This window comes from Adiantum capillus-veneris, chromosome 5 (assembly GCF_014529385.1).
Source record: "Adiantum capillus-veneris isolate H3 chromosome 5, ASM1452938v2, whole genome shotgun sequence".
Taxonomy (NCBI): Eukaryota; Viridiplantae; Streptophyta; class Polypodiopsida; order Polypodiales; family Pteridaceae; genus Adiantum; species Adiantum capillus-veneris.
The window spans coordinates 109,767,315-109,911,493 of record NC_140935.1 but is presented as its reverse complement, the minus strand read 5'-3'; the positions used below and the strand labels follow the sequence as shown (position 1 = coordinate 109,911,493).

At 43.1% G+C, this 144,179-nt stretch overlaps 2 protein-coding genes across 2 annotated transcripts; both read left to right on the top strand.

The window, feature by feature from the left end:
* The first annotated feature begins 47,683 nt into the window (after nucleotides 1–47,683).
* On the top strand, nucleotides 47,684–104,979 carry LOC147457904 (uncharacterized). Its single transcript, XM_086512681.1, has 10 exons — nucleotides 47,684–47,841; nucleotides 48,251–48,331; nucleotides 52,425–52,520; nucleotides 52,606–52,792; nucleotides 52,876–52,958; nucleotides 53,053–53,157; nucleotides 53,238–53,357; nucleotides 53,440–53,545; nucleotides 53,620–53,807; nucleotides 104,607–104,979. The coding sequence occupies exons 1-10, from the start codon at nucleotides 47,782–47,784 to the stop codon at nucleotides 104,673–104,675; spliced, it is 1,095 nt and encodes a 364-aa protein (XP_086368807.1). The 5' UTR covers nucleotides 47,684–47,781; the 3' UTR covers nucleotides 104,676–104,979.
* Nucleotides 92,318–104,572, top strand: LOC147457905 (uncharacterized). The gene has a single exon (XM_086512679.1). It carries the CDS (start codon nucleotides 98,430–98,432, stop codon nucleotides 99,693–99,695), a length of 1,266 nt encoding a protein of 421 aa, XP_086368805.1. The 5' UTR covers nucleotides 92,318–98,429; the 3' UTR covers nucleotides 99,696–104,572.
* Nucleotides 104,980–144,179: the final 39,200 nt, after the last annotated feature.

The following is a 144,179-nucleotide window of genomic DNA, read 5'->3' as shown; positions in this document are numbered from 1 at the left end:
GGCCTTACAAACATGCGATTTTGAAACTAAAAGTTACTAGGGGTGAATCAGGCTGCATGCTTAACAATCTCCCTCTTGGAGACTGATCTCCACACTAAAATTTTTGACTACTTTCCATCCTGGCTTCTTATCCTTGAATGTTGATTGAAGATGAGAAAAATCTCAACTTCTCCTTGTTGACCACTTTTTTAAACATGTCTGCAGGATTTTCACTTGTGTGCACCTTTTCTATCTTTAGATGTCCTTGTTCCAAATGACTACATATAAAGTGATATCTCACTTGATGTGCTTTGTCCTTGATGGACTTTATGTGATTTGCCTCCTGGCAAAAAGACCATCGCTACAAAGTGGGTTTACAAGTTGAACTCTTTGTAAGATGAATGGCACTTTGACTATCACTATACAAGACACAATTGTCTTACTTGTATCCAAGATCCTCCAAAAATCTGTGAAGCCACTGAATCTCTTTACTTGCTTCTAAGAGAACTACATATTTTTCTTTTGTGGTAGAAAGTGAGACCACTTTTTTTCAACTTTGAAGGCCAAATTATTGTTGTGTCTCCAACCGTAAAGACATAGCCACTAGTGCTCCTTCGAGTATCTTTGTCACCTTTCATATCTGCAACAAGATACCCTTGCAAGAAAATGTAAATGCCTCCAAAATTTAAAATCATTCATTGTTGTTTGCTTTAGATACCTAAGTATCCACTTCACAACTTGTCAATGCTATTTACTTGGATTGTCCATGAATCTACTCACATCTCCCATTGCATGTGCAATATCTGACCTTGTCTAAACCACAGCATACATTAGAGAATCTATCGTTGCAACATATGGAACTTCAGACGTATATGCCATCTCATTTTGTGTCTTTGGACACATATCCTTGGTTATTTGAAGTGACTAGCCAAAGGTGTAGAAATTGATTTTGCATATTGCATTGCAAACCTTTCTAGTACCTTCTTGATGTCATCCTCTTGAGATAGCTTTAGTGTCTTCTTCATCCTGTCCCTTCATATCTTCATACCAAGTATCCACTTTGCAACACCTAAATCTTTCATTGAAAAACATTTAGACAGCTCCTCTTTTAGGCCTTTGATATCATGCATGTTAGCACTTTCAATCAACATGCCATCAACAAACAACATTAGGATGATGAACTTCAAATCTCCCAAGTTTTTTGCATAGACGTAGTGATTTGAGTTGCATTTTTTGAATCCGTGATCCAGCATCCATTGATCCAACTTCAAGTAGCACTACCTTGTTGCTTGCTTTAGACCATACAAGCTCTTCTTTAATCTACAAACAATTTTCTCCTTACACTTTACTTCATACCCCTTTTGGTTGAAGCAAGTGAATCTCCTCCTCCAAGTCACCATGAGGGAATGTTTTATTTACATCCATTTGGTCAAGACTTAAGTCATGAGCGGCCACAAGTCTTAAGACAAGCCTAATTGAGTTCACTTTTACAACAAGAGACCATATTTCATTTCAATCAATTCCTTTCTTATGAGAAAGCCCTTTCAATCAATTCCTTTCTTATGAGAAAGCGTGTACTTGTACCTTTTCTTCCCACATTTTTCCTTCAGCTTGTACACCCATTTGTGCTACAGTGACCGCTTACCTTTAGGCAACTCAACCAACTCCCATGTTTGGTTTCAATAAAATGAATCCATCTCCACTTACATGCTCTTCATCCATTCTTCTTTGGATTCATGCTGCTAGCTTCTTTGCATGATTACGGCTCTCCACCAAAATTTCAAACTAAGAGACGGTTGAAGGAAGGAGCAAACCTTTTTGGAGGTCTACTTGCTCTTGTAGATCTTGGGGCATAGGTTGAGGCTCCTCATTTGGTTAACATTGTTTCACCACTTTCACTACTTGAGTCTTCACCCTCCTCAAGCACCATGTACTTATCACTTGTTTTTACCGTATACATGTGGTAGTGATGTGTGTGAACACACTAGGACTGTCGGGGCACTTTTTCCCTCTTTAGGAAGTTTTTTCCCCCTGTGCATTATATATACACCCATTCATTCTTGGGCTATCTATCTTTCCATTGCACACTAAGTAACATACTCTCAGTTATGTGCCTTGAGCTTCCTTTGTCTTCTCCAAGCTATGTGTGTTTCTCTGCAACCCTAATTCCAACAATTGGTATAAGAGCAGGTTGCATCCTCCCGGGCTTAGTCACCAGCAGCTCCAGCACTACTCACGTGCTCTAATATCTGTGAGCTTTGGTAAGCGTTCACAAGTCGGCCAAATTTTTGGGGGAGCTCTTAGAGCTTAGTCTGCTCAGATTTTTGATTCGGGCTCATTTCGACCCCTATTTCCACTACAGCCAGGTCTACACAGGCAATTTCATCATTTTGTGCAGAATTTCTATCAGCGTTAATTATTGCATAATAAGTCCGATATAGTTTTTTGTGGGTCGTGCTATATAGCACGTGCTAGTCTCACTCAGTTTCTCCTCATTTCGGGCAGTTTTCACATCAAGTGCATGCATTTTCCATGGCTGATAACAACATAGATGTGTTCAAGATGTTTGCTGCTAAGGAAAGATTGGATGGGGACAATTACCCAATGTTGGCTTACATGATGCAACATGTTCTTGTGTCAAAGGGCTTCTAGAGTATTGTGTAGGGCATTGATGTACGTCCTAGTCTGAGGATGTTGCAGGTCTTGTTGTAAGGGTTGCTGCTATTAGAGTTGTTTTGCCTACGATAGAACAAGCTCGTTGGGATGTAAAGGATGCACAGGCTCATGCGTTGATTGCGTTTTCTATGAAATGCACCATTATTCCTCACATTCGTTCAACGAAATCAGTAAAACAGGCTTGGGATATTCTAGTAGGTCTTTATGCAAGCCGCAATGAGGCTAAAATTGCTTTGCTGCATAAAGAGTTGGAATCGAAGATTATGCATGAGGAAGATGATATGGACACTTTCCTTGTTGGTGTCAAGGATATCAATGAGCAACTTATTTCTATAGGTGAAGTCATTTCAGACAACTCCCTTGTGCAGACTATTCTTGATGCCTTACCGGATTCTTACCAGACTTTTGCTAGTACTTGGAGACTTATGACCCTAGGAATTCTTGAAGTTGTCAAGTTTGATGCAATATGCACATTGCTGTTGCACTAGTCACTTTCTAGAAAAAACAGGACTAGGCAACGTGCAGTTGAACAGGCTTTTATTACTTCTCAAAGAAAGGGTGGTAACAATAATGCAGCCACTTCTTATGGTTCTACTGCACGTGGCAAAACTTCTGATCCTAATGCTTCTACTGGTAGCAATTCGTCTAGAAATTTTGGTGATAAGGAAAAAAAGAAGATGCATTGCCATTATTATAAAGCTAATGATCACTTGATCAGGCAGTGTCCTAAGTTGAAGGCCAAAGAGGCTAAGAAGAAAGGGGGTGGTTCCACTGCAAATGGTGGTTCCACTACAAATGCATCCATTGTTGAGTCTTCTGTGAAAGGAGACTGTGATGCTGATGTTGATGCAAAATGGGCTTTTAGTGCAAAGTGCACTTACAATCCTGCTGTCCATGATGCATGCATGTCAGTTGCTGCAGATTCACATGTGTGGTATTTCGACAGTGGTGCTACAAAGCACATTACCCCACATCGTGAATTGTTCAACTCTCTTGAGTGTGTCCCTCATGGGAATTTAGTCACTTGTGCCAACAATGCCTCTTATCAGGTTCAGGGAGTTGGAAAGATTGTGCTTACTACTGCAAATGGCAGTTCTTTCACACTTGTTGATGCACTTTATGTACCTGGGATCAAGAAGAATCTTTTGTCTGTATCTGAACTTACTAGACCTCGCCTTGTAGTCAAATTTGTGGATGACAGATGTACCGTTCATGATCTTAGTTTTGGTGATGAAATTGTTGCATCTGGCCTTTTGTGCCGTGGGCTGTATAAGCTCACTTAGTATGACAAGTGTGGACAAAATTTTGCAAATGTAGTTGCAGATTCAAGGGTTGTTCATATGTAAAACTGTGGCATGCACGTTTTGGGCATCCGAATCTTGCGAGTTTGCTTCGTTTGTAAAAATCTGATATGGTTGCTTTTTTGCCGCCTCTTGAGGCACCTGTCAAACATGTTTGTGAAGACTGTATTTTGGGTAAAATGCAGTGTTCTAAGTTTCTAAAGGTTGGTTTAGTTAGGGCCACATGCAAGTTGCAGCTTGTACATTGTGATGTTTGTGGGCCCATGTAAACTCCATCCTTGGGAAATTATCTTTACTTCGTGACTTTCATTAATGATTACTCTAGGCATGCATGGGTATTTCTGCTTAAAGTGAAGTCCGAAGTTTTTATGTGCTTCAAATTCTAGCTATGGCTGAAAATGTCTTGAAATGTACTATGGGCACCCTCTGTTCCGATAGAGGGGGCGAGTACATGTCTCATGAATTTAATGCATTTCTGGCTAGTCGTAAGATAAAACACCAATGTAAAGTGATTTATACACCTCAGCAAAATGGTAATGCTGAGAGGAAAAATAGGTCACTTACGGAAATGGCACGATGTATGGTCAAAAGTCAAGCTTTGCCACATTCTTTTTGGCTTGAGGCCATCATGTGTGCAACTTATGTACTTAACACGTGTCCTTACAAAAGCTTTGCAAACTATTACTCCATATGAAGCATGGCATAATAGAAAACCTTCTATTGAGCACATGCGTGTTAGCACATGCGTGTTTTTGGTTGTTTGGCATATGCTTTGGTGCCACAAACACAGCGCAAAAAATCGGATGATAAGGCTATCAAATGTTTTTTTTTTTGTTATAAAGCTGAAAGCAAAGGTTACAGGTTGTACCATCCACAAAAAAAGCGTATTTTGGTTTCACGAGATGTAGTGTTTGTGGAAGATTCTATTCAGCCCTTGCTGTCATGTACTAGAGACAGTAATGTAAGCTCACTGGACATTTATGACACTTTGTTGCCTCTTTTTAGTGGTGAAGTTTCGAATGTAAATTCCAATGAGACAAATGTACAGCCTATGGGGGTTTTTGAAAATGTTACAGAGCAGCCTATTACTGATGCAGATGTACATGATGTACTTGATGAGAAAAGGGCTGAAAATGAGAAGGCTAGAGGTATGCCAAAATGGCTGGTGCATACATTGCGTGATAGTAAATTGGATGCACCTTTGTCTAGTCGTCCTCATTCAAGCTCTTGCCATGCATCTTATGTATCATATTTTTATGCTTTGGCTGTGTCTAGCTTACATGATGTTGAGGAACCTCTGTCTTTTGATGAAGCACAAAATTCAAAAAATTGGATGGCTACCATGCAATCAGAATATGATGCACTTATAGAAAATGACACATGGACTTTATGTGATTTGCCTCCTGGCAAAAAGGCCATTGGTATAAAGTGGCTTTACAAGTTGAAACACAAGCCAGATAGTGAGGTTGATCGCCACAAGGCTCGACTTGTTGCAAAAGGCTATGAGCAACAAAAAGGCATAGATTATGAAGAAACTTTTTCTCCCACTTGTCGTATGAATACTGTTCATTTTCCATGTGCATACGGATGTACATCAATTGACATTGTTACTGCTTTCTTGAATGATGACATATTTGAGGAAGTTTATGTAATGCAGCCTCACGGTTTTGTCAAGAAAGGACAAGAGGACAAAGTGTGCAGATATAAGAAAGCTTTGTATGGGTTGAAGCAATCTCCTCGTGCTTGGTATGAGAAAGCTGACACTCGTTTGATCAAACGAGGCTTTTGTAATAGTCCAACAGAAAGCACATTATATGTCAAGAGTGAGGGCGATGTACTTCTCATTGTTGTTCTTAATGTGTACGACTTGCTAATCACTGGTCGCAATGAGGCACATACTGTTGAATTTAAGGCTAATTTGAATGCTACTTTCAAGATGAAAGATTTGGGACTATTGCATCATTATTTGGGCATACAATTTAAGCAGTGTGATGGTGGTTTTGCCTTGTATCAGAAAAATTACATAGAGATATTGCTATATAAGTTTGGACTTGAGGATTGCAATCATATTGCCACTCCCATGGAAACAGGTTTGAAGTTGAGTCTATATGATTCTGGCAGTCTTGCTGATGTCACTCTTTACCAAACTATTGTTGGCTGCCTCATTTATGTATGCAACACGAGGCCATATATTTAGTTTGCAGTCTCACATGTCAGCAGATTTATGCATAGCCTAGGGTCTAAGCATTGGCAGGTTGTCAAGAGGATTTTCCACTACCTTAGTGACACTTTACATCTTGGCTTGTTTTATCCCAAGGGGGAATCATTGCCGCCAGACTTACATGCTTTTTTGGACTCAGATTGGGTTGGTTGTTTTGACACGCTGTCGAGAAATTTGCGGTCTTGCCAAGAAAGCACAGGGCTTATGGCTGTGAGAGTTTGTGAGAGAACTCAACAAAAACTATATGAAGGAGTTAAACCATAGATGCCATGAAGACTAGGGTTTGAAAAGAAGTGCAATCAAAGAAGACTCACTCTTTCTCTCTTGCACTCACACACACAAAGAAAGAACACAAAAGAGAATGTCAAAACAATACGAAAATGAAAACATCAAGGCTATGGTCATATCGTATCATGGGTAATATGAAAGGGTTAATAGATGAGTTAATGGCATTCAATCTTGACTGACCAAATAGGCTACGAATTGTTCTTTGGAATTGTAGTTTTGTGCTTACCATAGTATATATATTTTGTCTAGTGATTGGGATTAATTGTGTGTACAAATCCTCTTGGTTCATAGCAAGATAACTACGCTTACGTCAAAAGAAAAGTTATGGTCTATGAGAGGTAGTATGATGGGATCCGGTGATAGAAGTATTTCATTAAGCCTTTCTGGGCCAAAGAGAAACACTATACGTTGTTGAAAGTGTATTTTTCGGCTAATCCATACGTTAATTCTAATAGATCGTACAGAGTGAAAGCGATAGAAATGATCATCATGTGGGTTATTCATCTAGGATAGTATGTGAGAAATGTAGATATGAGAGAAGTGAAGAGATGAGAAGTTTCCCTCCCAAGCCCTATTCTTGCCCGTAGGCAATAAGGATACTGCGGGGAGAGATGTACCTGTAGAAAAGAGAACCTATAATTTGTAGAGAGGATGAATTACTAAGAATGAGAGCGATAGGTTTGGTTAAGGAGATGAGATTAGATACATATATATATATATATATATGTCGTATTACAGATGAAAAAGAAAACAACAAGAAATCAAGAAAACATCAATGTAGAACACATCTTACTTGACAAACCCTTCGGCACCATTATTGATGGAGAGAGAAGAAGAGGGGAGCATTCCACTTTGATTGACCTGCCAAGTACAACACCTTCTTTGATTAGAGTTGATCTTCCAAGGATAGCATACAAGAATGGCTAGTCTTCCTCTAGGAGAAAGTGTAGGCTTGGGCTTATGTTAATGGGGCTAAGTACAATTAGGCATTACTACTCACTCCCTCAAGAATTCCTCTCATCAATGGCTTGAATGCTTCAGTTTCTTTTTCACGGAAGAAGAGGTCCCCTTTTATAGGTGAAGGGAACCCCCAAGGGTTTACACAAGAAGAGAGGAGCCAGTGTGAATAGGAATTGGAAAAGTTGGAAATGAGCTGTCCCTGCATGATGTGGGCAGATTGGGGTCCAGTATTTTGATCATATCTCCTCAACCGTGGCTCCAAATAAAAAAGTAAAAATATGGGCAAAAACTTCAGCTCATTAGCTACGATTTTCATTTTAAAATCATTTTCCAATTTGGATTGGAACCTTGTGTAAAAAATTCATCAAAATAGGGTCCATTTCTGGCAGCAAAAGTCTTCCCGTGGTCCCCTTAGCCTATACTTTCATTTAATTCCAAAGGACACCTCATGCCATATGAAAGCATGACATTGCTCCTTGACAAAGTTTTGTAATCATGCTTGCAATAATGCATTAAAATAAGTGTATCTTTGAAATCATGCCACTTAGTGTCCCACTAGGATTTGATTCCCTCCTAGTAGCTATTTAAAAAGAAATATAAGAAAAGTATAAAAAATACATAGAATAAATATATATTGGAGTTTACCCTAGATATAGGATCTAGCTAGGGTGTGAGATGATAATGAGATAGTAGAAATAAAGAATCAATGCTTTTTGCCCCAAGTTAAAGAGGCGGAGCTATTGAGCTTTTCCCATAGTATTTTCTGATGGTAAAGTAAGGATAGGTTACCCTTGAGAAAAATAATAGGATGAGATAGAAGGCTTATTATTATACTTAAATATGCATATGTACATTATAGAAAAGATAATTATGTATCTAAAAAGTTACAAGATAGATCTTGTAGCATGCGTTCCCACTATGTACGTGTCACAGCACGACAACGCGAGTGTCCATGTGGTTTTTGTTTCATGCTTGGTAGTTCATGTATATCATGGTTGAGCAAGAAGCAACCTATTGTGGCCACTTCAAGTTGTGAGGAGGCTGAGTACAGGGCAGTCTTCACAGCTACGGTTGAGTGTGTATGGCTCAGACACCTTATGGCTGATTTGGGTGTTGGACAAGACACTGCCAACACTATCTACAGTGACAGTCAGAGTGCATTGGCAGTTGTGAGGAACCCAATTTTTCATGCTCGCACAAAGCACCTTGAGGTGCATTACAACTATGTCAGGGAGAGTCTCTCAACAAGAGAGATCAGCTTGGCTTATGTGCCAACATAGGACAACCTTGCAGATCTTTTCACAAAGGAATTCTCTCGTGAGAAGTTCGAAGCTTTCCGAAAAGCTTTGCACTTACTCCCCTTTGTGGACTGATCATGTTCTCAAGGCATGGCACTTCCCTTTACTCATGTGCCAGCTCTCGTTCATCGCATCACTCCAGGGGGGATTTGTTACCATATACATGTGGTAGTGATGTGTGTGAACACACTAGGACCGTCAGGGCATTTTGCCCTCTTTAGGAGGTATTTCCCCCCGTGCATTGTATATATGCCCATTCATTCTAGGGCTATCTATCTTTCCACTGCACACTAAGAAACATACTCTTAGTTGTGTGCCTTGAGCTTCCTTTGTCTTCTCCAAGCTGTGTGCATTTCTCTGCAACCCTAATTCCAACACTTGTACCTTTTGTTTGCTTTCTTTCCAAGTAATCTTTGTACATATTTTGTTCGTTGAAAATTACATCCGTACTCCTAAATATTTTACCATCTTTGGGATTACATAGGTGATACCCAAAGTCCATTTCTCCATATCCAATGAAGACATACTTTTTGGAGTTTGCATCTAGCTTTGACCTTAGAGTCCTATCTATGTGCATGAAAGCCTTGCATCCAATTACTTTCAAAAATGCATAATCCACGAGTTTACCTATTCATGCCTATTCTAGAACTCCCCCATCCAATGTCATTGAGCGTGACCAGTGGATCAAGTACATAGGCTTACTTACTACTTCCGCCCAATGCTCAAGCGATAGACCTACATGTAGCAACATGCTTCATGCATGCTCCATGATTGTCATGTTCATCCTTTCCAAAATTCCATTATGTTGAGGTGTCCTTGGGGTTGTCCTTTTCCTCTGAATGCCATTGCTAGCACCAAAGCTTTCAAAATCTTGGATTTGAGGCATTTAAGCTTGGTACCTGCTTCATTCTCCACAAAGGCTTCCCACCTTTGAAATATAGAAAACACATCGAATTTATTCTTCAGTGCATAAACCCATGTTTTCCTAGTTGCATCCTCTATGAATGTTACATAGTATACTGATCCATCAAGTGATGGTATACTTGCAATGATCCCAAACACCATAATAAACCAATTCAATTTTTATTTTTTCTTTTATTTCTTGCTTTTTGAAATTTTACCATCTTTTGTTTACCATAGACAGAATCTTCACAGAACTCAATGTACTTCTTTCAAACTTGGTAGAAACGTCTTCGATTAAGAGATTTGCATTCTTGTGGCACTCATATGTCCAAGCGGTAGTGCCACACCGCACTGTCAACTTTTGTAGCTATTGCACAAGTTGAAGATTGTGCATCGAGAATACACAAGTAAAGTGTGCCAACCTTTTGTCCTTTGGCAACCACCAAAGATCCCTTTGAGATCTTTCAATGTTTGTTTTTGAAGGTAATTTTGTGACCTTCATCATCTAATTGACCTGTAGAGATCAGATTTTTGTGAAAGAAAAAACATGCCTAGCATCTTTTAGCTTCCATCCATTTCCATTTGCAGTTTGTCACAATTTGTACCTTTTACGACAATTTCACAAGATTCATCAAAACCTTTGGTTTAATCTTGGAAATGTTGCTTGTGCGGTGTCGCATGGAATGAAGCCCCAAGTCTACTATCCAAGAATTAGACACATTGTTTAATGAGAGAATTAGAGCGTCTTGCTCTACTTTACCTACCACATGGGTCTCTGATTTTGGCATGTTGTCTTGAGACTTCGACTCCTTCTTCTTCTTTGACAAGCGATCCTTCTTGATGTGGCCCTTCTTTCCATAGTTCTGGCAGTCAAGATCTGACTTTGTGCATAGCACCTGGTTGGCCACCCAACAAGAGAAAGCCTTGGCAAATCCAATGTAACAGCTTCCTCTTGATTGCTAGGAGGAGGGGGACAGTCTACTACTCTCGTGACAAGTCCAAGCCAACCTGGCAACCTAAGTAGCAAATAGGTGTCCATAGAGGGATCCAATGAAAGCCCTCTTTAGGCATCAACTCAGGCATGGGAGCATCACCAATCCAAAAAGCAACTACCTTTTGCCAGTTGATCACTGATCCTGTCACTCAAAAAACCACCTTCAAAGCCTACTCACACTTGTGAAAATTGGCCTCACAGCCCTTGGAAAACATGCCAGTGTTATCATCAAACTCAGATGATGCAAACCAACCTATTGTGAGGTCAACAATTTTATCATTGATTCTACGTAGAACATAAATAGGAAGGGGAAAGAAGGCAGCCTTTTTGTTTTGAGCATGTAAGCATGAAGCATTCCCCTCAACCTCGTACTAATAGCACCTGATTATGAGCACACCTATAGAGAGCGGACACCCCTCTGATCCATGCATATGAAGAAACCATCCTATCCAAAGTGCCCTCTATGGAGTCCCAGGTAACTCTATCATAGGCCTTCTCAAAGTCAAGAAGGAGCACCATAAGATCCTCTCCTTGCAAGCAGGCAAGGGCAATCACCTCCCAAAGGTGAAGATGTTGTCAAGGATACAACACTCCTTCACAAAGCCCTTATGAGTCTCTTGTGACCTCAAATAGTGACTAAATTCTCAAACCTAGATCCTTTGCAAGAACTGTTTAGGTTGAGTTGAGAATGGTGATGGGTTGCCACTACCAGATGTCATCACACGAGATCCCTCTCCTTAGGGATGAGTTAGATCAAACCCTAGCTCGGGCTATCAAACATCTCCCTAGTGTGAAAAATCTATTGGTATGCACTACATAGGTCCTATTCAAGACCTCCTAGTAATCCAAGAAAAAGTGGGAGTCAAATCATCCTCTCCAGAGAAATTACCATGAAGGAGTGCTTTGAGAGCTTCCTAAATCTCATATGGCAAGAGAGGGCTCTCAAGAATCTTCGCATCTCCTTCGGTGATGATGAGGCAAGGCATATGTGCCCACACCTACTCTCTGTAGGAATCCCTGCACTTTAACTATGGCTCAACTGAGAGAAACTCAAGGTAAAATACAATAGCTACTACCCATAGGTCCCCATGCTTTGTGGCTCTCATTCCATCCTATCTCCTCAATTGGAAAACATTGGCCTCTACATGGCAGGGACCCACCATCTCAAAAAACTCTCCAGTAACTCTATCGCCTATCTAGGTCCACTGAGATGCCTGTTGGTGGTAGGCAAACTCATGGCACAACTCCTCAATGGTTATTAGCTCCTATGGAGCCTGTTGCATGTGATCCTCCATCCATGGACAACCTAGGTGCCGCTTCAACACCTAGGTTGTCCATCACCTATCTAGGTCCACTGAGATGCATATGTTGGTGGTAGGAAAACTCATGGCACAACTCCTCAATGTTTATTAGCTCCTACGGAGCATCCTACATTTGATCCTCCATCCATGGACAACCTAGGTGCCACTTTGGCATCCTCTATAAGGAGGCAATGTCCCAATGTAGTCGCTTCTCCTCTTGTTGAGTCACATCCAATCATATTGTTAACTCTTGAAGGAAGAAACAACTAAGCTCCTTTAGGCCCACCAAGTCATATAAGTGATCTGTCATGGATGGATTCACTCCATCTACTTTATGGTCAAACCAGGAAAATGAGAGGCTATCTAATGGTCATGAAAAGCTAGCTTGCTATCATACATCCGAGATCCTCAAACTCATACATAGTTTTTCTAAAGTAGCCAACTCAACCCCATGTATAATAGCATGATTGGCCCCAATCCTATCCAAGGGGTCCTCAAGCATGTTGGAAACACCCCAATGCAGCATTTATGCGGTAGGGACTCCACCAAATGTGACCAAAATATAGACCATGCATGCCCATGGTAGGGGGCATAAATGTTCAAAAAACCCACAAGGAAGCCATGTATCTACATAATGACACACTAGGACCTACCTAACACACTGATGCCTCTACCCACAATGGCTTGCTACCATGAATCTACAATTGTCAGACATACACCTCCCTGAATTCCACTACGTCTAAAAGCAGGAAGGTATCATAGTGACCACAGAATTTGTCCACAATGCTTTATACGGCTCTCACACAAGCGATGAACCTAGAGCATAAGCATATCAATCGTTCCACCCACAAGGCTTCTCTTGATCTCTTGTCTAATTCAACCCCTCTAACATAGAAATTGGGTCCACCTATCCCCTACACGTTCCATGAGACTATCTTCATGGGATCGGTGAGAGAAGGACAATGCTGCAATTGAGACCGATCTTGCAATCTTTAAGGCAGGCTTGGATGGAGAGTAATTTACATCGGAGAAACCTTGAGAAAGTCATGTGTGGAGTTTCTGTCACACCCATACCCAAGAAAGGCGCGTAGTGCATAGAGCTACATTCTCTATCCAAGAGTCCTCATGAACATTTACATAGCAGGGTGCACTTTGAGTGTGTACAAGAGGCTTGCGGCAAATGTAGTGCCAAAAGACCTCCGAGCTATCGAAGAGTGACCTATCCCCTGGGCCGATGGTGCGGTATGGGGTGGAACAAACAAGGAAGTGGGGATAGAAGGAGGGGGGATGGAAGAGGCATAAGGGGTGGGTGGAGGAGGTGAAGATGGAGGAAAATAGGTGGGGACAATAGGTGGAGGGACAGGGGCTATTGATGGAAAAGCTGAGGTGAAGGGGGTATTTGTTGGCTCATCCTGATGAAGAGGGTCAAAACGGTTCCCTGTGGGAACTCACTACTGTTGGCCTAGTGCAAGCCGATCACCAAGGACATCAAACTAACATGTTTATCCTTAGGGACAATGGCCATGATCCTAGTGCTAATCCTCCTCTAACTGGGTACTTGTCTTGAGAAATTACCCAAATTTGCTCCTTGTGTCTCTGCCTACTTAGCCTGGCCAACCTTAGTAGGAAAGATTTTTGTTGAGAGTCAGGACATAAGTACTCACCTTCTGAGGTTTTTATAGTTGATGATGCCACTCCTTAATAGAAGGGCTCCGAAATCAACCAAGTATTCCCGCCATCGAGGTCGGCCTTCAAGACCCCCTTTCCAGGGATTACAATCAGCACAAGATCCGGATGAGAGATACCAGCGCTAAGATCCAATCGCTCCAGCACTAGCCTGCTAACCCACTCACAGTATGCAGAAGTTAACTTGCGACATGCACTCACAGAGAATGCTTTGCAGAGAAGTTCTCAGACGCAACATAATAAAAGTATCAAGAATTATTAGGGTGAACACTAGGTAAAGAACATTCATGCCCAATGTAAAAAGAAGATTAATAAATAATTTCAAAGAAATATTAAAAAAACCTTATTATGAGCCACACTTATCAAAAATGGCAGTAGATAGCAAGGTTTTTTCGCATGCTATCGAAAGGTCGATATTCGGTCCACATACTTACTTAAGAACTATTGCTCCTAGCACTGGGTGGATATAAACAATTAGTTATCCATAATACCGATATCTCACACTGAGACTATAGTCAGAAAGCTATCCAATTGGACAAATTACGAGACTAGACATACGCTAATCACTACTAGGTGAGATAATGTAATAAAGATGTCAATTAGTTTGGGTAATTTAAACCCATGCCCATTGGGTTCAGGTATCAATGTAGGTCTATAAAAGACTGGCGTTTTAAAAAAAAAACAAGTGCACTGTATTTGTCTTGAGTAGCTTTCTGAGAGTTTACAACCAACGTCTTACTTTTTCATAAGGTGTGTCATACGTATTTATATGCTATGTCTTATAATGAAGATCAGGTTTTAGCTATATACATTGCACATCTTCAGTAGTCAAGTGAGTCTACTAAGAGAACCACACTACTCCATTACGAACGTCATTTATTTTCGCAATTAGGGACATCTATTATTCAAACAAAGTGGTGGACATATCAGGACAGAGTGATGGGGGTGACCCTTTGGGGTCGAGAGCATTTTAGGAACAATATTCTTCTGGCAATGGTAACTGAAGCCATCGGCATAGGGCCACAATACTATTATGTAGAACATCCAATGAAGCGAGGTTTTTCAGAACGGTTATATCTGCTAGCACAGTTTCTTCCACCTCAAAAGATTTTTTTGTATCACAGTTATGGACAGCCACTCCGAGGATACTTTAATAGCACACCTCGCACCATGGAGTATGGTGTAGTCTTAGCTACCTATATCTTACCTTTGGCCAAGCGTCCAAACACATGTTATTACTGTGATAGCTGTTTGTGCGATCATGTAATGGATGGTTTACTAGATATGTAAAGGTGAAGCAAGGGAGGGATCTTTTTTATAAAAATAAAAAACACAGTCATGCTTTTTTAAGTCCAATTTAAGTGGTGAAGCATGAGAAAGACTCATTAATTTGTGTGTGTGTACACGTGTGTGTGTGTGTGTTTTGCTAGCTTTAGACAAAGGACATAGATTAGCACAAAAATGACTCAAAAGGAGATGTCTTTAGGCAAAGGACAAAGATTAGCACAAAAAATTACTCAGCCTCTAATTCATTTTTGTACGTCAAAGTGAGAATGAACTATCATTCCAATGCATTTATACATGAGATAATATAAAAAAATAGTTCTAAAGTAGAGGAAGCCAAGCTCTTCAGTGCTGGAGAGAAGCTGAGCCAAAAAGCTCCTAAGTAAAGATAGTTTTATCACCTGCATCTATATTAATATAATTTGGGTGTTCTCTTAAGCGAGTAAATGCGAAGCAGAAGTACAGGTGAGTCATTAAGTGCTACAATGTCAGTGGAAACAAGAGGAAGGCCCAAGAAGAGGTTCAAATATAAAAAGGATCTAACCACTCTGGACAACTTTTGGCAGTAAGGTCTCCAGGTGTCAATTCTTTTAGGCTGCATTAACTCCTCAAGTTGCTCTAAACGGCTCGAAGCATTTATATTCCCTGACACTTGCAGTATTTCACCCACTTCTCTCTTCTCCTCGTCCAACAACAAGAATGACACTTCACCATCATCATTGGAACTGGAAGCAGTGCTACTATCTAAATCTTCAGAAATGTCTCCAATGGTAACTTTGGATTCATAATTTTCACTCACATCTTCTAGTGCTAAAGGCTGCTTGGTAATCATATCAAACACCCTCTTTTTGCCCTTCCTGCCATACACACAGATTTTTCCCTTGTCCCAATCTTGCACAGCACCAACATCTCTCAACCAAGGTCGTCCCAAAATGAGAGGAAAAGCTCCCAGGCCAGCTGGCATAACATGAAAGTTTACTATAACCTTCACATTAAAGACTTCAACTTCCAAATTCTTAATTAGCTCCAAACACTTCACTTTGGCATGGTTTACTAGTCGAATATGAAACCCAGAGCTCCTACATGTAATGAGACCCACTCTCTTGACACATGACCGTGTGATCACACAGACTTGAGCACCCCCATCAATGTAGGCCTCTCCCATGCCCACACCTTTGTGCCAAGCATTCACCAAAGGACAAATGTCGGGTAACTCTCCCACAGCCAACAGTCTGACTTGTCCATGCTTCGGCTCTTTCTCTGGATTCACAAATGACTTCCACTGCCTTTTAAGTTTGGGCACCATATTCATCAACTGTCCAAAAGTACAATCTACTTTCCTCCCAATTAGGTCTTCCTTTAAACTGTAAGATGTTTGGCCTTCTCCCAAAGGTAATGCTGCTACTTCAAACCGTCTACGAGGTCTTCTCTTCCTCTTAACTTTTGCATCTTCACCCTCTTTCTCTTTCCCTTTCTTCTTACTGGGACCTGGAGCGGCATAGCCTTCCCTCTCTCTTTTGCCCACGGGCATCATATCTGCTTCTTTCTTTTCAACCCGCTCAATACCCACATGACCACCAGAGGTTGAGGCTTGATTTTCCTGGTCAATACCTTGATCTCCCCATATATCCAAAGGATAATCATTAGTCCTATTAGGAATCTGCTGAGGAAGTGGAAACATATCATCTCCCATCCTTGTTGGCTTTGAACAATAAATGGTGATGTGGCCTAGTTCACCACAATTATAATAGGTAGGGATGAACCTCCTTTGCGGATCAAACACACATTGTCCATGACCCACACTAGCATTAGACTGGGCTTCACATGCCAGGGCCATTCGTTTACCACGTCCACGACCACGACCACCTCCATCTTCAAGAACATTGAGTTGCAATTCATGCATCATGGTCATCATGTCTTGCATATTTTGCTGTAATTGTTCAGTATTAGAAAACCTTTGAGCAGGTTGGGCTCCAACCTCTACCCGATTTCACTCATTTTGACCACCATTACCTTGCACAGGGACCGCCTTCACATACTCATTGAGTCTTTGAGCTTTCTATTCTTTCTCCCTGACGATAGTGACTGCTTCCTTGAAGGTAGTGGGCCCTTTAGCTCAACTTTGAACTTCAAACTTTCCTTTAAATTTGTCACAAAATGGTCCTTTTTTAACATGGTTGGAGGGATTTCATTTCTTAAAGCTCGGGCCCATTTATCCCATTAAATGCGTGAACTGTATGACAAAATAATTACTTTGATTAACCTTTTGAGTGTACCCCAAAGTTTATGCCAAACTTCATAAGGTACTTCAATGGATCTATACTGTGCCAGAAAAGCTTGGTTCACACGATTGTAGTCCAAAACCACCCCTGGAATTTGTGCATGCACCAGCTCTTCATAATTTTGTAACCAAACTTTTGCCTCATCCTATAAACTATATTGCAACATCCGCAACAATATAGCTTGGTCTAGTATATTTCACAGTAAGCAATTGACTTCCAATTTCTCAATAAATATCCGTGCATTCTCATTAGGCAATCCATGAAAGTGTGGAAACTCATTTGCCATGTTTGATTGCCAAAAAAACACTTACATGTGACGTCGAAAGCTCAAGGGATGTCAATGGATCGCTCTAGTACCTAATCCACCTCACACTGGGTAACCCGGAGCCCCAGTGCTTGGCTTTACAAAATCTTACGACCCTCTAAAGGCTGCAATCCAATTACACGACCGCTTCAAGTGTTGACCACAATTTGCACATACACAGGCGGTTGTCCATAAGGACCCACATCCCCTTTACATTCTCTGCCTGTAGAATAGACATATTTCACAAGAATTGGAGCATGGGATCACTTGCTCCTCAGTGGTGGCACCAAAACAATGTTAGCGTGCAAACATCAAGAAAAACGAGTGCCTCTATAGCCTTGCACGAATCACTCCATCGGAAGGAAGAACTATTACACCGCCGAAAACACCTATGATAACCACATGTAGAGATTTATGAAAAACCCTTCAAGCATGAAACACACTCAAAATTAGGAGAAACCAAGGACATCATGACAAATCTTGTCTTGTGGAGATGTTGGTAGAGTATCCATAGGCAAAAAACAGATGCCAAATGAAAGAGTTATGGCCGCTCGAAATTGGGGGTGCACTCTTTCTTGCTAAAAAATGAGCTCTCTCGAAGTTGTGCAGGTGTTGTAGCTATTAAAATGGGGGCTTTCTTATCTTTTATCCCAAAAGTTTCTCTCTCTTCTCAGTCGACACGGCTCTCTTTGTAGGCCTCTTTCAATTGGCTCATTTTTTGCCTTTTTTGGGCATAAAGTGAGGTGTCAGTGACCCTTTGACCAAGGTAATGGGGTGGGGGCAAGTGTCCAGGGACCAAAATTTGTAGCCAGGCGCCTGTCCAGCTGACTGGGAACTCAAAAAATGCACCCTTTCTCCCCCGGGAAGCCCATGAGCCCCTCCATATCAAAGCCTTGAGAGCTCCTCTCACTTTGATACACCCATAATGGGCTCCCAATGTGCCCTATATACCCCCCATTCTCCCCTTTTCCCTCCCCATGTGAAATAATTCTCATGCCACATGAAAACAATCCTCCCAACTCCCACAAGCCCAATAAATTTCTAGTTTCTTTCCCAAGTAGGAGAACTTCTTGGACCCCTTTCTCAAAGCATAACTTGCTGCTTCGGTCACCAAATGACACATCGTAACAGACGGCTCGAAGCCCATCATCTTGGATGCTTCTAGAAATATTAAATCTCAGAATTTCCAATTCCAATCATCATGTTGGCCCAGTTGCCTTTGTCGCATGCACCTGCAATCACTTCCTAAGCTGAGACCGCCCACTTCGGATGCTCATAACTCATGACGTACAAGTCCGATTCACGAGCTATAAAGCACGGCTGAGAATATTTATTAAAAACCATGTCTTTGGGACACGAAAAACCCAAAACATAAGTATACAATCCTGGCAAAATTACACCTTTGTACATGAATTTTTACATGATCACTTCCAAGACTTGCAGGGCCATGTACACATATATACATGAGGCTAGTGGGCAAGCTTTTTGGCATGACCTAATGAATTTATGCTCATCCAAAAAATGCATGACAACGCATATAATTAACCATCTTTTCCACTACATGTAGTACTGCACATGTAATTTTGTCCTTTTGTGATAAATTTTTGTCAGAGCAATTTTCTACAAAACATGTCTCTTATAGTATTCTTTGAGTTGTGCTATATAGCACATGTTGGTCTTACTTTGTTTTTCCTCTTTCCAGGAAGTTTTCACTAGTGCAGTCACTCTCCATGGCTGACAACGACATAGATGTTTTCAAGATGTTTGTTGCTGAGGATAAATTGCATGGGAACAACTACTCAACGTGGGCTTACATGATACAACATGTTCTTGTGTCAAAGGGAATTTGGAATGTTGTGCAGAGCATTGATGATCATCTACCTTTTGTGGATACAAGCTTTGTTGAGGATGTTGTATGATCTAGTCATAGGACGTGCTCGAGTAGTGCTGCTAATGTTGTTTTGCCTACACTGAGCAGTCTTGTTGGGATGTTAGAGATGCATAGGCTCATGCATTGATTGCATTATCTATGACACACACTATTACTCCTCACATTCGCTCGGCTAAATCAGCAAAATAGGCTTGGGATATTATGGGTTGTATTTATGCAAGTTGCAACAATGAGGCAAAAATTACATTGTTGTGTAAAGAGCTGGAATCAAAGATTATGCATGAGGATGATGACATGGACACTTTCCTTGCTGGTATCAAGGATATCAATGAGCAACTTATTTCTGCAGGTGGTCATTATTGACAGTTCACTTGTGTAGAATGTTCTTGATGCTTTTCTAGATTCTTACCTTTTGCTAGTACTTGAAGACTTATGATCCAAGGAAATCCTAATGTTGTCGAGTTTGATGCATTATGCATAGTGTTGTTTTACAAGAGCCACTTTCAAGAAAAGACAAGTCTAAATAGTGTGCAATTGAATAGGCTTTTGTTGCTCCTCAAAGAAAAGATGGTAACAACAATCTAGCCACTTCTCATGGTTCTTCGGCGAGTGGAAAAGCGTTTGTTTTCAATGCTTAGAAGCACCTCGTCTGGGAATTTTGGTGAAAAAGGCAAGAGGAAGATGCATTTCCATTATTGTAAAGCTAATGATCACTTGATTAAGCAGTCCTAAATTGAATGCAAAAGAGGCCAAGAAGAAAGAGACTGGTTCCACTACAAGTTCAGCTATTGTATAATCTTCTAGGAAAGGAGATTGTGATGCTAATGTAGATGCAGAGTGGGAATTTAGTATAGAGTACACTTATGATCCTTATGTCCATGATGCATGTATGTTAGTTGCTGCAGATTCACATGTGTGGTACTTTGATAGTGGTGCTACAAATCACATCGTGACTTGTTGACTTCTCTCGAGTCTCTCCCTCATAGGAATACAGTCACTTGTGCCAACAATGCCTCTTACCCAGTCAAGGGAGTTGGAAAGATTATGCTAACTACTTCAAATGGAAGTTCTTTCACACTTGTTAATGCACTTTTTGTACCTGGTATAAATAAGAATTTTTAATATGTATCTACACTTGCTAAACTTGGTTTTTGTTGTCAAATTTGTGGATGATAGTTGTACAATTCACGATCTTAGTTTTGGTGAGAAAATTGTTGCATCTGGCATTTTGTGTCGTGGGCTGTAATAAGCTCACTTTGTATGACAAGTGTGGGCAGAATTTTGCAAATGTAGTTGTGGATTCAAAGGCTCTTTTTGATGTAGAACTTTGGCATGCACATTTTGGACATCTGAATTTTGCTAGTTTGCTACATTTGAAGAAATTTGACATGGTTGCGACTTTGCCACCTCTTGAAGAACCTTTGAAGCATGTTTGTGAAGGCTATATTTTGGGTAAGATATAGCGTTTGAAGTGTCCAAAGGATGGTTCAGTAAGCGCTACATGCAAATGCAACTTGTGTGTAGTGATGTTTGTGGGTCTATGCAAACTCCATCCTTAAGCAATTACTATACTTCATGACTTTCCTTGATGATTACTACAGACATGCATGGGTGTATCTGCTTAATGCTAAGTCCAAGTGTTCCCTATACACTATGTGCCACCTCTTGTTCACCATCACTCCCAAGGGAGGTTTGCTACCATATACATGCAGTAGTAATGTGTGTGAAGACGCTTAGGACTATTGGGCCATTTATTCCCTCACTAGGAGGTTCCCCCCCCCCCCCCCCCCCCCCCCCCCCCCCCCCCCGTGCATTGTATATATGCCCATCACTCTAGAGAATCCTCTACATCGATGTCCACTGCAAAGAAATCATCCAGATTAAGGAAGGAAAGAGGTTAGTAAAGCCTCTCTTCCCCAAGTAATCTGAAAATAAAAGTGTAGCCTCTGCTCCTAAGTGGCCCAAAGGGGCTGCTCGTACCAAGGGAAAAGGAGACCTAGGCTGATCCTAAATCACATGACCTCCAAGGAAGAAGAAACGCCTGGCCATGCTAGTGCTTCGAGTTCGGCTCTGGAAAGCAGAATTGTGCCCAGGCAGCCCAGGCAGCCCAGGCAGCGGAAGATCGCTTATCGTTTGTGGTGCGCATACGAGTGCTGCCAGTTCACTTCGACAACCCCGAAGTAGAGGTGATAAGGAGGTTTCCATGTTCTAGAGAAGAGTGATTTGGCTACTGTCATCACTGTTTTTGGAAGGCGGGTAGAGGGTATTCCTTCTCTCCCCGTATAACTCATCGTGAAGAAGCTGTCTACCACAGGTAAAACCCAGTGGGCTGAAGATGAGTTACAATTAAATGGTGTGGAATTCATGCAATGAGCTGATTACGATAACTACTTGCAAGTGCTGCTAGCTAAAAGGCAAGGAGTGGTCAAACACACCGCCATCACTCCATACGTGCTGAGTAGTGAAGGGAAGGTGGAGCTTATGAAGGGAGATGACCTCCTATGGATGTGCCGACTTGTCAACACCGGCATGGTAAGGGTATAAGTGAGTACTCTACACTTTGTACATCATGGAAAATTGACCAACCGTTTTTTCGTTTAGATTTCTGCAACACATAAACATACATATATATGTAGATAGGAAGTTCTTCTATCAGCAGAAGATTGTGTTCTTGTTTGGTGCTGTGGCGCTAGGATCCTTAGCTCCCCAAATCCATTATCCTCCCCATGTTGGATTACCATCACTCCTTTAATGTTTCAATTTTCATCCTGATCCACCCAACCTTGTAAGAAAGCCTCTATAAGCCGATAAGTTACTTGTGTTTAATAAAAGAAGAAGAAGAAAAAAAAAGAGTTTGAAAATCTTGTTTTGCAATGGCAAACGTTTCCTTCCCAACCTTCACGGGCAAGGTGGGGGAAGATGCTTCGGATTTCTTAGATAATCTTGAAATAGCATGTGTTGTCTCTGGAAGTGATGACGATGCTTCGTGTCTGCGTATTTTTTCCACTATTAAAGAAAGTGGAAGTAAGATCATGGTACGCCTTAATGTAAGCCACCAAGGAGATGTGGGACCTGCTAAGAGCAGCATTTCTAAGGCTCTTTGTAGAAGGCACCACATCATAATAATTGTGGCAATTGCTGATGGAGTTAAAGCAAGGAAGTATGGTTAAATATGCAGCATACAAATCAAAGTTCATGGATCTATGGGGACGATGGGTTGCATCGTTGAGGGAGGGCAAAGGGGCACCCGATTTCTTGAAGAAAGACCGGTTTGTGGCTGGTTTATGGCCAATTCTTAAAGAGAAGGTGAAGGGAAGGTTTCCTGCTACATATGAGGTAGCAGTTGAAGTAACCCGCCTTAAAGATAAGAAATTGCGTCTACAAGCCATGACTACCGAGGAAGAGGAACCGGGTAAGGCCCAACCACACCTAGCAGCACCTGCAGCAGCAATCTAGAGGAATCAGCCACAGAAGTCGGTTGAAGATCAACAAGACCTGCTCAACCAAATCACCAACCATTTAGAGAATTTTTCAGTACATCTGTGCAACAAGGGCATGCACCTGCCAGAAATCCAGAGCAAGGAAGAGGGCAACAAAGACAGAATCATGACTACCATTGTTACAACTGTGGAGAGGACAGCCATGGCATGTACTATTGTCCTCATCCAAGAAGGCAGAACTTCAATAAAGGAGTAAGGCAGAATTAGATTTCTTCACCAAGGGCAAGGCCACCACCGCTTTTACAACCACCACCACCACCGCAACCTCTCATTCCACCTCTACCTCCACTACCTATGCTGGAAACCAAGCAGTGAGTGTCATTAGTCTTGAAGCTAAAGGAAAGGAGAAGGTAGAAGAGCGTGGCAAAGACAAGGACAAAGGAAAAAGAAAAGTAGAAGAAGTAGATGCCATGGGAGTGAAGCGTACTAAACACGAAGAGGCCTCTCAAAGGGAGGAAGGATGAAAGGAAAAGGAGAGTCTAGCAAGCATGCGACTAAACCTCTATGGAAGATCAACATCGTGGATTTTTCGCTAGGCGAGTATGTTGAACCATATGACCTAGTTCAAGATTTTTTGATGCAGGGTCCGAAAATAACTTGGCCCCAATTTCTCCATCTTGCACCAAGGATGAGGAGACAATGGACGAAGATGGTAAGTACTAGAAAGTCAAGACCAAAGATAGTTGGGGCTATCTCTAGGAGGAATCTAGACGATATCCTACCTATCATGGATGCTCACATTAAGGGGCAATGCATCTCAAACATCTACATAGATGGTGGTGCACAAATATGCGTCATGAGTGAGAAAATGATGCACCATCTAGGCCTAGAAGTAAGTAGGCCAGCACCTTGCCGAGCTAAAATGGCAGATAACGTCAAAGTGAATTGCATAGGCATTGTGAATGCAGTCAAAGTGAAGGCATTCAACACGGAAGTGGAGGTAGACATTTTTGTCATGCCACACAAAAGGGAGGTCTACCCTATCATTCTCGGAAGACCATGGCTCATAGCTTTGGAGGCTAAGCAGGACTCAAGTATCGGAATGATCCAGATGAAGGATGCTAAGGGAAATCCCATATTCTATGACATGAAGACTGGTAAGCAACACGACATGATCTTGGAGGCATTGGAAGATGAATTCACCAGTGACTCTTTGACCACCTCGAGAGAAGAGACGACAACAACTGAAGAGAGTGACAGTAGCATCGAAGTGATGGGAGTCATCCTCAGAGATCTAAAGAGATTGACTCAATCTGAAGCACCACTGGAAAACCAAGAAGGACCATCAGGTACGCAACCCTTGGTGGATACAAGTAAGTTACATCAGATGCTCTCCAGTGAGTTAGCTAGTGAAGAGAGAGAAAAGTACATCTCTATGCTGGGTAAGTTCACCACACTTTTCATTGATGGCTATGACAAGATCATAGGCATCACAGTGGTGCAGCACCACATAAGACTCAAAGAAGGAAGTAAGCATGTAGTGCAAAAGCTCAAGAGGCTTGGGGTAATTCAACAAGAGGCATTGCTCAAAGAGGTAAGGAATTGTTACAAGCAAGTTTCATTCACCTTGTCGAAGACTCAGAGTGGGTCTCTCCAGTGGTGGCCACGCGCCAAAGACGAACGATAAGTGGAGGGTTTGTGTAGATTACAAACCTCTCAATGCAGCAACAAAGAGGGATCATTTTCCCCTCCCATTCCAAGACGAGATTCTCAACGAGGTAGCAGGACATGAGCGCTACATAGTATGTGATGGCTACTCGGCTACTTCTAGATTAGCATTAAATAAGAAGACCAGAAAAAGAAAACTTTCATAACACCAAGGGGATGTTTTGCTTACAGAGTGATGCCCTTTGGCCTCACCAATGTCCTGGCCACATTCCAATGCTTTGTAACTTTTGTCTTCAAGCCATACTTTGGTAAGTCAATACGGGTTTTCATAGATGATTTATGCATCTACATCTCGCGCTCCCTCTATTTGAGCAAGGTCTATGATGGCCTGGCTAGGCTACAAACCTTGGGTGACTAGCTTAATGTAGATAAGTGTCACATTGGTGAAAGCAAGGTCACTCTTCTTGGCCATGTAATTTCAGCCAAAGGGATTGAGGCTGACCCAAGCAAGGTTCAAGCTTTAGTATCTTTGTCATCACCCACAAAAGATAAGCAATAGGTCTCTTTCCTTCAGAAGGTAAGGTATTTGAGCAGGTTCATTCACTTGCTCTCTCAAGTGGTTCTCCCTTTACAACAAGTCACCCATAGAGATGTCTTCCTATGGAGTGAAGAAAATGAACAACAATTCAGCGAAGTGAAACAGATCCTGGCTTCAGTTCCCACCATTGCACCCCCTAGATGGGACGAGCCATTTTATGTTAACCCCAATGTAGGAAGGATACACTTGGGGCCGTACTAATGCAAAAGGACCTCCAAACCTCTTTCATGCGTCCTATCTACTTCTCTAGTCGTGTCATGACCCCATCAAAAAAACGATTCACTACGGTAGAGAACATGGTGCTTGCATTGATGTTTGCCACTACAAAGTTCAACTCTTATCTATTGCCTAGGCCCTTTGTAATTCTAACAATGGAAGAAGTCTTTTCGTATGTAATGCAACATATGGATGTCTCATCTAGAATCTCTAAGTGGCTTGTTAGATTACAATAGTTTGATTACACTATGCTGGTGGAGAACTCCACCAGAGCTAGTCTAGCAGGTATTCTTACTCATCATCACTATGAGAAGAAGCTAAAGGTCAACACAGAAGGCAAAGGAGTGACACCAATGGTGGAAGTTCCTAAGTTAGAAGGAGCTCACTCTCTTTTCTTTGATGGAGCTTACAAAAGGACAGTGGACCAGGCTGTAGCTGGCATTGTCATTTTCAATGAGCAAAGGGAAAAGGTCTTCTCTATTGGGCAGCTACTACACTCCCACTCCAACAATGAAGTAGAGTACGTGGTCCTAATTCTTGGATTAGAACAATGTGTTTTGCAAGGGGTTTAGCGCCTAACTGTGTTTGGCGATGCCATGCTCTTAATAAAGCAGGTAAATGGCACTTGGGTTTGTAAAAATCAGATTTTGCCTGGCGAATTACACCAAGTAAAGGATCTTTTAAGAAAGTTTGAAGCGGTGCAATTATTTCATGTCCCTAAGGCAAAAAATTAAGAAGCAGATGCTCTAGCCAAGGAAAGGATACAAGATGTTTCCATAGGAGCAATCAAATTGAAGCTGCCCCTCTTTCAAGGTAGCGATGCTATGCCTGATGTCATCAACTTCTTAGATACAGGAGAATGTCCTGAAGGGTATACCAAGGGCTAGAAACAATGAATTGTCCGAAAGGCAACAAGATACCAAATTCTCAGGCGAGTGCCAATCTCCAGTGAAATCATGGAGGTAATCTCAAGTTGCCATGATGGTGTTTGCGGCGGCCACTTTGCTCTAGATATTACTAGTAGGAGGATTCTACATGTAGGATTCTCTTGGCCTAGTCTGAATAGGGATGTGCATCATTGGTGTAAAACATGCAGAGCTTGTCAAGCATCCAGTGATCGAACACTAACCTATGAGCCACAAACCCCTATCATCTCATATGGCCCTTTTGAGAAGTGGGGAATAGATGCAATTGGTCCTTTACCAAGGGACCAGTCGGGTAAACTGTACATTCTAGTTGGTGTAGACTACTTGACCCTATGGGCGGAAGCAACAACCACCACAAGCATTACAACCCAAGAAGTGGCGAAGTTCATATTTGAGCACATTTGTTGCCACTTTGGCACGCCTTTTGAGATAATATCTGATAGAGGACCAGGTTTCAGAGGTGACTTGGTGGGAGAATTGATAAAAAAGCTAGGCATCAAATGCTGACACTCAACTCCGTACTATCCACAGTGCAATGGTCTAGTGGAAAAGGTAAATGCCATGACCTGTAAAATCATCACAAACGAGGTGAACAACCACACAAGTGATTGGGATAAGCATCTCATGGCCAATCTTTGGGCCTACCACACGACATTTCGAACATCACTAGGTTTCACCCCTTTTCATCTGGTATATGGAAAAGAGGCCATTTTGCCCATCGAGGTGCAGATAGCCAGCTTGCGAGTCATGGGTATCCAGTTACATCGCCCAATTACCCATCTCCGCAACCACATCTTGGATCTAGAAAGGCTTCAGTTAGATAGGAAAGATGCAATCAACTACTATGCGATGCAAGCAGAATGACACCGACTCACATTCAATCAAGGGCTTAAGGAAAAGGGTCCGAACGAAGGCATGTTAGTATTGAGATACGACAACATATTTGACACTAGGAAATATAAGAAGTTTCAGGCCAGATGGGAAGGGCCATTCATTGTCAAAAGGCGATACACCAATGGTAGCTACAAATTGATGGAAGTAGATGGTCAAATTAACAAGACCAAAGTCAATGGATGGAGGCTCAAAAGGTACTTCTTAAGGTTTGATTCGGAGTTCATGATAGATATTAAAGAGGAGGGAGAACCCTCCAAGTCCGTTGCTAGAGAATCAGAAGCAGAGCTAGAGGTATGAATGCCTCTAGCAAGAAGAAGGGGGGGGCTAATGATAGCCGGGTTTCAAAGATTAGAAAAAAAAACCGCTTCTTTTCTCCTCTGTCCGAAGTACGTGCGACATGGCCGATAGCCCCAGCAATGCCTTGGTCGATCTAAGTGCCACAACTGGCCCAATTCTAAGCGGAGGCCGCAACTCAGAGCATAGACCGCCCTCATGGCCTCCAACACCTTGAAAAGAAGGTTGCATGACCTTCGACCATGGGTACTAACCCCAAAGGGGAGCCTTATCAAGATAACAAAAAAAAAAGTTTTTTTCCCACAACAAGCAGGGCCGCCACCTTCCCCTCCTTGCGCTCGCAACAGGGCCATCACCCTCCCCCTCTCCCTCTTGCTTGGCGCCACCACCCTCGGCCACCACTAAAACTCTCTCTCTCTCTCTCTCTCTCTCTCTCTCTCTCTCTCTCTCTCTCTCTCTCTCTCTCTCTCTCTCTCTCTCTCTCTCTCTCTCTCTCTCTCTCTCTCTCTCTCTCTCTCTCTCTCTCTCTCTCTCTCTCTCTCTCTCTCTGGCGGCTCAGTTGGCTTGCCACGACCCTCGTACCCCTGCTTGTCCTCGTACCCCGCCCCCTGTCACCATCCCCTCACCTCGGTCCCATGCTCTCTCACGTCACCTGGCCTTCACGACCCCCGTCACCCACGCCACGCCTTGCATCACCCCTTGGCCCAGGTTGCATCACCCTCAGGCCACGCCTTGACCCCCCGTATGGTGCCATACACAGACCCCCCCCACACACTCACCCTCCCTCTCTCATGGTCTCTCGCACCCTCTTTGGACGTATGGGCCGAAAACGGTTGGTCTCTCTCTCTCCCATACACACACACACACACACCTCAAACACACACACCGCCTCTCTTTACCCCCCCCCCCCTCTCACTCTCTCTCGCCCTCTCAGAATTCACCCGCCATTACTCACCCACACACCTCACACCACCCTCACACTCTGCTCGTTCACTCTCTCCCTCACTCTCGCTCACCCTCATAGCCCACCCAAACAGTGAAAACGACCAAAACTCTCTCTCTCTCTCTCTCTCTCTCTCTCTCTCTCTCTCTCTCTCTCTCTCTCTCTCTCTCTCTCTCTCTCTCTCTCTCTCTCTCTCTCTCTCTCTCTCTCTCTCTCTCTCATACACACACACACAAACATACATGTACACACACCTACATACACACACGAATAAGCACACGTACATAATCACATACACACCAACAACGCACACACATGGCACACACAAGAAGGAAGGAGGCAAAGAAGATTGGCATCGACACATCGACAAATGAAGAAGGACGACGTAAAAAACACGCAATCGAGACAACAAATCAAAGAATGATGCCGAAGCCATGGCCCAGCCGGCACCAAAATTGACGAGCACGCTACCCCAACGCACCAGTGAAGTCGGCATCCCATCCACGACGCACTTCCTCAGTAACATCCGTAGGGTAATTCATTTTTCATTTTCCAAGCCAAATTTTGTTTTAAAATAAAAAAACCAATTTGTATATTCCATCTCTCTCTACGTGATGGTCACAAAGGCCCACCTAGGAGAATATCATTTTTTTATTTCCCCAAAACAAAGCACTAGTCAACCGCTGGCTGCTTGCTTTGTCTCTCCCGCTTAGGACCCTAAACCTAATTAGTTTATACTAAACTTAGCAGCCTGCACCAATAAAAGAGCACTAAGAGGTCATTATGAGGACAGTCAACACTTGAAACAGAAGTGATACACACACACACTGACTCCAAGGGTCCACTACGCACAAGAGTTGGATCTCCACACACATGAAATTTCCCTAGAGAACGCACTATAGTCTCTCTCTCTCTCTCTCTCTCTCTCTCTCTCTCTCTCTCTCTCTCTCTCTCTCTCTCTCTCTCTCTCTTTCCATACACACACACACAAACATACATGTACACACACCTACATACACACACGAATAAGCACACGTACATAATCACATACACACCAACAACGCACACACATGGCACACACAAGAAGGAAGGAGGCAAAGAAGATTGGCATCGACACATCGACAAATGAAGAAGGACGACGTAAAAAACACGCAATCGAGACAACAAATCAAAGAATGATGCCGAAGCCATGGCCCAGCCGGCACCAAAATTGACGAGCACGCTACCCCAACGCACCAGTGAAGTCGGCATCCCATCCACGACGCACTTCCTCAGTAACATCCGTAGGGTAATTCATTTTTCATTTTCCAAGCCAAATTTTGTTTTAAAATAAAAAAACCAATTTGTATATTCCATCTCTCTCTACGTGATGGTCACAAAGGCCCACCTAGGAGAATATCATTTTTTTATTTCCCCAAAACAAAGCACTAGTCAACCGCTGGCTGCTTGCTTTGTCTCTCCCGCTTAGGACCCTAAACCTAATTAGTTTATACTAAACTTAGCAGCCTGCACCAATAAAAGAGCACTAAGAGGTCATTATGAGGACAGTCAACACTTGAAACAGAAGTGATACACACACACACTGACTCCAAGGGTCCACTACGCACAAGAGTTGGATCTCCACACACATGAAATTTCCCTAGAGAACGCACTATAGTCTCTCTCTCTCTCTCTCTCTCTCTCTCTCTCTCTCTCTCTCTCTCTCTCTCTCTCTCTCTCTCTCTCTCTCTCTCTCTCTCTCTCTCTCTCTCTCTCTCTCTCTCTCTCTCTCTCCCCCCCTCCCCCCCCCTGTGGTGTGATGTGTTAGTGTTATTTGAATCGCTGTTGTCCGCGTCCTAGCTGCTCAAAGCTAGGTGGTGCCCCCTGTTCACTCCCCGTGATGAGTTCTGCGTGCATGGGTCTGGCGTAGAGGCCACTGGGGTCCGTTTTGTGCTTGCGCTTGTCAGGAGCTTAAACTCCTAGCTTTCAGTTAATCCAAGTAATGGTGTCGTTAACGACCTGCCTTGGTAATTGATGAAGCTGTATTGAAAGCTTCACTCAATTTGTTGATGATTATGGTGATTGTCAGAGCTATCTGTGTCTGTTGTTCTCTCTCTCACACACCTCTCACAGCCAAAGGTCCCTTGCCTTCTTGGCTCATGTTTCGAACACATATCCTCCGACATTCTTGCTAAACCCAACATGAAACGAGCCGGGGTGAGAGTTACAGATGGATAATCTAAAACAAATGATGAGTGCTTTTGCCCGAGATTCGCAAATAATGCTGATTTGTTAGTGAAAATTACAATACTAGCCAATTGGCGGTCTCTCATTGGCTTTCCTCCCTTGGGAAGCTTCAAGGCATCATCTATTTGTTCCTCAATGATGTTTACCTCCATTGGGGTGTTGTTCATATCCAAAATTGTAGGTGGATTGTCTTCATTGATGCTATGTATCAGCTCATAAGCTCTTCGGTAGTCGACACCGCACGGTTCCAATTGGATGTAGTTTGTGAGACCCAACTTTTCCCACAGTGGTCTAATTGTCTCTTCCCTTGCTAGGTCTTTAGCTTATTTTGGTAGCATTTGTACTTCCACCTTTGTACCTTGAGAACTCTTGAAAAAATCCCATGATAGAATGTGACATGCTGGTGCTCTAGCTAATCTTTGGCCAGCCACGTAACATTAGCCTCCTTGAGAGACTCTTCTTCTAGCTGGTACGGTGGTAGCTCTGCTAGTTTAGCCTTCATGATTTTCTTGTTTGGAGCTTCAAATGTGGATGAGAGAGATCCTGACAAGAATCATTTGAAAATGATTGTCAAGCTTGTTCCACCCCTTGCTCACAAGTAGAAAGGCTAACACAATAGCTGAGGTGCAAACAACACAAATTTAAGCAAACTTTATCTTTGGCACGTCAAAGATGCAAGTATGTGTATATGGTTGCAAATTGGTGCCAAAGTGCATGTACAAGATGTGTATATGCTATAGGTGATGTATATGAAGTTGGATGGCTTTCTCAGCTCTGTGGTGAGATTTACAGTCAATTCTATGTCCGCTTTTTTGCTATTAGAGCTTGGTCTTGCTTGCAGGAGTTAGGCTTGGTGAAACTTGACATGGAGCTTCATATAGACTGTATAAACATGCCCATGATGAGACTTGATAAGAAAAGGTGCCATATGCCCTAAGTCTATCTTCAACATGCTGAAGATAAATCTGCTTTGAACTGGTAATTTTTTGGGATAAGGCTGCTTGTGTAACTCCACTAGGCTCTAACTAAGCTCTATAAAAATTTTAATCTTGAGTTGTGGACCAAAACTTCTTTGTGTACACCTTTTTGCATACATTGGGAAAAATATGAAACCCAAAAATGCCCTTAGCTTAAGGGGTGATTAAGCATGGACCAATAGGAAGAGGGTGGTGGCCACAACTATACCATCTCAAATGGTAGGGTAGTAGGTGGCATGGGGGCCTATTTGTTCCGCTCATTATAGCTTTGTCCCCTAGAAAGAGAGAGAAGGGGGAAAGGGGGGGGGGGATTGGGGTTTCCCTCCATTTTCATGGGCGCCCATAAAGTAACCTAAAATTTCAAATTTTTCTGAAAACCTCTAAATCTCACTTTTCACTCTCCAAAAGCTCTCCTAACCAAGTACACGGTCAAAAAATTCTTTTCTTTGACCAAAATCTGCATTTCTCAGTAGTACCCTCTATTCTACCTCTTCTCTCTTCTCTCTCCCCTTCTGCCTCCAAGCTTTCCATAGCTGAAGCACATAAGGAAGCTTTCCACATCTACACCACTTGTCTCCCCTTTCATCCACACCATCTCTTTGAACTACTTCTTCTCCCCTTGCTCCCCATTGAACCACTTCTTCCCCTCCCTCCAAGCTTTCCACAATTGCATCACAAATGGAAGATTTCTATAGCTACACCACATGTCTCCCCCTTTCATCCACACCATTGGTATTATGATGGTTCCCAACTCGCTACCTTTGATTCTGTTGCAACGCAGAATCTTCTTCTACTCACACACGTATGTTTTGCCGACCTCAAAGGATAGATATCGTAAAATCATTGCTATTGACAAACCTTCATTACTTAGCCTGGAATGGCCATAAACCGATGCGTGGTCACTCTTCTCAATGAAGGAGAAGATGCTTTCTGATATTTGCTCTTCCTTAAAATTTGGGAAGGATTCCAGATCCATAGGGCTCAGTTGGTGCTGCCTCATGCATGTTTTTGTACACTTGTTCAAGACATTGCCATTCAGTGTCACACCTACTATGTTTTGTAGCAAGAATGTCATGTATGAAGGATTAAAACTGGTATTTGGAGATAATTCAGGAACGGTCAAGGAAGTGCACCAAGGAGATAAGTACAAGTGTAAGGTGGGGGCTTCAGGTATAGGGATACAATATTTGAAAGTGCGCACTACTTTGTACCTACGTTTTCACTATGAGCGTTGGATGTGTAAGAGTGGAAAGTGGATACCCTTACAATCTAATGTTGCTAACTTTGTGACATTTGACATGCTCGTTACTTTGTCAAATGGTGTTTCTAAGATTGTGCAAGTTAGTGAACATTGGACACTTACCAACATACGGGGACACTTGATTATCTTGGGTTACAAAGATACCAAAGATTCTTACTTTTGTCTCAATTGGCAAAAGGTCAGTTCAATTTTTATGTTGTCTACATGTGCCAATTGTTAGTCTTATTAAAAGCATTTTTGTTGTTTCAGATTGGTAGGCGGAGGAGGCATCCATGAAAGTGCAAGAGGAGTGGAGGGTTGGCAGTGCACTATCTTTAAGTTGATTTGATAGATCAATGTAACCGACTCTAATGCCACATTGTAAAGCATTATGTTTAATGGAAATTCAAAATTTTTTTGTCGTTATAGTATCACCTTCATTGATGAAGTTTTTTAGATTTTGTTTGGGTGTTTGTGTGCGCACCCATGTGTGTTCATATGTATATCAAAGAGCTTTGGGATGGTATCTTTTTTTGCAGCGGGGCATGGGGGGGGGGGTATATAAAGGGGAGGGTGGTTCCTATTTTTCTGTCAATGCTTAAGAGTGAGACAGAGAGAAAGACACATAGAGAGAGAGAGAGACAGAGAGAGATAGAAAGAGAGAGAGAGAGAGCGATCGCCATGGCAGCACATGCTAGCGCATCCTCCTCCCATGCAGCAGTAGTGCCAGAAGAGCCACGCACCCCCCTTTTGCGGTTCCTTCTTTTCCTAGAGGACACTGAATATGTTGGACGCAATTATCTTCACAATTTCTTCACCCGCACATTAGATTTACAAAAAACCATGCAACTCCACAATGACACTTTTCACGACATCATAGAGTGTATGCATGTGCATATACTCAAGTATGCTGTGAACTTTGAAGACAACACGATGCTGTGGTTGCCATGTGATCTGCTTTGCTACATCCACAAGGGCGACACTGCATTTTCAAAGAGACTAGTCCGCTTTGAGGCGATTGCAAAAGAGGCAAACCACTTCCGCCAAGTGACAAAGGAAGTTGCAGACTCCTTCAAGAAGCACAAACATTGCCACTCTCTTCTTCCTCGTCAATGGGGAGGCCTCCTTAGAGGAGATGGAGATCCTACATCTGGCGGTGGGTGGGGTGTTGTTGAACCATAAAGATCCCAAGCCCACCCCTATAGATGTCCAGAGTGAGCAAATACTGCAAGCCACCGAATATCCCCACAACTTGGAAGGTGCAGCTGCAGTGAGAGAACATATTGTTGGCACCTCCGAGGTGCCCGACCCTCAGAGCCATGACGCTGTTGCAATTCGTGAAGTGGAGATTAGCCGTCTCAGTAGCATAATTATAGAAGATGAAAAGTATTTATTCTTACATGATCTGGAAAAGGCTTTTGGTGTCCAGCGAGATGAGTGTCTTAGCCTCATATGCACCAAGATGGATCTCCCCCTTGATCCTACACTAGAAGCTACAGATGACAAGCTGCTTCCATTGAGGGACTCTATTGCTGACACAATTGCACTAGTGACAGTGGATATTCTTGCTACAGAGTAGAGTGAAGTCACGGATGAGGAGTTTGTTGCAACACAAGCCAGGGTTGTTGCCAACCAAACTCCTATCTTCCCCAACTCACCTGGTTCGTGGAGCCCCCGCAAGGTTGATGAGAGCAAATCCTCCATCAATCTTGAAGCCGCACCAACTATGGATGATGAGGATAAGCAACAAGAGGTAATACTAAGCATCTTGTACTTTGATAATTCAACCTTACTTCTTTGCTTTTGGGTAATTACATTTTTGCAAGATGTTTTGGACATGGACCTGTGGGCTAGCCGGAAGGGGGGAGAGCGCATAGTGTTTGGGTCTCAGGCAGCCCTTGCACACTACATTGAAAAACTACTAATGCAGAATGTGTGCATCATACACAAGGATTTCTCCCCCAAAACGGCCATTTTGTTTTGTGGGTGCTTAAGGCCGCAAGTAAACTCCTATGCTTAGCCACCATCCCTCAAACATCCCATGTAATTATTTTGGTGAAAAAATCACTTGCAATTGCCACTTTTGGCATTGGATTTCACGGCAAGGTCATGACATGCATAACCCTTTGTTAAGCCCCTGGGGGTTGACAGTGCCCAAGCTATAACTACTTTTGTGCTTACATCCATTCTACCCAATGCTATAGAACGTCCTAGAGAGATCGCACAGAACCTCCTATCAAAAGATACTTAAGCTGGATGTACAAGCTTTTTGAATGAAAATTACCTCTCTTGTCAAGCCCTGGGGGTTGACAGTGCCCAAGCTATAGCTGATTTTGTGCTTACATCCATTCTACCCAATGCTATAGAACATCGTAGAGAGATCGCAAAGCGCCTCCTATCAAAAGATAGTTAAGCTGGGTGTACAAGCTTTTTAAATGAAAATTATCTCTCTTGTCCATGATCATTTGCAAAGTTCAATTTACTGATTTGATCATGTTCAGTGACAAGACAAACTGTGAAAATTCTACCCATTGGTAATATGTATTAACTATTTGAATGTTGGTTTTGTACATTGACAAAATCTATTTTAAAAATGGCATATAAATTACATTTTTGTACTAGATCTGCCTGTATGTGACAAATTACGCCAATCTAAATGTGTCCACAAGGCAGCGAGAAAGTGCCCTGTAAGCCTACTGTCTAGCCAAATTTGGCTTCCTTGTGGACACAACCAATTTGGCTAATATTGCCATATTTTGGCAAATGCATAGCAAGTATTTTACCTAATGGACAATTTCAAGCCATTCAGAAAAATTATTTAGCTTTAGTTGCCATCATCTAAGCTATGTCTGCCATCTGGAGAACCTTTTGTACAATTGATTAGCATCTCACCTTCAACCATTTAACAAAATAAATGTAGACAAATATAGACATTAAATGTGGACATTAAGTTTACATAGAGTGACAAAAAGAGACATGATTGTATTTGTTGCAAAGTGCAAATACATTGAGTTCATAAGAAGACTTGAATCCAGTACAAGGGTTCCAAAGAAAACTTGATTCCAATACAACAGTTAGTTACATTTCTAGAAACATATTTTGAGTCACTCCAGTCGGTTGTTGGAGGTTTCCATTGCCTTGTCATCACTGCTATCTTCAGAGACAAAGACACTCCTCTACACATGGAATTTGGAGATGGTGCCTAGTGCAAAGTCTTCCCTCAGATAGAAAATACTTTGAATGTCATGGAGGAAAATGTATGACCTATCGCCAAATCTAAATTGTGGTAGATCAGGAAGCGTCAACTTAGCTTGTTTCTCATTGATTCTAGTCACATCCAAGGGTAGCTTGTTTTTTGATGTTTTCACAGACATCATTTTGCATTGTTCAACCTCCTTTGCTTTTGCCTCAAAGTTAATAGCCTCCTCTATCTCTTCCACTTCATCGTAGTCCTTCTCAACTTCCTCTTATTTATCTGGTGGTAGATCTTGTTCCTCCATGATTTCATCAGGGTTTTTCATGAGTAGCAAATAGTATATTCAGTTAAAAAGAAAGCCAAAGGACTCTTGGATAAGCTTGCACTCCTTTTTGTGCAAAGGGAACCACAAGGGTCTGTATGACAATGGCAAACGATTGTATTTTCTATATAAACTTCCTTTGGGATCACAATTCCTAAAGTGAACAACCACCATGTTATCAAGAATGACCCTGCCCTTTTGCACCTCCAACTCAAACCTCTCTCTTTCATGCTTTAAGAAATCGGCGTGCTGAGCTAGAAGATCATCAAGATTAAAGGTGTCATTAAACATGCCACATACCTTATGAAATTTATCATCACCTTCTATAGATATTAGAAAGTCAAACAACCTTTCATCAATGACTATAGGTTCTTCCACAATAGTTGTCTCTTTTTTCATCTTCTCTTTTGTGTTGCACTTTGTAGGTGGCCCACATATAGTGCTTGAGGAAAAATCCACCTTCCTCTTTAGTGAGTTGAGCACATGAACCTTGGGGGTTGGAGTGTCCTCCTGACTTGCAAAAGGTTTTGACTCCACCTCTGCAGCATCCACATATGAGTTCATGACAATCTCCTTTGTTATTACCATATACATGTGGTAGTGATGTGTGTGAACATACTTAGGACTGCTGGGGCATTTTTTTCCCTCACTAGGAGGTTTTTCCCCCGTGCATTGTACATACGCCCATCATTCTAGATCTATCAAGCTTTTCATTGCACACTAAGTAATACACACTCTCTTGTGTTCCTTCATCTTCCTTTTTCTTCTCCAAGTTGTGTGTGTTTTCTTGCAACCCTAATTCCAAAAATTGGTATCATACCAAGTTGCATCCTCCCGAGCTTGGTCGCCAGCAGCTCTAGCACACACATGCATGCTCACTTTTGCCAATTTCTATGAGCTTTGGCGAGCGTTCACAGGTAGACAAATATTTTGGGTAAGCTCAAAGAGCTTAGTCTGCTCATATTTCTGATTTGGGCTCATTTCGGCCTTTGTTTCCACTACAGTCTCAGTACTGCACACACAGCTTCATCATTTTGTGCAAAAATTCTCTTAGCGCCATTTTCTACATAACATGTCCCTTACAATCTTCTACGGTTTGTGCTATATAGCACGTGTTGTTCCAGCTTTCTTCTCGAGCAGTTTTCACATCAGGTGCAACATTTACCATGGCTGACAATGTGTTCAAGATGTTTGCTGCACAGAGGACATATTGGATGGGGACAATTACCCTATGTGGGCTTATATGATGCAACATGTTCTTGTGTCAAAGGGCATTTAGAACATTGTGCATGGCATTGATGTACGTCTTGGTTTTGAGGATACATGCGATGTTGAGGATGTTGCAGGTCTTAAGGAGGTTCATCCCTACCTGTTATAAGTTTGGTGAACTTGGTCATATCAGCACTTATTGTCCAAGGCCAACAAGGATGTGAGGTGATATGTTTCTACTTCCTCAGCAGATTCCTAACAAGGCTAATGATTATGTAGTGGATATACGGGGAGATCAAGGTATTGAACAGGAAAATCAAGCCTCAACGTCTAGTGGTCATGTGGGTATTGTGCGGGTTGAAAAGAAAGAAGCAGATATGATTCCCGTAGGCAAAAGAGAGAGGGAAGGCTATGCTGCTCCAGGTCCAAGTAAGAAGAAAGGGATGATGTCTATGTATACAGTTCAAGGAAAGAGCATGTTCAAAATCTTGAAATGACTTTTGCAAGGTATGATGAATGTGGGGGTCAGTTGAACCCTAAGAAATGTCATTTGGCGTAGCCAAGGGTAAAGCTTCTTGGACATGTGATTTCAAAAAATGGGATTGAAGCAGATCCAGAGAAAGTGGAGGCTTTGTTGTTGCTATCATCTCCAAAGGATACCAGACAATTAGCCACTTTCATACAAACGGTTAAATATCTGTCTTGTTTCATACCTTTGGCATCACAATTATTGTATCCATTACAGCAAGCAATTAAGAATGATCCCTTGGAGTGATCTCGTGACTGTGACGATGTTTTTGACAGAGTCAAAGAAGTTTTGACTACACTATCGATTATGCAAGCTCCTGACTGGAAAAAGGAGTTTGATGTTAACCCATCAGTGGGAGATGATGCCATTGGGGCCATGTTATTGCAAAGGGGGAAGGAATCTCAGTATATGAAGCCTCTTCATTATGCTAGCAGAGTGAAGACTCCTCCTGAAAGAGATTACTCTGAAATTGAATTGGTGATGACCAGCATGGTTTGTGCTTGCAGATGATGCATACATTACTTTGTTGCAAAAGTTGTTCACTTTTCTCACTAGTTATTCATTGCTTACTCAGTTGTTCAATAATTTGAATATATCAAAAACAGTGATGAAATGGGTTATTGAACTCCAGGAGTTTCAGTTCACCTTTTTGGTAGAAGAGAGTACTCCGGCTACCCTGGCACTTCTGTTTTGGTTAAGGAAGAGGTGGTGTGAAAGAAGGAAGTCAAGACTCTTGCCATATATGATGCTTCACTGTTATATTTTAATGGCTCTTATCGAAGAAGTCATGATGCTGCTTCGGGAGGCATAATCATTTATGATGCACAAGGAAAACTTGTGACTTGGTGTTTGAGAGACGTCGTCATCACAAACATGATTCTAAGCATGCATACTAGTTAAATTTGTGCACAATTAAAAAGAGGACTAGTCATATAAGACAAAAACATGAGTCATTTAGAAGAAATTTGTACATTTGCTTACTCTAATGTAGCATTGTAAGCATTGACAAGGTTCATACTATCCTTAAGTTGTACTCCTTGCATCCATTTAGCATCTTCAAAAGGATAATTTTTGAACTTAATAAGATACCGTCGGATTATCTTACCATGTCGTAGTACCTTGTCTTCATGCCGAAGGACAGCTTCGGGTTGTAGCACCTCTTCTTGGTCTTCGACTTCGGGAGGGTCTTCAATAATTGGTTCAATTGGTGGCTCTCCTTTGTAGGGCTTAAGTAGGCTTACATGAAAGGCATTGTGTATAAGCCAATGGTTGGGCAACTTGAGTTGATAAGCCGTCTCATTGATAGGCTTCAAGATTTGGAAAGGACCATAGTATCTTTTTGCTAGTTTAGCATAATACTTTTGATGGCCCGTAGGATTTTTGCCCGTCGTTTGCCTTAATCGAGCCTTAGGAAACTTGAGTAAGACCCAATCATTTTCTTTGAACATTAAGGCTCTTCTGTGCTTATCAGCAGCAGCTTTTTGCCTTTGTTGAGAGATGGCTATAGCCTCCCTAATCTTTTGAAAAGATTCTTGTAGGTCACGGCTATACTCATCGGCGGCGAAGATCTTCCCATGTACTTTCACTAGCAAGGGACTTTTAGGTCTTCCCTCTATGATCTCGAAAGGTGCTTTCCCCGTAGAAGTATGTACAGTATTATTGTAGGCATACTCTACTAGCGGTAAATACTTTTTCCATGGTGAGCGTTGATCTACTTCAGTAACATAAGTTTTGAGTAGATCGAGTATCGTAATATTGGCTATCTCACTTTGGCCATCCGTTTGTGGGTGATAGGCCGAAGAGAAATTTAATCTTGTTCCTAGATTTTCAAAGAGACCTTTCCAGAAATTACTGGTCATTCTAGGATCTCTATCTGACACGATGGATGTGGGTAATCCATGGTGCTTGAAAATCTGAGATATGAAGAGAGTTGCCATTTGATGTGCCTTGATAGTCTTTTTGACAGGAATAAAATGTGCTTGCTTGCTAAACCTGTCGACTATTGTCCATATTCCTGTATTCCCATGGATAGACTTGGGCAATCCAAAGATGAAATCCATGGATATACTCTCCCATGGTGAATTTGGAATAGGCAATGGCTGGAGTAATCCAGGTTGCTTCCCTCTATCATACTTGGTCTTTTGGCATACTACACATTTTGAAACATAGTCTTGTATGTCCACTTTCATGGTAGGCCAATAGAAATACGTCTCTACTCCTCGGAGAGTAGGTTGAATACCTCTATGCCCTGCATATGGAGGAGCATGGGATTCATACATAACCTTCTCACGAAGGAAATGGGTAACACATAGCCTATTTCCGTGGAGAAGATAACCATCTTGCAAGGTGAATGGTTCCTCTTTCTTCCCCAAAGCAAGGGCTGACATTATGTCTCTAAAGTCAGGGTCAGTAGCATCCTCATCTATCATAGAGTATAGATCATTGTGAGTAGCTATAGACACCGCATTAACTTTTGGTCGTCGTGAAAGTGCATCGGTAACTTGATTGTGCTTACCAGCTATGTGAGCAATATGGAAATTAAATTGCGAAAGAAAATTTGCCCACCTCATTTGTTTGTCGGAAAGCTTGGTTTGCGTCATGAAATACTTGAGACTTTGGTGGTCGGTTCGTAGGATAAATGGAGTCCCCAATAGGTAGTGCTTCCATGTGTCTAGGGCATGTAGAAAAGCTAAAAGCTCTTTCTCATAAATGCCCAAGACTCGTTCATCACTATTGAGCCTTCGGCTCTCATATGCTATGGCATGCCCTTCTTGAAGCAAAACCGCTCCAAGGCAATCACCACAAGCATCACATTGGACCTCAAATGGCTTTGAGAGATCCGGAAGCACGAGGACTGGTTGGGAAGTAAGCTTCTCTTTGAGTTTTTCAAAAGCATTTTGCTCCTTAGCAGTCCATACAAACTTAACGTTCTTCTTTGTTAAGTCGTGTAGTGGTCCTGCTACTTGAGAGAATTTTGCTATGAAGCGTCTATAGTATGCACACATACCAATAAAGCTTCTTAGCTCATGTAGATTCCTTGGTTTAGGCCATGATTTTATTACCTCTAACTTTGATGGATCCATACGAATACCATCGTGAGAGATAATATGACCTAGATATTGAATCTCTTAAAGGAAGAATTCACTTTTCTTTTGGTTGAGAAAAAGTTTGTTCTCCCTCAAGGCTTGAAAAATCACTTGGAGATGTTTCTTATGTTCCTCCAAAGACTTGGAGTAGATGATGATATCATCAAAGAACACTCCAGTGAATTTACGATATGGTCTAAAAAATTTCTCCATGAGACGATTGAAAGTAGCTGGTGCATTAGTCAAGCCAAAAGGCATGACTAGATATTCATAAAGACCAAATGTTGTGCGAAACGCGGTCTTTAGGATATCTTCATCCACTATCCTTATTTGATGATAGCCACTCTTAAGGTCAATCCTACTGAAGTAGGTAGAGCCTTGTAGCTTATCAAACAGATCTTCTACCCGAGGCACAGGAAATCTGTTTTTGATAGTGATATGGTTTAGTGCTTGATAGTCCACACACATACGATATGTACCATCTTTCTTTTGCACTAAAAGGACTGGAGAACAAAAGGGAGAGGAACTAGGCCTCACCATCCCTTTGTCTACCAATTCTTGTACTTGCCTCATAATCTCCTCTTGTTGAGCTTGTGAGACTCGATAAGGAGGTTTGTTAGGCGGTGAGCTTCCTGGAAGGAGCTCAATACGATGGTCATCATCCCCTCGTTTTGGAGGTAGGTCCATAGGGATATCATCGATGAACACATCTTGGAATCCTTTTAGAAAAGTAGACAAGTCTAACTCTTCTTGATTCCTATCATTTTCATTTGATGAAACATTATTAGCTTTTAGAGACTCTTTGACATAAATCATGTACGCAAAAACTGAGCTCTTCATTGATTTATCAAAAGAAAGAGGATTTACAAGTGGAATAGTGGGACCACGCTCACTAGCATCTATATACATGTTCTTTCCCCTATGGGGGAAGTAAATTCTCCTTTCAGGGAACTTCCTGTTGGCAGCCATGCGATCAAACCATGGTGCCCCTAGGATAACATCCTGATGTTGGAGAGGAGAGATGAAGAAGTCTTCTTTGTCGACATAGTTTTGGACATGAAGCCTCAACTTCCCAATCAAGGGAGTAACGGAGGCTTGTTGTCCCTTGAAAGCTGCATCAGCTGTTACTATATCTCCCATCTCAAAAGCTTGAATGCCCAACTTGGTGGCCAACTCTATTGATATGAAGTTGAGAGTACAGCCAGGGTCAAACAAGATGAAGGCATCATGCTCTCTTACCTTTCCCCAAGCATAGGAGAGTGATGATCCTTTGCAATGAGCATCCTCTTTTGGAGCTTCGATGGTGGAAGCCCTAGGAGTCTCATTGCGAGTATTCTTCTTGGGACAAGAACGATAGCCATGTCCTTGCTCCCCACACCTGAAACATTTATGGTCCTTGCGAAAAGCTTCAAGCTCTTCAGGAGAGAGTTTGTTTTTACCTTTGTAAACTCTCTTCTCCTTGGACCGATTGTTGTTGTTGTTATTGTTGTTGTTGGAAGTGCCTTGGGAATTATTTTGAGCATTGGATTTCCCCTTTGCATCATTTTTATCTTTGTTTTCCATGGGCTTGACATTACGTCTAGCCCCTTGATGGAAATTGATGCGTGAAGCAACCATGGTGTGATGGATTACTTCGGTAATAGTACCAGGCCGTTGAGAGTTGATGTATTCGGCCATCTCTTCAGGTAATCCCGCACAGAATTGCTGTCTTTGCTCGGCAAAGTCTATCTTTTGAAAGACATTAGCTTTGAGATGTAAATCCCAAAACTTGTCTACATACTTGTTGATAGACTCATGAGAGAGAAGCTTCAAGCCGCGCCATTCGGTAAGGACTTATTTTTAGTATCGCTTGGAAGAAATTGCTTCATGATGGAAACTCGTAGAGTTTTCCATGTCTTTGGGGCTTCTCCATTGCCACGAAGGCTAGCCTACCATTGACGAGCTGATTTTTGGAAGTGCATAGCTACATGGCGTAGCTTGGAGGACTCTGTGAAGCCCTCGTCCCCAAAGGCGGCATCAAATTGCTGGATGAAGGCCAACACTTTGTCGGTAGCACCAAAGGTGCCATCGTAGGTGAGAAAAGAGATACTCTTTCCTCCCTCCTTGAACTTCTTTAGCTTTTGTGACCTTCGCCATGCAGGAAATGATTTGCGATGTCCTCCCCTCTTGTATTCTCTAGGAGAATAGCCATAACTTTCATCGGAAGAGGAGGAAGGTGAAGAAGAAGGAGAAGAGGGTGACCTCTTCCTAGCCCCTTTCTTCCTTTGTTTCCTCCCTTGCCTTTCAGAGTGATGAGGAGAAGGACTATAAGTTGCTCTTTTCCTCTTGGGAGGAGTAGGCGATCGTCTAGACCGCCGTCTTCGTGGAGCCACATCTTCAGAAGAACTTAGACTGTCATTGCTTTCTTTCTCTTTGGATTCCTCCTCTCGAATGGGAGAGAGTCTTCTTTTGGGGGTCTCTTCAAGAGGCCTCCTAAGCTCTCTTCCTTCTGGGAGAGGAAGGGAAATTCCATAAGCACGAAGTTGTTGAGTAACTTCGGCTTGCAAAACAGGGTTGCCCATAGCTTGTTGCAACCTAGTGACGAGATAATTCACAAACATGGGAGCATCATCATTAGCACCTTCATGTAAAAAATCAAAGCTATCAATGTTCATTCTACTCTCTTGATTATTGTCAGCCATGTTAACAAAATTTATGTTTATACTTAGTGTATGCTTTGGCAATACAAAACCTTAGTTGCCACTCCTCTTAGCCTTTGAAAATCGGCTCAAAGTGGTTAATTATAGAGAGTAGAGGAGTAGGTCTAACATAGCAGAGTTGCCAAGGGCTAGCTCCTTTCGGACTTCTTATGGCTCAATAATGGTAAAGCCGTAGGCAAGTCTAAAATGACTCCATTATTAAGTCCAAAGCTCCCGAGGTGTGCACCATCCCCCACATAGTGGGCTTAACAAAACCGATATTAGATCCCAGTTCCACTTACTCTATTATAATTAACAACATTAACCATTTATAGGCTACTTAAGGACCTCTCTTCTTAAGCAAGAAAAGAGAAACCAAATGCTCTGATACCAATGTAATGGAATTTGCCTATTCAATTTGAGAGTAGCGGAATTTAATGAGAATACTTTCAAGAAATGATTTTGTGAGCATAGCTGGTAGACATAATTGAAGGTAGCAACATAATCATAGCAATTAGTTAACTTGGCATAGACAATACTTTTGCAAGAGAGAGAATTTAGAGAACATGACAACAGTTGAGGACCGGATTTATGTGGAGCCGGTCCCCCCTCCAATAGGCATTTGTATTATGATTTCTCCCATAAAGAGAGACTTGTTACAATACATTCTTTGTGTTCCTTGTGACCTAGGTGAAGCAATGAAGATGGAAAGCTTCATGCATCACCATCATAGCATAACCTAAACTTGAAGAAAGATTTAACTATACCAAGCCTCAGTCCCAAGACCTCAAACACCTTCGAAGGTGGAGAGAGCTAGCAGGGAATGAGGGTAGGGAAGAGGAAGAAGAAACATTTCATACGAGAGAGAGCTAGTTCCTCACTTATCATAACTCTTGAGCTAGCATACATAATAGCATAGTAATGAAGAAGAAGGAGGTGACAAGCTCAAGCATTGAAGCATGGCTCTTGGTTGGATTTGCACTCCATAGCCAAGAGTGTTGGTGTAGGCTCTCAACCTCTACTTGCTTGGAGAGGGAGCTCTTGCACTTTGCATAGCACACAATGAGAGTGTTTGTGAGTGTGTGTGGGTGAGTATACCCCCTAAGCACCCCCCTAGCTTGCTTGGGTTGACCCCCCCCTTGTAGCTCATGCTTGAAGCTCATTGGACCCCTCCAGGCCTAACCAATCACAAGTAGGAGCCATTACAAGCAACAGGGGTAGCCTTGGGACAAGTGTCCCCCTTTCCCCTTTGAGAGAGAGGACTTGATAAATGCAAAATCAATTAATTAAATATCCTAAATTATCATTGGACCCCTTGGGTGGCCAACCAATAGGCTTCAGGCACACCATGAGGGCAACATGAGGAGGAACTTGACAAGTGTCCTTGCTGCCTCTTCAAGCTGGGGCTTCCCTTGTGTGTGTGTGTGTGTGTGTGTGTGTTCTCTCTCATCCCCCCCCCTTGTAGGCTCGCCCCCTTCCTTGTAGGGATCTTTTTGACTTTAGGAGCTCAAGCACCTTAGTCATCAAGCATGACAAAGCACTTGGACTAGGGGGTATTCCCACAAGCATCTAAGGCAAGCATGTAAAGGCACCTCAAGCACCTTAATCAAGCGGCAAGTCAAGCACCTCAAGCATGGAGTAAGTCAAGCACCTCAAGCACCTTAATCAAGCACCTCAAGCAGGACAAACACCTCAAGCACGACAAGCACCTCAAGCAGGTCAAGCACCTCGAGCTTGGGCCGGGTTCCCACCTCAAGCTCAGCCCTAGCTTACCTAAGGTCAAAGGAATTTTTCACACATTATTGGAGGTCTTCAATGAAGCTAACCCTAAGGTCTTATGCTCCATTGGTTAGCCTTGCTCTTGATAGACCATCTCCCATTTGGGCCCCTTTACTATTGGCCCCGTGTTGAGATAGATCTATAAGCACATATCTATATCTTAACACTTGTTCCCGTTTATTCTCCCACATTAAGTGATCAATTTAATATGAGAAAATCATTTGGGTTGGTTAGATATTAGATTTTATGACAGTTAATGCTTCTTTAGTTTAGTTCAACCACATCTTTACTTGGTAACCCTAATCTAGTTTTTCTCCTTACTAGTATATACTCAATCTCATTCATCATATGTATATATTAAATAGACACACACTTCTTCTCTTATAGTTTGGCAATGCAACTTATGTATTGCAATAGTCAATGCACTCTGTTCCATTCTAGGTCTCAATATGAAGATCTCAACGTGTACGAGACTACAAACCAATCGTAAAAAAACTACGGACTCAGTTGCAACCGATTTGAAACTAGCTCACCATCCATATGCTAATTCATGTTTTGAAAATATTGCAATACATAAAGACTGGACCATGCAATGTGACATTCTTGCCCACAATTTACAAATCTGTCATTCTTGCACAATGATAGACTTCACATATGATGATATATGAAATCACAAGAACAATCAAATAGACAGTTTTGCAGGCCTAACTTCAATGTTATTGCTTGGTGCTTTGGAACATGCGCAAGTCAAATATTCATGGATGCTTTACACTTCTTGTATAAAAAAATTAATTCCCATCCAAGATGTCGTCCAATCCATGCCCTTGACTATATACATCGACTTCTCTTTGCACGACAACTTCATACACAATTGTTTGATGTTACTAAAATCTCAATCAATGCGGCAAAAGATACACACGCTATAGCACAAGGATTACTAGAGTGGAGGTCACTCATAGATAATCGGCTAATCGACTAGTGCTACCCTACAATCTTCATCAATAGGTATAATAGCATGAGCTGGATTGGATACAATGTTTTGCGAGCTCACCCTCCTCACTACAAGAAATACATGTTCTTAAAATACACATGAAAGATTTAAATTTTGTTTACAACTACTGTGTATGCTTGTTCAAAGTTATTTTTCTACCAATACAACATATTTTGTTTCTTTTAATCACCTTCCTTGATGAGTATTGTTCAACAAAATGTCCTTTCATACATTGTTGATGTTGGGATCCACTTCTAAATTAACATCTACTAGATTTCTTTCCTTTTGTGCTCACTTATTTAATACTTCATAATTAATATCTCGCCATGTTAAATCTACAACATCTTTGCTCAGTTATATCTATTTATTCTCCTCCTTACTCACTTAACTCTATATCAAATCACTAAATTCGATTAACATAGTGTTCTCTCATAAATAATTCACGATTCTAAATTCTCAATATCCTCTCATATATGTGATCAATCGTTTGTTTCTAAATTCTATATATTTTTCAAAGTAATGGTTCGTTGTTACAATGTACTCAATTGTTGCTTGATACGATTTGAGATACATGAATGGAGGACAATTACTATAGCTCCTCCTAAAGGTTCTCTCTATCGCAGCCCTGAGGCTTGTTACGATAGCATGACTGAGAGAGAGAGAGAGAGAGAGAGAGAGAGAGAGAGAGAGAGAGAGAGAGAGAGATGTCACAACACTTGCAGGGATTTACGCTAAGCAGTTGATTATTGCGTAGCTACTTGTTGCAACAACAACATATAACCCCCCCCCAACACACACACACACACACACACACACACACACACACATATATATATATATATATATATATCGAGAGAGAGAGAGAGAGAGAGAGAGAGAGAGAGAGAGAGAGTTGCTGTTAGAATGCTGGCAAGGAACATTGCAGTTTGCGCTAAGAGTGAGATTGCCACTTCTTGTCAAAGTTAAGGGTTTGCATATCATAATCTATTTTGTACAATCTTTCTTTACGTGCTATCATTGTGGGTCAGCCAAATTGAATCGTACTTATGTCACTTATCTGATTCCATCACCACGACTAAACCATTGGGCAATCATAGCACACTAGTTGTTATCTAGGCTAGAGAGTTTAAAATCTGCTAAATGATAATTTTCGTGAAACACCCACGTAGGCGTATTTCCGTCCTCGCGCAGATCTGGCAATATGCGTTCACTGGCTCTGTTTTCGGCTCTCTGGCTAATTTGGATCACCGCCTCCGTCAAGGTAACCGTATATCCCCCCCCCCCCCCCCCCCCCCCCCCCCCCCCCCCCCCCCCCCCCCCAAACAAACACACACACACACACACACAGAGAGAGAGAGAGAGAGAGAGAGAGAGAGCCTAGGTAGTTTCCAAAGCAATCAAGTATCACAAGTGGTATGCTAATGTGTGCGTGCTCATGGCAATGTTATCGCATGCCGGTATGTGTGCATTGTACTATCTCTTACTATGTTGGTATGTGGTATGAACTAAACATTTGTTTGATATGTCTTCTCACCTTTAAGTGTGCGCAAGTGAAGCTGTACTGTATTCAATATTGTGTCTTTTGCAGAACTTTGTAAGCCTACATCGTGTGGATGCTGTAGAATTGCATCCAATACCTAATACATAAGCTGGCTTTGGATGTTTCTTAGGGATCTGAACTGGGCAGTGTTTCGTTTCTCGAGAGTACACCAGGCTCTTATCTTCGCATAGCACCTTCGGAAAGTCTACAGGTTTGTGCCTTTCTTTTTGTCTTGGTGCTTATTGATGACTTGTTTGTACTGGCTTATTCTTGCGTGTGGCCTCGTGATTGAATTGTGGAGAGTTTTCTCCCTTGTAGGAACCAATTATAACTCAGCCAATTTGGGACTCATAACATACTTCTGGATAATATCTTTCATGAATTAGCCTCATCTTCAACTTGGGTTTGTAAAACTGAAAACATTCTCATCAATCATTCCATTGGTACTTCTTTCATATGATGCCTCAGACAAGTCCACATTTGATCAGAATCAAAAGAGAATATTGGATACTATCTTTGCATTTTGTTCTCTGATGACATTGGCACTAATGCCTGAGTGAAAGAAATAGTTGGAGCTTTGGACTTTCCATATTGTTTAGCTGCTTACCCTTTGTTTACTTTGAAATGGGAGGTGCAGAATTCTGAAATGTAATGTATAGTTTTTTTGGGAGTTTTAGAACGTTCTATAACTAATTAGAACGCCTAAATGGATGAATGTAACCGTAAAGGGCACCATGTGCTGCTCATAACAACTTCAACAGAATTTGCAACACGTCACGCAATTACTCGGAAAGAAAAATTCACACTTGAGACATGGACTGGTGGAGGTTCTCCCCGAGGTGCACTGGCCCCTAGCTAGGCGCCCCTTACATATTTCTTTAATAATAGCTCTTCATGGGTACAGCCACCGGGAGGAGCACTCGGCCAAAGCACACAATTTCATGACTCCTTTTTTTTAAACAAAAAGGCTAAAAGCTTGGAGCTGGTTTCAAAAACCGATGCAAAAGCTACCGTCTAGCTGCCACTTGATCATCCGCTTTTTTTTCTGCAAATTACGATGCAAATTCCGCCGCTTTTTATGGGGCTGCCACGTTAGCTTTGCCAAAAGTGGCAGCGGAAGATGCAATGAAGACAAGAACTGGCTCGTGGTCTGGTGGGTACCTCGACTCCGATCTAGAACACTTGCAATGCCAAACACATGAACAAGGCACACCTATGGAGAAGAGAGATCACTGAGAGAGAGACATGGCATTTGAGAGAGAGAGAGAGAGAGAGAGAGAGAGAGAGAGAGAGAGAGAGAGAGAGAGAGAGAGAGAGAGAGAGGTGGGAAAGGCTCTCCATGCTGATAACAATCTGCTTATACAAGTGACCAAGGGTGGTCTGGCATAGAACTGACATGCCAATGGATAGACCCGAGGACACACAACTGCCAACTGCTTCAGCACACGAGATCACTGACACAGCCACAACATGGGCTGGGCTCTCCACCACTGATCCATCTCTTGGCAAGGGAAGAACTCGGATACCCACGGGATGAGCTGCCCTAAGAGGATCACAAGGAGAAGAAGATCTGCTGCCCTTGTCTGTCCTAGCAAGGAATCTCCTCCTGCACAAGCGTGCCATCATCTGCAAACATCCCCTAGGCTGCCCACTAAAAATGCTGGGGGCTGCCAGGGCAAACGCTGGTGAAAGCTGATGAAAACGCTAGATCCACTGAGGTGAAAACACTAGGGCTGCCTGCAAGGGCACCTCATGCTGCCCCCTGGGGTGGTAGGGGAGGGGGGGAGCCTATTCACATGCAGTTCAGCCCCAGTTAGGGGCGACCTCCTATGGGCATATAGGGAGTGCCTCAGCCTGTCCGACCCAAACTCAGTCCCCACGACCCTGGAAAATAGGGAAGTACCATGGGAGAAATGGGATAAGGCATCGGATGCCCATGGGGCACTGGGGGAACGTATACCTAGTGTACCAGGAGCCTGATGGCCATGGAACGGAGCCAAAACCCGAGCTAAACATGGCTAGACACAACCCGACATGAGAGAACCACCTCACGTTCTCCAAGCTCAGCCACAAAAGAGCCCTCACTCCCTAGCACCTGTCCCTGGGAGAAATTGGGACCGACTGGATGAATCCGGAGAAATGCCTGAACTTTAACAAGCTTTTGATCCCTTGCTCCTGTGCCGATTTGGGTTGACTCTAACCCCCGCTTCAGTTGGGGTCTAGGGTCATGCCAGGTCATTGAGTTGTGACATACTTCCCATTAGAGAAGGTAATCGCCCCCCTTACAGTTGGGAAAATAAATCCGATTCTTGAGGGACATTGACTTCATGCAGACATTTCAATAACCATCCCCACTAGACCGTATGCTCTCTAGCATGCATCTTCTTAGTTATCACATCGAGATCTCACCGACCTCTCATGGATGTCTCGATACACGAAGACCACTCATCTAGTTTATCTCACCCAAGTCGGAACTCTTGATGCACTAGAGTTAAGTAAATGCTTCACAAACGGGACAGAATGCCATGCCAATGCCAGTGCAAACGGCACAGATGCACAACTCACAGATGCATTCACGTAAAAAAGAATACATAAGCCTCATCCGCCAAAATGGGTTTACCATTGAGTCGAGCTCAAGCATGTGCTTATAAAAAGATGATTTCCTCCTCTCTTGCAGGTTTACCACCAAAGTCATCCACTCAAGGTCAATTTATCACCGAGTCCAAACAAGCTTAACGAAATTCCAAACAGTATCCAAACAAGTTCAATCATTGTCAAACAAGTTCAGACAATACCCATGTCCAAACAAATTCTAACAAGTTCAAACAATAGCCAAACATTATTCTCAAAGAAAGTTTCAAACAAGGTCAGACAAATTGATTTTAAACATGTTCTCAAATAGGTGGTTCTTCTTGTTCCATAAGAGTGGATCTCCATTTCCCATACCTGCAAGTGCGTGTAAATCCGTCTTCCCTTGACCAAACAAGCTTGGCTATGTGTTATCTACAAGCAAACAACACAGGGATTTAGAAACATCAATTATACTTGGTCAAAAAGTTTTCACAGAAACCCTAATTTGCTGTTGAAAACTCTAATTTTTTGAGGTTGTCGGAAATAAAATCTGTTGGCCCCAATTCTATGGCTTGTTGAGAGGATCAATTTTGCCTTCTGCAGCTTCCCGAAGTTCTCATCTGTTGAAGAGATTTTTAGAGATCTCTGAAACAGAGAAGCACACGTCAAAAAGAGTGCTTTTTGTACTCCAGCTTTATACTGATGTAGGACAAGTTTGCTTGTCGAAACAAAAAACTTTCGAGGGCTCTGATACCATTACAACTGTAAAGGGCTCTAGGTGGTTGCTAACGATAACAATTGGAGCAAAAGAAATGTTCTGCTCCCCTACTTCCTACTTCTACATCTTCATACTCTAACCACACAAACTGATAAGCTCTGAGTTTTCTAAACTTGAATGCTATGCAAAAGTGAAGCTCTGAGGAAGAACAATCACCGCTACCAATGTTTCCAAACAGGACACGTTGCTCTACTTTATGGCAATCCAACTTGTCTTTTAAGTTTTAACCCTTAACCTAGCAAATGTGCTAAAGCTGTCGGTTGCCTTGATTTGTTCGAACAGACTACGCTACAGACCTATTGTGAGTGCCATGTCAGCAGTAGGCGTCTATTGCCACATCATTGATTTGTCACATTAGAAAAGAGATACTCTAAAAATGTGCGACCTGATTGGGATCCATGTAACTATTTTCGCAAGCGCCTCTCTTAAGTTTAGACTTTTCTGACCTTATGACAGTGTGTATGGGATTTCCCTTTATCTTGGAGCTCGTTACTTATGGGGAGAGTTGTCTTGGTTTATTTTCAGATGAAGTAATGGTAGCATATACTTAAGAAAATGAGGAACTGTCTTGAAAAGTTTTATTCGGGCCTCTGTTTTCTCGTGAAATAAAATTGTGGGTGCTGAGGCGCTCTGACAGGAAAAGATGCACGCCTTAAATCTATGTGTGAACAATTTTGTCCTGTTGAAAGTTCATAGGGGCCTTTACATGTGGGTGTGAACAATTTTCACTTGGTGTGACTTGGCTTGTTCATTAAACCTTCAGGCAGGCTATGTAAACCTTTCTTGTATATCTCATTAGCTTCGAATTGAAATGTTTGTGCTAGAGAAAAACTCAGTTTCTTGTACGTAATCGATCACATTCTTAGTATGATAAGGGCATAGGACATCTGAATAATCTTTTCTTACATTATCTGGAACAAGTCCTTCTTAAGCTATTTCTGTATGTGATCTTCAGGGTGACACGTTCTCAGTTTCTGATGTGTCAGCTGCTACATCAGTGCTCCTTGGTTCTGCTCCCCTGCCGATAATCAGTGATGAATCTGCATCCAAGGTCAGCCAATATGCTCATCCAAGTGAATATAGTCTGATAGTGGACAGGTTTTGATTGCTTATTGACATCTTATTTTGGCCTACAGTTGAATGAGCTTCTAGTGCCCAACCCTTTTCATAGGCCACGTGCTGTTCTGCTATTGACCCTTGAGCAAGTCAAGCCTTGGAAGTTACGATCTATTGCATCAGAGAAAAAGGGCACCATTGGATCTATAGTAGCTCACCATAGAGAGCTTCAGGTTGAAGTGAAGACAAGCACAGTTTTACTTCCAGGTAGATTTTGTTTGCGTGACCTTTTTGATCAACTGTTGAAGCTTTTCAACTGACAGTTCACTTTCTGGGCATTTGTACGGCAGAGGATGCATTGTTACTATCGTTGAACACCACAGTCAATGAAGTTTCAAAATCAACCATTGCTGATACTGAGCTCAAGGAACTGGTTAGCTCCAGTTACCTTCAAGGAACTGGTGTAATTGCGTTTTCCCAAAATTTACTGCAGTTCAATTAATGTAGAAGTATTATGTCTTTTTTAGGCATTGTTTTTGGGAGGTTTCTATGAGGCATCCAAGGAGCCATCTACAGGAGTCCTTTCTTTAGAGCTTCCTGACGGTGACATGGTCACTCTTGATCTTGAAAAGGCAAGCACTTTTGTCACGTTATGGTTAAGCCTTATGCTGTAGTTGTTATCTTGCTATTAGTAATGATTTGGTGTATGCAGGAGGAGCATCGGTCACTTGTCCTTAAACTTTCTGCTTTCTTTCATCATGTTCAAGCTGCAGCTCAAACGCTTGATAGCCCGTCTGGGGTGCTGGTTGTTGGAACTCTGACAGTTTCGAAGGTAGAGCTGCTGTCAGTTTCTCGTTGATTTTTTTGTATTTGCCGGTTGGTTGTGTAAACTGTGTAATACCTCTCTTTTGAAGGATCTGTATGAAGCTTCTGACAGCAGCATCACTTCCACAGATGCATCTGGTTTACTTCATCTGGTTGTGGCAAAGGTTTTTGCACATCTGGACAGGGTGCTGAATGGTAATGCACCCCATTAGTTAACATTTGTATTTGTCTTATTTGTTGAAAACTATCCAACCTTCTTTGTCTGTCAGGTGGCCTTGTTGCAGTCGTTATTTATGCTCAAAAACAGAGTTTGGATGTAAAGTTCAACTCAGGACCATTGCGCCTGCAGTTGCTGCAAACTTCCTCTGATACCACAGCTGTTGTTGCAGAAGTTTTGACTGAGACCATAATTGCTTATATCACAGGCATATTGGTGATTGTTGCCTTGATAATAGGGGTAAGTTATTCTCACCACGTTCCTTTCTTGGAAGTCCCCTTCCCCTGCCGAACACACACACACATACCTGACCACACACACACACACACACACACACACACACACACACATTTTTTTGTAAATCATGATTTAATTTGCAAGTGGGAAACCGCAAAGCGAGAAAAACCCACAATAAAGAAGTACAAAAGATGGAGCATTGCGATGCTTCGAAAGCTAGAAACAATCAAAGAAAATCCTATAGGCTTCAAGAGAGGTATTTCCCACATCATAAGCATAATGTAGGGCTTGTCCAAGCGAAAACTGAAGTAAGGGAAAGGATCGATGTCTAATGCATGAAACATCTGAGAGTTACGTTGGTGCCATATGGTCCACATAACCCAAAATCTGACCCAATTGAAGATCTCAAACGGAGGCCGTAGCGGTTGAAGAACTCCAAAAATCCAAAACTGTGTGTGTGAGATTCTGGATGGGAAACAAAGGCGTAGAGCAGAGGACACTAGTCTGATGAAAGTCCAAGAGCAGCGGCAATCCCAAAGCAAATGCGTAACAGACTCGTCAGCCTCATGACACCGGACACAACGAGTGGAGGCAATGCGTCGTACATGCAAGAAAGTACCAACCGGTAGAGCACCCACTATGCATCGCCACAAGAAAATGCATGCCTTGAGTGGTAAGTGATTCTTCCAAATGCGAGAGAGTGTTCATTGCCACCACAATTGAGATTTGGAGAGTGACCACAATTGATTTCCATGAGCCACATTCCATGCATCAGACATCAACAAAGCCTAAACAGACCCAGCGGATATGCAGTCCATCCTAATATGGACGAGATGCGATTGGCCAATCAGAAAGCCAAGAGTCCCCAAGTAGTGGAGGCATTGGAGAAACATCGGCAAGTAATTGCTGAATTTACACAAATGGTGATAATGAGATGCCAACTCATAACGAAGAGCAACAGCCGGAAAAGAAAGAACCTGTCCCGCATTATCCACCACGTGATCAACCTGACATATCCCTTTTTGCGAAAGAAAGTAAGCTTGTCGAGGAGAGCGCTGAACCAAAGTAAGAGAGAATGCTTTGCTCGAATGGATGCTTTCCATCCGAAGTGAGATTCCTTGAGGAGATTGACGACCGTGTCACAAAGTGATGATGTGGCGGACAACAAAAACCCTAAAATTCCTGCAAACCCTAATTTTTGCCAAAAACCCTAATTTCCGAAATCGCGGAGGCGGATTATTATTATTATTTTTTTTTTTGGAAATTGATGAGCGACGCAAATTTCGCTTTTTCTCTACTTAAATGAGAAAGAGAGAGAGAATGCTTTTGCTTTCATGTTTTGACTCTCTGTGTGAGAGAGAGCAATTGCTTTTGGGGCTCTGCTTTTGGGGCTCTGCTTTTGGGGCTCTGCTTTTGGGCATCCCTTGTAACCTTTAAATTAGTGGTGAGGGCCTCACTTCTTAGAGCATCTGGACGCAGAGTCTGAGAGTGAAACCCTAACCGCTCTCTTGTACTTTGATGATTGATTAATATAAAAAGAAATACCGAAAGGGGCGCCAGTCTTTGGGGCCAATATCTCTAGGCACGGAACTCCGCCGGGCCAGTGCAAATCTATTGTGATCTGTGAATTGTTTTGAAGTGGTTATTTGGTGCTGTCGCGGTTGATTCTTGACTTGGAGTGTCCAAGTCTGTTACAGTCAGTACGTAGGTGTGTTCCTAGTACGTAGGTACTAACAGTCAGTGTCTGCTAAGACGGTTTATGGCTTTTGTCGGTTTTGCAGGCGTAATCGCGGTCGATTACAATGCTTTCAAGAGGGGGGTATGTCACAAAGTGATGACGTGGCGGAGAGCAGAAACCCTAATTTCTGTAAGAAACCCTAAAATTCCTGCAAACCCTAATTTTTGCCAGAAGCCCTAATTTCCGAAATCGCGGAGGCGGATTATTATTATTATTTTTTTTTGGAAAATGATGAGCGACGCAAATTTCGCTTTTTCTCTACTTAAATGAGAAAGAGAGAGAGAATGCTTTTGCTTTCATGTTTTGACTCTCTGTGAGAGAGAGAGAGCAATTGCTTTTGATTTGAAGCTTTTGGGGCTCTGCTTTTGGGCATCCCTTGTAACCTTTAAATTAGTGGTGAGGGCCTCACTTCTCAGAGCATCTGGACGCAGAGTCTGAGAGTGAAACCCTAGCCGCTCTCTTGTACTTTGATGATTGATTAATATAAAAAAGAAATACCGAAAGGGGCGCCAGTCTTTGGGGCCAATATCTCTAGGCACGGAACTCTGCCGGGCCAGTGCAAATCTATTGTGATCTGTGAATTGTTTTGAAGTGGTTATTTGGTGCTGTCGCGGTTGATTCTTGACTTGGAGTGTCCAAGTCTGTTACAACCGTGCCAGGATAAGTGCGAGGTAACAACCTTCCAACCTGCAACAAGAGATGAAGTGAAGGGACATCCCGGAATATGGCCATCCAGCTGCCCAAAAATGACATCCCAATACGAAGGATGCCAATGACCAAAAGAGTGCATGACAATGCCACCACATAAATGAGAAACCATGAGCGTCCAAGGTTGTCGTTGATCCACCAGAGTAGGCAGAAGCATAGCTGCCTAGTTAGGTACGTAGTGTTCGGTACAAATTTGGTACGTAGTACATAATGGATTGAGTTTTTAGGTACGTAAATATTTGTCATTTTTTTCACAAAGCCTAAAACTGAGAGTACTTCATACATTTACTTATGCATTCACCAAGACTGGGTTGGGTTTGCGAGGCATCTTACTGATCACCCGCAAGAGAGGACCACTCACTGGTCAACTGCACCTTGCATAGTACCTGCAAGTTCTAACCAAAAGCTCTCAATAATCAGCCGTAGAAGGCGTTCTGCAAAAATAGACCAAACACCTGAAATAGGGCTGAATTTAAAAAAAAAAAAGAACACTGGTACGGAACCTATCCGTACGTACGGTATGGTACTGTACGGCTGTACGGTATGGATACAATTCGTACGTACGTACGGATGCAACCTTGAAGCATAGCTTTTCGACCCAAAACATGTTGACGTAAATCTAGAATATCAATCCCTCCCATTCGCTTAGGCGTGCATAACTTATCCATAGATAAAACCCACAATCCCTTTTTGTGGAGGATGTACGCCAGAAATCTTCCAACATGCATGGCATAGGGGCCAACGTAAAAGTGGTAAATAGAACTGTAACCGACCTGTACTTTCAAAAAGGGCGGTAGACTTTAGACATAAACCTTATTTGCTTTCACCCATTTAATTTGTCGCCCACTTTACCTGTACTTTCAAGACACAACAAAGGGGAGAGGGATACAGGCTGTTAGATTGCACCTGTATGAGTAGACCGACACCAGATTGGCCCCTAACTTAGGCGCCCCTTTCGGTATTTCTTTATTGATTAAAAGAGGGAATAAACGCTGTGGTTCCCTACAAGCTGCCGCGCACAAACTTGGCTGAATTTCAACTGCCGATTTCGGCAGTATAACTGTACTAGGACCCTTCACAGTCAGTATTCCCACGCATTGACTGACTTTCCCGTCGCATACGGGCACTTTGCAAAACCTGGCGAGAATCTGCAGCACGCTGAATTCTCTGTTTTCAGCCCCGAAAATGCGTCAAATCACATGTACAGCAATCCCCTCACGTCCCCGAACCTCCTGGGGGTATTAGGGACCGTTTAGGGCCAAAACCCTAAACCTGCAAAAATACACAGCAGGGTGTAATTTATTGTTTCGGGCTCCGTTTCGCGTGCCGGTCGCATCCGTAGCAAGTCCTCGAGCTCCCGCACCTGTAGGGCTACTTGCCCTTTGAATCGGACGAGATTTCGGGCGTGAAACCTCTCCGAATCACCTGTACCTGCGGAGGATTAGCCGCTAGCTAATCCAGTACTTGTGCAAGAGGCTCTTGCCTCGGCAATCGCGCATGAACCCAAACAACTGTACATTGGTCAATTGAAAAGCCCACTAGAGGGGCATAACATACTGCCATAGGGGAGAGAGAGGGCAGTGCGTAGCGTGCAGGGCATCACTCCTGGCACCGCACTGTACACAGGAGGGAAAGGAAGCACTCCATAGCTCGTAACCTGTGACCGAAGCTGAAAACTCAGCCTTTCTTCTCTAAATTCAGTGCCAACTCCTCCTTGCATTGGAAAGTGCACGAGAATGTGCCACTTGGCGCATTTACAAGCATTTTCCCGTTTCGGGGTTGCCGCTTAAAAATCTCCCAACCGATTGCCCAATTGACTTCACGGCAGAGTAAGAAAATGTTCCCCTTGTCATTCCGGAGGTAATGACGCAAACACATTTTCAGGTCCCAAAATAGCAGTTCCCTAAATTTTAGGAGATGCTGCCATTGTATCTTTCTAGGTCATCTGACCCCCTTTGTACACTGTAGCCACACTCAAAACTGAAATGTAGCCTCTGTAGCAAAGGATTCCACTTTGGCTAGTCAATGACCCCACTTTGGCTAACCGTAGTCTTTGTCCAACCTTAGTGCTCTCTTGCCCTTAGGCCTGGACTCCCTCTGGACAATTCCACACTAGCTATGCAATGCAGGGCAGTTAGATTTCTCGAGGGGTGTTTCCAAAAAGTGAAAGTAAATAAATAATAAGAAAGAAATTAGCAAAAAGGATAGATAGTAGTCACACGCTGGTAACATACCCCCCTCTTGAAATCTCAAACGTCCTCGTTTGCATCTATGTCGTACATGCTCACAGTTAACACTGATGTATTCAACACTTGTCGACACATGTACGACACATACATGCTCATTGTCAACCCTGGTGTGTTCAACACCTCGTCAACACATGTATTGCCTGCGTGTGAACCCTGTCCCAATGACATAGTGGTAGCTTCGCACTCTGCCATTGCTTTGAGTCACTAACTTTTGAATGACAAAATGGTAGCTACACATTTTGCCACTGTCTTATAGTACACGTTGGATCCCGTAACACTTTCGAGCATACCCAAATTGACAGTTTAAGAATGCAGTTACACATGTACTCTTTAATAGAAGCAATTACTGTATCCTTGACAAACTGACAAGAAATACTCACTTCTATAGCACTAACCAAACTTTTGGACATTCCATAAGAGCAATTGCTAAACTGACAATCTCTACAGCTCTAACATTTATGTAACAGGTATTTCATTTGAGCTCACTTTAAATACCATGTATATCATTTGTTTCAAAAGCCATTGTCACACTGACAATCCATGTAGCTTTGAAACTCAAGGGGTCAAGGTAGGTTGCAAATCGAAGGCTTCCAGGTAAAGTGATAACACAGTTGGTGACTCTGCAAGTTCACCTTCTTCCATCCACTTAGCATCCATTGGTGGATAGTTTCTGAACTTTACCAAGTAACGCCTAGCAACCTTGCCTTTCACTTTCCTCTCTTTATGTGCCAAAATCTGTTCCGAGACCAAGATCTCGTCAAGTTCCTCGACTTCCGGCTGATCTTCAACTGGCATATCTTCTGGCACATCACCCACATAGGGTCTGAGAAGACTCACATGAAACGCATTGTGAATCTTCCAACTGTCAGGCAATTTCAGCCTATATGCAACATCACTGATTATGTCGCACACTTGAAAAGGCCCATAGTAACGCATGCTGAGCTTTGGAAACATTCTTTCCTTGCCCTTCATCTTCTTTAACCTTGCCTTTTCAAAGCGCAAAAGCTCCCAATCACCAAGTGAATATACCACTTCACGACGGTGACGATCAGCTGCTTTCTTTTGCTTTTCCTGAGTCTTTTCTTAGGCCACTTTGACCTTCTTGTACATTTCATCCATGTCCTGAACATACTTATCTGCTTCAAATATCTTGTCCTTTGTATGCAGTATGGGAGGAACTTTCTTTCCACCTTCAACTATCTCAAAAGGTGCCTTGCCGGTTGATGAATGCACTGTATTATTGTATGCATACTCCACCGATGGCAAATACTGCTCCCACTTTCCTTTATGCTCTGACACATAGCACTTCAGCAGATCTAGGACAGTAGAGTTTGCCTCTTCTGACTGCCCATCTGTTTGAGGATGAAATGACGAAGAGAATTTGAGCGTGGTGCCCATATTCTCAAACAAGCCTCTCCAGAACAAACTTGTCATGCGTGGATCACGGTCGCTAACAATCAACCGTGGCATGCCATGATACTTGAAAATATTGCTCATAAACAAGCTTGCCATCTGATCTGGTTTTATCTTCTTCCTGACAGGAATAAAATGAGCCTGTTTGCTAAATCTGCAAATAATGGTCCAAATACCATCGTTTCCTATCTGCGTTCTCGGAAGATCAAAGATAAAATCCATAGCAATACTTTCCCATGGTTTATCTGGAATAGGTAGTGGTTGCAATAACCCTGGTGTCTTTTGCCTGTCAAACTTGACCTTTTGGCATATTAGGCATTCTCGCACAAAGGCATCCACATCTCTTCTCAATGTAGGCCAATAGAAGAATGTCTCAACCGCTTTAACTGTAGCATCGATACCACGATGCCCTGCATACGGTGGGACATGACTCTCTTCCATAACTTTGCGTCGCAATGGCTTTGTGACACACAATCTGCCATGCATCATCATGAACCCATCTTTGAGAAGATAGTGTTCATGACGTTGTCCATGCATTAGCTATTCGAAGACCCTTGCAAAATCTTCATCATTTTCATACCGTTCCCTCATATCATCAAGTTCATGATGATAAGGAATTGACACAGCTGAAATTTGTGGCTTCCTTGACAGGGCATCAGCCACAACTTTCTTCTTGCCTTCCACATGCACAATCTGAAAATGGAACATGGACAAGATATTTGCCCACCGCATATGCTTCTCAGATAACTTTGTCTGTGTCAAGAAGTATCGCAAGGTCTGATGGTCCGTTTGGACAACGAAATTTGCACCTAGCAGGTAGTGTTTCCAACTTAAGAGCGCATGAATCGCAGCCAGTAACTCTTTCTCATAGGCCTGCATGGTCATCTCTGGCCCTTGCAAAATTCTGCTCTCATAGGCTACTACCCTGCCATCTTGCATTAGCACTGCACCAATGCTACTACCGCAGGCATCACACTGGACCACAAATGACTTCCTAAGATCTGGCAACACAATGATTGGATCTGAAGTCATCTTTTCCTTTAAGAGATTGAAAGTTGAAATCTCTTTGTGTGTCCATCTAAAGGTGACTGCCTTCTTTTGAAGAGCATGTAAAGGTGAAGCAATCTCAACGAAATTTCGGATAAACCTTGTGTAATAGGAGCATAGTCCCAAGAAGCTTCGGACATCATGCTCCGTCTTCAAATGTGGCCATGACTTGATCGCTTCAACTTTTGCAGGATCCATTCTAACACCATCCTTTGAGACAATGTGTCCCAGAAAGTGGATCTCTTTTAAAAAAAATTCACTTTTCTTTGCATTGATGAGCAACCTATGACTGCGTAGCTGTTCGAACACAATGGGCAAGTGATGCCTATGCTCCTCTTCATTCTTTGAGTAGACTATCATGTCATCAAAGAATGTACCAACAAACTGCTAGTGTGGACGGAAAATTCTGTCCATCATCCTATTGAACGTAGCAGGAGCATTTGTGAGACGAAAGGGCATCACTAAAAATTCGTAAAGGCCAAACGTTGTTCTAAAAGCAGTCTTGTGCACATCCTCTGATCTAATGCGGATCTGATGGTACCCACTCTTTAGATCTATTCTGCTAAACATAGCTGCTCCTTCTAATTTGTCCAGAATATCATCAATTCTAGGTATAGGGAACCTATTCTTGATGGTATTCTTGTTACAGTGCACGGTAGTCGATGCACATACGCCATGAGCCATCCTTTTTCTGCACCAACAACACTGGAGAACAGAATGGAGATGAACTGGGCTGAATCAGCCCCTTTTCTAACAACTCCTATACTTGGCCCATTATCTCTTTCTGCTGAGCCGCACTAACCCTGTACGGAGGCTTATTTGGTGGGCTACTGCCTGGCACCAAATCTATCGCATGGTCCTCGGGTCTCTCTGGCGGTAATTGAGACGGTAATGAATCGGAAAAACAGTCACTATACTGTTGTAAAAACATCGACCTTCTTTATCTAGCATAGATAAATTTGATTCATCACAATCTGACACTTCACGTGCAAAAACCAAGTACACAGAAAGATGCTTTTTCATTACAAAAGTAATAGTAGAAGTTGATACAGTGGGAATAGACTCTCCTTTAAGCTTTACATCCAGAATGTGAGTCTTTCCCCTCCTCTGTACAGTGATCTTTTTGTTGTAGGCATCCATGATTCCTTGTACACGAAACAACCAAGGAATACCTAACAACACATCACATCCGTCCAGTGGCATGATGTAAAATTCTTCAGCATCTACATAGGACTGGATATGTAGGTGCAACTTTCCAATGATGGGTGTCACAGCCTCTATATGGCCAGGACATGCCAAACCTGCCTCTGTTGTATACCCCATCTCTTCAGGTCTGATTCCCAACTTTGAAGCCAATTCTGGGGAAATGAAGTTGGCTTTGGCACGTGGATCAAAGAAGATAAGCACTGTTTGATCCCTGACCTTTCCCCATGCTCTGCAAAGCTCACTTGCATCTGAATTTGGCTTGTCGCCCACCATATCTGGCACTAGACCAGCCATGGGCTTCTTTCCTTTCTTGTCCTCCTTGTCTTCAGAATCAGCTGGCCTTTTCTTTGTAGGACAATTGTAAGCAATGTGGCGAGGCTGCTCACAGATGAAGCATTTGTTCTCTGACCTCAGGACCTTCTTTTGCTCTTCCGTCTTGCAAGGAAAACGTCTTTTCCATTTCTTCGTTGGTCCCTTTTCTGATTCAGCCATAGCTTTGTCTTTCCCTGCGTTGGCCAGCTCCCGAGTCACTTTCGGAGCCTCCTTGGGAACATACTTCTTTGCTGAATTTTTCTTGGCTTATCCTTCCTTGACGCCAGTATTGAATTCACAATCTTCTCCCTTGAGCAAACCATTGCCAGTGTGTGCTCTACCTCAATGAGTTGCGTCAAAGTAGTGACTTTGGTCTTCGTTCAGTATTTTCTCAATCCTTTGGGTAGGCCACAACAGTATTTTTCAATCTGTTTTGTCAATGGCACAAACCTATAGGAAGTTACTTGAAGTAGAGCTTTCCAAAACTTCCGATTGTAGTCATCCAGATTCTTGCAAGTGGCAGCATTAAGCTGGTGCCATTCTGTCATGACATCTGCTTCGAAATCATTAGATAACCATGCTACTGCAAAAATCTGCTTGAAATAAATCCATGTGGACGGAGCTTGCCCTTGGAGCAATAAAGTTGTCCACCATTGTCCCGCATTCCCTGTCAAGAAAGTGGCTGCCTTGCGGACCTTTGAAGCCTCTGTAAAGTTTCCCCCTGCATAGGCCTTGTCAAACTGCTAGAGGAATGAGAGAGCCTTCTTCCTGTCATCAAACCTTGTAAAGGTCGTGAAAGTCACACCTTTGTCACCTTCTTTGTATGGAGTTGGCCTCTCCAACGGCGTTAAATTGTCATATGGAAGTGACTGAAACATGGGAACACTATTAGGGTTCATTTGTGTTCCCTAACCGCAATTAAGTTGACCTGGAAATGCCATATTTGGCTTCTGATTTGTAATTTCAGCCATACCAAAATTTGTCCGTGGCATCCCAAATTGGCCCTGAGTGCTCTGAAACCCTGGTAGCATGCCCGTGACACCATACATGGGGTTAGGCATCATCGTTTGAGCATCCCCAAACACTGTTCCTGGCGTGTAAAACTGATTTCCTGCATGACCAGCCATGCTCTGGAATACCGATCCACCTCCAAAATAGCCAGGGTGTACTGAAGGTGGTGGGAAGACCTGTTGCATAGCCTGTAGGTTGCTTCCCTGCCCATTAGAACCAGCTATAGGCTGTTGAAAAGTGACTGGCTGAACTGGTACAGCTTGAAGGACTGGCATCTCAGTCACCTATTCTTGCACCTTAGGCACAGGTTGTGTCACAAAAATACGGAAGCGTAAACTGACGTTTAATTGCACTTCAAATACTCAAGAGAATTAGAGGGAGCGAGAAAACTTGACACTTCATTGGGGACCAGAAGATGGGCTGGTCCCCCCCCATAAAGAGAATATCTTTATTACTAAGGGAGAATCTTTACAAGCACAGGAACGGGGCATACGCCCGTCCTCTATTCTTTCTTCTGTTCTGTTCTGACTACTGAGTGAGAAAGTGTTTCCACTTTCTTACTGCTTAGGGGATTTCCCCTCTTCTGCGAGACTGGTTGGAAACTCTCGAAAGGAGAGTCTATCTTCCGAAACAGCTCATCGGAAGCTCTCACAGAGGAGAGTCCATCTTCCGTTATGTGTTGCCTTCATGCTCATTCCTTCATGCATCGAACACAAAAGAGAAACAAGCAAAATGCACACGCACATGCTTGCTGTAATTTTTTGCACATAACCTGAAATTCTTACCTGTGCGCACTCCTACGCCGAAACAGAGGTCTTCTTCGCGATGGAATCGCACCAAACTTGATGTAGACTTAGGATAAGGAGAGAGAAGAGGATTTCTATGGCTGATTTGCTGAAAACAGCCCTAATCGAGGTGATTAGGGGCTGAAAACAGAGAATTACAGCAGCCGCACTCTGCTAAGAGAGCGTCTACGGCAGCTTCTCGCGATGAAACTTCACCAGAAGGTGTCTATGATTGTGAGATCCCTTGTTCTTGACAATGGGAGCACAAGGCTACCACATATGTCGCAAGGGGCTGCTCTCAAGCTTCAATGGAGGGCTCCACCGCGTAGAGCACGCTCACATTAGGGGGGGTAGGTGCACTGCCAGCCCTGAAAATGGGGGAGGGGGGCTCCTAAATAGCCATCAGGGAGAGGGGGCGCTAGGAAGAGAGAGAGGGTGAGAGTGAGAGTGAGAGTGTGAGAGAGTTAGTTTGCATTGGTAAGTGTGCCACTTGGCACACTTACTTTAAAAACTTAAAAACCATTCAACTTTTGACTTTAAAAACTTCTAGCTCATTAATTAAAAAAATGTGCAACTAACTAACAACTGCTACCAATGATTCTTTTATGAGAACACCAAAGGCCTGCTGGCGCAATGCCGCACTTGCACTGCACCGCCTTTACTTGTTCACACTTGTCCGGCCGCCTGCCTGGGCACGGACCGTTAAATTTAATTTAACGAAACTTACCCTAAGGCTTTATTAGCTTTATTAGCCTTAGGGTCACTGTTCTAAGGACCCCATCTCATTCATGTGCTTGTACTGACGCGCGTATTTTTCTGAGCCTAAAATCTGAGGCTACTGCTTACCCCTTTCTGAAGACCCGATTTCCCAATCACTAGGGCTTCAGGGTAATTTCTGCTAAGGTCCCTTTGAGGTGTTCTAGCCCGCATTTAGGCTCACCTGAGGCCTTAGAACTGCTAGGTCTATTCTGGTGTGCACACAACTAATTAGATAATTCTTTTCTCGTAAATAAATTAATTATTTACAAAGTCTGACTTAGTTACATCCCTCTTGGTCCTAAACAGTTGACCTCAACTGTAAAGCGTCAACATAACTGTGCAAGATGTGAAGGTAGTCCTTAAGATTGGACTCAGTCATCCACTTTGCATCTAAAGGAGTGTAATTTTTGAACTTGACTAAATACTTTCGATGTAGACTCCCCGACTTGAGTTGTCTCTCCGAGTGGTGTATTATCTGTTCAGGTTGAAGGATTTCCTCAGTCTCTTCGACTTCTGGAGGATCTTCCTGTACGGGCGCCACTGGAGGAGGTCCAACATATGGTCGGAGGAGACTGACATGAAAAGCATTGTGGATGTGCCAGTTAGAAGGCAAATCCAATCTGAAAGTCACATCATTGACTTTATCTGTAATTTTGAAAGGGCCGTAGAATCTATGGGAAAGTTTGACAACTTTCCCTTTGCCGACCCGCTTTTTCAATCTAGCTTTCTCAAACCGAAGGAGGACATATTGTCCTTTTTCAAGATTGAGATTTCTTCTGTGCTTGTCTGCTTTTCTCTTCTGTTGCTCTTGAGTACGAAGAATTGCTTGCTTTACTTTTTGATGGGCAATATCAGTATTGCGCACAAATTCATCTGCGGCGAAGATGTTTTCTTTGGTCACCATAATAGGAAGTAAGAGTGGCTTCCCGTAAATAATTTCAAAGGGAGCTTTACCAGTTGAGGAATGTATGGTATTATTATACGCAAACTCAACTATTGGTAAGTACTGTTCCCATTCGGATTGTCGTTCCGAAACATAGCACTTGAGGAGATCTAAAACAGTGGCATTAGCGATTTCGCTTTGACCATCTGTTTGAGGATGATAAGCTGATGAAAAATCAAGCTTAGTTCCCAAGTTTTCGAACAATGCCTGCCAAAATAGACTAGTCATGCGGGGATCTCTGTCGCTCACAATAGTCTTTGGCAATCCATGGTGTTTAAAAATCTGAGCTAGAAATATTCTAGCCATGTGATCAGCTTTGATCGTCTTCTTTACTGGAAGGAAATGAGCTTGCTTACTGAATCTGTCTACTATAGTCCAGATTGCATCATTTCCATTCTTGGATCGAGGAAGATCCGTAATAAAATCCATGGCAATACTTTCCCATGGCGTGTTAGGCACAGGGAGCGGCTGAAGCTTGCCATAAACTTTATGTCTGTCATATTTTACCTTTTGGCAGACTAAACACTCACGTACATGTTTTTCAATGTCCGCACGGAGTGTTGGCCAAAAGAAATACCTTTCGAGGGCACTAGTGGTGGAAGCAATTCCCCGATGCCCGGCATAAGGAGAATTATGTGCTTCATCCATCACCTTTTGTCGTAAGGGCTGAGCTATGCATATTGCTTGTTGACGATAGAGTGTATTATCCCTGATAGAATAAGGTGGCTTTGAGTGACCAGCTTGAAGATCTGCCCAAATTGTGGCAAAGTCTGGATCTTGAGGATACATCTCGCTGAGAGATTCTAGTTCCTCATGATAAATTGTTGTTAGTGCATTGATCTTTGGACGCCTGGAGAGAGCATTTGCAACTGCGTTCTTTGTTCCAGAAGTGTGTAAAATCTGAAAATGAAACATTGAAAGAGAGTTGGCCCATCTCATCTGCTTTTCTGATAACTTTCTCTGTGTGAGAAAGTAGCGAAGACTTTGATGATCTGTCTTGATAATAAAATAAGCTCCTAATAGATAGTGTTTCCAAATGGAAAGAGCATGAATGACTGCCATTAGCTCTTTTTCGTATATGGAGGCATGCAACTCTGCATCTTTAAGGCGCCGACTTTCATAGGCTATCGCGTGACCCTCTTGGTTCAAAACTGCTCCTACACAATCTCCAAATGCATCGCAGTATACCTCGAAAGGTTTGCGAAGATCAGGGACGGTGAGAACAGGTCCGTGACTGAGTAGATACTTAAGCTTTTCGAAAGATTGTTTTTGTCCAGACCCCCAATGGAATGGAATCCGCTTCTTTGTCAAGTCATGGAGGGGACCTGCTATCGCGGCAAAACCTCGAATGAAACGCCGATAATAAGAACAGAGGCCAAGGAAACTTCGTACATCATGTACTGTAGTTGGCGTAGGCCATTCTACAACTGCTTGAATCTTATCAGGATCCATTTTCACCTGGTTGTGAGATACTATATGGCCCAAATAGTGGATTTCTTTTAAAAAGAATTCACTCTTCTTAGCATTCACAAATAATTTGTGTTTGCGTAATTCTTCAAACACTAAGGCGAGATGCTTATAGTGTTCGTCTTCCGTCTCTGAGAAGATTAAGACGTCATCAAAGAAAACGCCTGTAAAGCTTCTATATGAGTGGAAGATTCTATCCATCATTCTGTTGAATGTAGCTGGTGCATTAGTGAGCCCAAAAGGCATCACTAGAAATTCATACAACCCGAAGGTTGTTCTAAATGAAGTCTTATGCACATCTTGAGGAGCTATGCGGATTTGATGATAACCGCTCTTCAAGTCTATACGACTAAAGACACTGGCTCCTTGTAACTTATCAAGAACGTCGTCAATCCGAGGGATTGGAAATCGATTCTTGATTGTGATCTTGTTTAGAGATCTATAGTCTATGCACATGCGGAATGTGCCATCCTTTTTCTGTACTAGCAAGACAGGTGAACAATATGGAGAAGTACTAGGCCTTATTAAGCCCTTCTCCAAAAGTTCGTTAACCTGCTTGAGAATTTCCTCTTGCTGCATTAGACTAACTCGATAAGGGGGCTGATTTAGAGGAGAACTTCCTGGGATCAAATCAATTGTATGATCCTCAGGTCGCGAAGGTGGGAGTTCATTTGGAAGTTCATCTGCAAAACAATCTTTATATCTTTCTATTAACTTAAGTCTTTTTTGCTCTAAAGAGGAAGAAAGTTGTGAAACAGACACATCTCTCTCTCTTGCAAAAATCAAGTACGCTGAAACACACTTTTTCATTTCTTTCTTGATGGCAATGTGATTGGCGATAGGAATACGCCAATCACCTGCATCTGCAAGTACAAGATACTCCTTTCCTTTATGAGCAAAAGATAAGGTTTTCTGAACATAGTCAGGAATGGGATGCATCTTGTAGTGCCAAGGCATTCCCAAGATAACATCGCATCCTTCAAGTGAAGCTAGTAAGAAAGACTCTTGATCCTTGTAGTCGTCGACCTTTAGATTCAACTTCCCTATGATTGGAGCAGAGTTTGAGTTCTGCCCTTTGAAAGCAGATTGCACTTGAATAGAGACTCCAAAACGATTGGGCTGCAAGTTCATGTCGTCAGCTAGCTTAGTAGAGATGAAGTTGTCTGTACTACCAGGGTCAAACAAAATAAGAGCCCGCTGGTTGTTGATACTACCCCATGCTTTGAGAAGAGCTCTTTCTTTTCCATCCTTGGTTGTATTTCCCTGTACATCTGGGACTGCATTGGAAGAGGGTGGTTGTGGAGGTTTGGTTGGACAGTCACCCTTCATATGACCAACTTGTCCGCACTTGAAGCATCTTCCTTCACTAATGTATGTTCGCAACTCAGCAAGAGAGAGATATCTCCCTTTCTTGGGCTGATTTGGCTTTGCTTCTGCTTCGGAGGCGGTTCTTTTCTTCTTTTGAGAAGAAGTAGAAGAGGTAGGCTGCTCATGGAGAGCCTTCTGCTTAGCATGGTAAGTGCTTTGCTCCATCTTCCTGGGAGTACCCTTGTCATGTATTCCATCAGCTATGCGGGCTGATTCCATAAGTATCTGCAAGTTACCTCGAGGGTAAAGCTTCATAGCCTTTTGCAAGGCTTCATGCAAACCTGCTTCAAACTTGCGCATCTTCTCCGAATCGTCAATCTTCTTGAATGGAGTGACTTTCAAGAGAACGTCCAAAACCTATCCACATAGCGTGGAACAGTTTCGTTCTGTGACTGTGAAAGTCGATCCCATTCTTTCTTTACCTCTTCCTCATAGTCTGGAGGAAGGAACTGTGCGTAGAACTCCTTCTTGAAAGCGGTCCAATCTTGGGGTTTGCGATCTTCCAGGATAAGGGTTAACCACCAATTGCTGGCGGTGCCTTTCAGGTACAAACTAACATGGCGAAGCTTGGATCTTTCTTTAAAATTCCCTTCAACAAATGCAACTTCAAATTGGCGGATGAAAGCCAAAGCTTTGTCATTATCACGCCGTCCATTGTAGGTGTCGAATTTCACATCTCTATCTCCCAACTTGAATGTTTTCTGCCTGTGGTGCTTCTTCTTATGGTGCTCCTTCTTTCTATGCTTAGACTCCTTGGGGACAGGAGTCCTTTCCCTTGAATGTACTTCTTGCTGCGACGGATCGTCGAGAAACATGTCTTCCGGAGAAACTATGTCTTCCAGATCCTTCATGAAAGAGAACTGAGGGGAATCAGGGGGATCGTGCTCTTGAACTTTTGGATTAAACCGCACATGACGTTCTGGAGATTTCTTTTGCCTCTCGTGCATGCGGGAAGTTCCAATCAAAGGATCTTTTCTTGGTTGTGGCGCCTTTGGGTTCTGCGGGATTTCTCCCGACCCCATCGGCATTTTCTCCTTCCCTTTTTCAAGAGTATGGAGAATCTTTTGGACTTCTGGATGGGAGAGAGCTTTCTGCAACTCTTCCACCTGCTGTTGAAGGAGAGAGAACTCTATCTCGCGTCCTCCCATTTCTGCAGTCTGCCAAGAGTCGTCAATCCCTTCAGGAAGAGAGAGAGGACCTTGCTCTGATACCACTGTCACAAAAATACGGAAGCGTAAACTGACGTTTAATTGCACTTCAAATACTCAAGAGAATTAGAGGGAGCGAGAAAACTTGACACTTCATTGGGGACCAGAAGATGGGCTGGTCCCCCCCCATAAAGAGAATATCTTTATTACTAAGGGAGAATCTTTACAAGCACAGGAACGGGGCATACGCCCGTCCTCTATTCTTTCTTCTGTTCTGTTCTGACTACTGAGTGAGAAAGTGTTTCCACTTTCTTACTGCTTAGGGGATTTCCCCTCTTCTGCGAGACTGGTGGGAAGCTCTCGAAAGGAGAGTCTATCTTCCGAAACAGCTCATCGGAAGCTCTCACAGAGGAGAGTCCATCTTCCGTTATGTGTTGCCTTCATGCTCATTCCTTCATGCATCGAACACAAAAGAGAAACAAGCAAAATGCACACGCACATGCTTGCTGTAATTTTTTGCACATAACCTGAAATTCTTACCTGTGCGCACCCCTACGCCGAAACAGAGGTCTTCTTCGCGATGGAATCGCACCAAACTTGATGTAGACTTAGGATAAGGAGAGAGAAGAGGATTTCTATGGCTGATTTGCTGAAAACAGCCCTAATCGAGGTGATTAGGGGCTGAAAACAGAGAATTACAGCAGCCGCACTCTGCTAAGAGAGCGTCTACGGCAGCTTCTCGCGATGAAACTTCACCAGAAGGTGTCTATGACTGTGAGATCCCTTGTTCTTGACAATGGGAGCACAAGGCTACCACATATGTCGCAAGGGGCTGCTCTCAAGCTTCAATGGAGGGCTCCACCGCGTAGAGCACGCTCACATTAGGGGGGGTAGGTGCACTGCCAGCCCTGAAAATGGGGGAGGGGGGCTCCTAAATAGCCATCAGGGAGAGGGGGCGCTAGGAAGAGAGAGAGGGTGAGAGTGAGAGTGAGAGTGTGAGAGAGTTAGTTTGCATTGGTAAGTGTGCCACTTGGCACACTTACTTTAAAAACTTAAAAACCATTCAACTTTTGACTTTAAAAACTTCTAGCTCATTAATTAAAAAAATGTGCAACTAACTAACAACTGCTACCAATGATTCTTTTATGAGAACACCAAAGGCCTGCCGGCGCAATGCCGCACTTGCACTGCACCGCCTTTACTTGTTCACACTTGTCCGGCCGCCTGCCTGGGCACGGACCGTTAAATTTAATTTAACGAAACTTACCCTAAGGCTTTATTAGCTTTATTAGCCTTAGGGTCACTGTTCTAAGGACCCCATCTCATTCATGTGCTTGTACTGACGCACGTATTTTTCTGAGCCTAAAATCTGAGGCTACTGCTTACCCCTTTCTGAAGACCCGATTTCCCAATCACTAGGGCTTCAGGGTAATTTCTGCTAAGGTCCCTTTGAGGTGTTCTAGCCCGCATTTAGGCTCACTTGAGGCCTTAGAACTGCTTGGTCTATTCTGGTGTGCACACAACTAATTAGATAATTCTTTTCTCGTAAATAAATTAATTATTTACAAAGTCTGACTTAGTTACATCCCTCTTGGTCCTAAACCTTATGCCAATCGAATTCCTTTAGAGGCATCAACTTTGATTTACGAAAATTAACATGCAGTCCAGCTGCCAAGCCAAATAAATGTAGAGCATGTATAATCTGTTGTACATCTTCCTTAACGTTTTTAGGCATGAAAAGAGTCATCAATATATGCTTGGCTGATAAATTGCTTTCAAGAAGGTAGAGCGAGACCATGCAAAAGACCTGAGGAAGTGAGGGCCTCAAGATGTAACAACAAGGGGTGCGAAGCAATTGCATAAAGCAAAGCACTTAGAGGACACCTTTGTCTGACTGAACGCCCTAGTGTCCAAGCATTTGTGATAGAACCACCCAACAGACCTGCAAAAGTACTCTTAGCATATAGGAGGGAGACTACCTGCGAAATTTTTGGTCCAAATCCTAGCCTTTGCATTGTTTCTATGATATAATCCCATAACACAGTATCAAAGGCCTTTTCAATGTCAACTTGCATAACCAACACATCTCGCTGAGTGTATGATGATATTCGCCAAATTGTCAATGATGTGCCGACGAGGTATGAAACCATACTAAGATTGATGAAGTCCTTGATGCAGGTAATCCTTAATACGGTTGACTATCATTTTGGCCATCAATTTGTAAACCACCAGCATAAGGGTGATGGGCCGTCAGTGGGGAAATTGATCACAAAAGACATTTTGGCAATAGCTTGAGCAGCCCCTCCTTCCAAGAAAGGGGTATATCCTACTTCTCCCATGCCATATTCATCATCACCAATAAAGGTTCCTTAAGGTAGAGAGGAAGAATTCAACAGTGACCTTGTCCCACCAACAGATTTGCATCTAACTAGGTCTCGTAGACTTGCATGCAACTTTGCCTCAGTGAACGCAACCTCCAAATTGTAGAGATGACGGGAGTAACATGTGACATAAATAAATTGCGTGTCTGTCTAGCTTCTTGGGTACGAGGGGGCGGTGCTTCAAAGATCTTTCCATTGTGAGCAACTAAAGTCTCTGCCAACTGTTGTGAAGAAGATGTCCATTCCCCAGGGGAAAGCTTAACTCTTTTGATGCCTTGAGATTGACGAGAATGATGCAAATGCTTGAAAAACTGTTTGGAGGCACAACGTTGTTGGGTCTAAAGGCCCTCTAGCCACCCTTCTACATTATTTTAGTCTTTGGGTGTGAACCACCCCTAGGGTCACTTATATGACCCTTATAGTGTGTACCCTCATAATAATAAAAGATACATTAAAAGGTGTGCCGTTTTAAGCACACACCCTACACCTGCGTACGATTTTCTCTCTCTCTCTCTCTCTCTCTCTCTCTCTCTCTCTCTCTCTCTCTCTCTCCCCTTCGTAACCTGCAAGAACAACCAGCGCTATTTGCTCCTGTTGCCAGTGCTTCCTTCAAATTGGTATCAGAGCACAGCTTCGCGTACGTTTCTGCACTGGGAAGCAAACAACATGCGTGTGCTCTCTCTTCGATTTCAGCCCACTCTCTCTCTCTCTACGATTTTCAGCTTTCTCTCTCCTCTCACTACAATCCACAGCTTCTTGATGAAGCTTTGAGATTGTGAGAGTCTCGTTTCGCGATACAATAGGGAGTAGCAGGCAAAATCAATCGTAGAATAAAGGGGGATTTTACAGGTGGCTGAAATTTCAGCAATTTCATAACATTTTGATGCTTTACGGGTGGAAATTGCCTTTACAGGTCGAGGAAGATTAGGACTTTTGTTGAAATTGCAGAAATTAGACCCATATTTGAAGCTTTTGCTGAAATTTTATTACTTTGCAGACATTTGAGCATGTTTTGCAATTTGTGGACGGTTTGAGCAGAGAATTTGAAGTTTAGTCTTGAGTTTTTCAAGAATTATAGGAAAACGCAGTTTTATTCAGCTTACATATTCGCACATTTATGTATTTGATATGTGGGATGCTCGCCATTGAGTTGATGTATTGTTGAAAATACATTTTGTAGTAGCTTTTAATCCATTTGCAGATTTGAGGTTGATGCATATGTATTTTGGTTATACTGCTGAAGTGGGAGTATTCATGCAAGGATTGTATTTCCTATTTGTGTGCTGAAATTTCAGCTTTTATTGCTGAAATTTATCCTTCTTTACTGCTTCATACTTGTGGTAAAGTGCCAAGAAAAGTATTACCATCCCTTGCTCTTGTACACTGAGTATTGAGCTCGTAAGAGGTTAAAATCTCTATATTCAGCCTGCTGTCATAAAATTACAGCAATGAATTTTCGAGTCTTTTTGTACCGAAATGGCCTCTAATGCGTCTACAAGTAGTGAGTCAAGTCTCTTCTTGAAATTAAGAGGTTTGACAGCTCTGGCTTCGACTTGTGGAAAGATAGAATGCAGGGAATCCTATTCTTGAAAGATTGCGACGATGCACTTTTGGAAGTGAAACCTGCAGCTTTGTCAGATGAAGATTGGGCTAGACTTAACAAGAAAGCAATTGCTTACATCAAGATGGCGGTGTCTGATGATGTGCTCACAGACATTAAGCGTCTTGACACTGCTTATGCTATATGGAAGAAATTGACAGATACGTACGAGAACACAACTCCTCCGAATCAAGTGCATCTTATGCGAAAGCTTGTAAACATGGAGTTGGATGAGTCCAAGCTTGCATCTGAACTCTTGAGTGCTTTCACAGGTGTCTTGAGTCAATTGCAAGACTCTGGTTCGCAGTCTTTTGGTGAGAAGCTCAAGGCTTTCTTCTTATTGATGACTTTGCGTGACAGTTCGGAAGCTTTGGTTGTCTCTTTGAGCAACAATGCTGCCTTGACATTTAATGGTGTACGAGGTTCTATTCTCAATGAAGAGATTAGAAGAAAGACCAACGGTGAAAGCAGCGGGTCGGCGTATAATGTAAGAGGCAGGTCTGAAAAGAAGAATAATGCAAACAATTGAGGCAAGAACAGGAGTAAGAGCAGGGAGTCCTAGGATGTTACATGCTATCAATGTGGATGCAAAGGGCATAAAGAGCCCGATTGCAAGTACTACAAGTAGGAACTTGAAAGAAAGAAGCAGCAGGGCAAGAAGAAGAAGGTTTCTAATTATACTAAAAGTGATAATCATGACTCTTCTTCCAAGGAAGTTGCAAATGCAAATGTTGCTTGGAGCGTTGTCATTGACGAAATTTTTGATACAAATGATGCACTTGTTGTTGACTCATGCCTTCATGATGATAGTGTGGCAATGGCTAGTGTATGTATATCACAAAACAAGAGGTAATTGATGCATTACTTTCAACACAGGATGGTTTGTCACAATCATGGATAGTAGACAATGGTGCCTCGTTTCATGTTACTCCATCTTTGGAGTCTTTTGCTTCATACACTGCAGGTAGTCTGGGTAAAGTTTACTTGGGCAATAACCATGCATATGAGATTGAGGGTGTTGGCACTAAATACTTGGCGCTTGAAAATGGTCAAGAGCTGATTTTGCATGATGTTAGGTATGTACCTGGCATCAAGAAAAGTCTACTTTCGGTTGGACAGCTAGATGTGAAGGGTTATTACACTATTTGGTGGTGGCTCTTGAAAAAGTTCTTAAAGGCTCTATGCTTATTGTAAAGGGCAGCAAGAAGGGAACTCTTTATTATTTACATTGCAAGGCATTACCTGGTAAGTATTTGGCTGTGGCTGAAGTTCATTCTCACAAGGAGCTTTGGCACAAAAGGCTTGGACATATGAGTGCAAAAGGACTTGATGTTCTCTCCTCTTTGCGGAAGTTTGATGTAAAAGGCCATGGCCTTGATTTTTGTAATGATTGTATCTATGGAAAGCAAGTGAAGTTCTCTTATTCCTCTGGTATCGCTCACAAATCGCATGTTCTTGATTAAGTACATTCTGATGTTTGCACTATGCCTGTGAATTCACATGGAGGTGCACGGTACTTTGTGTCTTTCATTGATGATCACAGCAGAAAGACATGGGTGTATGTACTAAAAAGTAAAAGTGATCTACTTGACTCATTCAAGAAGTTTCGTGCATTTGTGACCACACAAAAGGGCTGTAAGTTAAAAGCTATCAGGATGGATAATAGAGGAGAGTATGTATCACGTGAGTTTAACAGTTTTTGTGAGATGTATGGTATTAAGCGAGAATTGACAGTCCCTTATAATCCATCATCTAATGCTGTGGTTGAAAGATATAATCATACAATTTGTGAGAGAGTGAGATGCATGTTGTCCACGGCTAATCTCTCTCAAGCTATTTGGGAGAGGCTCTTAAAACTGCAATTCATGTGCACAATTGTTCTCTGAATCGTGCGTTAGATAATGGCATTTTCGAAGAGGTTTGGTCTGGCAAACCGGCTTCATATGACCATTCACGAGTCTTTGGTTGTGATGCATTTGTGCATGTACGTGTTGATCAGAGGACCAAACTTGACATGAAATCCATCATGGGTATCTTCATGGGATATGGAGATGAGGGGGAGATGGGTTACCGAGTTTAGATACCTCAGTACAGGAAGATAATACGCAGCCGAGATATAGTTTTTAATGAGGTTAAATTGCTGAAAAATGCTACACATGTAGACATTGACAAAAAGAAGGTCAAGTTTTAGCAAAATCAGCCAGCCATAAAGCCACCTTTGGCTGAAAATTCACCCCTTTTGATGTTGAAAATGTTCAACAACCTATTGTGCAACTGCCAGAAGACAATGGACAACAAATAGATGCACAAAATGGGATTATACCACATGACCAACATGCTGAAAATGAATTACAGCAGTGAGGTAACGTTGAAAATCAGTCGCCAATTGATGGTGTGCACATTTCAGACGATGTAGACCCATTACCAGTTGATGTAGATCATTGGGTGAGAACGTCTACACGTGTCAGAAGGCAACCGTAGAGGTTTCAACCATCTATGGATTGCATTTTGTTGACAGATGAAGGGGAGCCTTTTACATACAAAGAGGCCCAGTCTTGTGAAGACAAAAGTAAGTGGGAGCTTGCTATGAAATCTGAGATGCAGTCACGGTATGCAAACAATACATAGGATCTTGTGCCCTTGCCCAAAGGTAGGAAGGCTATTCCTAACAAGTGGGTTTATAAGGTCACATGTGTTGATGACAAAGCCATGACAAAGCACGTTTGGTTGCTAAGGGTTATGCACAAAAGGAAGGCGTAGACTTTCAAGAGATCTTTTCACTTGTGGTGAAGATGACTACGCTCCTGGTTTTATTTGCTTAATGTGCTCTCTTGGATTTGGAGTTGGATCAAATGGATGTAATTCCAGGGAAAGAGCATTTGGTATGCAAACTGAAACGCAGCTTGTATGGGCTGAAACAAGCCCCTAGGCAATGGTACAGAATGATACTTTTATGCTCAACCATGGGTTCACACGCAGTTATGTAGATCATTGTTTTTACACTAAAAAAGCTCCTGATGGTAGTTTTATTGTGCTAGTCCTATATGTGGATGATATGCTGATTGCAGGCAAGCATAAGGAAACTTTGAATGCTTTGAAAAAGGAGTTAAATTCAGCTTTCTCTATAAAAGATTTGGGTGCAACTGAACATATTTTGAATATGCGCATTGCAAGGGCTAGAAAAAACGTCTTTTATTTCTTTCTCAAGACAAGTATGTCAGAAAGGTGCTTGAGAGATTTGATATGGCTGATGCTAAGCCTCTTGGTGTACCGTTACCTCCACACTCAAAGCTTAGCAAACATGATTGCCCAAAAGATGCTGCAGTTGTCCATGCTATGAAAAGTATTCCTTATGCATCAGCTTGTGGGTCTTTTATGTATGCCATGGTTGCTACACGACCGGATATTGCTTATGCAGTGGGAGTTGTTAGCAGGTTTATGTCTAACCCTGGCAAACTACATTGGGAGGTAGTGAAAAGCATCTTCAGGTACTTGAAAGGTACACAGAACACATGCATATGTTATGGAAAGGGTACATTGTCTGTGTGGGGATTCTGTGATTCGGACATGGCAGGTGATCTTGACTCTCGGAAATCTACCAGTGGTTATGTATTTACATTGGTTGGTGGAGCTATTTCTTGGTGTTCAAGATTGCAAAAGATTGTTGCATTGAGCACTACAGAGGCTGAATATATTTTAGTCACAGAGGCTTCAAAAGAAGCCATTTGGCTTGGCCGTCTTGTGAGGACTTTCGGTCTTCTAGCTCATGCTCCAGTGCTTGGTTGTGATAATCAGAGTGTTGTTTGCCTGGCTAAAAATGCCATGTTCCATGCTCGTACCAAACACATTGATGTGCGGTACCATTTTATACTCCACGTGCTGGAAGATGGCCTTGTCACACCGACAAAGGTCAAAACACAGGATAATCCCGTAGATGTCCTCACTAAGTGTCTTGCTAAGACACAACATCAGCATTGCTCCCACTTAGTGGGAGTTACTTAAAAGGTACCACATCGGGCCTTTAAGTGGGAGGTTGTTGGGTCTAAAGGCCCTCTAATCACCCTTGTACATATTTTATTCTTTGGGTGTGAACGTGTCACAAGACGGACACCACGTGCCAATAGAAAATAACAGATTGAACAAACTTTTAGCACTTCAAGAACAATTGAACTGGAAGAGAGAGACGACATGCGACACGGAGTGGTGGAATTCGTGGCGGAATTCCACCCAAGAGAGTATTGGCCCCAAACCTTGGCGTCCCTTTGGGTATTTCTTTATATTGCATCAACACAGTACAAGCCGGTACTCCAATTCTCTACACCTTCTTCAGGAAGCATGCTAGAGAATGAGCCCTTAGCACATATTTAAAGGCCCTAGGTCCCAAAAGCAGTTTACAGTGAAAAGCCTTCAAACTCAAAAGCATTTGGTGCAAAAGCAATGCCAAAAAGCTACTAGCGTAAATCATGGAATTTCCGTACAGCAGTCAGCGCAAAACTCGAAAATCCGTACAGATTGCCATGTCATCATGTCAGTGCAATTTCCGAAATTTCCATATAGCTGCCACATCATTAGCTGCTACATAATTCTTTGTGAGTAGGTCCTGCTTTATTTTAATCCTTTATGTCACTTGGGGCCCCATCGGATGGGGTCCTGATAAGTTGGTAGGACTTCTTCTTCTGTTACTTGTTCTTCTTAGGGTTTAGGCCCCTCGGTCGACATCTGCAAGTGGCTCCCTTCTTCAGGGCTTTGACACGTCAGCAGTTTGTGACATCTCCCCTTCTTGAAAGAGAGTAATCGCGGACTCGACCGCGATTACAACATATTTGCAAAACAACTCAAGTTAGCTTAAAAATTTTCAAGGGTCATTCCGAGGGACAATCGGTTTGCTCTTTTTGTTAAGGAGTTAGCTTCTCCTCTCGGCTCTTTTGATCAAGGAGTTAGCTTCTCCTTTTGTCCAGATCGGAACTCTTGATATTCCGGCGTAGTAAAATTAGCCATCACATCTAGACCACACTGATCTTCCACGAGTGTCTTGATGCACTAAAATTATATACCCAAGCAATCTCATCCAATTAGGAATATTCAGTGGTTGGCACATCACAATGCAACACAAATGCTTACATATGCATGTTACAAGACACAACAAACAGTGCCATTGAGCACTCCCTCGAGACAAATGGTCTGCGGTAAGAAGCTACTCAACGACTACCTCGTCAGTCCCCCGCAAATAACCTAAAAAGGTCCGGGCCATGAGCTCAGAGGACTGTACAACCAAACGTTCCCTAGACCGTAGTCTGCGTCGCTTGGAGGTTCAAGCATACAACCAAACGCTCCTCAGGCATCGACCTGCGTTGTTCGGAGGTTTTTCTAGCATACAACGGAATGCTCCCCGCGTCGTTCCGAGGTTCAAACAATACCAAAACAGTATTTCTCTCTACAATTTCCAATCAATGAAACCAGTATTAAAAACTAGAGTCAAACAATTCAAATCGGCACCAAGACAGGTTCAAAACAGATACCATCTATTTCAAACAAATTCCAAACAAGATCACCAAACTAGTTCTCAAACAGATTCTCAAACAAAATTCAAAAGTATCTAACTAGAAAACAACTAGAGAGGTCATTCAGTGCTTTGTTCGGACAACCGAACTTTGAGGACAACTGGCTTGCCCTTTTGCATCACGGTGATGGTTCTGTTTTGTACCTGGAGAGTTGCATCATTCTTGTCGTGCCAAGGCATGCCCAAGAGAACGTCGCGATTGCCCAACTTCATAATGTGGAAATCGGCTTTTCCATGATAATCTTGTATAGTCACTGGAAGTGCACCAATGAGCAGTACCACTTTCTGAGTTTGCCTCGTGGCTAGCTCAGCTTCAATTTCTCCATCCTCTGCATCGTAAACAAAGTGCATTTGCTTCAAGAATTCTGGATGGATGGAGTTCTCCATAGCTCCAGGGTCAAAGAAAATAGGGGCTTTCAAGCCGTTGACTTTTCCATAAGCTCTGCATAATTTATTAAAACTCTCGAGGTGTATACCATAGATATCGGGTACTAGTCCAATAGCAGGTCTAGCCTTCTTGGCCGGAGGTGGCCCCAGGGATCTGTTTGACGTGGGAGTAGAAGGTTGCACTGAGGACGTCGAGGCTTGCTCAAGACATGTATTGAACGTATGCCTTGTTTGGAAACATTCGAAGCGTCGGCCTTCTTGTAATAAGGCATCTCGTTGACATTGTGTCAGACGAAGCTGTTGAGGTTGGTTTCCCGAGAATTTGTTCGTTGTTGCCAGGAGTTCTGGTTAGTGGCTGGAGGTTCTTCTATGGTAAACTCTAACTTTCCTTTCATGAGCTTGTAGCCGACCGCGGCATGGTCCATAAGCTCTTGCATGGTAGAGATTGCTTGGAGAGAATATTCCTGCAATGGTGATGGTAGTCCAATGGTGTAGCGTTGGCACTGGTCTTCCAAGGAAATGAATTAAAAAAAGGACACTGGAAGGTACACGTTGAGAAACCTTTGGTTATAGTCGTCCATGGTTTCAATGGCAAGCATTTTCAGGTTGCCCCACTCTGCGAAAATCCGGACTTCAAACATCGAAGTCATGTAACTACGTGCAAAAACTATCTTGAAAGCTTGCCAGGTCCTTGGAGCATGCGGTTGTGTCGCGATTGAACTCCACCATTGCATAGCATTATCTTTAAGAAATCCCGCTGCTCAAGAAATCTTGGATTCTTCTGTATGGTTCCCCAAAGCATAGATGTTGTCAAATTGCTGTAGGAACTGCAATGCTTTCTTGCGATCTTGCACCCCAGAAAAAGTGAAAAATTTGATTGTCGTACCGCCATTTTTGAAATTTGTGGGTTGGTTAGGCGCATATCTCGGGTATGGATAATAAGGGTATCCATATGGGCTCCAACCATTGTAGCCTGGTGGCGGTGGTGGTGGAGGTGGGGGCAATGGTGGTGGCAAAGGCGGCTGCACTGGATCAGGTTCAGATGGCTGCACCATATTCCTGAAAACTCCCCCGATCGGAACAAACGGCTGAGAAGGTTGGCGGTTGGAAGTTCTCGTACTTTCTGATGCCGGAGGAGGAGGTACCACCTGGGGCATCAGAGGGGGTAACATGTAGTTCAAAAATTGTTGAAAACTTTGCAGCATCGGAAGATTCTGCTGAGGATGCCGCGAAAGAATGTGGTGAAGCTCGTTGAGCAAAAACTGCAAATATTTTACTGAATCCATGCATTCTATATCTTGGGTTCTTTATGGTTTATGCCGTGTAAGACAGAGCGATGAAGACGAGAGCGCGCCTGATGCCCGATGAAGTAAGGGCTGGAGTGGCTAATACGTCCAGGGTCGGAACACGAAACTAAAATTCCCCGAGTAGCTAATAAGTCCGGGATTGGAGCACGAAACTAAAATTCCCGAGTGAACTTTTGAAAGTGCAATCTTGCTCTCTCTCCTCCTTGGTAGGACGTGTATGCTTTCAGAAAAGCACCTGCCTGATGCTCTGATACCAGTGTCACAAGACAGGCACCACGTGCCAATAGAAAAGAACAAACTGAACAAACTTTTAGCACTTCAATAACAACTAAACTGAAAGAGAGAGACGACAAAAGAGAGAGACGACACGCAACACGGAGTGGCGGAATTCCACCCCAGAGAGTATTGGCCCCAAACCTTGGCGCCCCTTCCAGTATTTCTTTATATTGCATCAACATAGTATAAGCCGATGCTTTAGTCTCTACACCTTCTCCAGGAAGCATGCCAGAGAATGAGCCCTTAGCACATCTTTAAAGGCCCTAGGCTCCAAAAGCAGTTTACAGTGAAAAGCCTTCAAACTCAAAAGTATCTGGTGCAAAAGCAATGCCAAAAAGCTACCAGCGTAAATCACGGAATTTTCGTACAACAGTCAGCGCAAAACGCGGGAATCCGTACAGCCTGCCACATTATCATGTCAGTGCAATTTTCGAAATTTTCGTACAGTTGCCACGTCATTAGTTGCTACGTAATTCTTTGTGTGTAGGTCCTGCTTTATTTTAATCCTTTATGTCACTTGGGGCCTGTTATGTCCCGCTCACAAGAGAGGGGATCTAGCCCAGATGCCGTCGGGATGGGGTCCAGTCTCCGGGCGGACGTAGTGTGAACCCGATTAGTGTGGCCGGCCATTATTATAAAAGGGAGGCCAAGGCCTCATTTGCAGTTATCGACCCCACTGGCAGAGTGCCAGTGGTTAGCCCGTGCAGCTAGGAGTGTGCGAGGTCATCTCGAGGAGGTGAGGACGGGTGGTATGGGATGCTCGGTCTTACAGGTGCACGCCTACGTCCACGGACGTTGGCCCCAACACGGGGGAGCTGCCGGATGGTGGCTATGGTCGGGTGGTTCGTCCGATGCGTATCTATAGGCGCTCCGTGTGGTCGGGGGATCCTTTCTCCGCGCTCATTTCATGGTATCAGAGCTGGCTTGGCTGCACGAAGGATCGTGTGCACACCTACAGACTGGTTTAAGTCGGATAGCCTTTATTTCATGTAATTTTTTATGAATTACTTGTTTAATTGATTGTTTTCTTCTCGTGAGCATGTTTACAGGTGAAATTTAATGAGCTGCCCCCTGATTTTTGATAAAATTCAGCAATTTAACAGGGGGAAGTGCTGAAAATCAGAGGAGTTTTTACTGAATTTATTGGTTTTACTGGTTTTCGATGAAAATCAGTGTATCTATCATTGATTTGCTTGTTTTAGATTAAAATTCAGCATTCTGTAATTTTTCAAATCTCTCTGTAATCTCCTTTTCTGTGCAGAGAGAGAGAGAGAGAGAGAGAGAGAGAGAGAGAGAGAGAGAGAGAGAGAGAGAGAGAGAGAGAGAGAGAGAGAGAGAGAGAGAGAGAGAGAAAGAAAGAAAGAAAGATTTTTAACGTCTATGTCAGGCCGAAATCGGCCTATGAGACAAATCAAATGTACATGGTGTGTATGTCATCCGTCTATCGGAAAGACAAATGAAACAAAATTGATACAAAACTGAACTGAATGTAGGTAGTGGAGTATCTGAAGAGGGATGGAGCTCTATCTCTAGGGGTATATGCATGTCTGTATGCTCAAGGTAGTACAATCATGAGAATGCATCAAGCTATCTAGCTCCATCCTGTACTAATGGGGGGATGTAAGATGTGGTACATGGGTGGGTCTGGTGCCAAGGCTACCCGGATGAAAGCTGTCGGGTCGGCCCTCATCTGAGCCACTCGCTCCTCAGTGGCACGGCGCTCCCGGGCTCGGATCTCCTCGAACTGTCGGTGGTGGGAGCTCGCGCCCCTGTAGCCTGTGACTCGTGGTCGTCGTCTAGCTCGGTTCACCTCCGCCTGTGGGAGTGTCACTCCCCTCTGAGTGTCTGGTGAGGGGGGGGCGGAAATCCTCTGAAAGAAGTCTGTGAGCTGCGACTGTCTCCCTTCTGTCTGTGTAGCTGTGTGTGGCTGTAGTAGTGTGTCCCGATGGCTCTGTATCTCTAGTAAGAAACGTCCGAGCTGCCTCTGATCTCGAGATTCCATGATCTCTCGGAGAGTGGGCTGTCCTCTGAATAAGGCCTCATACCTGCCTCTGATCTCAGTGTATGCTCTGCATCTACATACAAAGTGCTCCTCACTCTCCACCTCCTCTGTGCAGGCTCTGCAGATTCGCTCCTCCCTGGGAACACCAGTATGTCTCCCGATCTCAATCTCTAACCTGTGTGAAGCCACTCTCAGCTGACCAATCGCCACCCGTGAGCTATGTGGCATATATGTGTCCATGTAGCGTGGTCTCTGTATGAACCCCCCAGACAATATGGTGAGAAACTGGTCTCTGTAATCTGACATCCTCGTCCCCAAGCTAGGTGCCTCCCAGACTCTCCTAGTGTAAAGCTGCCACAGATCCTGTCTCAATACCAAGTTCCTCTCACTGCGAGAGAGGTGAACATATGGTGAGTGGGGGTCGTACTGGAATGGTGGTAGGCTCTCCATGTCAAGACCGTGTCCCTCAAACCATGCTCTGACCTGTGAGTACCATGCTCTCTCATGCCCATTCTCTGATAGCTGTATAGCTGCCTCAAATGCTCTACGGGTAAGTCTGTCAGGAGGTAGCTCTCTCATCCTCTGGATGAAGCAAATTGTCTGGAATAGTGCCTCTACAACCATAGGTGGTGTGGCGAGCTCGGCTCTAATAATGTCATGTGGCACTGTCTTCTTGCTGCGGAGCAAGCGTGAGATCATATATACCTGTGGTCTCTCAAGCTGTGTCCACTGGTCAGCTGTCAATCCTGGTGCCCATACTGCCGCCGAGTACATCAAGGCCGGGGTGACTAAGGTGTCGAAAAGCCACCCCTTCGTGCGGGGCTCCTGAAAGTGTGCCTGGTGGCACTTCCGCTCTAGCATGGCCAGAGCTGCATATCCTCGGGTGAGCCTGTCAACAGCAGCCTGCCTCATAGTGAAGGGTCCTGGTAGGCTGGTGAATGTGATGCCAAGGTAGACATAGGAGGTGACTACATCAACCTGTCCTCCTGCTGCTGTGAAGGTGTCGGCGCTCCTCACTGCACTGGATGTGTGAAAGATCATAACCTTGGTTTTGCCAAGGTTCACAGTCAACCCCCTGTGTGTGCTGAATTCGTCCAAGGCCTCAAGATGGCGTTGCAAGCCCTCGAGTGACTCTGAAATCAACACAATATCATCAGCATATAACATGATGTGGACTGGAGTACCTGCCAAGTCGCTCCCCTCTCCCCCTGCTCGCAGTAAGTAGTCGGAGATCTCGTCGATGTATAGCCCAAAGAGTGTCGGGGAGAGTGGGCATCCTTGCTTAACACCAATGGTGCTAGCAATGGTCTCTGAAAAACCGCCTGGGCAACGAACCCGACCCGTCACCCTCTCATAGAGAGCATATATGGCCCAAATCATCTCTGTTGGTACCCCAATGCTGTGAAGGCGCTGGAAGAGTCTCTCGCGTGGGACTGTGTCAAAGGCCTTGCGGAAGTCCACAAAGCAGCAGTAAAGCCTCTTCTTCCGCGCCTTTGCCCCATCAATGAGGCAGCGCAGAACGAAGATGTGGTCAATGGTGGAGAAAGCTCGTCTGAAACCTGCCTGGCCTGGAGCTCGTAAACCCTCGATCTCTGCGTCTGAAACCTGCCTCAAGTACTGCTCCGTATAGCTTGGCCATCGTGTGGCCAATCATGATAGTCCTGTAGTTCCCTGGGTCCAGGGTGTCGCCAGATTTGTGGATAGGCACTATGGTGTGCTGTGTCCACTCCTCTGGGAAGCCCTCCCCTATAGCCCGGTTGAAGACATGTGCAATCAACGGGGCTATAGTGGAGGCCGCATAAATGATGTGGTCACTCTGTAATCCAGTATGGTCAGCTGATCGTCTGTGCTGCATGCGGCGTATGGCCCTCTCTACCATCTCTGCTGTAAAGAAGGAGGAGCACGTGGGGCGTGGCTCGTGTGGTTGTGGGATAGGAGGCTGCCCTGGCACTTCATAAAGTCGCTCTGCATAATCATGCCATATCTGTGGATCCTCAATAGCTGTAGTCGGACGTGGCTCGCGCAGGGTGCGCCATGCCGTCGCGCTATCCATGCTCATGAATAGGCGGTATAGCTCAAGCTCCTGTGCCTCTTCGAATGCTCGCCGCTTTTGGCGTGTCAGCGTCTTCATATGCCGTCTGGCCTCTCTCTCTGTGATCTCTCCTAAGGCTCGCCGTGCACGGAGGCGTCGGTATAGCTCTCTGCACTCATCATCATACCAGCGGTTCTGAGGCATAGTCCCGGGGGGGGGGGGAGTGCGTCCTGTGTGAGTGGTGTGTGGAAAAGAGCTAATAGCTGAAGTGTGGAGAACGGAAGAGATATGTGATGTGAGAACTGAGAGTGGTGTGGATGGGTGGAGGAGGCATAGGCCATGTTCGACCTTGGCCGAGTAAATAGAGGCTAGCTCATGTGTGAAATGGATGGTGGTGTGTGGAGAGTGTGTTGTGGAGCTGTGTGGGATGGTATCTCCGGTGATGGAGAAAGAGAGGTATGTGTGGTCGGCTCCGATGGGTATGGGTGGAATGGTGAAGGATGTGATAAGGTGTGTAGCCTCCCTGGGTCCCAGAATATAGTCGACTGTACTCCCCCCTCCTTCTGCAACTCCATGTGGCATACAAGTCAGGCCCCCTGAGGTGGGCCACTGGACCATCCCGTTATAAATAACGAGACGGTGCTGGGAGCCAAGTCGAAGTAGATGTCGTCCGTAGGCTGTGACTGGAGCTCTGTCTGCTGTATCTCTCATAGTAGCCTCCTCATCTAGAGTGTGTAGTGCCTCTGGGTCCTCATGGTCATATGCCTCACACTGCTCACTGCGCGTACGAGCATTGAAGTCTCCCATAAGGAAGACTTCACCCAGTGTGGAGTACTCCATAATCTCCTCCGTGAGGCATGCGTACGGTGACTCCTGCTCAATAGGGGCGAATCTGGAGCCTGTGGGAGCAAAGTAGCAAAGGGCAATGTAGACGATCCTGTCTCGTGAGAGCTCGAGGCGAATCCACATGTAGCGGGCCTGTGGGTCCCGGGCAACAATCTGTAGTCTGCTGTGAAGCCCCTGTCTAAAGAGTATGGCCACTCCTCCTGAGCCGCGAGTGGTGTGCTGGCGCATACATCCTCGATGTAGAGACTCCCACTGGAATCCATGTATCCGTGGTAACCCTCTCTCCGGGCTCTCGTGTGTCTCTGTAAGTAGAATGATGTCTCGACCTCTCATCACCTCCTCAAGTCTCTCTGGGTGTGTCCATAGGTCTCCATTGCAATTCCAAACCGTGACATGAATCTCCTCGTGTGTCCCACAGGCCGCGAGTCCCTATGCGATGGTCTTGCCATCAATGATAACCCTACCATCTCGATATACTGCCTTCTTCCCTTCTTTGCGGGCTTGGTGGACTCGAGGCATGCACGCGCGACGGTGATCTTGTTGCATCTTTGTGAGGTCATCATCAAGATAAATCGGGGGGCCTTCTATCCCTCTCAAGATGACCCTCTTTCGGAGGAAGGAAGTTCGAGACTCCTCGGAGGCGAATTGGAGGATGAGAGCTCTTTTCTTTGGATCTTTGCCGGCTCTCCAAACTTTGGAGAAAGGGATCTCTTCTTCCTTGTATCCCACTTTCTTGCATAAAGCTTTCCCATCGCTTTCGGGTGTAGACCCTTCTTCTTCTTTGATGCCGGTCACTCGCACATTGAGACGGCGAGCTTGTCGCATCTTCTCCTCTTCGATGGTTGTGTGTACGATGAGTACCTCATCTTTTTGGGCTTCCTCTCTTGCTACCTTCTTGATGTTCTTTTTGACCACTTCGACCCATCCTTCTTTGGTGGCCTCTAATTTGTCCTCAATGCTTGCGGTGAGGGCTTTGGTGATCTCCTTGAGGGCTTCCTTAGCCTCCCCTTTAATCTCTCCTTCCTCGGGGGTGAGGGATGTGATGGAAGCATGAAGGAGATCGATTTGTGCCTTCATCTCTTCTTGCTCTTTCCTCCATCTCTCCCTCTCTTTCTCGTTCTCCCGTTCCCTTCTCTCCTTCTCCTCTTTGAGATTTTGGATTTCCGCTCTCATGTCCTCCCTCTCTTCGTTCCATAGCTTGATGAAGGTGGCTTTCTCCTCCTTCCATATCTCTCTCTCCATCCGCCATTCTTTCATGTCCTTCTCCAATTGTGCAAGCCTCTTGTTCGTGAGCATGAAGGACGTTGTCTTCGTTGTCGGTGTCGGCGTCTTGATGATGGGGGAAGACATGGTTGTCTTCGTAGCTACCCTCTCTTCATATTGTGAAGAAGAGGGGAGAAGGGGAAGAGAACACTCAGCGTGTGTGTATGTGTGTAGTGTGTGTGTGGGTATGTATCTGTGTGTGTATGTGTGTGTGTGTGAGAGAGAGAGATGGCTGTGGGTACGGCAATAAGTGGGGCAGCGCTCAGGGGAGGCAGGCAGAGAGAGAGAGAGAGAGAGAGAGAGAGAGAGAGAGAGAGAGAGAGAGAGAGAGAGAGAGAGAGAGAGAGAGAGAGACTCTCAGTAGCGAAAAAAGAGAGAGAGCGCCCTCTTGGAGACGGAAAGAGGTGAGCTCTTGCACTGCAGAGGAGGAGAGAGAGTTGCGCAAGTGAGGAGAGAGAGTTGGCGCAAAATGGACAAAGAGAGAGAGAATGCAAGCAGCATTCCAGCGTGGATTTTTTTTCCCCCTCTCTATTGAGGAGGAGAAGCGAGCTGTTGCGTGCTGGCCACGGCTGGGCACACGCCTCCCACTTTTCTTCTCTCTCCACGCGTCAATCACGAGCTCTCTCAGCGTTCGAATTATCTTGCGCTACCCTCTTTGATTTTTCCCCCCCCCCCCCCTCATATGTTTAAGTGACCCCCTTTATTTTAATAAAGGCCAGGACACTTTGGATTTTTTTTTTTTAAAACATGGTTTGAAACCTGCAAATTATAAAAAAACACTTACAGAGAGTGACTTTTCACTGAAGGACTCAGTTTTCAGCCCTCTGCTTCTCTCCCACCGCTCCTCTCTCTCACCTGCTCGCACTCCCGCACTCCCGCTATCACCTGCTCGCCTTCAAACGCTCACGCCGACGCGTAGAGCCCTTCAAACTTCACTTTTTCGCGATCGAAAAGTGCAGAAAGGGCCCGGTTTCGCGTGAAACTTCTAGTTTTTCACGCACTTCGTCATGGATTCCTCCAGCTCAGATGTGCAGCGTGACGACGTGCCAGGTAATATCCAAATTCCATTCATGCATGCTCTCTACACATGGATTAAAAGTACTTTCCAAAGTTTCGACCAGCGTGTTACTGCTCTGGAAAACGCGAACGTTCACACGAACCTTCGCTTGGCTTCTCTCGAAGGGGTCGTGCAGGGGCTCAGTTCCCGACTTTCTACTCTCGAAAATATGGCTCAATCGACAACTGCACGTATTTTCGAGGACGAAACCCATCTCAAGCAATTGCAGATGCAGATTGCTGCTTTTGGGTGTTCGCAGGGTGGTTCGATTGCCACGATTCCGTACAAAACTACAAATTTCTCAGGGGAAGAGGAGTGTATGGAACTGGCCGTAAATAACTGGTTGCATCAGTGGACCACATATTTTGATCTTCATGGGGAGCATGATGAACGGAGGATTCATACGATTCCTCTCTATCTGCGCAGTAAGGCGCTTACCTGGTGGCGCGACATGACAGAGAAGCCTACAATGTGGGCTGATTTTTGTGTGAAATTCAAGAGGGATTTCGCCAAAATGGACCCTTTGAAAGCTTATGCCGAACTGCAGAGTCTTTCGATGAAAACTCTATCTTTTGATAAGTATATGACAGCTTTCAAAGAGGCGCTTACCTTCTGCAAGGTGGATTCTACGCAGGCTGTGCACATGTATTTGCTGGGATTGCATGAGGACTACCGTTGGGCCTTAATTAAGGATAAAGCCCCGATTGATGTCGAGGATGCAGTGGCAAAGGCCATGACATTTCATTTAATAAATGGAGCGAATTATGAGAAGAAAAGAACTACATACCATCAATCCGGTGAGGGTGCTTCGAGGAAGCGACCCCGATTTCAGCATAAGTCTAAATCACCGCCGAGATCTTCTCAGGAGAAGAAGAAAGCCAGGAATGCTTCAGTTGCTGATGGAGTGAAGAAGGGGGCTTGCTTCGGATGTGGCCAGACAGGTCACCAAATCAAGGATTGCCCCAAGAAGAAGAAGACACAGAAACCGCAAGGCCGTCCTTTGGTTCAGATTCACGAGATCTCAGGTAACTCTAATATCATTCAAGTTGAAATCCATCATTAGCGCACAGTTCATGCAAAATTGTACTTTTAGCACCAAAGTGTTTGGTAAGCACGATCTTCTCCGTTTCCCCGAGAAGATCAATGGTCACGACGTGACCGTACTCCTTGATAATGGAAGCTCACACAATTTTGTGGATGCAAAATTGGTGCAGAAACTGAGCCGCGGACGCGGAACAGTGACCATGAGTATCGCGTGAAGATGGCTCGTGGCGTGGATACGGATGTATGGAATCGGATGGTTCCAGACTTGTCGCTCGAGCTAGCTGATTACAAAGAGAACTTGGATTTCCACATCATGCGCGTGGACAGAGCAATTGTTATTTTAGGAATTCCATGGTTTTATGATAAAAAAGACTCATTGTATATAGACTATGTATATCACTCTCTTGTTTTTGTTAAGCAAAACATGCCTCATGTATCTGTGTCGCTTTGTAATCAGAAGTCTGTAAATAATGGTTTTGCAATACCAATTGTTAGTTCTTTGGAAATGTATAATGAAATAAAGTCTTTTGATGTTGACTTTTATCAATGTGTACCATCTGCTTGGTTTGATTCATTAGTTCTTGGTACTTCTGTCACTGAATTTCGTAAAAATGTTTCATGTTCTTTTGTTTAACTTCGGGATTCCGAAGAATCCAACCTTATCCGAAGAATCATGACTGATTTCGAGGATGTTTTTCCTGATGATCTACCTCCTGGCTTACCGCCTTCGAGAGGAGTAGATCATGGCATTGAGTTGGTGGTTGGTAGCCATCCCTTCTCAAAGCAACCCTATTGGTTTAGTAAAACCGAAGAGGACGAGATTCAGCGGCAGCTGAAAGATTATCTCGACAGGGGTTTTGTTCGACCAAGTAAGTCCCCGTGGGGGGCGCCAATGTTACTCTCTCGAAAGAAGGATAACACTATGCGCTTCTGCGTCAATTACAAAGGGTTGAATAAGCTCACTGTCAAGAACAAGTATCCGCTCCCGCGCATAGACGATCTGATAGATCGGCTCCATGGAGCGTTGTATTTTACGAAGATAGACCTGCGATCAGGCTATCATCAGATACGGATCAAACAGGAAGATATTCCTAAGACAAGCTTCCATACGCGTTATGGTCACTATGAGTTTTTGGTCCTGCCTTTTGGTTTGACCAATGCTCCAGCTACATTCCAGCAGATGATGAATGATCTGTTGAGACCATTTTTAGGCAACTTCGTTGTTGTATTTCTCGATGATATCTTGATCTACAGCCGAAGTTTGTCTAAGCACCTAGTGCATATATGTACTGTTCTCGAAGTACTGAAAACTGAGAAGCTTTATCCTAAAGCTTCTAAGTGTGAATTCTTTAAGAAAGAGCTTCTGTACTTGGGTCACATCATTACTCGCGATGGGATTCGCGTCGACCCTGGAAAATTGGATAAAGTGCGAAATTGGCCCATTCTGAAGAATGTATGCCACGTAAAGTCTTTTTTAGGCTTTACTGGATTCTTTCGCAAGTTTATCAAGGATTACTCTAAAGTTGCTGTTTTGCTTACACAACTTTTAAAAGGAGGGGTGAAAGGGCCGAAGACTTCGGGTCCTCATCGTAAAGGTAATCCCCCTGTTGTCTGGAATGAGCGTCTCGACGAGAGCTTTCGGACACTAAAGCACTTGGTGACTACTGCGCTAATATTGCACATTGTGGATCCTAGCAAACCGTTTGTGGTTGAAACGGATGCTAGCGATTATGCTATTGGTGCGGCGTTATACTAGGATGGACGTCCTGTTGCGTTTGAAAGTAAGAAGCTTTCCGACGCTGAAATGCGTTATCCAACGTACGAAAAGGAGCTTTATGCTGTAGTCCACGCCCTGAGGAAATGGCAGCACTACTTGTATGGCTCTACGTTTGTTGCATGGACAGATCATCATTCCTTGCGCTATATCTGTGATCAGGGTGATCTCAGAGGCTAGAAGGCTAGATGGCTTGAGCTTATGCAAGAGTTTGACTTTGAGATCCGTTATAGAAAAGGATCCAGCAATCGAGTTGCTGGTGCGCTCAACAGGATTCTTGATGAAACCGGCCCGTAGGGCGGTAGGCGTTGGCTTTCACCCGAAATTCTTTACTTTAAACACACACACAGAGCACTTTGCAAAGGAGACCTGTAACGGGAATTAACACTTAATCACACACACGGCTCGGAAGCTAGAATGCTCCGAGCAGACGCCGACAACCTGTAGGCCCCAAAATTGGCGCCCCTTTCGGTATTTCTTTATTCTTTAGGAGGGTAAAGTACAAAGAAGAGTCCTGGGAATCCTTTGACTGTATCCCACTAGATACCGCCTGTTTTGGCCAAATTTTGGCAGCATAACAGCCCCAAAACTTGGGTGAAACCAATTCCCCTGCTGGAACTCGCTTGCACTGTCGTATACCCTCTGATTCCTGTCCAAAAACAGTAAATTCAGCACGCTGTATTTACTGGTTTTTGCCCTGTTTTCAGCCCCAAACAGTCCCCTAACTGTCCTCTGCCAGTGGGGCACGATTCCCAATGGTCCTGGTGTCCGTATGGCTGAAAAACAGTAAAATTACAGCGCATACACAGCGCTGATTTTGCACTTGTACGGTGAGGTTATGACCCTCACCGGTGCCTGCTTTGGAGCAGCAGTTAGCTACCCCTGTTCCTGCTCAAGGAGGCTCTTGCCTCAACACAAAAGCATGAACCCACACAACTGTACATCAGTCAAATGAGTAGCCCTCTTGTGGGGCATCACATAACTGCACGTAGGGGAGAGAGAGAGCAGTGTGTAGTGTGCAGGGCATCACTCCTAGCACCACACTGTACATGAGAGGGAAAGGAAGCACTCCATAGCTCTTAATCTTTGACAGGCTCTCAATGAAGCATCCCCCCAGCATAAATCGAGCGCCCTCTCTTCTGCCCTTGACCTGTAATGCATCTGTGAACGAATAGATGCAAAAAGGGGAAGATTTCCATGGCTGCCAAAACCTGCGTATCGCTGAAAACGCAGCAAAACAGCCTTGTAAACACGCATCTGATGCCTTCCAATGCTGAAAATGAGCTCCTTGGACCTAGGCAAAGTCATGGGAAGCTCAAAAATGGAGAGAAATGGCTGAAAATCCAAGTTAACAGCCTCCAAAACTGCTCCAGAAAGTCACTTACGAGTTCTGTTCTCCCAGACTTGGTAAATTGACCTAAAAGTGCCACTTGGCACTCATACATGCAATTTTCCCGCATTGGGCTTCCTGCTTAAAAATCTCTCAACTGGTGCATCAGTTGACTTTGCAGCAAAGTAATAAAATGTTCCCTTGGTCATACTGAAGGTAATGACGCGAACACATTTCACGGCCCAAAATAGCAGTTCCCTAATTTTTAGGAGATGCTTCCGTTGGGCTCCCTGTGATCTTCTGACCATCCATCCTCATTGGGACCGCATCCAAAAATGCAATGTGGCCCAACTGTCGGATACTTTCTGTTGGTAGTCCCACCTTGACTTTACGCCTTAATTGAGTTCACTTCCTAGTATCCACCAACTTGCTAAGTGCGACAGGGGGGACCTGTATGATCTTGCTCTGAGCCTAGACATCCTCTTACTGTACGAATTCTAAGCCGACCAACTTCCCGTCTGCGGGTGAAACTACCGTTCACATTGGCCATACAATGTCCGACCATTTGCAACTTCAAAAAGAGGGTCTCAAAAATTAAACAAAAATCATTGGAAAGAAACCAACAACTAAGGTTAGCAGTTGCCACGTCCTCGTGACACTTGAGGTTAATGCCTTGTCTATGGCTGAAATCTCGACGGATTTCTATCTCTCTCTCCGAGGGCTATGCCGTTCCGATGGCCATTTTGGCAAGATATGGAACGAGGTCGAAGCGGGGCATGACTCGCATATAGGCTTGGGTGATCCGGAGACCCAAGTGAGTCGTGATGGAGAGACGAGACAGTGACAATATTCCATTAGAGGTGGACTATTGTTCAGAAATGGTAAAGTCTGCGTGCCGGTAATCGATGAGATTCGACAAAGGATTTTGTGCGAATGCCACGATGTTCCTAGCGCTGGGCACCCAGGCATCCAGAGAACTTTGGCTTTGGTCAAGCGATATTTCTATTGGCCAAGAATGCGCTCTTACATAGAGAGCTATGTGAAGAGATGCGCTTAGTGTCAGGTCAATAAGGCAGAGCGCCTTAGAAAAGCTGGCCTGCTACACCCATTGGAAATCCCAGATGCCAAGTGGCAAAGTATTTCCATGGACTTCATCGTTGGTTTGCCAAATACTAGTCGGGGCAATGACGCTATTTGGGTTGTGGTCGATAGACTCACAAAAATGGCGAAGTTTATACCAACGAAGTCGATAGTAAAAAGCCATGAGTTGGCGGTTTTATTTGTCGATCAGCTTTATAAGCTGTATGATCGCTAGAGGATATCGTCCGTGATCGAGATACTAAGTTCACTGGATGATTTTGGCGAGATGTGTTTGCTCATCTTCAGACGAAGTTGAGTATGTCGTCTTCTGACCATCCTGAGTTCGACGGACAAACTGAGAGGATGAATCAAATGTTAGAGGACATGTTGAGAGCCTATGTCTCTCATAGGCAGTCTGACTGGGAAAGGTATCTTCCACAGTTAGAGTTTGCCTATAATAGTAGCAAGCATTCTGCTACTGGATTTAGCCCGTTCATGCTGATGTATGGATTCGAGCCTAAATCCCCAATTGCTATTGGCTTAGAGAAAGTCAAGGAAGGCCAAGCTCGTGATTTCCTGTATGACATGCAAGAAATGCTCGAATTGGCTAAGGATAGCATAAGAACGGCTCGTGACCGAGTCACTACTTATGCTAATTAAAAGAGATCTCCAAGGACTCTGGATGTGGGACAATGGGTCTATCTGAAGATACCCAAGGATTCCAAGACTATGCGAACGGGAAAGCATTATAAGCTTTCAACTAGATATTGTGGTCCGTTCTTGATCACAAAGAAAATTGGCCAAGTTGCCTACAAACTGGCTCTTCCTTCGGATGTTAGTGTACAGCCAGTGTTTCATGTCAGCCGCCTTAAAGTGAAATTGGGCGAAGCCGACGTTGTTGTGCCTATCGAGGAAAATGTATGGCAAGATATGCAAACTGAGTATATTCCTCGAGAACCTGAAGCAGTTTTAGATCATCGTACCCGTCATTCGCGCCAAAAAGCTTATGACGAGTACTTAAATAAATGGAAGGGTCAATCTGAAAGGTTTGCTACTTGGGAACCTGTTAGAGCTTTGAAGGCTTAGTATCCCCACTTCATTAATGAGGATATCAATGGTTCTTAAGGGGGGAAGTACAATGGTTGGAGCCCATATGGATACCCTTATCATCCATACCCGGGATATGCGCCTAACCAACCCAAGGATTTCAAAGATGGCGGCACGACAGTGAAATTTTTCACTTTTTCCGGGGTGAAAGATCTCAAGAAAGCATTGTAGTTCCTACAACAATTCGACAACATCTATGTTTTAGGGAACTTTATAGAAGAATCCAAGGTTTCTCGAGCAGCGGGATTTCTTAAAGATAATGCTATGCAATGGTGGAGTTCAATCGCGACACAACCGCATGCTCCAAGGACTTGGCAAGATTTCAAGATAGTTTTTGCACGTAGTTACATCACTTCTATGTTTGAAGTCCGGATTTTGGCAGAGTGGGGCAACTTGAAAATGCTTGCCACCGAAACCATGGACGAATATAACCCAAGGTTTCTTGACGTGTACCTTCCGGTGTCCTTCTTTAGATCTGTTCCCTTGGAGGCCCAATGTGAGCGGTATACCATTGGACTACCATCACCATTGTAGCAATATTGTCTATCCAAGCAAGTCTCCACCATGCAAGAACTTATGGACCATGCCGCAGTCGGTAACAAACTGATGAAGGAATAGCTAGAGTTTACCACACTTGAATCTCCGTCCACTAACCACAACCCTCGCCAACAAAGAACAAATTCTCGAGAGTCTCGTGAAAGTCAACCACAAAGGCCTCGTTTGACACCTCAACAACGAGACACCTTACTACAAGAAGGTCGATGTTTGGATGCTTTCAAACAGGACATAACTATTTTGGTTGTCCCCAACGCACTGACAGACCCGCGGAGCCGACTCCCGTGTCGTCGGTCGACAGAAACCGAGGACCATCTCCAGCCAAACGAGCTAAACCGGCTATTGGATTAGTACCTGACATCTATGGCATACGCCTTGAAAGTACAAATGAATTGTGGCGAGCATATGGCAAAGTCAATGGCTTCAAAGCCCTTATTTTCTTTGACCCCGGAGCTACGGAGAACTTCATCCATCCAAGATTCTTAAAGCAGATGCACTTTGATTATGATGCAGAGGGTGGAGAAAATTGAAGCTGAGCTAGCCACGGGGTAAACTCAGACAGTGGTACCGCTCATTGGTGCTCTTCCAGTGACTGTTCAAGATTATCATGGAAAAGCTGATTTCCACATCACGAAGTTGGGTAATTGTGACGTCCTATTAGGCATGCCTTGGCATGACAAGGATGATGCGACTCTCCAGGTTCGGAACCGAACCATCATCGTGATGCAGAAGGGCAAGCCAGTCGTCCTCAAAGTTCGGTTGTCCGAACAAAACCCTGAATGAACTCTCTAGTTGTTTTCTAGTTAGATACTTTTGAACTTTGTTTGAGAAAGTATTGTTTGAAACTTTGTTTGAAATTTGTTTGAAATGGATGGTATTTGTTTTGAACCTATCTTGGGGCCGATTTGAAATGTTTGACTCTGGTTCTAATACTAGTTTCAATGATTGATGACGTTACTCCCGGGCGGAGGGTGAGAAATGATGTTTGAGAATGCTTGTTCATACTCATGGCCTGGATCCTTGTGGTTATTCGCGGTGGGAGTATTGAATGATTTAAAAGTGTTGTTACTCATGGCCCGGACCTACATGGTTATTTACGGGGGGAGTATTAAGAAGTCTGAGTAGTGGTTACTCTCAGCACCTCTAAACGACGCAGGGTGCGGTCTGGGGGGCGTTTGGTTGTAAAAGGCCTCTTTATCTCGTGGCCCGGACCTTTTTAGGTTATTTGCAGCAGGAGTGATGAGGGAGTCGTTGAACAACTCATGGCCCGTGTCACGTGACACATCCCAACCCTATGTGTCCGTGGACAAGCTACACCACAGCAGGGTTGAGTCAATTTAGTCAAGTCTAGATTAGCAGTGATCTCGCACTTTTGTGAGTCTATTTGTAGACCGTGCATGCCCAGTCACTTAGCATAGATGCATATCCTCCCGTTGCACACAGCATGATCATCGGAATTCCCATCAGAATCCATTCGCATCAGCTAGGGGAATTTTCCAGTGCATTTAGCCTATTTTCCTATTTATTGGTTATTTTCACTTATTATTTTTAAGCGACTTTCCAACAAAAGTAGGTAGGGCAGTTTTGCCAAGTTTCTATATAAGCAAACCCAAGTTAGCACTAAATGGAGAAGAGGCAGCAGGAGCACCTTGCTCAACAGGCAGCTTCTCAGCAAGACCAACCCCCGTGACTACTCTGGCGTTTTCTCCACAGAAGACCTAGCGTTTTTGCATCAGATCAGCCTTGGCGATTTGTGCACAGTAGATCAGCCCCGGCGTCATCACGACACAGCAGATGAGCCTAGCGTTTTTGCATTTGCAGACCCCCGGCGACAGAAGGACCAATTTCAGCCCCTGGCGTTTTTGGATTTCAGCAGCAAATTAAGACCGGCATTATTCACCTAAAGTGTAGCAGATTCAGCCCGTAAAGACCACCAGTTTTCAGCCCTAAGAAACCTCATGTTTCAGCCATAAAAACGCAGCCAAAACAGTCATTTTCAGCCACCAAAACAGTCCCGAAATTAAGCGATTAGAAGATCTCAGATTTTAGCCATCAAGTCGTCGTCACCACCACCGTCGTCGTCATCGGCATAGTCCCATTGCATCAGTCCATTGCATACGCATTGTACACTTTTGTGCAATCAAAGTAGACCACTCTCGCCGACGAGTGGGGCCTTCGGAGGAGGGTTTTACAACCTCTCGGGTGTCGTATCTCTTCTCTCTCCTTCTGTCAGTCTCATTCACTTGCACGCACAATATCCACTCACTTTGTTCGTGATCATAGCACTCTCCATAAGTCGGAAGGCTCTCTCCTTCCCTAAGAACTAAAAGGAACCTTGAGCTTGATCACTAATCTTGAGAAAATACAACATTCATTCCGCTGCACCTAACATTGATATCAGAGCTTTGGAAGTGTTCTGCATTACTCAAGGAAAGAACCACAAGAATTTTTTTGCTTGTTGCGATCGCACGAACCCAAGTTTACTTGGGCGTGGCGATTCCTAATCGTGTTTTGTTGAAGAGTGAGAGGAATCCCAAGAAAGAAGGGCTTGTCCAGCCTCCCCTTGTGTCTCTTTTCACTCATTGAGAGCGGATCGTGCACTTAGCGGCCGGCCAATCGACGTGAGGTGGGAAAAAGCAACCTTGGTGTGAGCGCAAGGCCGCCAAGGGGTGTGCCCGCAGAAAAGGGTAGAACTCAGGTGAAGAGAAGATCCTTCTCCAACGCGATGTGCAAGCGAAAGAACACCTCAAGAACCCTAGATTCTCACGAATCAAGGACTTCAAGAACCTCAAGAACCTCAAGAACCCAAGTTCCTCGTGAACGTAAGAACCCAAGACTCCCAAGAACCCACAAGAACCCACGACTTCAGAATGGTCATCACTCGAAGCGGAATGGATACTTCGCTTGGAGGTGATGAGCATGAGAGAGGCGAAGAAGAATTTTCCACACCAGGAGGTTTTTCCGACCCTCCCCCTTCACCATCTACGACAAAGATTGCACTAACTCCTATGGAGGAGTTGGAACAAGAAAGAGAAGCAGACAGAAAAGCCTATGAAGAAGACATGGCAACCTTTGAGCGTAAGTACCAAGAAAGAATGGCAGCCATAGCGCGAGAGAGCAAAGCAAGACAAGCAGAATTTGATTGCCAGAACAAAGCCCTCAAAGAAAAGAGCGACCAACACATGAAAGAGTTCTTGCGACTCTTTTCTATTGTGCAGGCGCAGTTCGCACAAGATCAGGAAAGGGAGACTCTTTTAGTCTCTACTTCTCCCCAGCATGACACACAGGATTTGCATGATTGTGTGAAGCATGATGATGATTTGATTGATAATGATTTGCATGATGATGAGAAGCATGATGAATTGAATGATAATGATTTGCATGATGATTTGAAGCACAATGATAAGCATGATGATTTGGATGCCAATGATTTGCATAATGATTTGCATGACATTGACAAGCATGCTGATTTGCATGATCAAGATGTGATTGCTCACAAGCATGATGAGTTACATGAAGATGACGTGATTGTTTACATGGATGATGTGTTAGTAGATGCTTTTTCTAGCGAATCTAACCTCGTTGTAGATTCGATCAATCACGAAGGAGCGATCTTGGCTCTCGAGCCTAGGTCAACAGAACCCCCTCAGAAAGAACCCACTCAAGAAGAACCTCGTCAGGAAGAACAGATCTTGGCTCTCGTGCCTAGGTCTCAAGAACCATCACAGGAAGTATTATGTGTTCGCATGATTGATACGCATGCATTGTTCGAGTGTTTCATTCGTGACGGTTTCCTGTATTTTAGTCAACATCGTTATGTGACCCCTTTTCCTAGGCATGACATATTGTATGTTGAGCACGTTTCTCTCATGGATGAGCATGAATGTATGCGGATTTTTCGTGAAAAGTTGAAAAGTTTGTATGTAAGGAAGTCGCATTCCATGTTTCTTCCTTGGTATGACACAGTTTCCAAAAGAGCACATGATCGTATGAACACCAAGCATAGGCATTTTCATTGTGATTTGCCACAGTTGATTGATTTCGATCGTACAGAAAAGATTCGAACACATTGTTTGCATGTGTTTGATGAACGGGTTGTCATTCCGTCTCTATGTTCATCGACATTGCATACATAGTCTTTAGAGAAGACAAGATTTGTTTCCTTCACTTTACATGGAATGGGTATGTTCATGGTTTTGTGTTGGAGATGGTTTCAGGAATTTTCAGCCATGGAGATTCTTGAAGACGAAAGAAGCAAGACTCTAGACGAAGTTGAAGCAAGAAAGGAGATTCAGAAGACTTTGTGTCGCTTTCGGCGCGGCCCAAAGAAGCAAGCATTTCAGACCTTTATGAAATTCAAGTACCGCTCGACCCACACATCAGAGTCGGCCGGCGAAGAGTCCCTTCCAGGATTCCGGATGTTGTTGGCGATCTCCCTCGACGCCATACAGTTCAGTACCAGTACCTCACTTTGAAAAGGAGGGGATGTCACGTGACACATCCCAACCCTATGTGTCCGTGGACAAGCTACACCACAGCAGGGTTCAGTCAGTTTAGTCAAGTCTAGATTAGCAGTGATCTGGCACTTTTGTGAGTCTATTCGTAGACCGTGCATGCCCAGTCACTTAGCATAGATGCATATCCTCCCGTTGCACACAGCATGATCATCGGAATTCCCATTAGAATCCATTCGCATCAGTTAGGGGAATTTTCCAGTGCATTTAGCCTATTTTTCTATTTATTCGTTATTTTCACTTATTATTTTTAAGCGACTTTCCAACAAAAGTAAGTAGGGCAATTTTGCTAAGTTTCTATATAAGCAAACCCAAGTTAGCACTAAATGGAGAAGAGACAGCAGGAGCACCTTGCTCAACAGGCAACTTCTCAGCAAGACCAACCCCCGCGACTACTCTGGCGTTTTCTCCACAGAAGACCTAGCGTTTTTGCATCAGATCATCCTTGGCGATTTGTGCACAGTAGATCAGCCCCGGCGTCATCACGACACAGCAGATGAGCCTAGCGTTTTTGCATTTGCAGAACCCCGGCGACAGAAGGACCAATTTCAGCCCCTGGCGTTTTTGGATTTCAGCAGCAAATTAAGACCGGCATTATTCACCTAAAGTGTAGCAGATTCAGCCCGTAAAGACCACCAGTTTTCAGCCCTAAGAAACCTCATTTTTCAGCCGTAAAAACGCAGCCAAAACAGTCATTTTCAGCCACCAAAACAGTCCTGAAATTCAGCGATTAGAAGATCTCAGATTTCAGCCATCAAGTCGTCGTCGTCACCACCGTCGTCGTCATCAGCATAGTCCCATTGCATCAGTCCATTGCATACGCATTGTACACTTTTGTGCAATCAAAGTAGACCACTCTCGCCGACGAGTGGGGCCTTCGGAGGAGGGTTTTACAACCTCTCGGGTGTCGTATCTCTTCTCTCTCCTTCTGTCAGTCTCATTCACTTGCACGCACAATATCCACTCACTTTGTTCGTGATCATAGCACTCTCCATAAGTCGGAAGGCTCTCTCCTTCCCTAAGAACTAAAAGGAACCTTGAGCAATAAAGATCACTAATCTTGAGAAAATACAACATCATTCCGCTACACCTAACAGCCCGGACCTGGATGGTTATTTGCGCGGGGAGTGTTCGTCGGCAGCTTTATGTTTCTATGTCTTGTAACATGTATATGTGAGCATTTGTGTTGCATTGTGATGTGCCAACCACTGAATATTTCTATTTGGATGAGATTGCATGGGTATGTAATTTTAGTCTCATGGCCCGGGTCTTTTTAGGTTATTTGCTGTAGGAGTGATGAGGGAGTCGTTGGACAGCTCATGGCCCGGACCTGGATGGTTATTTGCGCGGGGAGTGTTCATCGGCGGCTTTATGTTTCTATGTCTTGTAACATGTATATGTGAGCATTTGTGTTGCATTGTGATGTGCCAACCACTGAAAATTCGTATTTGGATGAGATTGCATGGGTATGTAATTTTAGTGCATCAAGACGCCACACCCAGACCGTACTGATCTTCCACGGATGGCTAATTTTACTACGTCGGAATATCAAGAGTTCCGATCTGGACGAAAGGAGAAGCTAACTCCTTGATCTTTTTTTAACTCCTTAACAAAAAGAGCAAACAGATTGTCTCTCGGAATGACCCTCGGAAATTTTTGAGCTAACTTGAGTTGTTTTGCAGATATGCTGTAATCGTGGACAATTACTCTCTTTCAAGAAGGGGAGATGTAACAAACTGATGACGTGTCAAAGCCCTATAGAATGGAGCCAACTTGTAGATGCTGGCCGAGGGGCCTAAACCCTAGAAGAAGCAAAAGCAATAGAAGCAATAGAAGAAGAAAGCAGCACGTTTCCGCCGGACTGCTGACGTGGCAGATTGTACAGATTTTTGAAATTTCGGCTGATTGTTGACGTGGCAGAACTGTACGGATTTTCGCTTTTTACGTTGGCAATGCTAACGTGGCGGGACTGTACGGATTTCCGTGATTTACGTTGGCAGCTTTTTGGCTTTGCTTTTGGACCATAAGGCTTTTTATTGTAAACTGCTTTTGGGAACTAGGGCCTTTAAATATGAGGTTAGGGCTCATTCTCTGGCATGCTTCCTGGAGAAGGTGCAGAGTCTGGAGTAGCGGCTTGTACTGTGTTGCTACAATATAAAGAAATACCGAAAGAGGCGCCAAGGTTTGGGGCCAACACTCTCTGGGGTGGAATTCCGCCACTCCGTGTCGTGTGTCGTCTCTCTCTTTTAGTTCAATTGTTATTGAAGTGCTAAAAGTCTATTTAGTCTGTTCTTTTCTATTGGGTGCCTGTCTTGTGACATGTACGTCCTGGTTCTGAGGATGTAGGCGATGTTGAGGATGTTGCAGGTCTTGCTGCAAGGATTGTTGCTATTAGAGTTGTTTTGCCTATGACAGAACAAGCTCGTTGGGATGTAAAGGATGCGCGGGCTCATGCGTTGTCTGTGAAGCGCACCATTACTTCTCACATTCATTCAACGAAATCTGCAAAACAGGCTTGGGATATTCTAGCAGGTCTTTATGCAAGCCGCAATGAGGCTAAAATTGCTTTGCTGCGTAAAGAGCTGGAATCGAAGATTATGCATGAGAAAGATGATATGGACACTTTCCTTGTTGGTGTCAAGGATATCAATGAGCAACTTATTTTTGCACGTGAAGTCATTTCAGAGAGTTGCCTTGTACAGACTGTTCTTGATGCCTTACTAGATTCTTACCAGACTTTTGCTAGTACTTGGAGACTTATGACCCAAGGAAATCTTGAAGTTGTTAGGTTTGATGCATTATGCACATTGTTGTTGCAAGAGTCACTTTTGAGAAAAAACAGGACTAGGCAACGTGCAATTGAATAGGCTTTTATTGCTTTAAAACCCTCTCTGAAGAGACAGTGGAAGCGGCCTTGTATCTCATAGTACACCGGGCAGTGAGTGACATGTAGCTTTGTCTCTCGCTCTAGGTGACAAAATGACATATCCTAGCCTCTGCTTGTACTCCTCAAAATCGGCCAGTCTCAATCTGGAGCTGATGTGCGTATATGCTCAATAGCACACCGTATCCCATGAGATAAGTGTGTATCCATGTATGCAGGCCTAGTCACAAAACTTTCCTCCGCAAGTTGGAGAAGATGCTCTCTATAGAAAGCCATCTTCGTGCCAAACTTTTGTGCCGTCAATATCCATGTGCTCTTGGTATCTAGTTGAATCAGATCCTGACGTATGAGTTTGGTGATCTGTGTTCGTGGGAGGTATAGGGAGGTTGCATCCAAGGAGTGTACTAGAACGGAGGCAATCTATCCATGCTGAAACCATGTGACTGAAGCCGTGAAGTCATCTGCCCATACCAACATGTTGTGTCACCCTACAGTGCTAGTTGTCGGGATGACTCCAAGGCTAGCCGAGCGTATCTATCTTTGGGGAGGTCCCATACACTGTGTATAAAGGATACTGATGTACGGTGGGGCGGCTAGCTCGGCTCGGATAATCTCATGTGACACTGTTAGATTCACTAGGTTTTTGAGTATCTTGCTCTTGTCCCCTTCTAGTTCGGTTGTAGATCTTAGACTCTGGTTTTGTTTCCTAATTTCGGGGAAAAACCCTAATCTTAGGAACCTCCATCTTTGAGAGCTGATGTTCTCAACTTTGGATCGATGTCCAGTCTTATAAGGGCATGGCAGCCTTTTAGTCCTCTTCTGAACTATATCCAAGGTCATAGAAAACATAACCTCTACCCTTCCGTCTTGGACACGAAGTCCTTTCTCAGGAATCTCTATTCATTGATCTCAACTCGAGAGTCTACAATCCTAGATCTGTGGATCTACTCCCAATGTTAGGGTGCGGAACCCTTCGGGCTAATCTAGCTCTGTTTCTACAGAACGTTTTTGTCATGCAAAGGCACTTGTCTTCCTCTGCTACTCCACTTGCAAACAAACTCTCATGGATCAGGATACTCTTAAATGTGAAAAGCATCGCCTATCAAGACTTGAATCCTGGGAAGCAACGTCTTTGAAGAGAACTCTGTGCAGAGAACCTTCCCTTCCAAATGTTCACACCAGAACGGCGTGCTCTCGGGTTCCTTCTCGTAAATCTGCTCCATCTATGACACCTATGGGCTGAAAAAAGTGACGTGTCACAATGGAAACAATATTTGAAGGCATTTCTTCACTATGGAACTCTTTTACTCGGTCATGGCTACATCCAGTACACTTGGGGCAGTCATTGGAGTTCTCGACAATATCATCTTTGTGGCTGAAATCTGCAGAAGCATAAGGAGAACCCTTGCACATTTATTTTTCTATCCCTGAGAGTAAGAGAGGGGTTGCTTTTATAGCTCCTGGCAGCTGGCAAGAATAGAGGGGGGGCAGAGTTTCGTTCTGCTAGAATAGGGATGAATTACCCCCGGGGTGCCTACAGATAGAGGAAGAGCGTTTTCTTTTTCCACTTGAGAGAGAGAGAGAGAGAGAGAGAGAGAGAGAGAGAGAGATTAATTTTGAATTATGGGGATAACTGTTTTGTATTGCAGATATGCTTTCTTTTAAATATGCCTTTGACGCGAGACACATTGTTGTACTCTGGCGTCAAGTTGGATTGATGATTGTGGAGGTGCAACCTTTTTTCTGGGCATTTTTACGACTTCGCAATAGAATAATCAAGAGGGTGTTATTGTCTTCAAGAGGTGCACGATCTCGCAGTGCTTGAGTGCGTAATTTTTTTTTTTGGTTTCGAGCCTAGATTCGAAGTGCATCTGTTGTAAAAGCATGCGCATTATTCAGCCTGCAACATTTTTAAGGGAAAATCATGTGCTGGTTCTGCTCACGAGCTAGAAATAATGTCAGTTTCTGGTTTAAAGTTGTACATATACAAGGATTTAGAAAAGTGAGATTCTTTCACATCAATTTTTTTTTTTTGGTAATTTTGCTAATTAGGAATATGTAAGCACTTGAATTCACCAGAACATAGCTACAATCACTACATCTTTTCGTTAAATTTTGGCTTGCTCTAGATTCCATGAGAGAGCCTGATGGTTGTGTCTGGCCTAAGCTGGCCCGCCTATCTTCCTACAGATCTGACACGGGGAAGAAGTGTTGAGTGCTATCTGGTGTTTTACTTGTAACATATGGGTGTCCTTGGTTTTTGGCATGCTAACATTGACGTGTCCCGTTTTTTCAACTTGTCATAATTATTCAGTGAAGATAGAAACAAGATTTATTGGTCGTGTTCCCATTTAGGTCAATTATGAGGTGAACATAGCCATTTAAAAATAAAATAAAATCAATACCATATTAAAATATGGTGACAAGTTTTACAATGGAAAAATCATAAAAATTTAGTGTAGGTTTCACAAATTTTTCACAAATTGGATATAACTTCTCATCGAAATGAGATTTTGTATAGATTTCAAGGTTTATGCATAACTCTTTATGACAAGAACTCGAGCTTCATAACTTAGTTCTTATACCACTTTTTTCTTATAATGAAACAACTAAAATCTTGAAAACATTGACAAGGAGGAAAATTTTGGTATTTGAAAGCCTTGACGAGGTCATGGGGCAAACTTAAGGTTTATAATGTATCTATAGGTCAGTATCAATCAACTAACCATTTCAATTTGAGTATCTTGTAATTTAAGCTCATTTAAGAAAATTTACAATGCGTAATTTTATGAAAAGCAACCATTGCTATGAAAAACCAATGAAAGTGTATATGGATTTCCCACTTGTGTCCATATGAGGTACTTGTATACAAATACACTAGTCTTGCTTGGTGGACTTTGCTATAGAACATAATAGGATATATGTAGATTGAATATATTCATAGTAGTGGACATAATGTCCATTGTTGTGAATATATGTCCTTTTTGTCACACACTAAACATGAGCTAAGACAAATACAAAAGATGCGGGAAATAGATTAAACTTTAAGAGAAGCAGACGTAACTTTATATTGTATATCATTGGTGGTGTAAGGTTTATTACAATGATGAATTCTTAGCTCAAAAGCCATAGTGACGCATATTGTTGCCATGAACCATCTCATAAATTGTAAAGTTCACATAGCTTGATCATTAGCAATTGTCTTTTTTTGCATCATCTCCAATTGCCTCCATTGGATGTTTGTAGCCCCAAAGAGCTTAAAGCCCCTGCTTTGTGAGCCCAAGCCACCCCTTATCCAGCTGCCACAAGAGCCCTCAATGCCGCTCCTCTACCCATTAACTCTCGCCCTCGGATTCATCTTCACTGTGTGTTGTTATTCTTACCTTTGCAGATTTGTTTCTTGCCTCTGCCTTCAAACCCTCCGTACTTGTGTTTGTAATTGCAAGTCTCTCCATAGTTGCTGGCTTTTCAACGACGACAATGTTGTTTGCTTTTCAATGTGTTGTGCTTTTTAACAATGACTATTTTTTAGCGCGGTTTGGCTACATTATGATTGACTTGTCAGCTATTGGCTGTGCGATTAGAATGAAGGGCATTGGTTCATAGATCATGCCAAGTAGTCATCTAGGACTCTAGAATGCAAGAAACCACATAAGGCTCACCAAGTAAAAAGAATATGCAAGGATATTTTTAAACCCAAGCTTGAGCTCCTGCATTGCGATTTGGCATGAGGGTAATGACCTAGATCTTGCCAAGCGATCACCTATCGGCTCGAGAATCTGGAAAACCAAGTAAAACAAAGGATTTATATTGAAACATCGCTTAGCTTTTGTAGGCTGATAACGAAAAGAGCACCAGAATCTCTTGCGTACAAAATTGTTGTAGATAGTGTCATAACCATGAGCGGTAGTGAGAGAAGTGATGGATTTGATGAAATGATCACCAGAGAGGGCTTACACTTCCTCTTTTTAACTTGCTCTTCCCCTTTGCCTCAACACTTATCATTTTGTTTCATCTTCCCTTGCTCTATTCTACAATGACACTTCAAGTTCGTCTTTGTCGACGTCAGCTCTCCAAGTCCCTCCCTGAAGATCACTCTACTGTCTACTTGCTTAGAGCTTGTCTTTCACACAAAATCAGATGCTCATGTATTTCCTCTGCTTTTTCACTTTTCATGTGGTGGAAAAACTTCAATCGCTAACACTTCGTCAGAATAGTTAGCGATTTTGCAGATCTTCGTTCCCTTTGTCAACAGTGACAGAAAGCTTCTATGAGTTCTACTAGCGCTGGCTTTGAGCCTACGTTGATTGACATAAAGTTGAGTAAAGGCTTTAAGCGCTAAATTAGTCATAATTTATTGTCACTACACATAGCAAAGGCTTTTTAACTGTTAGTGATGGTTGTGCGATTTGGGTTGAAAGGAAGGGTCTAGATGATGCCAAATGGTGAACTCTGTGCTCACGAATTCAAAGAAGCACATTAGGCTTACCAAGTAATGAGATATCCAAAAGCGGACTTTATTTTAAGATTAATCTTTGATAAAATTAAAAATTAAAATTCAAACATGTGCATTTTTTGAGATATGAAATAAATCACCAAAGGTAGCTTGCATAACCATCAAATAGTGTCACCTTAAGTAATGGAGTGGTACATGTATATATGTCACACAAGACTATGCAATTTGAAATGAACTAAATTTGTTTTATGTGGTTGTTAATTGAGTTTACAAATGTTGCATATTTGATTCACACTACTTTCTATATTTAATTCTAGTCACAAAGGTTTCTTTTTTCACATGAGGTTTGTAAAAATATCAAGCACAATAGCTACCATGGATTATTGTATGCTTATTTTTTTCTTAGACTAGGTGTACGAGTTTTAGTGGAGCATCAACTGCTGTTTTTTCGTAGGTGCTTTTAATACGTGTAGTTATTATTGAGGTTGTGTACAATAATATAAGATTATAATTTTTATGAGTACTTTGGCTAACATTTTATAAGTTTGTAAAAGATCTTTTCTAGATTCTATGTACCATTTTATTTAAATTCATGAAAAAAGGACACTAAAGTGTCTTTTTTTGGTACCAAACTAGTGTTAAAACCTGCCTTTGAGGAGAAGAGAGAAAGGTGTATAAATATTTTTTGGGCCTTTGTTTAGTTGGTGAACGGGTCGTCCCTTCATTAAATGGCCACATTGACTTTTTTTTTGGCAAGAAAAAGATCCTTCTAGCAGTTAAGAAAACTGCCCAATGGGCTACAAATTGCCCATGCTAGAGAGGGCGATGTCAAAAATGTGGTGAGACTCTTCCAATGAAAAGATAAGACTTGTACAATGATGGCTAAACGAGGATATGGGAGAAGGAAACAACCACACTAGTGGATGGTACTGCCATCTAGGCTCACCATGAACCATGAAGAAGGGTCATGTCGCCAAAGTCGCAAGAAGGCCTTGAGGTTCTCCCACATGAGGTCGGAGCTGCCTTGGAGTCTCTTAAACTGGCCCCTAAGCGTATGGATCAACCCCAACCAAACGTCACGTAAAGTCTCCACAGGTGGGATGGGTCAAGCCTCGAAGATGCAAAAGCAGTGGGCTCTCTAGATGAATTACAATGTCATGCTGCAGATGAGCTCCCAACAACGCACTCTATCTCTGCTCCACTCCTCAAGGACAAGCTTTGTGGCGGTTGGTCCTCGTATCGCAATCATCTTGTTGACTGAAGCCATCTTAAAATGAAGCGCTGGGCCCATGCGTGGACCAAACTGCAACACCCCAAGTGTAATGGCTTGTTTTAGAGAATCCGCGCATCAGCAAAAGAATCCAAAGCCGAACTTTCCTTGCTATGGGGAAGTCCCACAAACAATGACGCTGGGTCTCAAGTGGATGGTCACACGCGGCACATATCGTCTCGAGAGGCCATTTTGCACCAACCAACTCCCAATTGTAGTAGTTCGACGGGCAACTAGCCACGGGAACATGGTGAGTCTCCTTGGCTGTTTGTTGTTTGACGAATGCTTCCAAAGTTCTACCAATAACACGAGCGTAAGACCCTTCTCTTGCCGATAATCCACTGCAATAGGCCGAGCCTCGTATGTGGTGACCTGGCCGAGCTCTGTATTGGAGAAGGGGGTCCTTGAGTGATTGGCTGGAGTAAAAGGATCGCACCAGAACCAATCCCCCGAATCCCATTGCACTCGCACCGGTGGGTGGCTTTCCCAAGCTCATAGCCGCCAGTGTCCTGACTCAAGATATGATGGGTCAGGGTCTATGGTAGTGCTATAGTAGGACGGGCCTCTCTCTACGCTGTTTCTATGTGGCGACCCAAAAATTGACTGTGTACTAGAAGAAGGGGACCTCGGGTGATCGATTGGAGTAAAAGGATCGTGCCAGAAACACTCCCCCAGGTCCCACTGCACTAGTAAGCGGCTCTCCCAAGCCCATAGTTGCCAGTGTCCCAACTCAAGGTTAGGGTCTATGATACAAGTCCTTCTGATCTATGATACAAGTCCTCCCACCCATGCCCACTACTTGGATTCGCTGGAAGCAACACTAAGTTACCTTTGGTGCCTCGACAGTGATTCTATGGAGGCAACCCCCTCTCTGAATAAGGTCATGTGTCTGAGCAAGTCTTAACCAAAATGAGGACCTCCACTTGTGTGAAAGCCCCCATCAAATAAGGATCCGTTGGCTCAAAAGGGGATGTTCCACTCTGTCGATATAGCCTCCTCAATATCTTGACACATGCTATGCACCCCCTCTCATGCCTCACAGATGAATGCTCTGAATCTCCTTATGAAGTATTGTGAACTGTAGCCAGTCCCCAAAAGTGCAGACTAGACCTTTTGCCATGGGACCCCAAGAGACATGAGGCCTGCTCCTAACCATGTGGCCTCGCTGTGTGCCGGCCAAGGGTTCCATACAAGTGATTGCTTCAAATGTTCCTCAATGCATCTGGGATGGTGCTGCTCAAGGCCACTCCGTAGTTGCTCCCAAGACCAAAGCAAGCTCACAACAAAGCGGTATGCGCATCTGTGTGAAAATCCAACGAGTCCATGAGCCCCCTGTTTGTAGGACCCGGGCACGAATCAGCTGGAGTAACATCTCCTTCCAGGGAACCTCCCCTAGAAAGAGACCTTTGATAACAAGCTTCCGAAGGAGGGCTCTACTCTGCCAGGATGGCTCGATGATCCCCGACCATCCTTGAGATCAGGGTAAAGTGATGACTTTCTAGGAGACTTTGGCCTGAGCCTATTGTCTGTCTCGCCCCAACCACAAAAAATTTCTTGATCAACCTCTTCACCTGGCCGATGCAGGAACTCAAGAAAATCAAGCGAGAGGTGCTATACCACATAGTAGCTAGAAGCACTTGGTTGGCCACTACAACCTTGCCAACAAGAGAAAGTCGTGTTGAAATCCAATGGAGCAGTTTCCTCCTCATGGAAAGGAGGAGAGGAGCAATTTGTTGCTTTGGTGACAGATCCAAACCAACCTGACAACCCAAGTACCGTACTGGTAATACCCATGGGGGGATCCACCTAAAGTCCTCTCTACACGACCAATCGGACATGGGAGACCACCAACCTAGAAAGCCACTATCTTTTGCCAATAGATCAATGCTCCTAGTGCACAATATAACACCTCAAGAGACTGCTCACACGCACGCAAATTGGCCTCCCAGCCCTCTAGGAACATGCCTAAGTCATTAAAAAACTCATCATCCAAAAGCTCATCTCCCTGAATAGGTAGCTATAGTCCATGCAAACCAACCTCATGTGAGGTCAAAAATCTGCTCATCGCCTAGTGCTCTCAAGGAAGCTCTTAGATCGAGAAGGAGTACTGCAAGATCTACAACGTTTGCTTAAATTTTGTAGGGTGAGTTGAGAATGGTGATGGATTGCCACTTGTCCAAGGACCCTCACCGTCCCTCCTCAACGATAAGATAGATTAAACCCTCACTCATGCTATCTAGCATCTCCCTAATGTGCAAAATGTGTTGGTAAGCGCTACAAAGGTCTAGACCTAGAATCTTCCAATACTCCAAGAAGAAGCTGAGAGTCAAACCATCTTGCTTTGGCAGTTACCCTGAGGAAGTTCCCTGAGGTCTCCTGAAGCTCCTCTGACTGAAGAGGACTCTCAAGCCTCTGGCGCATCTCCTCAGTGACTAAAGAAGGAAATTGTGCCCACTCTTGATCTCTGCATGCATCTCAATGCTCTGAATGTGGCTTGGCTGAGAGAAACTCATGGTAAAAGTCAGTAGCAACTGAGTGCATATCATCGGGCTTTGTAGCAATAGACCCATCGGCCCTTTTCAAAAATGACAAACACTTGTATGTGCACGACAAGGATCCACAATCTCAAAGAACACTCCAGTGACTCTTTCACCCACCCGAGTCCACTGGGATGCCTATCGATTGAAGGCAAACTTGTGGTGCCGCTCCTCAATGGTGATCAACTCCTTAAGCACCTGTTGCATCTACTCCTCCATCCAAGGGCTACCTGGGTGATGCTCTTGCATTCGATGTAAAGAAGGAATGCTCCGTCAGAGCCACTTCTCCTTCTCCCTGGCCTTGTCCGCTCTAGTAGCAGGGTTTTCTTGGGTGTCCGTACTCGCTATCCAAAGTGAAACATCTGCTCTCTAAACTTTGTATCCAACAAAATCCTCTTTGGGATATGTAGCATGACGCTGTCACTTCTCTTTACGACCATGGCTGCGAACGGCACAGGCTATTCACGACTATGCCAATCAGACTCTGATAATCCAGGGTTCCAGTAGAAGAATTCAAGTCTAGACAAACAACATCAGAAACTGGAGGAAGGCACTGCAACCAGAGGAGCTTTGCCAAAAGTATGGGGTAACTAATATTGAGAGAATGCTAGCAGTAATGAATATTTTTCCATTGGCTGAGATAGATCTGAATGCAGTATTATTTGACAAGGGCCAGGCTGAAAAGAAAAGGAATCAATTTCCAGATCAGTTCACTGAACTGAATCCTGGAGAAAGGCCAATTCAGCTAACTTGACGGCGAGAGAACCCAGTTGACTCCAAAGAAGAGTTGATAGATACTCCATGGACTACTGAAGAAATGCACTCTAAAAATGTTTCTGAAGTTCAGAATGACAGTTTAGAACTACAAGGACCATCTTGGAATTATGCTGAAGAGTCAACCAAAAGGAAGGGAGGTGGGCCTAACTGGTTGCTTCCAGATGACCAAGAAATCAAAGAATGGAATCTGGGTTCTGAAGAGAATCCTCGATTGATCAAGATAAACAAGCATCTGAATCCAGAAATGAAAGAAAAAGCTCGACACATGTTCCAAAAGTACAAAGATGTACTTGCATGGGAACATACCGATCTAAAAGGAGTAGATCCAGAGGTGTGTCAACATAGAATACCTTTGAAACCAGATGCCAGACCAGTGCGTCTGCAATGATACAAAATGAATCCAAATTATGCCAAGAAGGTCAAAGAAGAAATCGACAACCTTTTGAAGGCTGGATTCATCATAGAGGTAGCCAACAGACTGGTTGTTTCCAATTGTGATTGTGCCCAAGAAGAATGGAAAGCTTAGGGTGTGTGTGGATTATCGAAAGCTGAATTCTCAAACAATCAAGGATCTTGTTCCATTACCTTTTACAGACATGCTTCTTGATGAGTTGCAGGCCATGAGATGTACAGCTTCATGGATGGCTATAGTGGTTATAATCAGCTAAAGATTGCTCCTGAAGATCGGAGTAAAACCACTTTTATCGCTGAATGGGATGCATTCATGTATCTGGTGATGTCATTTGGTCTTTGCAATGCTCCAACAACTTTCCAACGGTGTATGATGGAAATATTCAGTGAATTCTTGCACCGATTTCGTGCCATATTTATGGATGATTTCATTGTGTTTTCAACAGAAGAAAAGCATTTATTATTTTTTGACATTTCTCCACTCATATTACTTACAAGAAGATTTTGCAGGCTAGATTGTGGTGGAAAACTCTGATATATAATATTCGAAGTTTTTGTAGAACATGTGATATATGTTAGAGGATGGGCTACAACAACATCAAATATAACTCCACTTACTCTAGTTCAGCCACACTGGGAGTATTTATGAAATAGGGTATGGACTTCATGGGTCCATTCAAGAAGATTACTCCTAGGAAGAACCAATATATATTGATGGCCACTTGTTATGTCACCAAATGGGTCGAGGCCAAGGCTCTTCCAGATAACACCGTAAAGTCCGCTGTTGCTGTCTTCTTATTTGAAAATATTAGCTATCGTTATGGATGCCTTGTGGAAATTGTGTTTGATCAAGGAACACACTTCACTACAACCGCAAACTTCATCGTCAGCCAACTCTGTCGAACATTACTTATCTCTACCTGACACACCTGGCTACGGCTTAGACTATCCAAGTAAGTCTTCTTCCTCTACTGAAGTATCGTCCTCACAGTGTATGGGTAGGAAGAAAATGTCGAAGAAGATGCATGATACCATAGAGGAGACTTCGGCACTCATTACCTCTATTAAAGCCTCTCTTCCACTTACTGTGGGACTTGCATATGGTGGTGCAAGCCACCAGAATAGATTTTGACATGGCTATAATTAAGCAGGTTCTTGATTCTTTCAATGCTGAAGATGGAAGTGCTATTGTTAATGGTATGAAGGTTACAACAACTCCTGATGATATCGCGTATGCTTTCAAAATGCCTAATGAGCCTAAGCCAACCATAGCAACTGTAGAACACATAAGTTTCACTCTGAGAGAGGATGAAGCAGCTAAGAATAAACACAAGGCTAGTGCACAAGGGGTTCCAGTAGTAGGTCTGGACGTCCCTGCCGCTTACAGGTTTGTTGCTGAAGGAGTGACTCTGAAAAACAACCCCATATATGTGTCAGAAAAATTGTTTGCCATGCTGCTTGCAAAGAAATTGGATGCTACAACCAAAATCAACTTATGTCAGATCTTATCTCATAATGTGCTCCAGCAGACTGCCAAGTTAAAATCCCAGCACGTTTTCAAAGCTTGGTACGTTTGGCAATTTCTTTACTGGGCAACTTCTCCAGATGTTAATTATCAGGTACGAATGGCTTGGAGTCAGAAGCCCATCCCAGAGACTAACAATGTTGAGTTATCTTCAGATGAAGCTACAGGCACTCAGTTGACTGTAACTGGACAAAAGAGGAAGGCCACACAGGTGGAAGCCAGTAGTTTAAAAAAACCAAAGGCTACATTGGCTAAAGGCAGCACTTTCTTAAAGAAAATAGAAAGTCAGGTTAAGTCTTTGCCTACTACAAAATTTTCAGAAGGACAGACTTCAACAGAACAGACTCCACCACAGACCAGTGCTGAGAAGGACCAGCCAGCAGAGCAGACTGCAGAAGACAACAGCACTAGGAAGGGCCAGGAAACAACGACAAGTGCTGAATAGGCAGTGGTCAAAGACAAGGGAAAGGGCCGAGTACCTGACAGTTCCACCAATAAAACTCCTTTCAGTGAGTTGGCTCTTTCCATAGCAAAGAAGGACAAACTGCAGTAGTTACAACGTCACACTCTCAAAGCCCGCTTAATTTTTCAGACATCTAATTTGCAGCCCTTTCCATACATGGCTCTGTTATGACTTATGAGCCAATCCAGTATGACCAGGCAACAGTAGCTGATGGCTGCTCAATGATTATCCAATCATCATGGCATACCATTGTCAACGCTTTAGAATGGATGATGGAGGCATCAGTTCCTAATGAGCAGCTAGCTAAGTTAACAGAAGAACTGGAAAACAGTAAGCAGCAGGTTAAGAAAATTCAGCAGGATGTAGCTGCACAAAGACTTAGGCACACTATTCTGAGAATCAGTCAGTAAGGACAATCACTGATCTGCAAACAAAGTTGCTAAAAATAGAAATAGAAAATTATCAATTAAAGGAAGACAAGGCAGCAGCTTTGAGGGATGGTTATCGCTTACAAACCCTGCTCCGAATAAAGTGGACAGATTATAAAGAACCGATGACAACTCACACTGCGATCAAGGCTTCTCTGACAGAGAGATATATCTATAATAATCTTGCTGATATTCTGAGTCCAGAGGGCAATGTCACTCTGAATATGGATAATCTGAAAGCCTTGATGGAGACTATTCAAAGTGATCTACAGGATAATCTCTCAGAATACAATACAGCATTGGCAAATCAAGCCATCATGGATTACGTTGAAACAAGAATAATCCTGATGAGGATTCTAAGAGGGAAGAAGAGAAGGATGAAGAAGGAGAGGACAACGAGGCAGACGAGCTAGATGGTGAAGATGATGATTTTCCTCCTTCTCCACCTTCAGGATCTGGAGCTGGTGGATCGGCTGCTACAGGGGGCAGTCAACCCAATACAGACCAGCCAGACAGTACAAAGACAGGCTAGACCAACAGTCGGGCAGCCAGCGGTCTGAGGATCAGTAGCCAGGCAGTGGAGAGAAGGGCCAAACTGAAGACTGTCCAGTACATTAGTCAGAGCACCTTGTTGACAGCAAAGGAAAAGCCAAAGCTGTGACTGAGTCCCTGAAGGGTGATGAGCAGCACTCATTACAGCTCATCACACTGAATAAGAGATTGAGACATCAACACGCTCCAATTACAAGGATGTATCTAGAAAATGATACTCTGATCTCTAATCTGGCACGCTTTCAAATGCTGTATGTTGGAGCCAGAGAAATGGTACAACATTGAAAATCGGCTGCCTTTCATGATCAGGAAGTGTGTCAATTGTCTGAGCATCCCAACAGCATTCAGCTGTTGGATAGGGTACCTGAATGGGCTCTAACTTCTGATGATAAGCTGGTCAATCCACACTGGTAGCGATAATCTAATGCAGACTATCATTATCTAGCCATTGAATTAGAGCTACTGCTTGGGAACAGGCCTACATATAAATGTATGAAGGAGGTCAGGAATCAACTGAAAGAAGTTCTACTTCAAATGCAAATTGCAAGAGGAGTCTTAGACCAGAGAGTGCAGGCTATCATTGAAGACCATGCTTCTAGCAGCAAAGGACCTCGACTTCAAATGACAGTAGGAGAACAAGCAACTACTCTTTGAAGACTTTTCCAGCTTGTCCGAGTCACCAGGGAGATGATGCAGCAGAAGAACCATGCTGTCCTCAACTTGCTAGAGTTTGTACCTAATTCCCCCGTTCTCCCGTATGCATTTCCTGCTAGAGAGGCTGAGCTGCCTAGGCTTTTTCCAGCTTTGTATCCTCAAAATCCATAACCAGTGGATTGGCTCACATAATTTAATATCACTATTGACCTTCAAAACTGGTATGAGTGAGCCACTTTAGAATGGAAAACCTGGCAAACGCTGATCAATGATGCTCTCCAACTGAATGATGTTATGGAGCTGTAAGAAGAAATGAAGAGAGTCAGAATCTGTATGGGACAATGGAAGATCTAGCTCAGAGGTCTCACAAAGATCACAAATCAGTTGCTTCAATTGACTGTGGAGTCCTCTAAGATCCCTGAAAAGGATATTACGGCTAAATCAGAAATGGGACCACAGTACATGGAATGGCTGAGATTCTCTTTGAAGGTAGGATTAAAACAAATCAGCCTCTTCAGCAAGGATGGATCCACACAGCTTCACATGGTCATAAACTGGCCAGAACCCGTCTGACAAAGGGTAGACGCACTATGTATGATCCCGACAGCAAAACTTACAATCCTCTCATGCCTTATGAATTGGAGATGACCACTGAAAGGCGGGATCAGCTTGAGCAGGAGGCCATTTACAGACTTATCCAGAAGGACAATGCTGGCATTGGGACTTCTGAGGCACCAACACCAAAGAAGGTCAAGAGGAAGCGGGTTCAATGGAAGGATACTGGTGGGTAGTTCCATCTCAGAATCAGACGGTGGATTTTCTCAGTTAGGCACTGGAAATTCCTTGGCTAGGCACCCTTGGAATTACAACTATAGGGGTGTCAAGCACTCAACAAGCATGAAGTATGGTATAAAGCTAGCAATACCAGAAGAGCTAGCAATTTTGAAGTAGTACTATCATGAGGAACATAGGCCAACTCAGCCAACAAACAGACGGGTTTAGGGTTTAGGGGTTGGGCCAAAACCAGAAACCTAGAGAGGTTCCTCAACACCAACTCAGAATCAGGCGGTGGATTTTTCAAAAATTTTGGAAATCATACCAAAATTCAAGAAAGGAGGGAAGGATGTAGAAGACGAAGAAAGCCCTGGCAGGCAGGAACTGTCCCTTAGAAGATCGACCAACGAAGGGCAACCAGACTGGCACTGATTACCACGGATAATTACTATAGTAACTCAGAAGAGCTATAAATAGGGTCCACTACATTGTAATCGGGTCCCTGAACTATTTGTATTTGGATTTTGCTTCCTTAACACTTTCGAGCTCTTCGCCTCTAGACTCACTTTGTAATCATCAATTCTATAATCATTTGAGCTTACACCGTTACAGTGTACTGATTGACCTTGAACTATTAATCTGAACTGGCAAATACTCTTTCTAGTTTTCCAGCTATGTCTCTTGTTCCACTATCATATTCCAGCTCAGTTATCTATTTCAGTTCAGTTAATGTTCTATTCCAGTCCCACTATCTGAACTGACGGCATATCCACTAGCTTTAGATTCTAACATCGGAATCAACTGTCTGAAGAGATCAGCTCCAATTCCATGCCTCTGCCCACAATGGCTTTTTGTCATGGATCCGCAATAGTCATACATACAGCCTCTTTGAATGAGGCCCAAAAGCTAGTGGTAGCGAGGCTGCACTGGAAGGAGACTCTTCATGCGTATCTTACTATAGAGGGTCAAACTCGTCCCTTGTGAGAACCCAATGCTGCTAGCTTCTCATAGGTTAGTCATGAGGGGGACCCGTATGGCGACCTTGTCCCTAACAACAACAACCATGTACCCGCTGCCAGCCATTGGCTCACTCATCTCAGAAAAAGTGCCAACATGTGTACCTTGGGTGTTTGTTTGTTGTGTTGGACCACCCTTGAGAGGCCGAGTATATGGCATGGGTCAGGTTCCCCTGCGAGGACAAGCCTTTACAAGATGGCCTATCTATCTATCTATCAATAAACATTGTTTCAGGAGTCTCGAATACTCCACGCTCTAGCGGATCCAACCGCCACTCACCCTAAGCAGAAGGACTACCTTCAGGAGAGTGGGTGTCTCTAACCAAAACGCGAACTATAGGTATACCTACTGCCTTGACAGTGATTGAAGCTGCCATGCGTGCGTCTCCAAGACTGTCCCAATCTCGGAGAAAATCTTGGATAAAAGCAAGAGGTACTCTTCCCTCATGCTGAGAAGCAACCAAAATGGACAAATTGCTTCCTTGACAAAAACATCAAAAGCTCGGTTGAAACTATGGTGCCATTTTAAAAAATGAGCCCTAATTACATGGATGGCCAATTGGCTCATCAAAATGACCTTGGAAGCCATCGTGGGAGTCTCAAACTTGATATGGTAATAACCACGCCTAAGGAGATGAACGTCGATGCTCTTTCCCACCTCTGCAAGAAGAAGGAGTTGGAGGAGATCTCGCACGTTCACCTCTGCTCGATCGGGTGTCGTAATATTGTAGATGACAAAGGTGGCTTGGAGGTGCTCCACCTCTGCTACAAGGCTCTCTTGCTTTGTCAGTGAGAGCAATTCAAATGGTGGGCTTTGTAGGATTGGATGAGGGGGCTTTGTTTGAGTCACTCTGGGGTAGGGCACGAGCCTCCATGCGTGTCTGCTCTTGTGGAAGCGAGTCGAAGGTGAAAAATGGCAAGTCGAGAGCAAGAGGGGGCTAGGAGAGGGAGAGCAAGGGCAAGAGGAAACTAGGAGAGGCAATGCGAGGAGGGAGGAAGGAGATGGGGTGAGTATTCAGTGGCAGCGAGCAAGTTGTCATGGCCACATTGACCTCCTCAACATTTTGTTTGAAAATAAATACAGTAGGTCTGTCATTTCCAATGCCTGCATCCAACTCAAATTCTAGTTTTGGCATCTTGTATTTGATAGATGATCAATCTTCTTACGGAAAGCTACAATTTTTTTGATCTTTGGAGATATTTAATCTCATAACCAGGATATTCGGGGAGGTGGCTCCTAGCTTCCTTCATAATACTTCATACTGGTGGCTTCGTTATTTTATCCATTCCTACACAGATTCGCAAAGATCTCATTTCTGTAAAAGGACGTCAGGAGAATTTGACTGCAACCCCTGCGCATACAGTGTTCCGAGCGGGGGCCGAACTCAACCAGCTGAAGGACCGTTCCATGCCACTGCTCGTTTAACCAAAAGAACTGCAACTCCAGCTTGTTGTCATTACTGAAGTTATAATATTAAAAGAAGATCATCTTCTTCGCCCTCCAGTGCTCTGGAGGTGCCTCCTGGCTTCCTTCACCGACAATTGGGTGCCCCTGTCAGTTGCCTCGCAGAGCCTCGCGATAGCCCACTCCTTTCATTTCAAGTGTTATTTCGTCGCTGGCAGACGGCATCTCACTTAGATTCTCTTTAATGAAGACATTTTTTAAAATTGAAGGCACATACGGGGAATTTTGACAACTTTGAAGGGGTGGTTTGGCAGAGCGACATACATCGATGTTCGTGGACATGAGTTCGATTTGCAACGTGTCTACGACTTTTCCTCGTCGAAGTTGAGCTTCATCTCCAAGCGCCTGCAGTGCTCTTTTTTGAGGCCTTGAGCTGCGTGGTCAACCAAGGATGCACAGAGGGAGAGACAGAGAGGGATGTCCACTAAAACGGGGGAGGGACACACAGAGAGAGAGAGAGAGAGAGAGAGAGAGAGAGAGAGAGAGAGAGAGACGAACATGTAGGAGGGGACGAACGCGCAGGCAATAGCTGGGTGAGCGAGGGAGGGAGGGAGGGAGGTGACCGGTCCTCATGTGGTAGAAGAAACAAATTCAAAGGTATCTAGAAAAGATTCCAGTTAATGAAAGGGGATCGAGTGTATGGGTGGCTTCTGGATATTTATCGTTGAAAATACTTCACAACTTCAGTATTTTCGAAGCCCATGGATAGAGAGTGGGTAGAGCACAAATATATGATCTTTTTATTTGTGGGGGGTGTTGGGAAACGCTCACCAATGTTGTTTTCTGTCAAAGGGCTTCCGAAATGGATGCAAAAGGGAACAACTCACAATACCTTTTCAACTTTTGTTTCTCACTTGTCAAAGAGATTCTGAAATGGATACAAAGTCTGCAAAAAGGAACAACTCACAATACCTTTCCTTTTCGATGTTGTGTACATAATTATTACTAGTACGGTCAGCCGCCTTCGGCGATCTCTCTCTCCCCCCCTTCTCTCTCCCTTTCTCCCTCTTTATCGCGTGCAAAGGGCTTGTTTTTGTTTTGGACTTTAGCCTTCAAGTCGCAGATTGCGACATGTGTAAAGGGCTCCCCCTTCCGCCATATTATGTTAGTAGATTGTTGAAGTTTATGCTTCTCAAGTGAATGGCCTAATATGAGTCCATTGGTTATTTTGTCTTTAGATATTTATTTTACTTATTCACATGATTCTGTGCGGGGCAATTTCTTGGGGGTGCGTAACTGCACGCTAGTATATAAGAACACATGCTAGTATTTAAGAAAGCCTTGAGCCCCCCATTGTAAAATCAATAAATTCATGGACTAGTTGGTTGGTTCAGGATCTCTCTCTCTTTCTCTCTCTCTCTCTCTCTCTCTCGCTTGCATGTATACTCTTGATAGCTCTATGCTTTCACATAGTTTGACTTTGACATGGTATCAGAGCCTTGAGGGGGGTGCTTAACCTCGGGCTACTACTATATAAGAACACATGCTGGTGTATAAGAACACCTTGAACCTCCATAATATAATCATATAAATTCATGGCACAATTGGTCGGTTCAGAATCTCTCTCTCTCTCTCTCTCTCTCTCTCTGTGTGTGTGTGTGTCGTTTATACTCTTCATAGCTCTACGCTTTTGCATGGTTGACTTCGACATGGTATCAATGGTCACACATACCTCACACAGTTCTAGCTAGTAGCAATTCTAGATTCATTTTAGTATCTCGGTTTTTGTACCCGGACATGATATTAGATTCACCAGTTTCTAAGGGATTGGTCTCATAGGTCATTTGGCCTTTTGAAGACGTTGATATAACATTTCATTTCTCTCTCTCTCTCTCTCTCGGTAGAGCATTTCATAACGCTATGAAGAAGAACCCTCGAGACCATTGTTTTTAGATGTGCTTGCTATGCGTATTGAAACGCTAACCCTAAAAGGGGCTCCGGTTGCTTTTTGAGATGCTTCCTCGGTGCATGCAATTTTCGTCTCCCGCAAGACCAACATTTTGAAACGCTTTGTTGAAGGCAACGTTTGGGCAGCGTTCTCAGATAGTGTCTTGGGAATCTCTCGGGAACGAGAGCTTCCTAGTCAAGAGGTTTTGTGCTGCGTTTTGAAACGCTAGTTATTTGTCTTCAAGGCGACTTCTTGTTGAACCTGTTTTGTGGCGGGGGTTTTGCTGCATCTTGAAACACAACACCTTTGCCTATGACGCCAGAGCCTCAGGTTGGGCACATTTGGAAATGCTACCAAGTTGGAGGTACTTTGCGACCACGAGCTCGTGGAAGATGATGTACGAGGCGTCCCAATCGGAGGAGCACTGCCTTGATAGGGGGGAGAAGGGCAAGGCCATTGAGGGCCATGACTACCCCATCAAGCTCATGGAGCCAAGCGCTTGCATGTGGACCTTCTTGCTTCTACACGGACTAGTTTTGACCAACTGATTAGTTGCCTTGGCGCTCTTAAGGGAGAAGAGGCTCAGTTTGTCTTGGGATTGTGAAGCAATCGCAAGAACTCACAAAAGGACGGAGGCAAAGGCAAGCTTGACAAGGACAGTAGAGATGGTCATCCCACCAAGGAAATTGGCAAGGCACATATGGTGACGACCACAGTGGCCTCGGACCTAGATTTCTAGCCAGGTGGTGGTTGTTGCAGCATGCTTTAACCAAAGAGGGGCAATTGGTGCTCCCTATACTTGATTTGGACTTGTGCATTGGAGTTGAAGTTACCGGTGTTTAAACCCATGTGTCGGAGCTCAAGGCACATGCATCTGGCAAGGACCCAATGCGACACATACACGATGCTATGGATGTGTGCACAATCCATTGTTGTTGGCCATATTATGGATAGGACGTGTTCCAAAGTTCATTGTCTTGGAAATTTGGATGTGATATGTTTAGAGTTCAAGAAGGGGTATTCTTGGACATAGTGTGGTCTATAGTTCAACTTTCTATAAGGCAACCGATGCTCAAGATGAAATTCTTTTTAGGTGACCTATTGTTGGTGGTAAATCCGTCAGTAGGAACCACTGTTGGGTGTCTATGGGAGTCAACTTGGTCTTCTTACATTTGTATACTATAAGTTGCAGAGTGGATGTTAAAGCTTATGCATCTCAAGTGAATGGCCCAATGTGAGCCCATTGGTTATTTTTTCTTCACGTATTTATCTTACTTAGTTGACGTGATTCTGGGTAGGGAAATTTCCTGAGGAGGGTACTTAAGAACCCCAGACTAGTGTATAAAAATACCTTGAGCCCCCATTGTATAATCATATAAATTTATTGCCTAGTTGGTTGGTTCAAAAACTCTCTCCTGAAGAATGGGTCTTGAGTTCAACTCTCATCAGATAGACCTTTAAGGTCTCTTGGGATAGTTTCCTATGACGTTAAAATTCTTTATTAAGAACCCCAAGCTAGTATATAAGAACACCTGGGAGCTCCCATTGTACGATAATATAAATTCATTTTCTAGTAGGTTGGTAGAGAATATCTCTCTCTCGCTCTCTCTCTCTCTCTCTCTCTCTCTCTCTCTCTCTCTCTCCCTCCCCTTCTCTTTCTCATGTTCATGTATTCTCTCCATAGCTCTATGCTCTTGCATAGTCGACTTTGACAATTACAAGCTTACAAAGCAGTTAGTTGCAAATAAGAGGCAGCCCCATAGCTTCACAAAGTTTTATCTGCTTGTACTAACAAGCTTCCCCCACAATTGAAATGAAAATAGTATCTTTTTGAATTTTTTGTTTGATTTTATTTATTTTTGAAGAAAATTGGTCCACCTAATGATCCATGGGGGAACCTTCATAATTGTATTGATTTATTAGGTTTGAGGATTGTGTACTATTAAAAAAAAAGTGAACGTCAATGACAGTCTTGTGAAAATTAATTGCATCACAAAATTTGCTTATTTTAGAATACAATTATAATTCTAGTATAGTCTAGCGTTTCTTTAGGGTGTTGGCAAAATCTTCTTTTTTTTCCAAACTCACAATAGTGAGTGTGTATATAAATTACGAAACCAAAAAAGTTACATTGTAGGCCATGCTCCTCTTGAGCCATGGCATCAATAGCCCACCAAGATGCCGGGCCCAAATACATTTTCACAATCGAAGCTATAAAAAATTGTGTGTGAAATAATCAATGAAAGAATTGGGAGAAATAGGGCATTGATTAACACGTCATTGTGTGCTTTTGAGAGATGATGCGGGGCATCCAAGGAATTCATATATGTTTTATGATTATTTTGAAATTTCTATAAAGTATATAAGTCATCACGTTCAAAGTGCACATAGGAGGTGTATGTCAAGTGTCACTATGAATGGGTGACAATTGTGGGGGGTGCATAGTTTTGTATGTACAAGTAGGTCGAACACATTTTGAAAAAGAAATGTTAACACGAATCTCACGGAGATACATTCCGGGGAAAATAAAGGGTAACCCGTGGGGAGGTGCATGCACAAGGCGGTGTTCCTAGAGCTGTCTATGTTGGGGGGCGACCCAGCAGGCCGTTGCATGTTGCAACCAAGGAGACGGGAGGGGAACGTGAGCGGGAGGGGCTGGGGAGTAGACAACAGGTTTATGCTTTGTGTAGTATGCAGGTGCCTGCCATGGACAGCTAGCACCCTTGGCGCGAACGGTGTACGACAACAAGAGTTTAGCTAAACGAGAGAATTACGAGGGTTCGATTCTCAATACAGCTAGACTTTTACTCGGGTGACACTAAGTTTCAAAGCCTTGGAGGTGAGGAGAATCTCAGAAGGCATCAAGGAGATAAATGAATAAATTTGGAGACGAGCGAGTAGAAAATAATATGAGCAAAATATTATTTATTGGTCATGAGGGAGCTGGAGGTTTCAACTATGAAGAGGGATGCACAAGTTGGAGCAGTGGACAATGAAGGGTGGGAGAGTGGTAGTAGAGGTGCCCTCGTTGCAAGATAAGGGCCTTGTTTGAGTTGAGGGTGTGTCTTCTCAAGAGGATTGAACATGCGTGTCCACCTCTACACTCTCATCTCTCTTCCTCTCGGTGGAGTTAACGAAGTGAGCTTGTGAAGATGCATGTTGTTCAGGTCATGATCATACTGGCTTTTTCGTTTATTAAACTAGCTATTCATTGTAATGCTTTATGTGGATAGGTGGTAGACACAATATGGAGTTGTTCACATATGTATTTTCATATTCTCTTTCTTATATGGACGTATATTCAATATGCATGGGATGAAGCAAGGACATATACATGGATCACTTGGAAGTGTTCCATGCTTGTTGGGGCAGGGCTATATGTGACGTGCTTTTGAGAAACGATCCAGGTCATCCCAAGGATTTTCGTTGATGTTTTATGATGATTTTGAAAGTCCCACATTTACATAAATCATGCATTTACAAAGTGTACATAAGTAGTATATGCAAGGTGGGTTACTGGACAAGGGTGTGTAATTTTGATGTTTTTGTACATCAAGTATGGGCACTCAAACAAGCGTATAAGTGCTTTTTAAAAAAATTTGCGGTTTTGATCATTTTTTGGTTGTAAGTGAGCTTGGGATTTAAGGTATGAAGAAGTAAGCACATGCTATTCAAGCTTGTAGTGAAGGGTGGGGTTTGGTAGTAGAAGTGCCCCCGTTGCAAGGAGAGGGCCCTAATGTTTGAGTGAGAGTGTGTCTCTGGTCGTGGGGGTTATGAACATGGGTGATGAACTTTGCAAGTATGATGTGAGCTTGTGTATGGCTCGTTCTAGTGCAGCTAGTCAAGGGTAGGGTTCTCATAACAAAAAGATACATGCAAGTCCACATATTTGCCAAGATTTTGTGTCAAACTCTCTAAGTTTTTGGTGAATTGTTGGCTGAATATAAGGCGTCCCTCAATTACCGTGCAACCGGGTACTTGTTGTCCCTTTGTGATGCATATATGTGAGCACCCTGGGTGCCTCTTTTGGTGCCTAATGTATTTAGTGTCCATGTAGGTGTTTTGATGTGTTATGGAGCTTTTTCATCTTGAATTCCTTGGGTTTTTCCTCAAATCATAGCTTTGGGATCAATTTGAGTTGTGGGATGAGGAGGTGTTTGTCTGCTTAAAGGGAAGCTAGTGCTACCTAATCAAAGCATAGCCGTATTTAGCTTGTATTTGCTAGTTGGCTTTTTGGTAAGAGGATCATGTTGGATCTAAAAAGTAATCTCACCCTCTTCCTATAATGGTTGCGTGGTTTTGTAGAATCGTTCACTAACATCACATTAGCTTGTTCACATAATTTTCCCATTGCATCCATACATCATCAACTAACATCACTTTAGCTTGTTTACACAATTTTCCCATTGCATCCATACATCATCAAGCCTCTTTTCAAAATCAAGAAAAAAAATCATTTTCTGCATAGTTAAGCTCTTCACCTTTTGACCCGGCCTCATTTGGAGGCAGCATCACTAAAAATTTTATAAGAATTTTTCTTCCAATTGTGTCCAAGAACTCTTATCCTCATCATGCAAGCCCTTAAATCCAAAATATGTATTACCTTCAAGCAAGATAAGAAACATTTGCAATGACTCTACATTTTAGAAACATTCCTCGTGAATAAAAATAGCAAATTCACGACCCTCAAGACCTTCTTGGATCCTATGAGATGCGACATGGGATAGCAAAATAGATTGAAATATTGAAAATACAGAGTATGCAAAATAGACAAAAGAAATAGAGAATCTATATTGATGTAAAATACTGGTTACAAAATAAGCATAGCTTGTTTCATAACCTCCCGACCACCCTTGAGCTATCCCACTCTCAATCATGTCTCACTCTTAATCACAATCCCAGTCTCACACACATTCTCAATCACAATCGTGATCACAGTCTCAATCACAGTCACTATCACGTAGTCTCTGCTAATTATAGAGATTGTCTCCCAGAATAGGTAGCTATTTTTGTAGCCGAACTCTTGTCTTTTGCAAAGTAGGCAAAAAAGGTTGAAAAGAGGCATCCTACACACGAACACAAAAACAACCCGCATATCCCAAACAGCTCAAAGTTGTTTGGGACAATCTCACATGAAATTGTTTGCCTCATTTCATTCTTCGACAGTCGAGTGACGCACAAAAGTCACATCCCGCTCGGATTCTCCAAAATTAACTTGCAAGTTGGTAATTTCTACAAAACAACTTAAAATAGCATTTTCTCACTTTTTTCTTTATCTACGGATTGAAACTAGCATCAAAACAAAGGAATCTAAAAAATAGTAAAGAAGCAATATTTTTCCTTGTGTTTAGGACTATGTTTCCTACATACAAAATTTTCCCAAATTCAACCTTAACACCCTCAAAAATGGCTCCCAAAGTGTAAAAAATTTCAAATATACTCTTAATACTCTAAAATCAATGTGAAAAAAACTCTAAAAAGACCAAATTGTGCTTCAAAAATAGTTATTACAAAATCTTCAAAAAATGAGTCCTATTGCATTCTCCCCTTATCAAAATTAACTTTGTCCTTAGAGTTGAAAGGAGGGGTATTCAAAATGCAAAACATCTAAGTCAACCTAAGAGGCATCTTCTACATAATATACATCCCACTTAACCAAAATTTCAACAAGAGTTCTACTTCTAAGCTGCCTAAGTCTATGATCAAGAATGGTTTTTCGGTTCTATCTTGAGTGACCCATCATTACAAAGATTATAATTCTCTTGCAAAACATGTCGATGATTAGACACGTACTTCTTTAACAAGCATACATGGAAAACCAGATGTACTTTAACATCTATAGGCAATTCAAGTTTATAAGCAAGTGATCTAACTCTCTTCAAAACTTAAAAAGGACCAGCAAATCTTGGAGACAATCACCTATCCTTAACAAGAATCAGATTACTACACTTAGGAATGACCTTTAAGAAAACAAATCACCTAAGTCAAAAATGGTCTCCTATGCTTATCATAATTTAATTTCTTCTTTTCTTGTGGTTCCTTACTGTGATGCCTAATTTTGGAAAGCTCTAGGTCCATCCTCTCAAGCATTTGCTTGGAGACTTCTACCTTGTTCTCAACATCTAAAAAGTTTAGAGGAGCCGAACAATTACATCCATACATTGCCTCAAAAGGTTCCATTTGAATAGACCCATGCAAAGAACTGTTATAAGAAAACTCAACTAAAGGAAAGTACTGACCATGACTCTAAATTCATCTCTAACTTGTAGAAAGCTACATTCTAGGCCATAGGAGTAGAACTAAGAATGAGCACTGCTTTTCATTCTCAAACAGACAAGAAAACTGAATGGGAAAATTGGGTATTGGAAGACATGCTTAGTGTTGGGGTATAAAGCCCAATGTGGTCGCCCAGGTAAGTGGGCGGGCCGCCAGGTATGTACACATATTCTTTTGTAAAAACCTAATAAGAACTCACTATGCTCTACACATTACAGTAGAGCGAGTTCACCATATCGTCGTGCTCTTCTTCTCGCACTCTCTCTCGCGTCTCACTTCCGCTCGTACTACGACTGCAGGTGCTGAGGATATTGACACTCCCAGAGTGTTGATTTGTGGCTGTCTACACATCGAAGGACGGCTCATAGTTCTTGGAGGCGTGTCACATACGACACGGGCGCATCTACACACAGACTGTAGGCGACATCCACTAGTTCATCAAGTAGCTTGTGTTTGCTGCTTGATATTCCAGATTTCATCGTGACATTGCAGGTACTTCCACATGGGATGTATTGTCAGAGATGATGTATGTCTGTTGAGGGTTTGCTGGCTGTGAGTCATGCAGCAAACAACCGCCGCAGCGGTTACAACATACAGTGGGAAATTTGTGGATGTATGACTTTGTGGGAAGTCTCTGTACTGTCAAATTTACTGCAGCCTTTGTTGAGGGTCGAGTGAGGTTTTATTGAGCTGGGGGATTCTCGAATGTTGAGATCCTTTCGGTGATACAGGTCTTGGAGCGATCCCTCGAGCAGCCTTAGATAGGCAGCTAGGATGTATTGACGTGAGTCAGACAGTTGGGATTGCATTTTTGCTTTACTGCCGTTGAGGCATTGTCACAGTCTATGCTTACAGGACAGTGACAGGATAGTGAGAGACAGTACAGGTGTTGGACAGGTTTACCCGCAGCTTACAGTGTCAGAGAGACAGTGTTTTTTGAGCTGTTTTTTGGTCTGTTTTTTGAGTACACCAGAGCCATTTTACAAAGGAGACTCTGCCGAAATTTATGCAGAATCTGAAGCTTTCTTGGTTCATTTGACAGGTTGATATTGGTTCAGAGGTCAGTTTACAGGGGAAACTCTGTCGAATTTTTCCCAGGAAAGTAAACCACTGTGAAGCGTAGCTATGGCTGGATCACAGGACACTGCTCTTTACAATATCAAGAAGCTGGATGGAACCAATTTCCCATTGTGGAAGAAGCAGATTTGGCACGTGTTGGTACAAAAGAAGCAGATAAAACCTATAAATCTCAAGGGGATAAAACCAGAAGATATGGACGAAGATGAATGGAGCGAAATGGATGAATTGGCACTTTCTACCATTATACTGACTTTGGCAGAAAGCGTTTACTTCAATGTAGCAGACGAGATGTTAGCTTATCAAGCATGGTTAAAGCTGAGTGATCTTTATGAGAAGCAGAGTGCAGCTTCACAGGTATACTGGCTTAAGAAGCTTGTTGACTTGAAGATGAAAGAAGGGACACCTATGTCCAATCATCTGAATGAATTCAACACAATCTACAGTCAGTTGTCAGCTCAAGGTGTCAAGTTTGATGAACCTGTTAGAGCTATGTTCCTGTTGATCACATTGCCGGAAAGTTGGGACACTTTTCGCACAGCTTTGAGTAATTCTGCACCTCCAGATGGTTTGAACATAGCAGGTGTAGAAGGAAGTCTGCTTACTGAAGAAACCAATAGAAAGACAATGGACAAAGGCAAAGGAACAGCCTTAGTTATCAGGGGAAGGACCAAAGAAAAGTACAAAGGTGGAAAGAGGAATTAGTCTCGTAGCAAGTCCCGCAGTGCTAAAGGCAAGAGTGACATAGAATGCTACCATTGTGGCAAGAAGGGTCACATGAAAAGAGACTGCAGAGAATGGAAAGCAGAAAAAGGCAAAGAGAAAGCTGAAGACCATGGTGAGAAGAACAAGTCCTCAGTGAAGATTCAAGAAATAAATGTGACAAACACTGTTGCAGAGGATGACAGTCTAGTGTCAGGAGACATCTACTTCTTGAAGAATACAATGGACTCAGCTCTTCTTACAGCATCTGATGGAAATGCACTGAGTGACTGGATTATAGACTCAGGGGCATCACTTCATGTGTCTCCAAACAAGGAGTGGTTTACTTCTTATGTGACCACTAAAGATCTTTATCGGCTAGGCAATGGGCAGACATGTGAGATCTTAGGTGTTGGAGATGTTCAATTGAAGTTTTAGAATGGCTCTTCTTTCACGCTGAATAATGTGAGACATGTTCCCGCAATTACAAAGAGCTTGATCAGCATAGGTTTACTTGATGATGCTGGCTACGTCACCACTTTTGGACAGAACATGTGGAAGATATCCAAGGGTTCTATGACAGTAGCACATGGAGTAAAGTCTGGAGGACTTTACATGATTTATGTATCAAATGTCTCTAAAAATGTAATCAATGTAACCGAGCAGCCGAACGTTTCTTTGTGGCATAGCCGGTTAGGACATATGTCCAAGAAGGGAATGGAAATCTTGTCTCGTTCTGGTTATTTACCTGGCTTTTCATTTAATGATTTTGAATTCTGTGAACATTGTCTGTATGGTAAGCAAACACAGCAGCCACATAAGCATAGAAGCAGTAGAAGAGATACACAGTTGGCACTTGTTCATAGTGATTTGTGTGGACCTATGCCTAACCTATCTCTAGGGGGAGCTTCTTACTTTATGACATTTATAGATGATTACTCGAGGAAAGTATGGGTTTACTTTCTCAAGCACAAGGATGAAGCGTTTAGTGTTTTCAAAACGTTTGTGACACTTGTGGAGAATCAGAGTGGCAAGAAGCTTAAATGCTTACGCACTGACAATGGTGGAGAGTATGTTTCAAAGGCCTTTCAGGACTTTTGTGAGTCAAAAGGTATAAAACGTGAACTTACTGCTCCTTACAATCCTCCTCAAAATGGTGTTGCTGAGAGGATGAATAGGACCATACAAGAGAAGGTCACAAGTATGTTGTCTAATGCACAACTGCCAAATGGGTTTTGGGCTGAAGCTGTATCAACAACTGTTCATCTTGTAAATAGATCTCCTAGCAAGGTTTTGCAGAAGGATTCAGTGCCAGAGACGGTATGGTAAGGCAAAATGCCCTCATACAAGCATCTCAGAGTCTTTGGCTGTGAGGCATATACTCACGTTCCAAAGGAATTTAGGAACAAACTTGAGCCAAAGAGTAGAAAGTGCATCTTTCTAGGCTATGGTAATTCTGGTGAGATGGGGTACAGACTTTGGGATCCCGAATCTAGAAAGGTTGTCCGCAGCAATGATGTTCACTTTAATGAATCCAAATATCATTCTAAACCAGAGAGGGTTGAGGAGATTAGAAGAGTTGTCTTCCAAGAAGATGGACCTGCACGTGCAAGACAAAATGTCAGGGCTCAAGAGGAGCAAGGACAGGATAGAGTGGAACCACAGGTTGTGGCTGAGCCTGAGCCACCTATTGTGCGTAGATCCGGACGTGTCACGCGACCTCCTCATAGGTTTGTTCCATCTATGAACTATGTCATGTTGACTGATTGCAATGAGCCTTCATGTTACAAGGAAGCAGTGCAAATGAAGGACTCCGGGAATTGGCAATTGACCATGCAGTCAGAGATGACAGCTCTTCTATAAATAAAAAACAAGAATGGAAGCTAGTTAAATTACCACAGGGCAAAAAAGGCTCTTAGCTTGTAACAGGGCTTTTTACAGGTATAAGATCACAGCTCATGATAGTCAGCCAAAGTACAAAGCTGGCTTGTTGCCAAGGGCTTTAAGCAAGAACAAGGCATTGACTTTGATGAAGATTCTATCTGGTGGTCAAGATGATACATGAGATGCTATGGCTTAAAACAATCACCGAGGCATGGTACCATAAATTCCACAAGTTTATATGCTTTCTCAAGGCTACAAACGTAGTGAGTTCGATCACTGTCTATATACAAAGAAGGCTAAGGATGGCAGTTCTGATCCTTATTTTGTATGTGGATGACATGTTGATTGCTGGCAACCACCTGGAAAAATTTCAGCTTTGAAGTCAAAGAGGCAAAATCGTTTGACATGAAAACAATGGTGAGGCAAGTCATATACTGGTATGCGCATTGAGAGAGACAGATCAAAGAAGTTGATTTGGTTATCTCAAACAGAGTATATTGACAAGGTTTTGCAACGTTTCAATAAGGAGAAGGAAAGGCATTGAGTGTTCCATTGCCACCATATGTGAAACTTAGCAAACAAGATTGTCCTGTGTCTGAGGAAGAACAGGCTGAAATGGATAAATTCCATATGCTTCTGCAGTGGGTAGTTTGATGTATCAATGATTGCTACTCGCCCAGACAATGCATTTGCAGTGGAGTAGTAAGTCGATACATGTCAAACCCAGGCAAGAAACATTGGGAGGCAGTGAAAGGAATATTGATACCTGAAAGCTACAAAGAGTATGCGTATATGCTATGGGAGTCAGGAGCTAATGTAAAGGGTTTTACAGACTCAGATTATGCAGGTGACTTAGACAACCGAAGGTCTACGTCAGGGTACTTTACATTGGCTGGTGGAGCATATCATGGCGTTCTAGATTACAAGATTGCGTTACTCAGTCTACTACAGAGGCTGAATATGTTGCAGCATCAGAGGCATGCAAAGAATCAATTTGGCTTAATCGACTAAACAGATTTGGGAATCAAAAAGAGATGCCTGTGTTATATGTGATAGTCAAAGTCTATACAATTGGCTCGCAATCCAGTTTATCACTCAAAGACAAAGCATGTGGATGTGAAGTATCATTTCATCAGGAAATGCTCGAGGATAAGCAACGTCAGCTTGTCAAAGTTCACACCACAGAAAACCCTGCTGATCTACTTACAAAAGAACTTCCCTCAGAGAGCTTTGCGCATTTTCGCAAGCAGTTAGGTGTAGGGTAGTACATCACTTCTCTACATCTCTTGTATATTAGCTTGTATAGTAGCTTCTCTCACACTTAAAGTAACACATTGGACTTTAAGTGGGAGGTTGTTGGGGTATAAAGCCCAATGTGGTCGCCCAGGTAAGTGGGCGGGCCGCCAGGTATGTACACATATTCTTTTGTAAAAACCTAATAAGAACTCACTATGCTCTACACATTACAGTAGAGCGAGTTCACCATATCGTCGTGCTCTTCTTCTCGCACTCTCTCTCGCGTCTCACTTCCGCTCGTACTCCTTCACTTAGGATATATGTGAGTGAGAGGGAGACTACTTGGGTAGACTTGGTCATACACTATGCTTTTGGGCATACCATGCAATCATCTCCTTAAAAAACAATTTCACAACATGCACAACAATATTGGTCTTCTTTGTTGGGAAGAAATGTGCCATTTTCATTAATCTTTCGACCACAAAAAAAATAGTGTCAAAATTTTCTGTAGTTGTAGGTAATGTAGTGATGAATCCATTGATATGGATTCTCACTTTTTACCAAGCACATATAGAGGCTATAATTCACTAGGTAAGAATTTTTGCTCAACCTTCACTCGTTAATATTTCGAACATTAATGCACGTACAACAAAATATTAGCTCACATACTTGGCCTAAAAAATGAGCTACACTTTAGTGTATGTCTTATTAAAATCAGGGAGTCCTCCAAATAGAGTATTGTGACTTTTTCACAAAATTTATTTCTCGAAGAGGAATTCATAGACACACACAAATGATAATGTTAATACAAGTTATCTTTATACAAATGAAAATTTCCCTTAAAACATCTATCCCACATGAGAATTTAGAAAAGGATAATGTTAAGAGTAGAAAAGATTGTTATTCACTTCACTTCTGCTTGATCAATCAAATCACTACACACAACAAAAATCAGATTACACATAGGCATTTGACTCAAGGTATCAACAACCTTGTTCACTTATCCAACCAAATATTTGAGATCAAGCTCATACTCACATAATAGTTGAATCCATCAATTCTACCTATTATTGAGTAATGGGTGAGTGAGAATATATTTTAAACTCTGATGATTAGTCCTTAATTCAAATTTGACAGTAAGCAAAAAATGACACCAATGTTTCAAGGCATGAACAATGTCTCCTAATTCCAAATCATGCATAGGATAGTTTGCTTCATTCCTTCTAAAATTTATAGATTCATATGTAACAACTCTTCCCTATTAACGTCAAACACATCCCATTTGTTCCCCGCTTGCATCACATGATACCAAAAAAGGTTTCCCTAGTTCTAGAATTTTCAAAATACAATTTTCAGCCACTTCTTCTTTAAGTGTTTCAAATGCAGCTTGACATGATTCAAACCATAAAAAACCCTTGTTTTTCTTTGTTAGTTCAATTAGAGGACTCACAATTGTAGAAAAATACTTAATATGTGTTCTCTCATACTGTGCTAAGCCTATGAAAATCCTCATATCTCTCATAGTTTCTGGTATCAGCCATTCTACAATTGCCTGGAATTTATCAGGATCAATATGAATGCTCTCTTTAGAGATTACTCTTCCTAGATCTATAATTTCTTCCTTAGCAAAGAAACACTTTGTTAGTTTGGAATATAATTGATGTTCACGTAGTACTTCTAGAATTTTTCCTAAAAGTAGTTCATGATCCTTTTCATTCTTAGAATAAACAAAAAAAAAAGTAAAGACACCAAAATAAAACTATCTCCCACTTTTTGAGAGTTGAATTATCTGCTAACAAAATGAAGAACTAGTTATCGAATATACATTTTGAGGTCTTTGAGCTTGCCATTTTCCCTTATCATGAGAAACATGTTTTGTTGAAAAGACTATTTAAATTTGATAGTTTTATCCTTGCTTCTCACAAACTCCTTTGCTCACAGGGGGTGCGGTTTGATCCTGTCATAATGCAAATGTTTCAAGCCTTTGCACTGTTTATGCAACAACAACAACAAGCTGCTAAAAGGAGGGAGATTTCCTCAAAGCGCTCCAATCAATGGTAAAAAAAATTGGACCAATTCAATGGTAAAGATGTAACAAAGTATCTTCTTGGGTATGTAAAGGAGATGGAGCTGCATCGAGTGCCCGAGAAGCAGACATGGTACAAAGTTTTGAGCTAGTTTTGGTTCTCGAGATGAGAAGCATATAAGGAGAATTAGAAATGAGCATGGGGAAACTTGAGAAGCATTCAAATTTTCCTTGAAGGAAGAGTATTTCATGGAGGACTCCGAAAGGGTAACAAAGAGGAATTTTTTAGAGTGGGTAGTTTGATCAAAAGAGGGGCTTTCACCTACCAAAATGCTAAGGGAATTTGAATGCTACTATGATCAACTTTCAAGGACCAAAAAAGCTACCCTAAACTTGGAGAAGACAAAACTCTTTTTGCAGGAGGTAGGTAAAGATATTCAAGAGAAGTTAGAGCTACTACTTGAGGATAAGGATGCGGAACATGGATTAAAGACTGATTGGAATGAAGTTAAATATGCAATTCCACTGCTAGATAATCAACAATGATGGAGAGACAAGATGATAGTTAACCCTACTCAAGCCCCAAGCGTTCTTGATAGTCCCATAAAGCCTATTATTGCGGTTCCAAAGAGTGACAAGTCCATATTAGATGATTTTGTTAAAGGAATGCAAGAGCTAAAGTTAAAGCTTACAAGGCTAGAAGAAAAGGGGCAACCATCGAGTCATACAAGGCAATGACCTCAAAATAGAGAAGGCTTTGTAAATAGATGCATATGGTGTGATAGTATTGACCATGCAAGGAGGGATTGTGAAAGTTTCAAAGATGCCTTGATGAAGGAGCTTGTTTTCTTTAAAGATGGTAAGATTCACTTAAGAGAAAGAGGTAAGCTCTTGTGGACAAACTTTGGAAAGGGCGGTATAAAGAAGCTAGTTGAGGACATGGCTACAAGCCACGCCATCTTGATGGTTGAGGAAGACGCCTATGGGTTGAAGGTGGATCCTATTAAGAAAAAAGGATCAATCCAGGTTGGAGAATCTGTTATGAACGGTAAAATGACTACAAAGGTTTTACATGAATCTGGAGACTGAATTTGGCTAGAAACTAATTAGAACAACCATGTAGATTCTTTGTCAATGCATCCGTACATTGCCAAATTTCAGTCCAACAAGGACATCGTTGAAGAGAAACGCATGCATGAGAATGGAGATGAAGGGCCTTCAAAAGGGCCACAAGGAGTGGAGGCAAAAATGACTCAGTGCCTCCTAGATGAGGTTCTCCACAACAAATGCCTATTCGTGAAGTGCCCATCAGAGAAGAAGAAGGAAGCAACAAAAGCCAAAGCAAAGGGTCTGGCCTACAAACTCCAATCTGATATAGATGGAGCAATAAATCTCAAAAAGGTTTTGGAAGAGAGGATTTTGAATAGTAAGGTGGAATTTACCTTGGGTGAGGTCCTTGGCATAGCAAAGCGGGATTTCCACGAAGAAATTTTATATTATAAAGAGAAAGTGACAATCTCTTATTGAATCTATCCATGTACAGGGTGAAGGAGAGACTTAAAATGCACGTGGAGTACAAGTCTATGGTGAGCAAGGTAATGAAACTATTGTTGGATGCTACAAGTCTAGGGGAGGAGTAAAACAAGTTCGCTTCTTGGATGATGAAGATGAAGTCGCGACCACTCACAAGAGTTATTACTTGAAGAGTCATTGGGCAAGAGCAACTACTGAGACCTAGTAAAAGTGGGAGACTTAGAAGAACCATACATTGTGTTGATAGATCATGGGTTAGAAATTAACCTCATGTCAAAGAGTCTTTATCAAAAAGGAAAATGGACAATTGATATAAATCATGGACGGATGATTTAAGCAGCAAACGACTCATCCGGGGAGTTGTACAAAGCTTGTCCAAATATAAAGATGACTATAGGGGATGTGAAAGATGAACAAAATTTCTCTGTACAGGAGATGTATACATACCCTCTTATCCTTGGGCTTCCATACATCACTGCTACTTGTATGGAAACAAAGGTGATGGATGGTGGGTTAGCTTATGCCAGGATAAGGAGCATAATTGGGAATGGGAAACGTGCAGCCCCAATTCCTTTCTGTTTGTGTGGACCATAAAAGGAACCATAAAAGTCTTAGAGAGAAACCCTTGCCAAAGACAAACAAAGAATTCAAGGACTACATGGATACAAGGGGTTTTGTCCATGTACCATTGTAGCGGCATGATTGCAGTAGTACAAGAAGAGAAAAGTTCTTGCATGATATATATACAAATGAAATGTTTTCTACAGGTTTTGTAGGATCAACAGGCTATGGATCTATTGCTTTTACAAAGTGTGAGGACTTAAAGCGGGGTAAATAAAAACATGTAAATAGTGTGAGGACTTAAAGCGGGGTAAATAAAAACATGTAAATAGTGTGAGGACTTAAAGCTTTTACAAAGTGTGAGGACTTAAAGCGGGGTAAATAAAAACATGTAAATAGTGTGCAAAAGGCATTGAGGACCAATGGTTTGAAGTTGATGAATGCATTGCAAGTGTGTTTGATGAGCGTTCATTTCTGGATACTATGCAAGAGTTGGAGTCTTTAGCAGATTGCAATTTGCATATGGGAAGTGAGGTTATGAAAGTATGCTCAATAAAAATGTACAAAGTCATTGAGGATTTCAAAAATGCTCAAGGTGTTGATGTACGAGTGGAGACCAAGTATAAGTCTGTGGCAAAGAAAGTGAAACCATTGGCATTACCTCTACCAAAGGACTGCATGGATAAGATGGAGCAAGCTACTTCACAGCCTAGTCTTCACGACTCAAGCAAGATTGGGCATAAGTTTACACAGGATTCTTTGAAGGAGTTATAGATTGGTTGCGAGGACAATTTGATAGAGGTTGAAAGAATATGCTTTGAATAAATTCTTTTCAAACATGGAAAGGATTTTGCATTTGAGCCACATGAGATAGGTTCTGTTGATCCATCCATTGTTGATCCTATGATTATCTTCACTATCCCGCATGTACCTTGGAACTTGCAGCCTATTCAAGTTCCAAAAGCTCAATTGTCAAAAATCCTTGAATTGCTTAATGAAAAGGTCAAGATGGGTATTTTGGAGACTTCGTGTACTCCATATTCAAATAGGTGGTTCACAATTTCAAAGAAAAATGGTTCCTTATGCTTAATTCAAGATATGCAACCTGTGAATAATTTGAAAATCAGGAATGTGCGTACAACTCCAATTGTAAATGAGTTTGCAGAGGCATTTGCAGGAAGAGCGATATATTCTATGGGGTATTTGTACTCAAAGTATGATCAATTCCAACTAGAAATAGAATGCAAGGACTTGACTACCATGAGGACACCTTGGGGTTTGGTAAGGATATGAACCTTACCTCAAAGAGCAACTAATTTGGTTACATGTATGATGAATGGTATGAAAAAGTCCTACGTGACTTCATACCTCAAAACACAATGCCCTTTCTTGACAATGTGCCAATCAAAGGATGTGATGTAAGTAATATAGATGTGGCTTTGGACTCGAGAGGGTGCCGCAAGTATGTAGAAAATCATGTCAATGATTGTGATAAGATCTTATCAAGGTTGGAAGAAGTGAACCTTACCTTGTCTGGGCAAGAGTCAATGTTTAGTGTGAATGAAGTTCTTATTGTGGGACATATGTGCGGGCCATGTGGTAGAAGGCCTTGTCCAACATGATTTTCTCATGTTAAATTGATAATTTAATATGGGGAAGTACCAGGGGAGTAAATGATAGAATATTGGTAAGGTTGCCAAACCAGTCTCTATTAGGGATCCAAAGGAGGGAAAATAGGTATCCAAAGGGGGATAGTCTGCAATAGAGCAATGTGCCTCAATGGGGCTTAAAAGACCTAAGGTTCAGCTCCATTAAGAATTCCATAGGCTAAGGTTCCAAATATTAACGTATTAATCCAATGGCCAAAGCAAGGGGAAATTTGGATGGTCATGGGAAGACTAAAAAGTCTTTCCACATCCCTAGGAAGGAGGGGGCGAGTCCTTTTAGTAGGGATGAGAGAGAAACACACACACACACACACACACACACACACACACACACACACACTCACACACACACACACAACACACACACACACACACACACACACACACACACACACACACACACACACACACACACACACACACACACACACACACACACACACACACTCCAAGGCTCCCCCTTTACACAAAGGCAATATTGGACACATGTCTGGTTCCTAGGCCAGTTGCTCCCAACCTCCCCTCAAATCCTATTGGATGGCCATAGAGGTGGACCAACAAAAATTAGGCTAGGGTAAAATTAGTCTAATCAGTTAAAAAATGCTTGATAAAATAACTGATAGAAATTAAGCCCCCTAGAAGACAATTCGACAATCTACAAAGGGGTCCAATGAGCATTCAACAGCCTAATGGCTTGCCTGATTCCTATTAGCCACAAGACTAAGAGGTCCAATGAGAGTTTAATTGAATTATTTAATTACCTAAATCTCTCACGCAAGGGGAAAGGGGGACACTTGTCAAAAGGCTATCAATTATGCTTCTAATTTGTGATTGGCTAAGATTTATAGGAGCCAATGGCATGCAGCATGAGCAAATAGCAAGAGGGTTCGACCAATATGAGAGAGAAGGTTTCATTTTACTCTAACTCATTGCTACACACACACACAACTTATGTGTGCAAGAAGAACTCTATCTCCTTCTCCAAGCATTGAGAAAGAGGCCTACACCAAAAACTCTTGGCTATGGAATGCAAATGCAACCAAGAGCCAAGCTTCAATGGCATGCTCATCTCCTCTACCATGCTAATTACTAAGCTAAGCTATGCTATTAGAGTGATTATGTGAGGAGAATACTTCTTTCTCATAAGATACCTCTTCTTCCTCATTCCCCGCTAGCTCTCACCATTATTGAAGGTGTGTGAGATCTTGGGACTGAGGATAGGGACACTGGGTGTGTTTTTCAAGCATAATTCGGTGCATGAATCTTCCATTTTTGTTGCACCAATGAGTTTTGTCAAGAAACACAAGAATTTCTTTGTACAAAGTCTCCTTTGATGGGAGAAGCTATAATACAGAGCCTTTATGGAGGGGGGATCAGCTCCATGTAAATCCGGTCCTCAACTGTTGTCAATTGTTCTATTTCTCTCTCTTTCAAGTATTGTCAATGCCGAATTAGCTAGGTGGAAATTGCTAGGTTTATTTCTCAAATTAAGTACTCTCTCTATTCTTATTAGGAATTTGTTCTTAATGAAATGCTCACTGTTATCAATTTCCGCTACACACAAGTTACTAGTGCATTAAATGTTACATTAGTGTCAGAGCTATTGGTTTATCTTTTCTTGCTCAAGAAGGGAGGTCCTCAAGCTTGCTACAAATGGTTGGTGTTATTAATTGCAAAAGAGTAAGTAGAATAAGGATTTTTCATCCTTGAACCATGCCTGGTTTATGCAGTCAACAGGGATATCGTCAGAGCTATGGCCTTAATAATGGAGTCCTACGGGGCTTGCCTATGGCTTTACCATTATTGAGCTATTAGAAGCTTGACAAGAATCGGTGCTTGGATCTACTGAACCCTCTCTTCTATTTTTTGCAATTAATAATATTCAAGCCAAGAGTATAGATGCTTGGGTGCTTATCTTTGAAGGTAAAGAGGAGTAGCAACTAGGGCCTGAAGTGCCAAAGTACAAGTAAAAGTTTACACCTAATATTTTCTAGTATGGCTGACAAAGGAAAAGAGATTGAAATGAATGCTGATAGCTTTGATTTTGCTAATGAAAGAGCAACTAATGATGCCCCTATGCTTGTAAACTATCTTGTTTCTAGGCTTCAACAAGCCCTGGGCTACCCATCCCTCCAAGGTGAAGTGCTACAACAATTGCGCACCCATGGTATTATCCAAACTCCCCACCAAGAAGAGAGAGTACCTAGTAAGCCTCGTAGTGAGACCTTCAAAAGAGGACTCTTTCCGATAAGGGAAGAAGAACAGGATCCATACGAAAGGCTCAAAAATCTGCTACTCAATGACACATCTTCTTCCCAAAGGAGAACCCAAGTTTTAATGGTAGAGCCCCCACCAAAAGAACGAGAAAGAAGTGAGTCTTCTGCCAGATTGGCCGAGATGGCTCCACAAAGACGGCGGGCAAAACGATCTCCAACACCCCCGAAACAGAGAAGACCATCGCATACTTCTCTACACCATAATCAAAGAGGAACCAGAGAAAACAAGAGAAGAAAAAGGCGAGAAAGAGGTCACCCTGTTCTCTATCTTCTTCATCCTCCTTCTCTTTTGAAGAAAGTATTTACAAAACTAGTATTTGAAGACTCTTTCATTGATTTGAGGACTAGCTCCATACCTATCTCTTTAGCCTCAAGAACATGCTCTGCCAAATCTTCAACCTGTTCACCATAGACTAGGGCAAGCTGATCATCTCCCAGCTTTGGAAGTTCCACTTCACTCTCATAATCTACCTCCATTTTCCCTTCCAACACCTGCTCCACCACCACATCATTGGACAAGCAAGACAAAAAGTCACCCCGTACTTCGTCTTAGAAGGTCAGCAATGCTCTCTTCATCTACACAAAAATCTTCTAGGGTGACTCCAAACAGATTTGTATTAATGTTTAACAAATCCTCCCCACTTTCCTCTTCCTCTATGCTAGTGTAGCCTTCATCATAGGCCGTCTCCGTCTTGTACTCGTAGCTTGCCATGTCGCCTTCATCTTTAGATTCCATAGGATGATGCTAGCTTCTCTCTTGTGCTCTCACGAATTTATCACAATTTGTCTCCCCCTCTTTGTCAGTCAAGGTAAACTAATCTTTGCTCTGTCTTTCAGACTACCATAGTCACATCTTAGAGCTGCTCTCCTTGGTCTTCAAATCTAGCACAATCTGTCTCCCCTTCTCTTTGTCAGGCAAAGTGAACACTTTTCTCTCCCAATCGTGCTTAGCACCTATCACCAAAAGCCACGGCCTACCCAAAATGATTGGATAAGAATTATCACTTGCCTTCATCACAAAAAAGTCTATCAGGCACTCTATGCCCATCACCTTGACTTTCACATCTTGCACCACACCCAGGCACCTAGCTTTAGTATGGTTGGCCATCCCTATGTGCACATTCAACTTTGCTATCACCTTGACACCCGTGGTTACTTTCTTCATGACACACACCTGCGCTCCACCGTCTATATAGTCCTGTACCTGCATCCTTTTCCTATGACCGCATCCACCAATGGAAGAACATCAGTCGGGATAACTACCCTCAAGGCCATGTTTTTCACCACGTGCACATTCCCCTTAGATTCCATAGGATGAGAGCTACTCTCCTTGGTCTTCAAATCTAGCACAATTTGTCTCTCCTTCTCTTTGTCAGGCAAAGTGAACACTTTGCTCTCCCAATCGTGCTTAGCACCTATCACCAAAAACCACAGCCTACCCAAAATGATTGGATAAGAATTATCACCTGCCTTCATCACAAAAAAGTCTATCAGGCACTCTATGCCCATCACCTTGACTTTCACATCTTGCACCACACCCAGGCGCCTAGCTTTAGTATGGCTGGCCATCCCTATGCGCACATTCAACTTTTCTATCGCCTTGACGCCCGTGGATACTTTCGCCATGACACACACCTGCGCTCCACCGTCTATATAGTCCTGTATCTGCATCCTTTTCTCTATGACCACATCCACCAATGGAAGAACGTCAGTCGGATACTACCCTCAAGCCATGTTTTTCACCGCTGCACATCCCCTTAGCTCTTGAAGCCTTGTGCTAACACTCATTTATCACCTGCCTTATCACAAAAAAGTCTATCAGGCACTCTATGCCCATCACCTTGACTTTCACATCTTGCACCACACCCAGGCGCCTAGCTTTAGTATGGCTGGCCATCCCTATGCGCACATTCAACTTTTCTATCGCCTTGACGCCCGTGGATACTTTCGCCATGACACACACCTGCGCTCCACCGTCTATATAGTCCTGTATCTGCATCCTTTTCTCTATGACCACATCCACCAATGGAAGAACGTCAGTCGGGATACCTACCCTCAAGGCCATGTTTTTCACCGCGTGCACATTCCCCTTAGCTCTTGGAAGCCTTGTGCTAACACTCATAGTCCACTGGCTCATCAATTTCGGATTTAAAGCCAACAACTGACCAAAAGTAATGTTTGTGTAAGGACATGGATCCTATGGGCAAGGCCACCGGCACGATCGGACAGTGTGTACGCTAGGGGGAGGCTATAAGATAGCACAATTGGGTGGAGACTAGCACCCGCATTACCACTGCCCCTTCACTGGTATCCGAGCTATTTTTGGGAGGAGAATCTACGTCCTCCACAGCGGGCGACCAAGGCAAACTCAACGGCATCGAGGCTCTGAAGGCTTTCGTTGGCACTGTTAGCTGCACGCGTAGGAAGGCCCGCTTAAGTCTTGCATAAAGGAGGGTTGAACCCACCCCATGAGGGTAAGAGGTCAACACTTTACCATCAAGCTATTGGCCCTCGTTGTGTATAACAAGGAAAGATAGTCTAATTGTGTTGAAAGGAAAACTAGAAGGAAAGGGAAAGCTTCAAACTTCAAGGAAGTAGCTTTACCTTTCCTTTTTACTTCTTGGAGGAAGGCAAGTTTTCCTCCAAAAATTCTTTTTTCCTCAAGGAGGTAGCTTCAAAGTGAAGAAAAGCCTTCACAGAAACGACGAGTTTTTGTGAAGAATCATCAAAGGTGTTTTTACAAGGAACGACAAGTGAAGATCTCAAATTCTCGCAAGGCGAGGTTCGCATGCAACACAAATTGCGGAGCATACAAAACACAAAGACTTCAATTTCTCAATGTACAAGTTGTCGTTTTTTTTTCTCTCTTTGCATTAGTGTGTGTTTACCATAGCCACAGTGAAGATATCCCACCTACACACACGTTTGATTTTGAGCACGTAGATCAAAATCAGGGTACCACGGGTGCTGCTGACACTAATATGCATGATGATGATGATCTAGGAGTGCAACCCAAATTGCGGAGCATACAAAACACAAAGACTTCAATTTCTCAATGTAGAAGTTGTCGTTTCTTTTTCTCTCTTTGTATTAGTGTGTGTTTACCATGGCCACAGTGAAGATATCCCACCTACACACACGTTTGATTTTGAGCACGTAGATCAAAATCAGGGCACCACGGGTGCTGCTGACACTAATATGCATGATGATGATGATCTAGGAGATCATGGGCTTGTAGGTATGGCTTATTTCAAGGCTTTGGAACATCACCAAAGTATACTTGAAAGAAACCTCTTTGCACTCAATGCAAATGTTACCAATCTTACAGAGTTACTTGTAAAATTTATGAATTCACAGACAACTCTAGGAGCCACAAGTGGCACGGTTCAAGGAAACCAAGCTCACACGACTCAAGGAGTCCAAGAGACAAGTGCTGCAGAAGATACAGAAGGTAGCAATGCATTACTTAAGAATATCACCATTCCTGAGTTTCACGGGGAAGAGCGTGATCGCAACAAGGATGCGATCAATACGTTCTTACACAAATGGAGTGATATTCATAGATTGAGACACACCCCAGATATAAAGATGGCTATGGAAACAAGTCTATCTCTTAAAAGAAAGGCCTATAAGTGGTGGATGACATTTCCGATAGATGGTCATCCTCTGTCTTGGGCTGCGTTTCAAGCTTCTTTCTCCAAAGAGTTTTTGGACTCCAATGAAGAAGATTAGAATTGGTTAGCATGGGATGCGTGCCGCATTTTTGGC

What these genes read in the sequence shown, in the direction of transcription:
- LOC147457904 (XM_086512681.1), top strand. Translation starts at nt 47,782, where the DNA reads ATGCGTTCACTGGCTCTGTTTTCGGCTCTCTGGCTAATTTGGATCACC. An exon ending in TCACTCTTGATCTTGAAAAG is followed by an intron (nt 53,158 to 53,237) that starts GCAAGCACTTTT and finishes TGGTGTATGCAG; the next exon opens with GAGGAGCATCGGTCACTTGT. An exon ending in GAACTCTGACAGTTTCGAAG is followed by an intron (nt 53,358 to 53,439) that starts GTAGAGCTGCTG and finishes TCTCTTTTGAAG; the next exon opens with GATCTGTATGAAGCTTCTGA.
- LOC147457905 (XM_086512679.1), top strand. Translation starts at nt 98,430, where the DNA reads ATGGTCATCACTCGAAGCGGAATGGATACTTCGCTTGGAGGTGATGAG.